This window comes from Triplophysa rosa, linkage group LG4, assembly GCF_024868665.1.
Source record: "Triplophysa rosa linkage group LG4, Trosa_1v2, whole genome shotgun sequence".
In the NCBI taxonomy this organism is placed as follows: Eukaryota; Metazoa; Chordata; class Actinopteri; order Cypriniformes; family Nemacheilidae; genus Triplophysa; species Triplophysa rosa.
This window is the reverse complement of record NC_079893.1, coordinates 30,608,770-30,742,909: the sequence shown is the minus strand read 5'-3', so window position 1 is coordinate 30,742,909 and position 134,140 is coordinate 30,608,770. Positions and strand designations below refer to the sequence as shown.

At 36.8% G+C, this 134,140-nt stretch overlaps 10 protein-coding genes and 2 long non-coding RNA genes across 26 annotated transcripts in view; 4 read left to right on the top strand and 8 right to left on the bottom strand.

Annotated features, from left to right (window-relative positions):
• Positions 1–15,822, bottom strand: part of LOC130553177 (GTPase IMAP family member 8-like) — a 24,978-nt gene extending 9,156 nt beyond the window's left edge. For all 5 annotated transcript variants that reach the window (XR_008962827.1, XR_008962824.1, XR_008962825.1 and 2 more), the window contains exons 1-5: positions 15,702–15,822; positions 15,571–15,606; positions 4,012–4,110; positions 3,131–3,772; positions 2,003–2,620 (exon numbers count right to left, since the gene is read on the bottom strand). Coding sequence is in view for 1 of the 5 variants with exons in the window: in XM_057331972.1 (XP_057187955.1) it covers positions 2,003–2,620; positions 3,131–3,772; positions 4,012–4,110; positions 15,571–15,606; positions 15,702–15,717 (1,411 nt within the window). In the remaining 4 variants the exon portion in view is untranslated. The remainder of the gene's footprint in view (positions 1–2,002; positions 2,621–3,130; positions 3,773–4,011; positions 4,111–15,570; positions 15,607–15,701) is intronic.
• Positions 15,823–30,947: 15,125 nt separating this feature from the next.
• LOC130553223 (GTPase IMAP family member 9-like) lies at positions 30,948–33,251 on the bottom strand. Its single transcript, XM_057332069.1, has 3 exons — positions 33,114–33,251; positions 32,574–32,621; positions 30,948–32,401 (listed from the first exon to the last, which is right to left on the bottom strand). Exons 2-3 carry the CDS (start codon positions 32,590–32,592, stop codon positions 31,542–31,544), a joined length of 879 nt encoding a protein of 292 aa, XP_057188052.1. The 5' UTR covers positions 32,593–32,621; positions 33,114–33,251; the 3' UTR covers positions 30,948–31,541.
• Positions 33,252–44,312: 11,061 nt separating this feature from the next.
• LOC130553178 (GTPase IMAP family member 8-like) lies at positions 44,313–57,285 on the top strand. 5 transcript variants are annotated; one of them, XM_057331978.1, is made up of 7 exons: positions 44,313–44,596; positions 44,693–44,728; positions 49,189–49,308; positions 49,859–50,494; positions 52,905–53,507; positions 54,528–55,115; positions 56,394–57,285. In XM_057331978.1, the coding sequence occupies exons 1-7, from the start codon at positions 44,581–44,583 to the stop codon at positions 56,432–56,434; spliced, it is 2,040 nt and encodes a 679-aa protein (XP_057187961.1). In that variant the 5' UTR covers positions 44,313–44,580; the 3' UTR covers positions 56,435–57,285. The 5 variants fall into 5 exon arrangements, with proteins under 5 accessions (XP_057187961.1, XP_057187960.1, XP_057187959.1 ...); XM_057331977.1 differs by having other exon boundaries at positions 49,189–49,302; positions 49,862–50,494; positions 54,528–57,285; XM_057331976.1 differs by having other exon boundaries at positions 49,189–49,302; positions 54,528–57,285.
• A 1,626-nt stretch (positions 57,286–58,911) lies between these two features.
• Positions 58,912–61,870, top strand: LOC130553197 (GTPase IMAP family member 4-like). The gene is made up of 3 exons (XM_057332016.1): positions 58,912–59,038; positions 59,828–60,562; positions 60,685–61,870. The coding sequence occupies exons 1-3, from the start codon at positions 59,020–59,022 to the stop codon at positions 61,401–61,403; spliced, it is 1,473 nt and encodes a 490-aa protein (XP_057187999.1). The 5' UTR covers positions 58,912–59,019; the 3' UTR covers positions 61,404–61,870.
• Positions 61,871–62,037: 167 nt separating this feature from the next.
• Positions 62,038–64,926, bottom strand: LOC130553238 (GTPase IMAP family member 2-like). The gene is made up of 3 exons (XM_057332098.1): positions 64,016–64,926; positions 63,806–63,903; positions 62,038–63,483 (listed from the first exon to the last, which is right to left on the bottom strand). Exons 2-3 carry the CDS (start codon positions 63,822–63,824, stop codon positions 62,786–62,788), a joined length of 717 nt encoding a protein of 238 aa, XP_057188081.1. The 5' UTR covers positions 63,825–63,903; positions 64,016–64,926; the 3' UTR covers positions 62,038–62,785.
• Positions 64,927–67,514: 2,588 nt separating this feature from the next.
• LOC130553191 (GTPase IMAP family member 7-like) lies at positions 67,515–72,874 on the bottom strand. Its single transcript, XM_057332003.1, has 3 exons — positions 72,597–72,874; positions 70,663–71,679; positions 67,515–69,500 (listed from the first exon to the last, which is right to left on the bottom strand). Exons 1-3 carry the CDS (start codon positions 72,613–72,615, stop codon positions 68,866–68,868), a joined length of 1,671 nt encoding a protein of 556 aa, XP_057187986.1. The 5' UTR covers positions 72,616–72,874; the 3' UTR covers positions 67,515–68,865.
• Positions 72,875–73,531: 657 nt separating this feature from the next.
• On the bottom strand, positions 73,532–76,430 carry LOC130553237 (uncharacterized). Its single transcript, XM_057332097.1, has 4 exons — positions 75,585–76,430; positions 75,357–75,426; positions 74,550–74,724; positions 73,532–74,122 (listed from the first exon to the last, which is right to left on the bottom strand). The coding sequence occupies exons 1-4, from the start codon at positions 75,918–75,920 to the stop codon at positions 73,969–73,971; spliced, it is 735 nt and encodes a 244-aa protein (XP_057188080.1). The 5' UTR covers positions 75,921–76,430; the 3' UTR covers positions 73,532–73,968.
• A 112-nt stretch (positions 76,431–76,542) lies between these two features.
• LOC130553265 (uncharacterized) lies at positions 76,543–80,822 on the bottom strand. 2 transcript variants are annotated; one of them, XR_008962833.1, is made up of 4 exons: positions 80,596–80,822; positions 80,388–80,457; positions 76,943–77,151; positions 76,543–76,585 (listed from the first exon to the last, which is right to left on the bottom strand). It is a non-coding gene; the product is annotated as an uncharacterized LOC130553265 (long non-coding RNA). The 2 variants fall into 2 exon arrangements; XR_008962832.1 differs by having other exon boundaries at positions 80,388–80,822.
• An 87-nt stretch (positions 80,823–80,909) lies between these two features.
• Positions 80,910–87,521, bottom strand: LOC130553187 (GTPase IMAP family member 8-like). Of its 2 annotated transcripts, XM_057331997.1 has the most exons (4): positions 87,305–87,521; positions 86,712–87,119; positions 84,323–85,078; positions 80,910–83,968 (listed from the first exon to the last, which is right to left on the bottom strand). In XM_057331997.1, exons 2-4 carry the CDS (start codon positions 86,746–86,748, stop codon positions 83,016–83,018), a joined length of 1,746 nt encoding a protein of 581 aa, XP_057187980.1. In that variant the 5' UTR covers positions 86,749–87,119; positions 87,305–87,521; the 3' UTR covers positions 80,910–83,015. The 2 variants fall into 2 exon arrangements, with proteins under 2 accessions (XP_057187980.1, XP_057187979.1); XM_057331996.1 differs by having other exon boundaries at positions 86,712–87,521.
• A 6,095-nt stretch (positions 87,522–93,616) lies between these two features.
• Positions 93,617–95,792, bottom strand: LOC130553263 (uncharacterized). Of its 2 annotated transcripts, XR_008962830.1 has the most exons (4): positions 95,285–95,792; positions 94,738–94,798; positions 94,255–94,318; positions 93,617–94,178 (listed from the first exon to the last, which is right to left on the bottom strand). It is a non-coding gene; the product is annotated as an uncharacterized LOC130553263 (long non-coding RNA). The 2 variants fall into 2 exon arrangements; XR_008962829.1 differs by having other exon boundaries at positions 93,617–94,318; positions 95,285–95,790.
• Positions 95,793–97,039: 1,247 nt separating this feature from the next.
• LOC130553247 (uncharacterized) lies at positions 97,040–100,967 on the top strand. 2 transcript variants are annotated; one of them, XM_057332112.1, is made up of 4 exons: positions 97,040–97,111; positions 97,723–98,193; positions 98,348–98,377; positions 100,555–100,967. In XM_057332112.1, the coding sequence occupies exons 1-4, from the start codon at positions 97,099–97,101 to the stop codon at positions 100,632–100,634; spliced, it is 594 nt and encodes a 197-aa protein (XP_057188095.1). In that variant the 5' UTR covers positions 97,040–97,098; the 3' UTR covers positions 100,635–100,967. The 2 variants fall into 2 exon arrangements, with proteins under 2 accessions (XP_057188095.1, XP_057188096.1); XM_057332113.1 differs by having other exon boundaries at positions 98,348–98,381.
• Positions 100,968–111,381: 10,414 nt separating this feature from the next.
• On the top strand, positions 111,382–125,454 carry LOC130553225 (GTPase IMAP family member 7-like). Of its 3 annotated transcripts, XM_057332072.1 has the most exons (4): positions 111,382–111,493; positions 118,862–120,906; positions 122,589–122,621; positions 124,224–125,454. In XM_057332072.1, the coding sequence occupies exons 2-4, from the start codon at positions 120,897–120,899 to the stop codon at positions 125,057–125,059; spliced, it is 879 nt and encodes a 292-aa protein (XP_057188055.1). In that variant the 5' UTR covers positions 111,382–111,493; positions 118,862–120,896; the 3' UTR covers positions 125,060–125,454. The 3 variants fall into 3 exon arrangements, with proteins under 3 accessions (XP_057188055.1, XP_057188058.1, XP_057188057.1); XM_057332074.1 differs by lacking the exon at positions 118,862–120,906 and having other exon boundaries at positions 111,423–111,493; positions 122,521–122,621; positions 124,224–125,449; XM_057332075.1 differs by lacking the exons at positions 122,589–122,621; positions 124,224–125,454 and having other exon boundaries at positions 118,862–120,822.
• The last annotated feature ends 8,686 nt before the right edge of the window (positions 125,455–134,140 follow it).

Genomic DNA, 134,140 nt, shown 5'->3' with positions numbered 1-134,140 from the left:
AAAGGCACAAATAGCGTGTTTTTTACTAATACTTATTTCGAACAAATACTTAAAAAAATATTTGTATTCGGGAACAAGAAAAACTTTATATCAAAAAGCTGCGTTTTCTCATGAGACCGCAGTGCATGCCCGCAGTGAGTGAGTGAGTGACATTCAGGAGTCGGGGGGGTGGGGGGTAAAAGAGGTGACTGACACAGGCTGCTCCACACAGCAACAGAGAAGGCTCGGCTGAGCGAAAAAAGACTTCACTGCGTGCATCACTATTTTTGTTGAATAGATTTTTGTACCTTAACTGGGTTCCGGAGGCAGTTTATAACTTTCGGGAAGCGGAGTTTGATCGGGAGATTATTCCATTACGCTGCATTATTGACGTCTGCAGTCGGGTGCTCTCATGTTCGCTCTGTTTACGTACACTATAACGTAAATTAGAAGTGTAACGCAAAAAAAATGGATTTTTACGCCTATTTTGAATTTTACTCGAATACAAATACAAATACTTCCCCCCACATACTCAACAAATACAAATACAGATACACAAGTAATCACAAGCGCTGCTTTCGCACTACCCTCATACAATTGTGATACAGAGAGAAATCTAACACAGGGGTCAAGGGTCAAGAGCCCAACTAAAGCAAACACTGATCTCTCTGCTTTACAACAGCACATGCATTGATACAGAGAGAAATCTAACACAGGGGTCAAGGGTCAAGGAGCCCAACTAAAGCAAACACTGATCTCTCTGCTTTACAACAGCACATGCATTGATACAGAGAGAAATCTAACACAGGGGTCAAGGGTCAAGAGCCCAACTAAAGCAAACACTGATCTCTCTGCTTTACAACAGCACATGCATTGTACAGAGAGAAATCTAACACAGGGGTCAAGGGTCAAGAGCCCAACTAAAGCAAACACTGATCTCTCTGCTTTACAACAGCACACGCATTGATACAGAGAGAAATCTAACACAGGGGTCAAGGGTCAAGAGCCCAACTAAAGCAAACACTGATCTCTCTGCTTTACAACAGCACATGCATTGATACAGAAAGAAATCTAACAGTCGGGTCAAGGGTCAAGAGCCCAACTAAAGCAAACACTGATCTCTCTGCTTTACAAACAAGGCACACGCCATTGACAGAAAGAGGAAATCTAACGCAGGGCACTCAAGGACCCAACTAAAGCAAACACTGATCTCTCTGCTTTACAACAGCACATGCATTGATACAGAGAGAAATCTAACATAGGGGTCAAGGGTCAAGAGCCCAACTAAAGCAAACACTGATCTCCATGATGGTGGCATCATTTGAACCAATAAAACATCAACATCTGATCCTCTGTGATTCTCAATAACAGCAGGTGTTCATCACTAATGCTCAATCATCATTTTATTATTCACTTAATTATCTCATTAACTTTAACTCTTTGAGGACTTGGATGTGACTTAAGACTTGCTTGTGACTTGAAAGGAATGACTTGGTTCCTCTGGTGAAATCAGCTCATGGGTTCATGGGTGAAACAAAAATATGGCAGGACTTTTACTCTTTGGCCCCTGGACTTTACACCTCTGCCACTGACTTGAGTTGACTTGTTTGTACTGTGACTTGAGACTTGCCTGGGACTTGATGGTAGGGACTTGAGTCTTATGACTTGACTTGTTCCCACCTCTGGAATTTAGACACACACACCGAGTGTATGAGTCACAATGTCACAATGGTGACAATTAACAAACAAAAGCTTCATGCTGCAATTCTTGCTGGGTAACATTATAGTACAAAACTCATTCATGATTCCCAGCATGCATTGCAGTTTATCTGTTTACGTGAATTAGTTTAATGAGTGTCACCATTATTGAGATTTATACACAGATTCTTTATGTCTGTGTGATTCTTATCTGTGGTGCAGCCTGTTTTCCCAAGTCTTTCTAATTCCCTAAGCGGGAAAGTCCATTGAGGAACATTTTTATAACACACCTTGTCAATGAATATTATAGGACAAACACACTTACAAAACATCTCTATATGTATCTTCCTTTGAGCCTCCAGGAACATGTCACTGGTGTAGTGATCACCTCCATTCTCTTCCACCATATTTTTAATCTTCTCCAGCAGTTGTGTGATCTGAGAGCGGTTCTTCATATTTTTATTATTAAATGAGTGATATCTGCCACCACAGCTTTCAGTCAATTCTTGTAGTTCTGATCTCGTTCTAATATGTTCATTTAAGGCTTTACCTTTCAACTGATCTTCATGAGTGAACAGAATGATGGTGTATTTTACAGCATCTTCTCCAAAGTTCTCCTGAATCCATTTCACCATGTTTACCTTAGTGGATTTGCCACCCAGTTTGATGACCAGCAGGAACACACACGGAGCAGGATCAGATATGCGGAACAATTTCTTTATTTCAGCATTTACCTTCATCTTCAACATATTTTTTGATGTTTCAAACAGTTCTGGAGTGTCGATTATTTTAACGTTTTTTCCATCCACTTTTGTTTCATGTTGTTCACAGGTTTTAGTAGCTGGATGTGGTGAATCACTATCTTTTCCCAGAAAGGTTTTTCTTGAAGCAGTTTTTCCTGACCCGCCCTCACCCAGCAGCACAATCCGAGGTGTCTGTGACCCTGCCAATCAGAATTTAATTAAAAAATATATATATTTAAGTTGAATATTTAGAAAAAAACAAACTGATTCCATGATTGTTTCAGTTCAATAAAAAACAGACAGAGTGAAGAAGAAGGATTCCTAATGCGAAAATGAGCAGAACTTGACAGGCTTGTTAGCTTTACTGTGGTTACATAGACACAGAGGATAACATACATCTATTCGGTTGCTAACACAAATTAAATTCAGGCAGAAACTTTTCAGAAACGTTTCAGCTTGTATTAAAGTGGATGATTTTTTATAACAAAAGACTGGCTGTGAATTATACTGCTTAGCGCTATTAAGACAAGACAGTTTAAAGCATGTAAGGTGGTTTAACAATTTGTTACATAATACCATTTGTTTTTAGTTAGAAATATTTATGCTTGATTTATTTAATATTAAACTTCACTTGTCAAGATGATACAATGAATATATTATCCATAATCCATAATATCCACAAACCATAAAACAAGAAAAAACAAACTTACAAAACATGTTTATATGTATCTTCCTTTGAGCCTCTAGGAACATGTCATTGGTGTAGTGATCACCTCCATTCTCTTCCACCATATTTTTAATCTTCTCCAGCAGTTGTGTGACCTGAGAGCGGTTCGTCTTATCTCTGTTGTTGAATGAGTGACATCTGCCTCCACAGTTATTAACAAGTGCCTGGAGATCATTGCTAACTCTCATATGGTCTGATAGTGATTTTCCATCTAGTTCATCAGCGTGAGTGAACAGAACGATTGTGTAACGTGCAGCATCTTCTCCAAAGTTCTCCTGAATCCATCTCACTGTGTTCTTCTCCTCATCTGTGATTCTCACATCCAGTCTGATGACCACCAGAAACACATGAGGACCAGGAACGGACAAGTTTATACAATTTATGATCTCAGACCTCAACGTCTCTTCAGTAATTGATGGATCAAATTTTCCTGGAGTGTCAATCACTGAAACCTTCTTCTCATCCACCATCACTTCTTCTTTCTGACAGGTTTTAGTCACTCCGTTTGTAGAAAGTTTTAAGACATCAAATTTGCCTTTGTCTTTGCCCAGTATAGTGTTTCCTGTTGAACTCTTGCCTGATCCGGTTTTACCCACCAAAACAATCCTTAATTCAGATGAATTCACTGCACAACAAATATCTTGGATGTATCAGCTTTTTAAAATAATAAAATAATATCGCAAATAGCAGTAAAGTTTTTATTGTTAAAGAGTTTCCTCTTAAAACCCATTCACAAAGCTGCTGAGTGCAACTTTTCTGTTTAGGTTTACTAAGGAATAGAAAGAAAGTCCTTTTGACATCTTAATGTTTTATGTTAAAACTAACTTAAATCTAAATATTAATACACGTTAGTGTGTACAGTACCTGTAGTTGTATGTTCAGTCCTGGCAAGTGTGCTGCTTTGAGCCTCCAAGTCCTGAGGATATTGATTACTTGATCCCCAATGAATGCCCTCTGTCCTTCCTTGAAAAAGCAGATTTTAATTTGATTTCAGTTCACATTTACAACCATTACAAACATTTCCAGATCTATATTTAAAATAATGCATCTCAATGTTAAAAAATGTTGATTTGTCAGTGTTAGTTGCATTGAATCAATATCACTTTTGCACCCGCACTTTATGTTGAAAAAAGGTTGAAATTTCAACCGACCACCATTATTGTGATCAACTAAAGTTTGTGTTAGTTGAGTTCTTAAATCAGGGGTTCCCAGGTTCGGTCCTGGAGGGCCGGTGTCCTCCAGAGATTAGCTCCAACCCTAATCAAACAAATCAAACACACCTGAACAAGCTCATCAATGTCTTCAAGATCAAGAGAAACACTGACAGCAAGCAACCATTGAATCTATGTTCAGATGTGCTGATATGTCAATATTAATGGCATCGAATCAATATCACTTTTGCACCCGCAATTAATGTTGAAAACATGTTGAAATTTCAACAAACCACCATTACTGTGACCAGTGTTTGCTTTTGTTGAGTTCTTGACACTTGTGTTTTCATTAAGGTTCTTCTTACAATGCTCATGATGGTGTTTTATTAAAAAACATTTGGGCATTAATCAATTAAGAAAGAGATTTAAAGTTCAGTTGGTGAAGCTTATTGTTATTGTTATTGTCCAGCTTTAATAAAGATGAGAAATTATTCTAAATAATGTTGAATTTTTCATGATTTAAATTTATTTAATGTTAAAATGATTTAAACGTTTGAATGATCTGATCCACACCCAGAAAGACACTGTGATAAGATAAACAGATTTACTGACACACTTAGACATCAACACTCATCATACAAATCTCAACAATGGTGACAATCATCAAACTAAATCAGATAAACAGATCAACTGCAATGCATGCTGGGAGTCGTGAATGAGTTTTGTACTGTGATGTTACCCAGCATTGCAGCATGAAGTTTCTCGTTCAGTCATCTCGTTCGTAAGTGAATGAAAAGACCCGCTGATTCTCGTTCGTGAACGAGCTGTTACTTCTCACTCGTAAACGAAATGAAAGATGAGGTCTCTTGTTCAACAAGTACAGAAACGGACACAATGTAAAGATCCTTACGAAAATAATAAAAATAATGCAAGCTGATGGTTAAATGTAACAAAGACAAATTAACATTGTCATTTTTATTGCATGGAAAATGTCAAGCCTTGTTTACTCAGTTATTGTACTGCAAGTGTAGTACCTCTGAAAAGGAGGATTTCAATAATGAGTACAGTGCACGATGCTCTTCACTCACATTGTTTACTACGAATGAGTTTTTGATAACAAATCAACAGTTTTACAGTAATAAATGCATCAATTTACATATTTAAATGGTAAAAAATGAATTCAAACAATAAATCAGCACTTTTTAAGCACAACCGTACTGTAAATGCATTAAATGCCAGTGTCAGTTTAGATCACAAATAACATTTCATTCAATTAACATTGACATGTATTTTTCCCAGTACCTGTCCTCTCACATTTCACAAAATGCATATAAAAATGCACCGGAGGTAGCATGTGGACTATACTATGGGGTTCCATATGTGTCAAAAAAGTGTTGATTGCGTTGTACAATACAATTGTCTATGTCTATGTTATTGCCTGTGTTTTATTTGTTTTTGGTATGCATGTACGTATGTCGTCTGTTTATGTCGTCCTCACTGTCGTCTGTTTGTGTCGTCCTCCCTGTCGTCTGTATATGTCGTCCTCACTGTCGTCTGTATATGTCGTCCTCACTGTCGTCTGTATATGTCGTCCTCACTGTCGTCTGTATATGTCGTCTGTATATGTCGTCCTCCCTGTCGTCTGTTTATGTTGTCTAATATGTCGTCCTCCCTATGGAAAGCCAGGAGGGTCAAAAACGCGCAAATTTTAACACGTCAACAATGCGTCGAGAATGCGTTGTTTGCACGTAGAATACGTGTAGTTTACGCGTTAAAAATCGACACGTATTTGACGCGCAAACAACACGTATTCTACGCGCAAATATCGCGTTCTCGACACGTGACGTCAGACGTCAATTTCGCGTGTTTTTGAGCCATCTGGCCACTTGACCAGTTTGAACATGTAAGCGTGATGAGTTCCTATTGGCTGCTGAGTGGTAGGGTTAAACCATTACTGTAGGCCTAGGGGTTTGCCTTCCATTTCTAGACTCTTTGCCATCACAATGCATGTAACATGCGAAAGATCCACTTATTTATTTGTGCTTGATGGCCAGTGAAAGTCCTCAACAAGCTATTAGATATAGATATTTAATAATCTTATTTATTATCTATCACTGAGTCTAAATCATAAATCTAAATCATAGATTTATCATCTATCTACCACTTAAAAGATACTTTCACATAACAGCTTGAGTGGCTTAGGGGTTAATGACGTCACCCCGTCTGCCTCCCTTTTTGGAATCCGGACCAACGCAGGTTCGAAGCTCGCTCGTCGCGTAGCGAAATTAACTAGTAACAAAAGTTGTTTTAGAAAAGCTCTAGCCACAGTATTAAGCCCTGTCCATAGATATATAAGTTTATAATTTGTTAACTTTATTAATCATTATATTTATTCATGTTGAATAATTTATAGCATTTATTGGTAATATTAGGTTTCACACCCCACCCCGGACCTCACTAATTTTCAAACCTTGGCTACGGCCATGAGTCTGTGGTATACTGTATGAATATTTTGTTTTACACGTTCTTGATAAGAAAATCAAGCACATATAGGCTGTTTCGCCGGATAACAATAAGGCCGACAACGGAGAAAATGCGAAACTCTCCGTTGCAACTCCAGGTAAAAACAGTCGGATTGTTCATCTAATATTCATCAGCTCCAGTGGCACAGAGTTAGTGACCCCGTACACAAGTATAGCTTCTGCTCCGATCGAAAGGGGTTCGAATCCACCTATTGCCAAATGTGTTCTTCTCCTTTTCCCATTACTAATCAGAGTGGAAAGGCGTTTGTTTTATGCACAAATAAAGAAAACGTTCCGAAAGTGGAAATAAAACACCTCACGGGTAATAAATAATGAATCGTTTATCTGGTAGGGTAGAGAAGGCTTTAACTATCCCAATAATGTGGCATTCATTTAATAAATATGATAATTTACACTAGGGTTGCACGGTGTACCGGTGCTACGGTAGCATCGCGATGCTAAAGCTTAAAAATACCCGCGATGCCTCTCTATTTTTTGAAACGGTAGTATCGTAGTACCGTAGTTAATTTTGCATATGCGTATTCATATTTATTTGAACACTTACATCTGCCCTTTTGCGGTGTTTATCTCCAAAATGAATGTGTGTTTTGAATGTCTCGGACGAGTTAATGATTCAAATTGGCAATTTGAACGAGTTGGTTAAATGATTCACTAACTCAGTGGAAAATTGACGCCACCTACTGGCCGTTTTAGTTCTGCATTTAAAGTAAGCCTAATATTTCCCTTTATAAAGACTGCTGTATCATTTAAATTTGTCCAACATTTGAATTAGTTCCAACGTGAAAAATGATCTAGTGTACTTTAGTATTTACTACAGTAAACTACTAAAACTCATAGATACTAGTTTTTTTGAGTCGTATCATAGTAAATATTTAAGTATACTACAGTATTTATAGTATTTACAAATGACTAAATGTAAATGTATTTGCTACAATTTATCCAATTACTACAGTTAATACAACAACATATTCTAGTGCAAAGTATAATATGGTTTACTATAGTAAATACAAAGTGTTTAATCTAAATCTGAGTTTTTTGTATAGATTGGAATTATATGGCACAGCATCGGAGAACTCATCTGGTATCGAGATACTTCAGCTGGTATAGTATCGTAAGACATGTTTATCGGTACCAGCCTGACAACCCCTAGTAGCAACCTCAAAAATGTCTATACCAACTTTATGGAGATGCAGATTTCATTTTCCAACAGGACTTGGCACCTGCACACAGTGCCAAAGCTACCAGTACCTGGTTTAAGGACCATGGTATCCCTGTTCTTAATTGGCCAGCAAACTCGCCTGACCTTAACCCCATAGCAAAATCTATGAGGGTATTGTGAAGAGGAAGATGCGTATGTCGTATCAGTCTGTGTGTAATGAATGAATATAATATACAAGTTTCACTTTTTGAATGGAATTAGTGAAATAAATCAACTTTTTGATGATATTCTAATTATATGACCAGCACCTGTATTTCTATTGTTGGGTGGAAACGATCGCATCCATCAGCTGTCAATCACTCTCTCTTGAACTGTGTGAACCTTCTCTTCTCACAGCAACATACACTGAATCTGTCTATGACTCGCGCTACAGAAAGAGAACAGAAAAATGCGGATAAAAGAAATCTAATTAAATAATCCATGCTTTTATACGCTCATAAACGTATTTAAAATAACGTAATACAAACTCGCATTTTGTACTGTATGTAAACAGGCAGCAGTGCTGTGCACGCTGTGTCGCTATGAAAGCACATGTGGGCGCGAGCTGCGCACGGAAACGCCTTACCCCGCTCCAGCTCTCAATCATGATAATTAACAGGCAAGAAATCATACTAAACAATTTGCGCACGCGCGCATAACATCTAACGAATGTTTAAATAAATACTTTTAGCCAAACTAAATGTTGTGGTGTAACACATTATGACTATCAACGACTACTTAACAAACGAATTAAATAAAACGAAAGTGAAACTAAACATTAACTCGGATGCATCTACAGTGCCAACCTAAATGAGATTTAGAGATCGTCTTTTAGTGCAAACTCTTTCTCAGCTTCACGTCCGCCCTCCGCTATACCCGTTTTCGCTTCACATATGAGCTGTGAATGGGTCTCACAAAGAAATACGTCATCAACTAGAATTTATCGTTTATATCGCGGGAAGACTAATTCCTATCGTGTGGGGTATTTCTTCCGGCATATCGCAAACGATATAATATCGCCCATCCCTACCCGCAACATTCAATGAACTTTAAATCGACTGACTCATGTGGTCCTAACATTTAATTATTCACATATACATATGCGTGCTACAATGTGCACACTTTCTATGTGCTAATGCTAGCGGGTAGCTTTACAATATAAAACGGTTAAACCTAACATTTATAAACAGCATTTAGTGGAATGCATTTCGAAGCAGCATTGAACATTTGTGTGCAAAGGTGCGTTTAAAATACCTGAAAAGGAGGATTTCAATAATGAGTACAGTGCACGATGCTCTTCACTCACATTGTCACTACGAATGAAGCGCATCGCGAGAACTCCCTCCTACTAGAAGACGCACGCCTCACGCAACCAATCAGCTGCAACCATCTTACCCATAGTAACGTTTTCATAAACAGAAACATTTCAGTGCTATATATATATATATATATAACATGGGAAAGTACAAAACATTCTAACAACTGATATATATATATATAATACTTTTCACAGTATCATTCCCAGCATATTACACAAGCACGTGTGTTTTGTGTGCATTTTGTATCATTTATTGTTCTTTCAAATAAAAACGACTTCATTACGTTTAATTCATGTCATGCACTTCTCTAAAAACTGTAAAACAAAAAAGTATTGGTTAGCTCTCATTCGCGTCACGTCAGCAAATAGCATTCCAGTTCCGGCTGTGAAGGGACATGTCATTGGTTAGATCTTCCACTGAACGAATACGCCCACACTGACCAGGTCGCCGTTGAGTCTGAACGAGCGAGAGAGATCTCGTTCTTGAACGAATTGAACGAGAGTGTACACTGTAGGTCGGTCAATTAGCATGCGAGTCTCGTTCAGCAATCAGCAGAAAACGGATGCAAAGAGCAGTTACAGATAGGCTACTTTGCACGCTTGTTTATTTAAAATACATAAACTTCACGTTTAACATAATCCCAGATTTATGAATGTGTAAATGACCAAACAATTAACTTTTTAATTATGCAGAAAAACCTTGTGCGTTGGTCATCTGAACCACTTATTTAGACTTATTTCATTTATTTAATGAGTAGATCAGAGACTCACATTTTAATAAAGCCTGTAATCAGTTTATACATCCATTAATACGTTCGTTGACATAAAACAACTCATTTTCGCCACCTGCTGGCGAATTATAGAAATGGTCACTGAACGAATCTGAACGCATCATTTTGGTGAACAAACGGAAGAAGAACGAATCACTCAAATGAATCATAATTCCCATCACTAGTTTGTATTTGCAAGCAAATATTTCTCGACATCAAAATAATACCACTCTATTATATTCTTTCAAGATAAGCACACAGTCCAGATGTTATATGTGAATCAAGCAACGAGATGAAAGCTGCTTCACCAACCAACACCATTTGATTGGATTTTCATTAGCATTGGCAAATAAATACACTTTGAAAACACACAGTTACAGAATGCTTAAAGAATTCCAACATTTAAACATCTAGAGTCGAGAGCCCAACTCAAGGAAACACGTGATCACCATGATGGTGAGTTTTAACTAAATTAAAAAAAATATTAAGCGTTAACCCGCCCATGGGCCCTGTGCATGTTAAGGGTTAAGTATTTTGTATTTGAAATACATGCCCAGCCCTGCTCTCTGAAACGCACTGATTTTTTACAAAGCTCATTACTCTGAAAAGCGAGGTGTGCTATGATTGGCCAGTTCACCAGTGCGTAGTGATTGGTCGAATACTGCAAGCATTTCACGGAAATGTAACGCCCCTTACCATATTCGGAACATCAGGTTCCAAAGCAATTGTACTGACAGGCGATAGGTCACCGGTACTTCCCTATCAATTCAAGCCAGAATCTGATCCAGAAAATGAAGACAATCAAGCCGATACATAAACTGTGCCAGCGCGACTCGAGCAGGATGTCAAAGATTGGTAAGGTTTGTAAAAAATATAGCTAATAGGCAGAGGGGTAAAGACCAGGGGCCAAAGAGTAAAAGTCCTGCCATATTTTTGTTTCACCCATGAACCCCTGAGCCCAGAGGAGGAACCAAGTCATTCCTTTCAAGTCACAAGCAAGTCTCAAGTCACATCCACACCTCATTCACTGCTTCACTCACACACTCACCTCACTCACTGCTTCACTCTCTCACTCACTGCTTCACTCTCACACTCACCTCATTCACTGCTTCACTCTCACACTCACCTCATTCACTGCTTCACTCACACACTCACCTCATTCACTGCTTCACTCACTGCCAGAGGTGTATAGTCCAGGGGCCAAAAAGTAAAAGTCCTGCCATATTTTTGTTTCACCCATGAACCCATGAGCTGATTTCGCCAGAGGAGGAACCAAGTCATTCCTTTCAAGTCACAAGCAAGTCTCAAGTCACATCCAAGTCCTCAAAGAGTTAAAGTTAATGAGATAATTAAGTGAGTAATGAAATGATGATTGAGCATTAGTGATGAACACCTGCTGTTATTGAGAATCACAGAGGATCAGATGTTGATGTTTTATTGGTTCAAATGACGTCACCATCATGGAGATCAGTGTTTGCTTTAGTTGGGCTCTTGACCCTTGACCCCTGTGTTAGATTTCTGACTGTATCAATGCATGTGCTGTTGTAAAGCAGAGAGATCAGTGTTTGCTTTAGTTGGGCTCTTGACCCTTGACCCCTGTGTTAGATTTCTCTCTGTATCAATGCGTGTGCTGTTGTAAAGCAGGGAGATCAGTGTTTGTTTGAAGCGCCAGACTTTCTTTGCGAAGTTTTTATGGTTGGAATGGTCCCACTTTTTAACCAAAGCTTTCATGCATAGCCGGTCTTGATCTCTCCAAGGTTTGTGAAGCATTCGTCGGTGAAATGCGCTGCACAAACTTGAACATTCTGATTGTACTTCTCCGGAACAGTGTTATAAATAGAATGTAACCATTCCGTTTTAGTCGTCTCATCTTTTGGCAAGGCAAACAAAGACTCTTTCATTTCGCAAAGAAACACACATCGTCTCCGCGACATGGCTACGCTTGCGACCAGGGGTGGGCATGTATTTCAAATACAAAATACTTAACCCTTAACCTGCACAGGGCCCAAGGGCAGGTTAACATTTACTATTCGTTTTAATTTAGTTAAAACTCACCATCATGGTGATCAGTGTTTCCTTGAGTTGGGCTCTCGACTCTAGATGTTTAAACATTGAATTACTTTTGGCTTTCTTTAACTGCATGCTTTTGAAGTATGTTAGTTTTGCTAACGCTAATAAGAATTGAATCACATGATGAGGGCTAGCAATATCCAGTTGCTTGAATCACATATCCCATATGGATTGTGTGCTTATCTTGAAAGAACACTATAATGTGGTATAATTTTGAGATTGAGAAATATTTGAATGCAAATACAAACTTATGCTACAGGAGCGTTTAGAATCACACAGACATAAAGAATCAGTGTATGAATCTCAGCAATGGTGACAATCAACAAAAAACAACTTCAATGCTGCAATGCATGCTGGGAGTCATAAATGAGTTTTGAACTAGGATGTTACCCAGCATGCATTGCAGCATGACGTTTTTGTTGTTGATTGTCACCATTGTTGAGATTCATACACTGATTCTTCATGTCTGTGTGAGTCTAAACTCTCCTGTAGTATAAGTTTGTATTTGCATGCAAATATTTCTAGACATCAAAATAATACCACTCTATTATGTTTTTTCAAGATGAGCACACAATCCACATGTTATATGTCAATCAAGCAACAAGATGAGGGCTACTTCACCAACCAACACCATTTGATTAGATTCTTATTTTCATTGGCAAAACAAATGTACTTTAAAGCACACAGTTACAGAAAGCCTAAAGAATTAAAACATCTAGAGTCGAGAGCCCAACTCAAGGAAACACTGATCATCATGATGGTGAGTTTTAACTAAATTAAAACAAAAATGAAGTGGTAACCCGCCCATGGCACTGTGCATTTTAAGGGTTAAGTATTTTGTATTTGAAATACATGCTCACCCCTGCTGGCGACGATACAATGAGATTTACAACTACACCCACCTTAACTACGTATAGATTTGGGCGGTCTTAAGTCAAATCATGTTACGAACTGACGTAGATTTGTGGGGGTGTGGTTACACGAGGCGTTTCAGGCAGGTCTGGGTGAGCATTCGCTTTTAGATAGAATGTATCTTTTGTTCCCACACTTTCATTTGTGCAATTTTACGTGTCTAATTACATGCATGGGCAACTTATAACACACCAAAGACACGTACTTCCGCCATATGCCTCTTTAAAACGCGTTGTTTATCCCATCACTAACTCAATCTCAAAGGATTTTAGCTTTCACCAGAACAAACAAATTTTAACACATTATCGCAACAGCAAAAAAAACACAAACTCAACTAAAGCAAACACTGATCACAGTAATGGTGGTTTGATGGAATTATAGCATTGTTTCAACATTAATTGTGGGTACAAAAGTGATATTGATTCAATGCAAGTAACGTTGACAAATCAACAGTTTAAAATGGATTCAATTGCTATCAGGGTATGATTTTAATGAAAATTAATGGCCAGTGTTGTAGTCTCGAGACTCGGACTCGGTCTTGAACACGGTCTCGAGACCCTATTTTAATGGTCTTGGTCTTGTCATGGACTTGTGTGCATTTTGACTCGGTTTCGACTCATACTCGAACATGTTCGGAATTGGACTTATGCCCGAGTCCACTCGAGTCCCATCATTGAAAAGACGTCCCTTTATGGGCCAAAAGTGAAAGTTGTTTCTATAGCTTTTCATGGCGTCTCCTGATTGTGTAATATTGATGTCCAGTCTGTACAAAGTAAAAACTGGTTGAAATTTTGAGTTTACACATGGAAATAAATTAAGTGAGACTCTTTGAAATAAACTGAGCTGAATCATTGGAGTGCAGTAAGATAGCAAGCAACCATTGAATCAAGGTTAAAAATTGATGATTTGTCAATGTTCATTGCATTGAATCAGTATCACTTTTGTACCTGCAAAAATCACCATTATTGTGATCTTTTTTAGATTTAGTTGAGCTCTTGGCTCTTCTATTTTAATGTTAAATTAGATTTCCTTCAGCCATAACTGTGTGTTAAAATAAATTAGTTGTAGCAAAGAGATGATTACTTCTGAATGGTAATGCATGCATTTTGAAATTGTTTAGATCACTGTTAATAATTGGGTTTGTTTTATTAATGTGTCAGCTCCGTGGATCTGCAGTTTGATATACTGTGATTTTTTAGGAATTAACATATTCACAGTGTTAAACCACTTTAACACACAACGACATCAAGAATCTGCATATGAAACTCAACAATGGTGACAATCAACAAAAGAATGCTTCATGCTGCAATGCATGCTGGGTGATCTGTTTATCTGAATTATTTTGACGATTGTCATCATTGTTGAGGGTTGTGTGATGAGGGTTGATGTCAGTGAAATATGTTTGTTTATTTTCTCTCAATACTTGTGCATTAACTAGCCAGAGCGCTCAGACCAATCATGAATTGATCAATAATGTTTAAAACTAATACATTTTATTACAGCCTGACAGTTTCCATGAGAACAACCCCAACTTTTGTAAATGCATGTCTGTCTTTCACAGTGCACAAGTGTTTTTATAACACTACTACATGACCTAAACAAAATAATTTAAAAAAAGTCAAGGATCAAGAGCCCAACTAAAGCAAACACTGATCACAATAATGGTTATTATTGTGGGTACAAAACTCATTTCACAGAGTCTCATTTCATTTATTTCCATGTGAAAACTGAAAGTAGTCTGATAAACTCCAGATTTGAACCAGTTTTTACATTGTACCAAGGTCCCCTGTACGTCAATATCAGACGTTCAGAAAACGTAATAATGGGCCAATAAAGGGACGTCTTTTTCAACATCGAAAGATGCAGAAAAGAGGTCTTTTGGACATATCTTTGGTCAGGGGGAAGTCATAATTGTAATAAAATTACCTTTACAACACTTACTATGTGGCCTTTTTTACCCTCAACTAATAATATTTTTAAACTAATATCAGTCTAAGTAAATAAAACACAGTGTACATGCCATGGTATATTTAATGCACTGAGCACTCTATGAGCTAGCTGATTGATGTTATGCTAACCTCGTGTAACACAACAGGACACAAACAGTTTTGTTGTTTCCACCAAACATTTAACATATTCTTGAAGATTTCTATAGGTCTCATCTCAGATCTCTTGTCCTAGGACTCGGACTTGACTCGGACTCGACCCTCTCTGGACTCGGTCTTGACTCGAGCATATTTTTAACACATTATTCTAGAAAAGGTATTTCTTGGTAATTCGTTTTGTCATTGTTGATTTATGTGTTCATTTTGTTTTGAGAGAGTGGTCATTTATGTGCATGTGTTTCTCTATTTACTCCTGCATTTCAATCGAATATCAATTTCTCTAATATTATTGCTGTTTTGGTTCAGTGAAGCTATTAGGTAGCTTCCACAGAGGTGAAAAACTGAATAGTTCTTACCTGATGAATAATAATCATCGTCTGAAATCAGAGGAACTGTGAAGAAACAAATATTTAATTAATCATTAAAAGTAAACTTACCAATTATTTCTAGGTTATATGCCATCATGCACACATGTAAATGTACTCACCTGTGTCGTCACTCATTTTTTTTTTGTTACTACTGCGATTTACTGAATTCTTCTCAGAAAGCAAATTATTTAGTCACCCCTTTGTATTATTATGTGTGTCTGCCTAAGACTTCCTCTTTCTATGATCTCTCTTCAAGCTGAGGTGAAACCTTCCTGCCCGGTGCTTAAATGTCTTTCAGAGAAATCATATGATCAGACGTAACACAAGCACCATGGCCAATCAAAACATAACAAACAAAGGTGCGAGCAAGTCAAGACTCAAGTCAAATCAAGTCAGTGGTTTTCATCTGCTCTCTTGCTATCTAAGTGTTAGATTTAATTTCTGCATAAATACAAGCCCACAAAATCAAGGATTGTGAAGTTGTTAAGCTCACTATACATTGCCGGCTATATATATTAGGAGGGTAGGAGGAACGGATGCCTTCTGGCTATTCCTGGGAGGAGGGGATTCCTTGTAAGCTAAACATTCTTTGTCCGAACTGCTATACCTTATTTGGTCATTCTGTGAATCCCTGGACATATGAAACCTGTCAGATGTCTTTTGGCACCGTGTATAAAGACTTGTAGTTTCTAAAATAAATGAGTTCAAAAGCTTGATGCCTCTCTGTGTCTTGTTTTTGTGCTCCCAGATCTGCAGAAGAATTTTCTCACAACATCCAACCTATTTCTGATTTGATTTTACTGGTGATCCAAAACACAGAACGAAATTTAGTGTTCGTAAGGAACCAGAAGTTTAACACTAAGGTAACTAGCAGATGAGTTGAATCAGGTGTTTTATATAGAGACACATCTAAAACATTCTGTCAGGGGGTTCCTGAGGATCAGGATTGAGAACCCCTGAGGTAAACCACTGACTTGATTTGACTTGAGACTTGACTTGCTCCCACCTCTGTCAGTTTCCACCAATGTTTTGAGTTATCTTGACTTATCAGGTTTACAGTGCACCCGATTCAGCTCATCTGCTACACTGTAAAAAAATTAGACGTAAAATAATGGTGAAATGCATGGCTGCACATGGTGCCAAAGGTTTATCATTAACAGAAATAACGCTACACCCTGAACTGAGGTCACGTGTTTAAACTGTGAACATAAGAAAACGTGTGTCTACAATAAAACAGAGGTGTATAGTACTTGAGTATTTTACTCTCATGGATCAAGTATCTTTACTTTTGTTTACTAGTGTTTTTACTTTGGAAATGTTTTACTTCCATACATTATAAAGCATGGCATATATCATACTTTTTACTCAACTGCATTTGAAAACTACATGGCAATTTTTACATTTAAGAAAGTACATTAAAAGTCAAAGTTCTTTCTTACTTTTACTCAAGTAATTTACTCAACAATCATTTTACTTGAGTAAAAGTAAGATAGTAGATTTTTAATGTTCTTAAGTATTTAAGGTAAAAAACATATCAAAAATTGTTTTATGAAATGTGGTGGATTAAACTACATATGTATATGCTTTATAATGTGGTGAAGTAAAATTTCCCAAAAGGAAAAACAGTAAATTATATAAAGATAGTGGATAAATGTACTTGAGTAAAATACTTGAGTACTAAAGGCCTCTGATAAACTCGTGCAGAGTGTGGTCCAGAGTTGAGCTCTTACCCTACTCAAACAAATCAAACACACCTGAACAAACTCATCAACATCCTCAAGATCAAGAGAAACTCTGACAGCAAGCAACCATTGAATCTGTGTTCAGATGTGCTGATATGTCAATATTAATGGCATTTCATCAATATCACTTTTGCACCTGCAATTAATGTTGAAAAAAGTTGACATTTCATCAAACCACCATCACTGTGATCAGTGTTTGCTTTAGTTGAGCTCTTGACTCGTCTTCATTTAGTTCTCGCTCCTCTTTAAGTGCTTACAGTAGTGTTTCTGTGAGAACACGTGTGCATTTATAAAGAAAGAGATGTTTTACACTAGAGATGGTGCAGTATACTTTGATTGTGAATCTAAAGATGAGAATAAGATGAATAAAGATGAGAACTCCTACAATATAATCTTGAATCTGATCTTCATGACTGATTGAAATGTTCTGGTTTACTAGTGAGAAGTTACTGTGACCAAATAAACACGTGACACGCTTAGACATCAACACTCTTCATACACATCTGAACAATGGTGACAATCCCCAATTTATTCAGATAAACAGATCAACTGCAATGCATGCTGGGAGTCATGAATGAGTGTCGTACTAAAATGTTACCCAGCATGCATTGCAGCATGAAGTTTTATTTTGTTGATTGTCACCATTGCTGAGCTTCATACACCGATTCCTCGTGTCTAATTGAGTCAGCAACAAACAAATGTAAGGAATATTTCCTGTAAATGAATAAAAGTCTGACACCTCACCACTGCTTTAATCACACAGAAGTATCACAGAAACTTAAAACACTAATAAAACATCACTCTCATGAGCTACAGTATATATATAACCTCACAACAACATCCACCTTCAGCTGATTCTAATGGATCTTGTTTCTCATTACCTCAACAAACATATTTCAGCTCTGTTACAGCAGACAATGAAAACTTGACATTAAAACACGAGAGTCAAGAACTCAACTAAAGCAAACACTGATCACAATAATGGTGGCTGACAACAACACATTGAGGATTCAACAGTTTTTAACATTGATTCAATAGTTTTCATCGCTCTCTTGCTATCAGGGAAGCTACAGACATGTGTGTTTGATTTGTTTGATTAGGGATGAAGAGAAACTCTGGAGGACACCGGCCTGAGGACTGAGATTGGGCACCCCTGAGTAAAATACTCAAGTACTATACACCTCTGCAATAAAATAACGTTTCACTGCTGTATGAAATTATTCGTCTGTTAAATAAAGCGACAACGAGTAACTTCTGCTCACCGTTGCTCCACGTGGATGATAAACGGAATTGTCTGTTTACAGTGTCGTAAAAACTGTCGCAAAGATTTCCAGCTGGCAGCTCAATACACGCGAGTTTGTTTACAAAGCCGACGGACCCGGCGGACCCAGATACACTATGAAAACAGTGCATAGCATGTATATATATATATAACGACAACACTAGCCTACTTAACAACTGAACTGTTCAACATTTACGCGGTTTACTGGTCTGAACTAAAGAATCTGCTACTTTTACACAACACGTTTTTTAGTCTTCATTTACAAGCACTACACACATTCATGACGAGACACGACAACATGCTAACTATAGACACCGGCAACCATATATTATCTTTCAGCTACCTTACAAAGTGCGAACCGGTGTTGCGCCAATGACATATACAGCAGACTCTGGTCAAACCACTTTTATTATTTTGTGTTGGACATCTGATTGTGTAGCAAGGAAACTCGAGAAGTAGGCCTAGATATTCCATCCTACAGTAAGTGTTTCTGTTTACTTTTAGTTTAAACAAGGTTTTAATTGTTGTTGTTAAACAGTTTGCTTTAGATCCAAACTTTACACGCACAAAGTATACGTTGAATCACTTTTTCTTCATTTTATCCTCACCATTTTCTTATGTTTTGTTTTTGAGTGTCTATTGAATATACTAGGCTATATTTTCTTACACAAAGCAACTGAGCAATAGAGGTCTTCTCTGCAAGGATATGAAGTAGCTTGATTATTTTGTATATGTAAATAGCTTTATATATTTTTTTCATTCACAGATTGGACAAGTTACGTGCTGGATTGTGTACTACAAGTAAGTGGTAAAATGTAGTTAAATTTAGGAAACTTTCAACATGTGTAAATATATTCTTAAAATAAACTTAAAGAGTGGCTAAAGCAGGGTTTGAATTGAGGGGGGGGCTGGGGCGGTCCCGGACCCCTCATAAGCCTTAAGGGACCTCTCATAAGGTCTAAAATAGTGAACTTGGGGGGTCCCCTTGGTTTTTCATTAAAACTAGACAACTTAAAACAAAAAATCATTTTTTGTCGAATTATCATGCTAAAACAAAACATTATTTGTACAAATTTCATAAAACTAAAATTTTTATCTGAAAAATCCATGCATGCTCAAGCGCGCCACACAGTGTTCAATGAAGACATGTACAGAGATGTTGCAGCAAGATGCGTGCGGATCCTCTCATATTGAAAGAGTTTATCTTAAAACTTTACAGTTAGGCTAGTATAATTTTGATGTGCAATTCTTTCTTTATGTATGATGTTATCTCACATCAAAACAGGTGTGACGCGGTACTGAGCCACTAAAGGGACATACAGGTGGTGGAAAAATAGGAAAGGGAGTGAAAATATTTTAAATATTTTGCTCTCCCCATCAGTGCGTTTCTTTGCAAAACTTTTGCGTTTCCCCAAGAATATTTTTCTTTCCCTCAGAAAACTTTCGCATTCCCCAGAAATTATTTTGCGCTCCCTTCTGCAAACATCCCAGATAGCAAATATTTGCGGCCCAAATCCGGCCCACACCTTACTCCCCATACCCCCTCATCTGGCCCACATACCGCATGGAATGATGGCACTTGGGTGGTCCGCTCCTGTTTGCCAGGTTTGGGCCACAAGCAAGCCAAAGCAATGCCGCATGTCAGCCAGAAACAAAACAAATAAAGCAGAACTGACCCAAATATAAACAACAGTTCATTTCAATTCTGGCCCAGATTAATCCTAAAACCAACACCTTTCTGTGCTCCTGTTTGACAGAATTTGTATTGAGTTTCATTATTATTATAGTGATGATTGAGTCATTAGTGATGAACATCTGCTGTTAACAAACACAATCACTGCAGAAAGATCAACAAAAACTGAAAAATTAAATTTACTCAGAGAAACACAACAACTACAACCTGAAACACAACCCAGCTAACAAAAGTTTGTTATAAGAACGCTTCTTAGAAGTTTTTCACGTTTTAACATATTCAAAATGTCAGTTTTTTATGTTTTAAGAATGTTCCCAGCTGACAAAAGTCACCATCATGGTGATCAGTGTTTCCCTGAGTTGAGCTCTTGACCCTTGACATTTACTCTTTAAATTTGTTGTAATTATGTGCTTATATAGTACATTTGTTATGTTAATGCAAATGGTAATCTAATCAAATGTTGTTGATTGGTGGTCATTGAGATTACTATCATGTTTAATTCTGAATAAATTGTTTTGCTGCTGACTCACTCATAATTCCCAGCATGCATTGCAGTTGATCCGTTTATCTGAATTAGTCTGTTGATTCTCACCATTGCTGAGATTCATACACTGATTCTTGATGTCTGTGCGATTCTAAAATGTGTTTTGATAAACATACAACCATTTTTCACAAATCTTTCTAGACATCAAAATACAATTAAACTCCCTGATCTAATGATGTTCTTTCAGGATCAACAGCACAGCACTCAATCCAAACATGAGTACTGAATCAAATTACAACATCACAGTGGTGTCAATGGTTCCATACCAACACCGTTTGGTTAGGTTCTCACTTGCACTGCCATAATAAGTGCACTTTAAAAGCTCACAGTTTCAGCAGGTCAAATAAAGTAATAGTCAAGGGTCAAGATCTCAACTCAAGGAAACACTGATCACCATGATGGTATCATTCTTACAATATTAAAATATATATTTTTAAATGTATTCAAACACATGAAAAACCTCTAAGGAACGTTCTTATAACAAACTTTTGTTAGCTGGGGTGTATTTCATGTTGTAGTTGTTGTGTTTCTCTGAGTTCATCACTAATGACTCAATCATCACTATAATAATAATGAAACTCAATACAAATTCTGTCAAACAGGAGCACAGAAAGGTGTTGGTTTTAGGATAAATCTGGGCCAAAATTGAAATGAACTGTTGATTATATTTGGGTCAGTTCTGCTTTATTTGTTTTGCTTTTGACTGACATGCGGCATTGCTTTGGCTTGCTTGTGGCCCAAACCTGGCAAACAGGAGCGGACCACCCAAGTGCCATCATTCCATGCGGTATGTGGGCCAGATGAGGGGGTATGGGGAGTAAGGTGTGGGCCGGATTTGGGCCGCAAATATTTGCTATCTGGGATGTGACAAAATTCCACTCCGGTCCTAAATTCCTCTCCTGAAATCAAAGTACATCCCTATGAATTAATGCAGCCTCTACACACACAGGATCCTCTATAAAAGCACAAATTACATATTAGTCACTGGTGGCAGCGATTCTTCTGATAGACCAGTACCTGACCCTGCAAGCAGGGGTGGGCATGTATTTCAAATACAAAGTACTTCACCCTTAACATGCACAGGGCCTGTGGGCGGGTTAACACTTAATATTTGTTTTAATTTAGTTGAACCTCACCATCATGGTGATCAGAGTTTCCTTGAGTTGGGCTCTTGACTCTAGACGTTTAAAAGATGGATTTCTTTAGGCTTTCTGTAACTGTGTGCTTTTAAAGTACATTTGTTTTGCCAGTGCTAATGAAAATCCAATCAAATGGTGTTGGTTGGTGAAGCAGCTCTCATCTCGTTGTTTGATTCACATATAACAACTGGATTGTGTCCTTATCTTGAAAAAACATAATAGAGTGGTATTACTTTCAGTTTATAAATCTCAACTATGGTGACAATCAACAATAAAAAACGTCATGCTGCACCCAAAACAATACAAACAGCACACAAGTATTGTTTTGGGTGTGATCAAATAAACAATCTTCTACAAATAAAGTGGAGGTTAAGCTTTTGGCGACTGGTGAAAATTGTGAGGTTTGCAAAAGCACTGCAACAAAGCAAACAGGAAACTACCCTGACAAACTTAGACACCAACACTCATCATACAAACCTCAACAATGGTGACAATCATAAAATTTATTGAGATCAACTGCAATGCATGCTGGGAGTTATATACAATGATGTTACCCAGCCTGCATTGCAGCAGAAAGAAAGAAAAAGAAAAGAAAGAAAGAAAAATTGATGTCTTATGCTGCTATAGCGCACTCCGTGCCACTAGCAAGCGGATGAATGCGAAAGGCAGTCTGAGCGAGGGGTGTTTCTCCTGGAATGTTTAGACATTGGTTTTCCATCCTGTCTAGAAATATGGCAAAAAGTCTTAATGCTAATGCTAAAACTTGACTCGCTGGGGCCCAGGTCAGGGAGCAGACAGTATGGCTTAACCAACTGTCTGCTTGCCGTCTCACGTCGCAGAATACACAAAATGTACAACATGTAGTAATCCGTTCTCCCAAACATCACAAAATAGAGACTGTGTCTGTCCCCCGGATTAGCAAACATAAAATAATGCGTAAACCGCTTGAAAGTAATTTAATAAACGTTAAACAAACTAAACATGAACAAAATACAGATAATCAACTGTTACGACTCGGATTGCTAAATATTAGATCTCTCTCTAATAAAGCACTTTTTGTTAACGATATGATAACAGATCATAAAATAGACATGCTCTGTTTGACAGAAACATGGCTAAAACCAGATGATTATATTGCTTTAAATGAATCTGTCCCCCAAGATTATTATTATAAACACGAGCCTCGTCTAAAAGGCAGAGGGGGAGGTGTCGCAGCACTTTACAATAACTCTCTTAGCATTTCCCAGAAGTCGAACTCTAAATATAATTCTTTTGAAGTCATGGTTCTTCATGTTTCAACACCTAATACTAAAGATAAAACACTTTTTAAATTGATTCTAGCTATTGTATATAGGCCTCCAGGGCACCACACAGATTTTATTAAAGAATTTGGTGGGTTCTTATCAGAACTAGTACTGGCCGCAGATAGACTCCTTGTCGTTGGTGACTTTAACATCCACGTAGATAACGTTACAGATGCCTTAGGAATGGCTTTCAAAGACACTCTTAACTCCATGGGCATTAGTCAACATGTGTCAGGACCCACTCACCTTCGTAATCATACTTTAGATTTAATACTGTCTTACGGTATAAATGTGGACGACGTTAAAATCCTTCAGCAGAGTGAAGACATTTCGGATCATTATCTGGTATTATGTTTGCTTCACTGGCCTACGGCTGCAAATAAAACTCATTGTTACAAATATGGTAGAACAATAACTTCAACTACCAAAGATGCGTTTCTCGATAATCTGCCCGAATTGTCTCAAATCATGAGAAATAACGTTGAAGATCTTGACATTACCACTGAAAATTTTAATTCCACCTTCTCGGTAACGCTAGACAAAGTTGCTCCACTACGTTTAAAGAAGATTAAAAATGGCAGCCCCACACCGTGGTATAATGAACACACTCAGGCTCTAAAGAAAGCGGCCCGAAAAATGGAGCGCAACTTTAAGAAAACTAAATTAGAGGTATTTCGTACAGCATGGAAGGATAGTATTCGAAAATACAGGAAAGCCCTAATAACTTCTAGATCCGCCTACTTTTCATCACTAATAGAAGAAAACCAGCACAACCCTAGGTTTTTATTTAACACGGTGGCTAAATTAACAAAAAATAAATCGTCAGTGACTTCTGATCCTGTATATCAGCATAGCAGTGATGAATTTATGAACTACTTCACATATAAAATCCAAGATATTAGAGAAAAAATTATAACAATGCAATCAGAAGTGAAACCCGCTGAACAAACTAACTACAGCGCCCTTAAGGAGAAAATGCAATTATTTTATACCGTAGATCAAGATGAGCTGTCTAAAATTATTAGATCATCTAAATCAACAACATGCATACTAGACCCTATACCTACAAATCTACTGAAAGAGATGCTCCCAGAAATTATAGATCCTCTTCTTGGTATTATTAACTCATCTCTGACATTAGGACATGTGCCTAAAGCATATAAGGTGGCTGTTATAAGGCCCCTTGTCAAAAAACCCCAACTCGACCCTAGAGAACTAAGGAACTACAGGCCTATATCGAATCTACCTTTCATATCTAAAGTTCTGGAAAAAGTAGTTTCAACTCAATTATGCTCCTTCCTCCAAAGGAATGACATCAATGAAGAATTCCAGTCTGGATTTAGAGCATGTCACAGTACAGAGACTGCTTTGATCAGAGTTACAAATGATCTGCTATTGGCGTCTGACCGAGGTTGTATCTCGTTATTGGTGCTGCTAGACCTTAGTGCTGCATTCGATACCATTGACCACAGCACACTCCTACATAGACTCGAAAATTATGTCGGCATTAAGGGAATAGCTTTGAAATGGTTTAAATCTTATTTATCCGACCGTTTTCAATTTGTAGCAATAAACAATGAGGTGTCACGCAAATCGCAAGTCCAGTACGGTGTACCACAGGGCTCAGTCTTAGGGCCTCTGCTCTTCGCATTATACATGCTACCTCTAGGAGATATAATAAAGCGACACGGAGTTAGCTTTCACTGTTATGCTGATGATACTCAACTTTATATTTCCTCGAAGCCTCATGAAACACAGCAGTTCCATCGAATAATGGAATGCATAGTCGATATAAAAAACTGGATGAGTAACAACTTTTTATTACTGAACTCGGACAAAACGGAAGTGTTACTTATTGGACCGAAAACTGCTATAAGTAACAACCAAGAATACTGTTTAACTATTGACGGATGTTCCATAAAACCCTCGTCGTCAGCAAAGAATCTTGGCGTTCTATTCGATAGTAATCTGTCATTTGAGAGCCACGTCGCCAACACCTGTAAAATTGCGTTTTTCCATCTTAAGAATATATCTAAACTACGTCATATGCTGTCAATCTCAGATGCAGAGAAGTTAATTCATGCATTCATGACATCAAGACTAGATTACTGTAATGCACTGTTAGGTGGTTGCCCTGCAGGCTTATTACAAAAACTCCAATTGGTCCAAAACGCGGCAGCTCGAGTTCTTACACGTACAAAAAAGTATGAACATATTAGCCCGGTTCTGTCAACCTTGCACTGGTTACCTATAAAGCATCGCGTTAACTTTAAAATCTTGCTTATTACCTATAAAGCCTTACATGGTTTAGCTCCTCAGTACTTGAATGAACTCCTTTTGTATTACAGTCCTTCACGTGCATTACGCTCTCAGGCGTCCTGTCAGTTGGTAATACCTAGAATTTCAAAATCAAGTGCAGGTGGTAGATCCTTTTCCTATCTAGCGCCTAAACTTTGGAATAGTCTTCCCTGCACTGTCCGGGAGGCAGACACACTCTGTCAGTTTAAATCTAGACTAAAGACGCATCTTTTTAATCTTGCATACACTACTCTTCCATAATATAAATCTTCAGAGGGTTTAGGCTGCATTAGTTAGATCAACCGGAACCAAAAACACAACTGATGTACTTGTTGCATCAAAGAGTACAGAACAGTACTCTACTCTCAGCCAGTCTTGTCTCATTGTTCCAAGGTTACCACAGCGAGCAGGATGCAGTTCATGGCCTGACCTGATGGTAGAGCGGAGAATGGGAAGTGGGGACCTGACAAGAGCTGAGATGATAGAGCTGGATAAAGAAGGACGCGGTCTCTTGACATGTCTTCACCACAAAATTTCAAATGCTATTAGATTATTAATGATAATCTTAAACTATAATTTATTTTATTATTAAGTTTATTTATTTTATTTAGCCTTGTTGTGCAAGCTCTCTGGAGCTTGTGCAGAGGCAGCAGCTTTTGCCAGAGGGGAACTGGAATCCCCTGGTTGGGCCTGGGTTCTCCTGAGGTTTTTTTTCTCGATTAGAGTTTTGGGTTCCTCGCCACCGTTTGCATACTGTTTTTGCACTATCTGCCTGACCGGGGGGGCTGCTTTAGAATTTTAAAGTTTTACTTAATTAATATTGCATATAGGAATTTATTATCTGTTATATTTGACCTGTGCTTCTCTCTCCTTTATCCTAAATGTGTGCTCTCACTGAGCGTGTGTGTGTGTGCGTACTTGTCTGTGTACGTACGTGTGTGTGTGTGTGTGTGTGTGTGTGTGTGTGTGTGTGTGTGTGTTTGTGTGTGTGTGTGTGTGTGTGTGTGTGTGTGTGTGTGTGTCTGTGTGTTGGTGTGTGTGCGTGTTGTGTGTGTGGAGTGTTTTGTGTGTGGGTGTGTCTGTCTTCTGTGTTTTCAACCTTTTCTTGTTTTTGCAGGTACAACTTTGATTGTTTTGCTTGTAGTCAATGTGTCTCATGTACAGCTGCTTTGTAACAATGAAAATTGTAAAAGCGCTATATAAATAAAGTTGAGTTGAGTTGAGTTGAAGCTTTATTTCTTAATATTCACACTGATTCTTCATGTATAATTTATTAAAAAAATTAAGCATTTTCAAACATATTTCGTTAATTTCTAATAATACAACAGCCATAACACCGCTTTAATCTCATACTGAAGAGCCACACAAATCCCCTCAACACAACCAAAATTATCGACTAGCATCGCATTAAGTCTTAGCTTACTTTGCCAGCATGTATGCATTTTAACACACTATTGACCAAACAATAAACTTAACGTTGAAACTCAAGAGTCAAGAGCTCAACTAAAGCAAACACTGATCACAATAATGGTGAGTTCATCATTTTTTCAACATTAATAGCGAATGCAAAAGTGATCAACATTTCAACAAATCAACAGTGGGGGCTAAGTGAGGGCCGTCTGTGCAGGACCAGCGCTAAGGGGCCAACGTTTGGCCAGTGAGAAAATTCTCAGGGGCCCTGCTGGGGGGCCTTAGGCTAGCCCTAAGTGGACCCGTAAAGTGCCAGTGCAGGCTTGCTTGCAGGGTAACTGTCTTTTAAAAAGATGCAATAAAATTAACTTTAATTTGGTGAATTCACTGTTAAGTTTAACAGTGTTTTTAAACTCATTTACTGTTTTATTTTCACAGTTTTGTGTCACATTTAGTTACTTTCATGTTGTCTCCAACAGGCTCTCCATGGCTAAACTGTTTTGTTCCAACATCATATGGTTGCATGATCTCCATTACAACTCAGGACATCATCCGGCTTGGGATAAAGCAGCATGTCATTGGAGAGGGTCTTCCCCTTCCAGAATCCCCTGATCATCGTGGAGATTTATATACATATGATTTAAATCAGTGCCTGAAACTCTTTTCCCAACATACTCATCCAAAGCTTTCAAAGTGCATCAGCATGAGTGAACAGAATGATGGTGTAGCGTGCAGCAGTTATTCTGGTGTTGTTACCCTCTACTGACTGTTTATTTGAACACATGCATTGCAGCATAAATTGTTTTGTACTTTTACATTTTGTCTTGCCACCCCAGTGTTGTCACAAACATATTTTTGAAGGTTGAAGGAAAGTGTTGTGTCTTAAAAGTGTAATCCAACTACATTATTAGATATGCTAAAACGTCAACAATGAATGTATAGTATCATTTATATATAGTATCAGTGGTCATGCTACACTCTAGATACTTGTCTGTTAGGCTTTAGGAATTTATATTCTTTTTATCAAAGTTAAAGCTTATAAGGAAATTATTTTTGTATTTGGTTCACGTCCAACCTCAGGCAAATGTTGAATGTTTGAATGTTTTAAAGGAACACAGGATGCAAATATTGACCTAGCATTGCATGAGAAGCATTCAATCCACATGCAAATAAGAGAACTCAGACACACCCTTGATGTTTATCTAGTGTTACAGGAATAGCCCTGTATTCCCATAAAACAGACTTGTGTACTTTCTATTTCACTTTCGCAGAGGAACAAATGTGCCTTTTACTTATCACACCCAGGACTAGGTAAACTACAGTGACATTATGTCAAAAAGACCAAATAATAATGTATTTCATGACCCTCTCCCAGATAGCAAGCAACCATTGAATCAATGTTAATAATGGTTGATTTGTCAACACTAATGGAATTGAATCAATATCACTTTTGCACCTGAAATTAATGTTGAAAACATGTTGAAATTTCATCAAGAAACCTTTATTGTGATCAGTGTTTGCTTTAGTTGGGCTCTTGACTCTTGAGTTTTCTTACTGTAAAAAATGATTTGTTGTTTTTTGTTGTTTCAACTTAAAAAAATAAGTTACCTGGTTGCCTTAAAATTTTAAGTTGGTTCAACTTAAAAATATTAGTCAACACAACGAGTTTGCAACAAATTCATTAAGTGAACTAATATTTTTATGTTGAACTAACTTAAAATTTTAAGGCAACCAGGTAACTTATTTTTTTAAGTTGAAACAACAAAAAACAACAAATCATTTTTACAGTGTGTCAGTGTTGTGGCAAAGAGAACTAAGCTCCAGTGTGATCAGATAATGATAATTATTTCAGAATGAACGATTTTCACAAAACTGTTGCATTTTCTGAATCATTTAGACATGAAGAACATGTGTATGAATCTCAACAATCTGTTTATCTAAATAAGTTTGATGATTGTGTGACCCCCTGCTATTTTTGGGTCACAATCAAATGATTTGTATACGTGTATATATTTTCTATTTATGTATATTAACATTCATATGAAATGGTGCTTATAGTAATTAGAGATAGTGTTACTGTAAGAATGTAGAGCTGCATCTTTTAAGTTCTTGGTGGCAGTTGAGAGCTTGAGTTACCGGGACAACTGTGGTGCCTCTTCAGACAACACAGAGGATCGCTTGACTAACAGCAAACTCTTGTCTCTCTTACTTTTTTATTGAAAAAGGTTGGTTAAATTGTCTTAATTTGAGATAAAATCGGTAATTCATATGCTTTAATGTCAAATAAATGTTTATTTATATGGAGTAGTTATTGTATTATTATTTTAAATAGATGTTATGTCAGAAAGAGGTTTTCTAGTCTTACATTTTATAGTAAAAGTGACATTTGAACAAATGAAATCAAATTGACTAAAATGTTTAACTTATTGCTTAAATAATATTGTATTGTGTTACTTGAGTGTCTTTATGCAAGTTAAGTTTATTGTGCAAAAGAGCTGTGTGAGAGTCTGTATGATTTATTATACAGACAAGTTATTGGATGATATTGTCTATTTATTGATCTATTTGTTGTGTAAGAGTTTATTCAGTTTACATATGGCATTTTCTCATGGTTTTAAATACTGTTTATTATTAAAGACAACACAGAGGATCGCTTGACTAACAGCAAACTCTTGTCTCTCTTACTTTTTTATTGAAAAAGTTTACTCTGAATACAGTTCCTCCCTTTGACCGGGACCTGTAACAATTGTCACCATCATTGAGGTTTTTATGATGAGTGTTGATGTCTAAGTGTGTCAGCAACTTTTCCTAACATTTTACCAACTCTGTATTTTTATAAGTGAGATCAAGAATTTGACTTGAATCATGAATGGATCAAACCCCAATAGTATTTAAAAATGCTTATCTTTTCCACAGTTTGACACTCACCATAAAACAAAAACTCTTCCAACTTTCATATCATCTCATTCTCTATTGATGTACAACTGTTCCTATTAAAACACTACTGTAAATATTGAAAGTGGTTAAAGAGTTCCCTTGAAGAGAGTCAAGAGCACAACTAAAGCAAACAAACACTGATCACAATAATGATGATTTGTGAAATTTAAAAAAAAATCTACATTAATAGCAGGTGCAAAAGTGACTCAATGCCATTAACATTGACAAATCAACAGGTTTTTTTTAACATTGATTCAATGGTTTTCACACGCTCTCTTGCTATCTGGGTCTGTTACATCCCAAAGTAAGAGAGAGAGAGAGTTAGTGCTGCTTACTTAGCTTGAATGTGTTATATAGTTAACTCTGATAACAAGAAGTTGAATCAATGTTAAACATGACACATCAATGTTTTCTTGAATTTCATTAATCTCAGTTTTGCTCAAACAAATAATGCTGACAAAATGTTGAAATTTCATAAAATATGGCATTCAATTAATTATAATTTACATTTTATTTTGGGTGAACTTCAATCTGAAAATATCACATTTTTAAATTAAATAATATTTTTTTTTTGTGAGAAGATAAAAACGTTTCTGGGAACAAGGGGAAAATTCAACTAAATGGGGAGAGTCTTTTCAAATGAGAGATGCTCTTTTTTCATTTTATAGTTTTAAACGGAGGTATGGAAATGATAAAGATCAGAATTACTAGAATTTATGTTTAAGAGTGGTTTTTGTTTCTCAGTCGTCCACAAAAAGCAGCATGAATCGGACATCCAGCATCTCAGTGATTGGAGTTCACACTTTCATGACTGGAAAACATGGTGTTCACACATTAACTCATGTTTTACTGCCAGTTTACACCAAAGAATCAAACACGCCCCCTAGTGGCTGATGAGTGGCATAAAGCATTGACACAGCTGATGAATAAAAGGTTCTTTAAGGTCACATGTCAAAACGAGGAATCACTTCTCTACATCACACTATTTAATTTAGGTTTTTTTGCAGTCCAACAACTTCTACGTACTTCTAAGTAAGTTTATTTACAGTATATAGCACTTTTTAACAATGTGCATGGTTTATAAATGAGCTTTACGTGTAAAAATCAAACAATACATACTGTAGATGTATTACAATACATTGTAACATTGCAACAAAAAAAACGTAAACAGGCATGCATTCACGCTTACACGAAAGTTTCAAGGTTTGTTTAATTTATGGTGCATCTTGTATACACAACCATGTAGCATTTTAACATTCTAAAGACATTTTATGACAACTGCTTTACAAAATAATGAGACTCTGAAGAAACATAACAGCAGAGACTTGGTCACCAGCAGTGTAAAATACTGCAGTGTATCTCCTCATCATGGACTACACTAGTTTTCAGTGCTTGCAGTTTACTTTAGCAGGTGCAATTCAGCCTTTTTATGGCTTAGTAAAATAACACAAATCTTTTTCTTGAAGGAAAAATATTTAAGCACTTAAGCTTTCTTTAAGCTACAATAAGGCAAAAATGCTTTTTTTATCAAGGAGTGTGATACAAAAATATAGTAAACACAAACAGTAGCTATATGTGGATAGATAAAGGCTATTAAAAGACATAGAGAGCTACTCAGCATCAGATTCTTTCTTTCTTCTATATTTTGCTGCAATTGCTACTCCTGCTGTTGTCATTGCTGCGACACCACTTATTAATTTAATTACTCCTGTGGCTGCAACTGCTTGTGCTACAACCGCTGCTCCTGCTGTTGCTACGGATGCTCCCACTACTGCTGCTCCTGCTACGGTCATCACGACTCCTCCTCCTATCACTGACAGAGTCTTTTTACCAACATCTAGTGACTTTTGAGAAAGATTTTCCCATTGAATCTTCTTTTGAGCACTTTTAAACAGCTCATTGCTGTAGTGCTTCCCTCCATTCTCCTCCAGCATCTTCTCAATCTTCTCCATCAGTTCTGTGACCTGAGAGCGGTTCTCCACATCCTCGTTGTTGAACAGATGAAATCTTCCACCACAGCTGTCGATCAGTGCCTGAACCTCTTTACTCTTTCCAACATATTCATCCAAAGATTTTCCCTTCAGTGCATCAGCATGAGTGAACAGGATCATGGTGTATTTTACAGCATCTTCTCCGAAGTTCTTCTGAATCCATTTCACTGCGTTCATCTCCTCATCTGTGATTCTCACGTCCAGTCTGATGACCAGCAGAAACACATGAGGACCAGGAGCTGACATCTCCATGCACTTCTTGATCACGTCACAATGGTCTTCTGTTCTTGATGTATCGAACAGTCCTGGAGTGTCGATTATGCTGATGTTGTTATCACCCACAAGAGACTGTTGATTTGAACACGTTGTTGTGACTGACACGAGTGAAACAGACACTGTAAACTCATCTTTGTTCAGTAAAGTGTTTCCTGATGAACTCTTTCCTGATCCAGGTTTACCCAGCAGAACAATCCTCACCTCTGCAAGAGTAAATAAGTAAATAGATGCTGCTGATCTAAATCTCTAAAACTACACAAGATTTTGTACACAAAATGTAGTCAAATGTAAGAATATTGTTAAGAAAATATGTAAGTTTGGTTTTAGTAAGAAAAACCTCAGAATGAATGTCGCAGAAATGATCACATTACAAACCTTTTTCTGTAGATGCCATTTTACTTTTCGTCTACTCTCAGCAAGTTACTGAAAGACAAAACCAACATGACATTGATAAGCATACATGACATTTTCACGTGTATCATCTTACCAGCTGTATGAACTTAATAAAAAAACATATTTACATATACGGTATTACTGTGGTAAAATGTTGCATGGAAACAGTTTGAGAACTGTAAACAAACGTCGGAAATGAAGCCTAAATAAGAGTGATTTTTCAGTTGATGTTCATCTAAGCCGGTGGCTGGATGTATTTCTTCTGGCTATCATCAGGTGTCTTCAATTATCCAACAATCATCACTCAATTCAACACTTAATTGTATCTAATAATTTATATCTAATAAATATCAAAGAATCTACACTGACCGGTGATGATTTAACACCAAGAATTTTGCAGTGTGTTTTTCAATGTGAAAACCCTTTAGATAAAAGTATGTCCTTCACGCATGTAACGCTATTCACCTGTATTAACCTTCTGTCTGTAAAGGGTTTGTATGTTATCATGTAAGATGGTCTTACCTGTACACAGGTAGATGCTCTCAGAGGTGTAGGATATATCTGCACAGGCAGGTTCTCTCTTTCCATTTCAATACTCGGAGAAAGAACCAGATATATATAGGGTACTGTTGTTTGACTATGGAACGCATGATACACTTGTCCAAACTTGTCTGTGTCATGTACAAATGTTTTTCAGAGAGCAAACACAAGACTTGTTGGCCGTGTGTTAAACGTTATCATTGAAAAAAACTGAACGCATTTTTTAAAAAGGAGTGAATCACCTGAATCAAGGTGATTTCCAGCTAGATAAAAGCATGTTCTACCGGATAACTGACAGGCCACAAATATTTTGTTTTTCTATTTCCAATATTTTTTTTTACTTTTGATTTCATCTATTTTGTTACACCAATTTCAACATTTTCAATCACAACACCATATAAACAGCAAATTTCTTAAAAAAAAACTCTAGAAGAATTTAAAAAGAATCTAGGTAGGCCTAACAATTTCATTAAGTAAACAAATGTGTTTTTGCAATTATCCTTAAACCCTTAAACCACTAATTGTGGTTATAGCTGATCTTGTGTAGGGTATGCATTCATTATAAAAGTTATTTCTTTTTTCTGTGTGACTTCTGGTCTGTGTTTGGTTAAAATCAGAGGTGTATAGTCCAGGGGCCAAATAGTAAAAGTCCTGCCATATTTTTGTTTCACCCATGAACCCATGAGCTGATTTCACCAGAGGAACCAAGTCATTCCTTTCAAGTCACAAGCAAGTCTCAAGTCACATCCAAGTCCTCAAAGAGTTAAAGTTCATGAGATAATTAAGTGACTAATTAAATGATGATTGAGCATTAGTGATGAACACCTGCTGTTATTGAGAATCACAGAGGATCAGATGTTGATGTTTTATTGGTTCAAATGATGCCACCATCATAGAGATCAGTGTTTGCTTTAGTTGGGCTCTTGACCCTTGACCCCTGTGTTAGAGTTCTCTCTGTATCAATGCATGTGCTGTTGTAAAGCAGAGAGATCAGTGTTTGCTTTAGTTGAGCTCTTGACCCTTGACCCCTGTGTTAGATTTCTCTCTGTATCAATGCATGTGCTGTTGTAAAGCAGAGAGATCAGTGTTTGCTTTAGTTGGGCTCTTGACCCTTGACCCCTGTGTTAGATTTCTCTCTGTATCAATGCATGTGCTGTTGTAAAGCAGAGAGATCAGTGTTTGCTTTAGTTGGGCTCTTGACCCTTGACCCCTGTGTTAGATTTCTCTCTGTATCAATGCATGTGCTGTTGTAAAGCAGAGAGATCAGTGTTTGCTTTAGTTGGGCTCTTGACCCTTGACCCCTGTGTTAGATTTCTCTCTGTATCAATGCATGTGCTGTTGTAAAGCAGAGAGATCAGTGTTTGCTTTAGTTGGGCTCTTGACCCTTGACCCCTGTGTTAGATTTCTCTCTGTATCAATGCATGTGCTGTTGTAAAGCAGAGAGATCAGTGTTTGCTTTAGTTGGGCTCTTGACCCTTGACCCCTGTGTTAGATTTCTCTCTGTATCAATGCATGTGCTGTTGTAAAGCAGAGAGATCAGAGCTGTGCAGTGAGCAACTCTTCATTGTTTTCATATGATGAGATACTCAACTGTTTATAGCCAAATATCTTTTTTTCTTCACGTCTATGTTTAGGTTTTACATAATAAACCCAGTGACTCCGCAGCGTTCAAGCAAAGTGTTTCTCTAATAGTTAGTGAATTAATTTTAAATCAATGTAATATAAAAATTTGAACTCCGGTACTCTCTAGACACACGCAGACATCAAGAACCAGCATATGAAGCTCAACAATTGTGACAATCAACAAAATGCTTCATGCTGCAATGAATGAAAAACTCCCATAATGCACTGCAGTATGACTAATTATTGTCACCACTGTTGAGCTTCATATGATAAATGTTCATGTGTAAAAGCCTGATCAGAATTTGTTATCTCTATATTGAAGATATTTATTTAGGAGTTTTTTTTACATCCAAACGTAATCAATAAACCCAGAGAGATTAAAACCAGAAACACTCATTCATGGAAATCATAAACTATTCTGCTCCTTTAAGATTAAATTCAGAATTTCACAAACTGTATAACAGTATTGTAATTGCTTAGAGGCAAATCTCTTTGAATGACTGAATGGCTCAAGAGCTCAACTAAAGCAAACACTGAGCACAATTATGTGGCAATGTTGTTGTTGTTGTTTTCTTTCTTCCAGCTGATGTCATCCAAGGCTGTGGCTGAAGTCAGTTGTAGTTCTTGTGTTTCTCTTTTCTTCAGTGATGTTGATGGTTAACAGCAGGTGTTCATCACTAATGCTCAATCATCATTTCATTACTCACTTAATTATCTCATGAACTTTAACTCTTTGAGGACTTGGATGTGACTTGAGACTTGCTTGTGACTCGAAAGGAATGACTTGGTTCCTCTGGTGAAATCAGCTCAGGGTGAAACAAAAATATGGCAGGACTTTTACTCTTTGGCCCCTGGACTATACACCTCTGGTTAAAATATAACACTTTATTTTATATTTAATTTATATTAATATTAATTAATATTAAATTAAATTAAATTAAAACGTCTCAACAGTAATTGATTCTTTGCGGAAGTCTGACCGGAAGTTTGGAACACATAACGTTTGTTTACGTTGTTGCCGCTGAAACCTTCTATATTTAAATATTTGGCATTAAGGTACTTTCACTTGTTTGTCTCAAATCTGATGCTTTCATTTACAACCGTCTGACCAGCAGATGTCGCAAACGAGCAGCGATTCATTCATTCATTCATTCTTTCGCAAGACTGCAAACAGATTCAGTTAAAGACACTTTTCACCGCAGTGCAGTACTAGTGTGCAGAAATAATGATCTAATAACTGATGTATTCACAGCTGTCCTTTTACTACTGTAGCCATAGTTCTTAAAAACAATCTGTGTGTGTTTGTATATTAACTGAGAGCTGATTGAATATTCACATGCCTCTGTTTCCAGTCATCATCATAAACAAATACACAAAACACACCCTGTTGCTTTTCTTGTAAATCAATGATGTTCCTAAAGGAAGTGCCAGTTATTTTCAGTTATTGTGTACTGTTTTTTTATCTGAGGCGCTTATGAATGTGGGTTTGTTTAACATTATGGAAAGTATGAAAGGATCTCATCTTGGTGGAACATTCACATGATGAAAAGTCTCTGTGTTTGATTTTGCTTCGTGGGAGTGATGTGTTGTGTCTACTGTTGAGGGCTTGATGAAATTCTTTTTACCAAAAGTTATTTTATGAAATATATCCACCTATAATCTAAACGGAAAAGAGAGCCCCAATACCTGATCTTTAATGAAAAATACAGAGGGAAGAAAGAAGAGAACATCTTGTGTATTTTTAGCTTCATTTATAACAAGTGAAAGAATTCTCATGTAATTTCTGTACACTATCATTGGTTAATCCCGAACAGCAGGTTTCACTGAAGACGTTAAAAGATTATAAGATTACACTGTATAACCCTGAAACACAAAACTTGCACAAAAAAGCACAAATATTTGGTTTTGCGCCTTAGTGACTTTTAATCCAGAGTTAACTATTGCTGAAATTGAATAACAATTGTTGTGATAAATGTTTTCTATTGTTTGGCACTTGTCGTACAAAGTGGCAACCGTGAGTTTGTTTGTACCTTGTTGTGCGAAACTAAGATATGTATTTTTTGTAATAAGTTATTTTGTAAAACATGTCAATTTGTATATTCAGCTATTCATTTTTTATAGTCAGGAATTTACAATCTAACCAGCTCATAAAGACATAAAACTGCTAACCATCAGTTTTAATGACAGGAGGGCTTTGTTCTTGACTCTAAGAATCAGTTTATGAAACTCAACAATGGTGCAATTATAGAAATCACCTGAACTTCAATATCAGACGTCAGAGGTGTATAGTCCTGGGGCCAAAGAGTAAAAGTCCTGCCATATTTTTGTTTCACCCATGAACCCATGAGCTGATTTCACCAGAGGAACCAAGTCATTCCTTTCAAGTCACAAGCAAGTCTCAAGTCACATCCAAGTCCTCAAAGAGTGAAAGTTAATGAGATAATTAAGTGACTAATGAAATGATGATTGAGCATTAGTGATGAACACCTGCTGTTAACCATCAACATCACTGAAGAAAAGAGAAACACAAGAACTACAACTGACTTCAGCCACAGCCTTGGATGACAGCTGGAAGAAAGAAAACAACAACAACAACATTGCCACATAATTGTGCTCAGTGTTTGCTTTAGTTGAGCTCTTGAGCCATTCAGTCATTCAAAGAGATTTGCCTCTAAGCAATTACAATACTGTTATACAGTTTGTGAAATTCTGAATTTAATCTTAAAGGAGCAGAATAGTTTATGATTTCCATGAATGAGTGTTTCTGGTTTTAATCTCTCTGGGTTTATTGATTACGTTTGGATGTAAAAAAAACTCCTAAATAAATATCTTCAATATAGAGATAACAAATTCTGATCAGGCTTTTACACATGAACATTTATCATGTGAAGCTCAACAGTGGTGACAATAATTAGTCATACTGCAGTGCATTATGGGAGTTTTTCATTCATTGCAGCATGAAGCATTTTGTTGATTGTCACAATTGTTGAGCTTCATATGCTGGTTCTTGATGTCTGCGTGTGTCTAGAGAGTACCGGAGTTCAAATTTTTATATTACATTGATTTAAAATTAATTCACTAACTATTAGAGAAACACTTTGCTTGAACGCTGCGGAGTCACTGGGTTTATTATGTAAAACCTAAATATAGACGTGAAGAAAAAAAGATATTTGGCTATAAACAGTTGAGTAACTCATCATATGAAAACAATGAAGAGTTGCTCACTGCACAGCTCGATCTCTCTGCTTTACAACAGCACATGCATTGATACAGAGAGAAATCTAACACAGGGGTCAAGGGTCAAGAGCTCAACTAAAGCAAACACTGATCTCTCTGCTTTACAACAGCACATGCATTGATACAGAGAGAAATCTAACACAGGGGTCAAGGGTCAAGAGCTCAACTAAAGCAAACACTGATCTCTCTGCTTTACAACAGCACATGCATTGATACAGAGAGAAATCTAACACAGGGGTCAAGGGTCAAGAGCCCAACTAAAGCAAACACTGATCTCTCTGCTTTACAACAGCACATGCATTGATACAGAGAGAAATCTAACACAGGGGTCAAGGGTCAAGAGCCCAACTAAAGCAAACACTGATCTCTCTGCTTTACAACAGCACATGCATTGATACAGAGAGAAATCTAACACAGGGGTCAAGGGTCAAGAGCCCAACTAAAGCAAACACTGATCTCTCTGCTTTACAACAGCACATGCATTGATACAGAGAGAAATCTAACACAGGGGTCAAGGGTCAAGAGCCCAACTAAAGCAAACACTGATCTCTCTGCTTTACAACAGCACATGCATTGATACAGAGAGAAATCTAACACAGGGGTCAAGGGTCAAGAGCCCAACTAAAGCAAACACTGATCTCTCTGCTTTACAACAGCACATGCATTGATACAGAGAGAAATCTAACACAGGGGTCAAGGGTCAAGAGCCCAACTAAAGCAAACACTGATCTCTCTGCTTTACAACAGCACATGCATTGATACAGAGAGAAATCTAACACAGGGGTCAAGGGTCAAGAGCCCAACTAAAGCAAACACTGATCTCTCTGCTTTACAACAGCACATGCATTGATACAGAGAGAAATCTAACACAGGGGTCAAGGGTCAAGAGCCCAACTAAAGCAAACACTGATCTCTCTGCTTTACAACAGCACATGCATTGATACAGAGAGAAATCTAACACAGGGGTCAAGGGTCAAGAGCCCAACTAAAGCAAACACTGATCTCTCTGCTTTACAACAGCACATGCATTGATACAGAGAGAAATCTAACACAGGGGTCAAGGGTCAAGAGCCCAACTAAAGCAAACACTGATCTCTCTGCTTAACAACAGCACATGCATTGATACAGAGAGAAATCTAACACAGGGGTCAAGGGTCAAGAGCCCAACTAAAGCAAACACTGATCTCTCTGCTTTACAACAGCACATGCATTGATACAGAGAGAAATCTAACACAGGGGTCAAGGGTCAAGAGCTCAACTAAAGCAAACACTGATCTCCATGATGGTGGCATCATTTGAACCAATAAAACATCAACATCTGATCCTCTGTGATTCTCAATAACAGCAGGTGTTCATCACTAATGCTCAATCATCATTTCATTAGTCACTTAATTATCTCATGAACTTTAACTCTTTGAGGACTTGGATTTGACTTGAGACTTGCTTGTGACTTGAAAGGAATGACTTGGTTCCTCCTCTGGTGAAATCAGCTCATGGGTTCATGGGTGAAACAAAAATATGGCAGGACTTTTACTCTTTGGCCCCTGGACTATACACCTCTGCACTGTACAGCATCACACTTATGAGATGTGCCAGGAACCTTCCAGAAAATATGTTGAAGAGCAGGAGAAAAAGAGAGAGAGACAAACTGAGAAGGACAGAAGAACAGAGATCAAGTGAGAAAAAACTGAAGAAACGAGAGGAAGAACTATGAACCAGAGAAGAAGAACAGAGAAAGAAAGAGGAGAGAGAGAATCTGAAAAGGATCTGTGCAGAAATGAGAATGACTGAGTCTGTCAGGATGATGTCTGTGAGGAGAACAGCTGATGTTTTAGAAGCGGTCATTGCTGTGAGGGCTGCTGTCAGAGAAACAAACTCAAGATATACCACAGATCATTGGTATAAACACAGAAAACAATTCACATTTAAAAGTGTTAAAAAACAGTAGAATTTGTTAAAACGACTACACTGTACAATCCAACGGGTTTAAAAATGCAAAATGATTGCCTGAAAAATGATATTGTAAATGATAAGAATATTACAGATGCTAATAGTTCTAATATTTTAAAATCTCCAGAAAGTACTTCACAGTTTACTTTAAATGAACTCTTGACCTGGTGTACACTGTTAGGATTTGTTAAATGATCATATGTCAAGCTCTTTCTGTCAGAGCCTGTTCTCTCGTGTCATCTGTTAAGACACAAGTGTTTTTCAGGACACCTTTTTGGGTGTGTCAGACATTGATGTTGTTTTTCTTCTAAGTGAAACAGAAAGTGGATCTCTGTCTTACAGTAACAGTCCTGGTTTACAGGAAAAGTCATTAAACATTAGGGGTGTGTTTTTATCTGTGTGTGCGCACGTTTAATATTACTTCAAATCAGTTCTCTATAAGAGAAAATGCTGAGCACCTCAACATACTTTCAACTATTTTATCTGAAGACACATGATGAATCAAAGTTCATCCCAAATTACTTTACCCACACCTTTTTTCCCAGTGTCAGTTTTACTCTATATACAATGGTATTTCATAGCCCAAACATGTTTTAGTCGATCGAAGAATTTAATTTAACATAGCCTGTAGGCCAATGCAGTTATACCTTTTATAACTAATACTAAATCTGAATATATTTTAAAGAAAAAAAACACTTTAATTACTCACTTGACTTTTCTAGAAACTACACAGGCTACAATAAATATTTTAAAAAGGGTGTTGATGTTGCATATAGTGATGGGCGCGTTTGAAACACTGCTTCATGATGCTTTGAAAGCTTTATGTATATTTTGTTTCAAATCAGTGTAGTGTGTATCAAACCAGCCAAATCATGTGATTTAAGCCAACAAGGCTTCATTAGGTCATAACCTGTTTTGAAACTCCCATGTTTTGCCACTAGAGGGTGTTGATATGGAAGTGAACTTATGAACCAGTGAATACAGTAGTTTTCTAGGTGGTACATTTTACTATGTCGAGTTATAAAACAGACCTCATGATGATTAATTACATGAAATCTAGACAAATTGTACTATAAACACAAACAAGACTCAGTAGGCAGCAATGATCATTTGTATTTTAGTTACATATCTAAGATAAATGAGTTAAATTAATAAATGAAGATAAATTACCTTTTTTTAAAGAGGTTGCTTACAAAAAGGGAATAATTTACTAAGTGCTACAACATTACAACGACTTATTTTCTTAAAGGGATACTTCATCCAAACATCAGAGTGTTTCAAACCTTAATAAATGTATTTGTTCCGATGAAAACATAAGATATTTGAAAGAACGTTAGCAATTTTCAGTTCTGGGGCATCATCCACCATAGAGGGAAAACATTATTGAATTTTCTTTGTTCTGTTGAACACAAAGTGAGATATTGAATTAAAAAAATAGGAAAACAAACAGTTCTGGGGCACATTTAACCACCATCTAATGTTTCCTATGGCAGTCAATAATGTCCAAGAGCTGAAAATGACTAACATTCTTCCAAAAATCTTTCTCTTTGTTCATCAGAAAAAAAGTAATGTATAGAGGTATGAAATTACATGAGGGTGAATAAATGATGACAGAATTTGCATTTTTTGGGTGAACTATATCCCTTTAAATAAAAGTAAAACAAGGCAAAATTGTCCTTGTGATTTTTTTATCGCAGTTAAATTTTTATGAAACATAATTTCCCTTTCACACATAAGTCTGTGTTTTAAAACTAAATGTGAAACATTTTTAAAGAAAACTTTATCAGTTGTTTTGTATAATCTGATTCTGTCATTGAGTTTGGCCTGAGATCGAGATCTGGATCTTTAGCAGTAGGTGGCACCAGCACGCAGTCAAACGTTTCGAAAACGTGAATCCTTTTGTAAAGCAATTGGTTCAAATGATTTAAAGCTTTGAAAAGCTTCATATCTCCCATCATAGCTGTATATGTGATGCATGCATTGCAGAATAAACAATGCAGCTGGTTACTGGTTTCCTTAGAGATAAGTGCATAATACTCACACTTAATGCTTTCAAAACTTAAAGTAAATGGTTTTAGGTCAGTTTACAAAATGGTTTAATTTCTCTTGACTTTATTGTGTTTTAAGTGTTACAATAATGTGCATTAATCTGGTTTTGTTGTAGCAATCCTGTGAATTAGAGAAGTTGCAAAACAATATTTATATATTTATTTAAATATATATATTTCCCAGTACTTTTTAATTTTCCTAAAAAACATTTATACCAATCATTAATGACTCTCAACATCTATCCCAGTCTACACGTGAGGTCATGTGATGATCACAGTGATGTCACACCGTTCTCCTACAGTGACACCAACATGGTGATGAGTGTTTGCTGTAGCTTAACTTGTCTTTGCTAGTTTTTCTTTGCTCATGCTTGCAGACATTGTTGGTTTATGAATCACAATTGTGATGGAAAAGAAAAAACCTCTGAAAAAATCTGATCTGAGGATATAGGCTAACTAGTGATCCACTAATCCAGCTGTTCCCAACTCAGTCCCCTATTGAACACATGAACAAGTTAATGAGATAATGAAGTGATGATTGAGTCATTAATGATGAACACCTGCTGTTAACAAACACAATCACTGAAGAAAACACATCAATATAAGTCACCATAATAGTGTTTAGTGTTTCCTTTAGTTGGACTCTCACCCTTGCTTTATTATGGCAAGTTTTTTGTTAAGTGTAACTGAGTTTCTCTGAAGTTCATTTGTAACAAGCAAGGAAAAAACGAATAAATTTGTCCTGTTGTTGGGAATACAAATTTTGTTTGATTGTTGGGGTGTTATGTCATTTGTTATAATTAAAGTGCACAATTATTATTTCTGTTACAACAGATTTTTATGGAATGTGCAGGAATCTATCAGATTAAATGGTATTGTAGTTGAATCTTCCAGACATCAAGAATCAGCTTATGAATCTCAACAATGGTGACAAGGCAAGGTTTTCTTCAATCATCACTTCATTAACTTGTTCATGTGTTCAATAGGGAGACATCTCAAATATTCGGTTAGGGGGGAACTGGGGACTGGAGTTGGGAACCACTGGTCTAAGGGACACATTTTTGCTTGCTTGGTAAGGTTTCACCAGCATTGACTAGCCCCGGTGTAAGGTGTGGGTTGGATTTGGGCCACAACAAATCTGGTTTGTCTCACGCATCAAATGCTTTTGTTATGCCTTGTGTTATAGAAATAAAGCCAGCAATGAACACCAGTCATTTACTTCCCACTTTAGGGTGGGAATGTAAATGTATGCATTGTGTTCCGAGCCTGTACCAGTTACACATAATTTACTGAATCTAGTTCATTCACTGGATGTCATTATGTAAAACCACAGACACTGTTTTAATGCCTCTTTTTATAAAACACAAAAGATGCTGACTTAAAAAATGAAGGAGGTGACTTTAGCTGTCAGAAGTGTGGACAACCCAGATACAAAGCAAACATTAAATCAGTGTTAAATATGGTTTATTCATTGCGTTGAATCAATGTCAATATATAATAAACCCAGTCTCGCACAAGATCTCCTGTCTCACATGTGATCTCATGTGTTTGGTTATGATGAGTCAACCATGTACAGTATAACATTCATTCAGTTGCACACATAAAGCAAGTAGCAGCACCAACTCTTCCTCTGTTACTTTGGTAAGAAACAGAAAGTCATGACATACATTGTGCATACTGGGAGTCATTGTGTTTGTTAACAGCAGGTGTTCATCAGAAATGATTCAATCATCTCATTCACTTCAATGCTTTATACTGAATACTGACATACTGTTCGTTTGCCTATATAGTTAGAAATATGCCAATTAGGATTCAGCCACTGTTATAACAGACACCGATACATTAACTTTATTTAAGATACATTAAGACCAGAGTCAAGGTCCCAACTAAAGCAAACTCTGAACACAATAATGGTGATTTGTTGAAATCTCAACATCTTTTCAACATTAATTTCAGGTGCAACAGTGATATAGATTTAACTCCATTAATATAACAAATCAACCATTATGAACATTGATTCAGTGGTTTTCATCTGCTCTCTTGCTATCTAAGGTAACTAGCAGATGAGTTGAATCAGGTGTTTTATATAGAGACACATCTAAAACATTCTGTCAGGGGGTTCCTGAGGATCAGGAATGAGAACACCTGAGGTAAACCACTGACTTGACTTGACTTGAAACTTGACTTGCTTCCCACCTCTGTTTGCTATGTTTTGATTGGCTATGGTGTTTGTGTCACGTCTGATCATACGATTTCTCTGAAAGACATTAGGCTTGTTCAACTTGATATGGCGCCACAAGACCCGACAGGCGGATGACATCAAAGTTCCACAAGAGCGATTCAAAAACTATAAAAAGTTTGGTTTCGAATCTCTCTCGCAGTACTTTGATGCCATCCGCCTGTCGGGTCTTGTGGCGCCACATCAAGTCGAACAAGCCTATTTAAGCACCTAGCAGGAAGGTTTCACCTCAGCTTAGAGAGATCATAGAAAGAGGAAGTCTTAGACAGACACACATAATAATACAAAGGGGTGACTAAATAATTTGCTTTCTGAGAAGAATTCAGTAAATTGCAGTAGTAACAAAAAAAAAATGAGTGACGACACAGGTGAGTACATTTACATGTGTGCATGATGGCATATAACCTAGAAATAACTGGTAAGTTTACTTTTAATGATTAATTAAAACATTTGTTTCTTCACAGTTCCTCTGATTTCAGACGATGATTATTATTCATCAGGTAAGAACTATTCAGTTTTTCACCTCTGTGTCATCAATCCTTTTTATTTGTGTGTGAAGATCATTTTTATAGCACAAACATTCAACGAATAAGCTGTTTTACTACAAGCAGCTTTGTAGTCTGACAAATAAGTCTACTGCCGATGTTCTTTTCACATTTACATGAGAGTTGAATAAACTGACAGTAATGAAATGTGTTTTTATAGATGAATTTGATATAAATAATACTAGAATTTTAATTTAATGTAAGACACTAAAATGAAAGAACATGCACACACTGTATAAAACAGGAGGATGAAGTTTACCAGAGGCGGGTAACAAATGGGCAAATAGCTTTACTGAACCAAAAAAGCAATAATATTGGAGAAATTGATATTTGATTGAAATGCAGGAGTTAAATAGAGAAACACATGCATATAAATGACCACTCTCTCAAAACAGGAGCTTCCCTATGGCTCAGTGGTTAGAGCAAGGCCTAGGTCATGGATTGCACATAGTCAGAAACAAATGTATAATACAATGCAATGTAAGTCGCTTTGGATAGAAGCGTCTGCCAAATGCATAAAAAAATCCCACATAAATCAACAATGACAAACGAATTACCAAGAACTACACTGTAAAACATTTCGAGCTGATTAAACTTCAAAACAAAAGTTCAACTGCTGCCTTAAAAAATATGAGTTAACTTGTTTTGTTTAAACTCAAAGAGATTTTAATATCAGTGTCATTTTTTACACTTTGCCCCACAATTGTGAGACAGTCTGTAAAAACCCAGTCATTTTTTGGTGATTTAAGTATAACCTTCATATATGTTGTATTGCTAGAGTAAGGACATTCATTTTTATTAAAATCATACCCTGTTAGTAATTGAATCCATTTTAAACTGTTGATTTGTCAACATTACTTGCATTGAATCAATATCACTTTTGCACCCACAATTAATGATACAATTCCATAAAACCACCATTACTGTGATCAGTGCTTACTTTAGTTAATTTTTTTTTTTTTTTTTTTTTTTTTTTTTTTTTTTTTTTTTTTTGCTATTATGATAATGTTATGAAAATGTTATGATATTAAGGTAATGATGGGATAAACAATGCTTTTAAGGCTTTGAACCATTTTTTTCAAATGTTTCAGGTCTTCAGAGTATTTGTGACACTGTGAGCTGATACCACCTATTGATGAAAATGTTGTTAACACATTGAGATCACAAGCTAAACTCTATGACAGAACTAGCAAACAACAGAACAATTGCTAATGTTTATTTAAATTTGTTTTATATTACACTATTAATCCATACTTTTCCTTAAATATAAGCGCCTGCCTTTTGTGTTTAGTTGTATTTAATTATAATAAGATCATTAACACAATTCAATTGAATTTATTTATATAGCGCTTTTCACAATGTGCATTGTTCCAAAGCAACTTTACAGCAGAAAATAGGTAAAACACAGCACAGTGCATGGTGTTTATAGACCAAGCAAAATAATTCTAATAAATAATATCTAATAAATAAGTAAATAAATAAATGCAGTCTCCCGGTGAGCAAGCCAACACTGCCCTGCTGTGGTGAGGAACCCAAACTCCAACGATGAATAATGGAGAAAAAAAACCTCAGGAGAAACCAGGCTCAGCCGGGAGGGTCAGATCTCCTCTGACGTGTCATAGCTGCACTCAGTGACCGAGCAAATGTCCACGAAGAACAGAGAGAGGCCACAAGCCGCAAAACCATGCAGGTCCAACCCAGTCCCACTCCGCGATTGACACAAGACAACAACCACAGAAAAAAGTAATGGCATATAGATAAGCACACAGTCAAGATGTTATATGTGAATCAAGCAACGAGATGAGAGCTGCTTCACCAACCAACACCATTTGATTGGATTTTCATTAGCATTGGCAAAACAAATATACTTTGAAAGCATACAGTTACAGAATGATAAAATAATTCCAACATTTAAACATTTAGAGTCGAGAGCCTAACTCAAGGAAACACTGATTATCATGATGGTGAATTTTAACTAAATTAAAACAAATAGTAAGTGTTAACCCGCCCATGGGCCCTGTGCATGTTAAGGGTTAAGTATTTTGCCCACCCCTGCCAGGGGCACCAAGACTTTACGGGCACCAAATAATAATAATATTTTTTATAAATGTACATAAGCACTTGTTTTTTAAGACTTAAGTCACGCATCTGCGCTAAATAGGTGCGGCACCATGTGCGGGAATACCCAACTTTCAGATAAAAATGGTTCTGTCCTCCGCACTTTTTCGACACACCTCCGCCAACATTCTGGCCCGTGTTATCTGGTTTGTTACATAGATTTGAGTGAACTAACATTCAGTCAATCACAAGTGAGTGTTATGAGGCGAGTCGTTTTAAGATTCAAACAGACGGAAGGGGGAACGGTTCAGAGCGCATTGTTGTAGCGGCGACTAAAATTGCAGCGATTAAAACTGATTAATAAAGGTAGGCTATATATACATGGCATGCGTCAGAAATAAGATGGTATAGTGCCGATAATGTATGCTAATAGTATGTGGAGGTAAGGGCACTATTTAAGGTCCAAACCTGGGTTTTAAAGTGAAAGTGAAGAACGGTGTCATCACTATAGCAATCAATTCATATATGCACTTTTAAGTGGAGTACACTTTTATCTTAGTACTTATGTGATCATTTAGGAGTCTGTAAGAAGAATATACACATGAGTCATTCTACAATTAGGGGTACATGTCATGTCCATGGACTCTATTATCCATTTTACTTTAATCTGCTGTTTTTGTGCTGTCCGATTTGGTCAATGTGAGGTTTTGCTCTTCAGATCAGCTCTAGAATACATGTTTCTGTATATATTTCTTACAAGGTGTTTTAAAAAGTATTTTGCTCATGCATCTACATTAAATCATCCATTTACTTACTGTATGTCCGAGAAATTAGTGTCAACCCTGTTACTCCCCATATAACCCCCTATAAATCACCAATGGTTTGTTACAAAGTCACATGTCAAACATCACATGATGTCATTTCCTTTTTTGGAGGAAAATTTGAAGTCCGTGTGGTAAGTCATAACTTCTCCTCTTCAATATGTTATCCATATTATTGTCTGCACATAGAGTAGATTAATTGACCGTCAACTGTGTTATCAACATGTTCTGTTGAACTTGCGTCACATGTTATATTTATAAATATGTAGAGAAAGAATATAAAAACACAAGTTAATCAAGGTCATGTACTAACTAGTCCAAGGTCAGCAGTTTGCACAAGGCCCGAAAGTGGCTGAAATGTCAACTGTGTTACCTGCACTGTAAAAAAATTCCCTGTTAAATTACAGTAAACAACTGGCAGCTATATTTGCCAGCACATAGCTGTAATTTTACAGCATACCTACTGTAATCTGCAACAACAGTTTATTACTGTAAAAGACATTATAATTTGCACAATATAATACTGTTATTTTAGTGTTCCTGCTGTGATTTCCATTAATTGTTTATTACCAGAGGTGGGACCAAGTCATTGTTTTCAATCCCAATCAAGTCCCAAGTCAAGAGAGGCGAGTCCAAGTCAGGTTGCAAGTCCTGAATGTTAATGGAACTGAATCAATATCACTTTTGAGCCCACAAAAATCACCATTATTGTGATCAGTCTGTTTAGTGCGTCTCTAGCAGTTAAAATAGTAATAATAACGCTTCATGTTATGTTTATAAATAACCTTACATTGTAATCTGGTGAATGCCACTTTGGTGAATTAAAGTCCCAATGTACTGAAATTTTGTACATTGTTCCATTGTCCCCCTAATGTGAATACATACATGCAAACTATAAATAGGTTATATATATATATGTCCCTGTACCCCCACTTTGTGGCATGCACAACATTTACACCTGTTCAAAAATGTGTTAGTGATTTTTTTTCACTACATCAAAACAAGAACTGTAACATTACAACAGAAAGCAGGTGCCCCTTAACTACAGTAGGCCTAATTGTTAAAAATGCTTGATGAAAAGAGTTGTTTTTTGTGTTCTTTTCTACAAAAGTGTCATGTTAATGTGTAATTCTTGTAAAATAGTATATTGTAAATTGCTGAGTTTCATTCTTATAAAATCTTTTAATATATAAATCTTTTAATGAGTGGATTCTTGCGTGTGGGTGGGTGGGTGAGTGGGTGGGGGGCACCTCTGGGGCTGTTGCCCAGGGGCACCATGAGGTCTTAATACGCCTCTGGCGTGATCTCACATGTTGACTGGGTAGTTTACTTTGTCTGAACAGCTGTGTTCTAACACAGTCATGCTGACCAAAGCAAACCGAATATCATCAAATCGTTGACATTGATTGTGACATTCATTCAGTGATTGCTTGCTATCAGGGCTCTGCCAGATTCATTATTTTAAATGTAGATCTGAAAATGTAATGTTTGTAAAATATTGTTTGTAATGTGAACTGCGATTAAATTCTGTTATAGAAGGAAGTACAGAAGCTGAGGGCATTCACTGGGCATCCTTTAATCAATATCACCCACATCAGGCTTTGGAGGCTCAAAGCAGGATACACGCCCGGACTAAACACCCAACTATGAGTACTTGTACATACTAACATTGTATTCAGAATTAATTTCATTTGAACATAAAACATCAAGGCCTGTAATCACAAAACATCTTAAGGCTCAATGTGGCTCCTAAGAAGAATCTCTTGTATTGGCCTGTCAGTTTTAAGACTCCTACATTTTGAAAGGCTATTTCATTAAGCGTTTTAGCACTAAAATCAGCTCCTAAATCTGTGAAAAGTTAGGGTAGTCAAGAGGACTCAGTCTCAAAGACGATACTATATCTTATTCTACAATATTTCTATTATAAAATCATTGACAGTAAACAATCTCCTATCAGTCAGTTACTGTGAACAGTTAGTAAGCTTGCTGACATCAAGCATTGAGATCAACCCCACTTTTTTTAGCTTAAAGGACTCTGCCAAAAAAGGAAAATGTAATATTTCTTAGTAAACCCATTTATTTTACTGTTGTTTAGAACTTAGTACTAAGAAAAAAATGTTTTGTAAATATAGGCCCTGATAAATCTTAATTAGTATAGTTCATTTTTAAAGATGACACATCCAAGATATTGTTTTTTGTTCCCCAGTAGATTCATCGCAATTCAGGATTGTTTTGGTGGGTAAAACTGGATCAGGAAAGAGTTCAACAGGAAACACAATACTGAACAGAAATGCATTTGGAGTTGTAAAAATTTCTGCATATGGAGTGACTACAACCTCTCAGAAAGAAGAAGGAATGGTGGATGAGAAGAAAGTTTCAGTAATTGACACACCAGGAATATTTGATCCATCAATTACTGAAGAGACGTTGAGGTCTGAGATCATAAATTGTATATACTTGTCAGCGCCTGGTCCTCATGTGTTTCTGGTGGTCATCAGACTGGACGTGAGAATCACAGAGGAGGAGAAGAACACAGTGAGATGGATTCAGATGAACTTTGGAGAAGATGCTGCACGTTACACAATCGTTCTGTTCACTCACGCTGATGAACTAGATGGAAAATCATTATCAGACCATATGAGAGATAGTAATGCTCTCCAGGCACTTGTTGATAACTGTGGAGGTAGATGTCACTCATTCAACAGTAGAGATAAAACGAACCGCTCTCAGGTCACACAACTGCTGTGGAGGATTGAGAAGATGGTGAAGGAGAATGGAGGCGATCACTACACCAATAAGATGTTCCAGAAGGCTCAAAGGAAGATACAAATACGGATGTTTTGTAAGTGTGTTTTTGTACATGTTTTATGTTATGAGTTCTGACAAGGTGAAATCAGTCACAACATTCCAAAGTCTGTTATTCTAAGAAAACAACCAACTAAACTAATAACACTGGCTCGTCCATGCACTTTGAGTCATCCTGACAAGTTCAGTTTAATATTAAGTCAATTAAACATAATTAAGCATTTTGAGGAAGCAACGTAACCCATTGATTTATTTTACAAAATAAAAACAGCATATAAAACAGTCACAATTATATTTTAAAACATGCAAGTCCACTGAAGTCAAACGATTGCATAATGAGGCAAAGATGCGTAAGTGAGCACCATTCACTGAAAACATTCGGGGAAATTAGTATGTCCTAAATCGTAGTACGTTGAAAAGAGTATTCCACAGATTCCCAGATGGTCTACTACTTCCGGTATAAATTCGAAGTGCGGAATGATGCACCCCCCTGATATTACCCCCCACTCACCGTGAGTAGGTGGAGTTTAGTTACGCTCCGCTGCATTATTAAATTCTATAACTTATGCGTCACTAAATTAACAAATGTAAGTATACAGAATATCTAAATAAATATATCTAAATGTCTTATGCACACCAGTGACAAATGACAATGACAAACCATTGGCATGTAAACCTCTAAGCTCACAGTACAAGAGTAACATCACAGTTTGAGCACACAGTGAGTTTGCTGTGCGGTTACATTTTATCCTCATCATGAGTTTTCAGAAAACTGATGGTGACATTACTGTGACATCAAATTGTTTACTGGGAATGAACATTAAAGTCGGCATGAAATAAAAAATGTAGATTTATTTTACAATTTAGTTTCAAGCATAAACTTACCTAGTTTATGTATTTTTCTTTCATTAAACAAGACTAAATATCTTAGGCCACTTTTCTTTTTGTGTAAATGTATCGTACTGTAAGAAGTTTTAAATATTTTTACTAGAAAACAAGACCAAATACTTGGGGAGAATATAAAATGTTTGCAGTGCTGCTGTGCTAATGCCAGTCTCTTCTTGCTCATTTTGAATCTCAAAGGTTTTTTAATGTTGGTTAAAAACAGTACTAATAGGAAAGTAGTATTAAGTAGTAATTAAATCTACAGTAAGTGGCAAACCTGCTGCAAAACTACAGCAAAGTTTAACAGTGCAGTACAGTGAATACGGTGTATTCAATTAGGACTGAAGCTAAACTGTGCTAGAACTGTCTTTGACGTCACTGCACTGTAAACCCGGACAAGTTGAGTGTACTTAAACATTTTGAGGTAACCGATTACATCAATATTTTTAAGTAAAGAAGTGTTTTAATTTTAAGTTAGTTGAACTCAATAATATTAGCAAGTGATTAAACTACCATTATGGTGATCAGTGTTTGCTTTAGTTGGGCTCTTGACTCTTGGCTTCTGTTAATTTAACTTCTCTGTGAGTGCTTGTATGTGTTTCACTTGCGTATTGACTAAAAGAGATCTTTAAAAGATCAGTTTGGAGTAGATTTCACAATAGGTGTCAATTACTAATAAAATACAAAAGCTGACATTCATACACTGATTATTCATGCCTAATGTATTTATTAGTTAAAAGGTTTGTTCGCATATTTAATTTGTCTCTGAGGATATGACATTCATAAAACTAATCTGTACTATCAAAGCACTTCACAAAGTGATAACAAACACCGCTCTTAATCGGTGATTCATAATGATTAAATTAACAATTGAAAACATCTACCAGATTTCTTTTCTTTTTATCCTAAGAAACAGGTTTGGACACACTGTTTCAGTGGTTAAAGAGAACCAAAGCAAATGTTCTAGAAGTTAAACTAGAAGTTAAAGCAAACACTGATCACAATAATGGTAGTCTGGGAAAATTTTAACCTGTTTTTAAAATTAATTCAATGGTTGCTTGCTATCTGGGACACTTTAAAGTTTTAAGTTAACGCAACTATTTCAGTTCATTTTTAATGAGTAGATTGTACTTTTATTTGGCTTGCTTGTGGCCCAAACCTGGCAAACAGGAGCGAACTGCCCAAGTTCCATCATTCCATGCCGTATGTGGGCCAGATAAGGGGTTATGGAGTGTAAGGTGTGGGCCAGATTTGGGCCGCGGCAAATTGCTAGTTTGGTTGCTATCTGGGTAGGGTCATTTTTTTGAAGTTGGAAAGTTTCAGAAAATGTTCTATGCCCATTTAATTTGTCATAGCAACCAACTGGATGTGTTTCCCTTACGTAAACAGCAGTAAGACTAACAAGCCTGACAGGTTCTGCTCATTTTCTTTGGAGCAATCCTTCTTTACTCTGATTTTTCGTATTGTACTGAAACACAATTATGAAATCCATTTGGTATTCCTGATTATTTCATTTAACAATTTTATTGTTGTCTTGATTTTTAAAATGTGTTTACTGACAGGGTCAGGGAAACCCAGGATTGTGCTGTTGGGTAAAACTGGCTCAGGAAAAACTGCTACACTAAAAAACATTCTAAAGTGTCATTCACCAAATTCAGCTACTACAACCTGTGAAGAACGCAGATTAAATGTGAATGGAAAAAACGTTAAAATAATAGACACTCCTGGACTGTTTGAGACATCAAAAAAGATGAAGGTAAATGCTGAAATAAAGAAACTGTTCTGCATGTCTGATCCTGCTCCGTGTGTGTTCCTGCTGGTCATCAAACTGGATGGCAAATCTACTAAGGTAAACATGGTGAAATGGATTCAGGAGAACTTTGGAGAAGATGCTGTAAAATACACCATCATTCTGTTCACTCATGAAGATCAGTTGAAAGGTAAAGCCTTAAATGAACATTTCAGAATGAGATCAAATCTACAAACACTGGTTCACTGCTGTGGTGGAAGATGTCACTCATTTAATAATAAAGATACAGAGAACTGCTCTCAGGTCACACAACTGCTGAAGAAAATTAAAACTATGGTTGAGGAGAATGGAGGCGATCACTACACCAATGACATGTTCCAGCAGGCTCAAAGAAAGATAAAAATACGGAGGTTTTGTAAGTGTGTTATTATATTTTTGACAAGGTTAACCATGCAAATCGTTTTACTGCAATCAACATTTTTACAGGACTTAATTGGCAACTTTTTACCAGCTACTTCCTCTAAATTCAATAGAGGGTATGCATTGACGTCACTTTCCCACGTAAAAACGCCCCCTTGAGTGGTAAAACTGACTTCAATAGGAGAAAGAACGAAACCGGGACTAAATTACACACATTTATTTGCTGAAATTAAGTGCAGTTGGACTCGACGGTGATCCATACGACTTATAAATATGAACCGGTGTCCTTGTACACTGAAATATCGCATAGAATTGCGTTTCCTGGTTTATTTTGGACCGGATTTTAACATTGGGGGAAATACACAAAGCAAAGCCTTAAGTAAACATTTTCTATTCGAGCAAAACCAGTTTTGCGGTTTAAACTGAATCTTAGATTTACATTGCTCTTCTTAATGTTTACGTTGTTGACAAAATATTAATCTTTAAGTTTGTATGAAATACATCTGCCTAGAATGCTTAAAGAAACATATTTACAATTACATAACACATAAAGGTGTAGGAAGTACTATTATGGTATGGTTCAACCAAAACAACTTAACTGAGCTGAGTCTGATATGAAATGGCTAGCAAACATCCACGTTTCAGTATTTCATTTGTTTCAGCAAACTGCAGCGATTTTTATATCCTTCGGCAGTCTTTATAAAGAAATCTCCAATTTTGTGCTCAAAAATCAATCACACAACAGCTTTATTCCGTTTCAAATAGAGTACAGATAGCGGTAAATACTGCTGCATTCAGTCTTTCTGCCACTCAGTGGGCGTGACGTTACGTGTGCAGTGACATCACGTGCATACTCTCCATAAGCAATTTTTTTTATGACACCAGTATAACAAACAAATATTCTATGTTTTCTCTGTAGATTAAACTAAAATACAATTATGCCATCCACTTGATTATTTAACTTAATAGTTATTGTTAATTTTGGGTTTTTGTTTGTTTAAATTGTGATTAACAGGGTCACTGAAACCCAGTATTGTGCTGCTGGGTAAGAGTGGAGCAGGAAAAACTGCTTTAAGAAAAAACATTCAGAGAAAAGACGGGAAATCACCAAATTCACCAACTGAAACCTGTAAGAAACACAAAGCAAATGTGTATGGAAAAGACATAAGAATAATTGACACCCCAGGGCGTTTTGAAGAAACAGATAAGCTGAGGTCTGAGATTAAGAAGTGTGTAAAGCTGTCTTTTCCTGGTCCTCATGTGTTTCTCTTGGTCATAAGAGTGGATGTGAGAATCACAGATGAGGAGAAGATCCTGGAGCAATGGATTCTGGAGAACATTGGTAAAGATGCTGCACCCTACACCATCATTCTGTTCACGCATGTTGACCAGCTGAGGGATAAAACATTAGATGAGTGTATCACAGAGAGGTCAGATCTACAGGCACTGGTGAGCAGCTGTGGTGGCAGATATCACACATTCAACAGTACAGACAGAGAAAACCAACATCAGGTCGCAGAGCTGCTGGAGAAGATTGAGACATTGGCAGAGGGAAACAAATGGAAGTACTTCACAAATGATAAGCTTAAAGAATTTGTGAAAAGTAAGATAAACTTTGAAAGGTTAAAAGCTACATTGGGAGGTGTAGGAGGTGTAGCAGGTATGATAGCTGGAGGTGTGGTTCTGGGAGTAACAGAGTTTATTGCAGCACCAGCAGTCGCGGTTGCAGTTGGTGTAGTTGTAATTGGAGCAGCTGGAGTGTACACTTACAGAAAGATTACACAGTGGCGTAAAAAAACGTCTTGGGATTATTTTGCTAATAGTTAAACAGGGCCTGTGCAAGACAGCAAGCTAAAAGGTACCTGTTATAACTTGTTAAAATAACTTGTTTATTTGTTAATGGCATTGAATCAGTATCACTTTTACACCCACAAGATTGCAAAAGCACTGCAACAAAGTAAAAGAAAAACCTCTCTGACACACTTAGACATCAACACTCATCATAATAACCTCATCAATGGTGATAATCATCAAACTAATTCTGATATCCACATCAACTGCAATGCATGCTGGGAGTCAATAAAAACTCTTTTTGTTGATTGTCACTTAGGGATAGGCATCTTTTATATTCAATTTCTGTACTGGACATGTTTGATAATCGAGTATTTGATTAATTGGCGGCAGGGTGTCCTTGATTACGAGTAATTTAAATCTACACTGTTACTAATAATTAACCTTCAATGCTTTTGAAAGTAAAATAACCATTTAAAAGTAAAATCAACATGAGGTTATACGCAATCGTCCCTGCTCTTCGCATTTCAACTAAATCAAACACTGATCACAACAATGGTGGATTTTGATGGTGGTTGCTTACTATCAGGGTAACAAATGAAGAGTGAGAGTAAATGTAAATGTACTGTAAATAAGTAAAAGTTACCTGAAATATCAAAGTTACCTAATACCTGATTCAGCTTATCAGCCTTCCTCAGAATGTCTCTAATGCACACACTAACAAGCTGATGAGTTGAATCAGGTGTTTCATATACACTCATAACAATGTGGAGTAGGCTTTACTTCAAAAAAGCTAGAAACAGTTTTCACTCATAATTTTGAAGGAGCTGTCATGTAAAAGCTAAACACAATCTGCTGCTTTAATTACTTTGATATTTCAAGTAACTTTTAGTTGCTCTTCATTCCAAAGCAAAACAGTTATTTAAGTTATTGTAATTTGATGTAGTTGGGCTCTTGATACCAGACTTTCTTTAAGTTTCTTCTCTTTCCGCACTTAAAGTAACATTTTACTCAATTATTAGAAAGTGTAGAAACTGATGTTTTTAATAAAAGTTAATATGAAGTTGACTCATGTCTTTGTATTTGGCAGGACCTAATAAACAGAAGTTACAGAAAGCAGCTGTGAGGTGATTGTAAATGTTAATGAGTTTAAGCCATGAATGAAGTGAACATGTTAAATACCAATTTAAAATCAATTCAATTGTTTGCAAATGGGTGTCATATTTAAGTTAATCCAACATCCAACAGAAAAATCAAATAGGCATTTGTTTGAACGATTCTTGAATGTCATACAAACTCTGACCAATTTGTTCGTAATTTGCTTTCTTAAACGATAAATGAATACGAATATGATCAATTCTGTTCCATCATAAACAAAATTAGATCCATTCCTTCCATCCACAATGACTATCCCAGTCAACAATTTGATGTCACAAGTGATGTTATGGAGGAATTCATGATATGTCTTTGTTTTTATCATTATTCACTATGTATTGCTCTTCGTTTTAAACACATTTGTATGAGATTCAGAAAAGCACCCTGCACAGCTGTGTTTTTGATGTCTGGCAGTGTTTATGAAATCTGGGGACTTTTTCCGGCCCCAACCCTACAATATGACCAAATCTGGGCATGTTCCGCCTCGTTACTATGACTATAATCTACATTGAGCAAGGCCACAATTTTGCCACAGATAAAGACAAGAGAAGGAGGTGAAGAAGGGGAAACAGGTCATGATGACCATGACATAATTTTGGTGGATGAGGATTTATATAAAAAATACACAAAGATTTGTTGACCACCAATAGAAATGGATAAAAGGGGACGGGCCAAAAGAGAAAGAGATTACCTGATTGGTACAAAGTTAGGAACACCTCTTGATGTTTGGATATAACTGTTGATGCAAAGCACTGTATTTTCAGATGACTTGGAACGTCTCACTTTGTTTGACTTGGACAAATAAAGTTAACTCTTTGACACCTGGACCTTCTTTGTCTGAGAGATTTTTTGAACTGCAATATCAACTCATTTCCCCATCAATGTCACCATCAGTTTTCAGAATACTCATGATGAGGTCAAAATGTAACCGCACAGCAAACTCACTGTGTGCTCAAACTGTAATCTTACTATTGTATATGGTGGTTTTTCTATGAAATAGTGAAGGAGAAGCTGTGCCTTTCTGTGCAGGTACCACCAGGTGGTGTTCATTCACTGATCGTATAGGGTTCTGGATATATTTATATTGTTTTTGATATTTGTATTTTTATAATGTGCGATTGAATGTTCTATTGGGTACATATTTGCATGAAATAAAAACCACTTCCCTTTGATTCATAGTCTTGTTAAGTCGGCTGTTCTGGTCTTATCCAGAGCCTCTTTGTAAATTTAGCCAATACTTTAACTGTTACTTGACATGAGTTACTTTATATTGATATTGTAATGTATTTGTCTTTTACTTTGCATCTTGTATAATGTTAATATCTCTTTCTGTTTTAGTCCAAATCCACTTTATTTTGTAGCAGTTATCACTATTCTAATTATGTCAAGGTGTGTCTCATTACCCTGATTATGGTGAATAAATACAACCAGAATTACGGAAATGTTGGGACTCTTTAAATTTCAAATCACACGAGATATACATTTTATTCACAATAGAACATGGAGAACATAACAAATGTTTAAACTGAAAAATATAATAGTTTTATGCACAAAATGAGCTCATTTCAATTTGATGCCTGCTACAGGTCTTAAATAGATGGGACGGGGGGAAGGTTTATCATGTTGTAGCACAGGGTGTCCAAAAGTCGGTCCTGGAGGGTCGGTGATCAAACACACTTGAAACAGCTAATCGAGGTAGAGTAGAAACTTTCAGACAGGTGTGTTGAGGCAGGTTGGAGCTAAACTCTGCAGGACACCGGCCCCCCAGGACCGACTTTAGAGATCCCTGGTGTAGCATCTCCTCTACTCTTCAAAACAGTCTGAAGACATCTGGGCATCGGGGTTATGAGTTTCTGGCGTGTTGGCAAAGGTGGGAGCAAGTCAAGTCTTAAGACCCCACCATCAGCAAGTCTCAAGTCACAGTGCAAACAAGTCAAGTCAACAAGTGGTTTACCTCGTGAGGTATCACAATCTAGTCTTTTGAAAGTTATATAAATAATTTTAGAGTGTGTTCTGTTATTTAAACATTTATCTGCTCTCTTGCTGTAAGTGTGTTGTTCAAACAGGTTTGGGCATGTGGTGGAATTAATGCTCACGCTCACACACACGCACACACACATAAATACTGTATTCAATGACATGTGATGTTCAACAGCTTTGTGTTTTTTTAACTCCACTTTTGCTCCTATTTGCCATGAGAGATGGATATGAGCAGAACTTTAACACAATTTAAATAAACTGTTCGTGATTTCTGAACAACACAGCACACAACATCAGATTATACTACAAGAGTAAAGCTCTTTATTTATTTATATAAATAAAAAATGAATGTAAGAAAATAGTATAAAACATAAAGAAACTATATAATACACTCACATCTAATATTAGAATGCATTCCAAACACACAACGCAGCTTTATGAAAGTATTTACTCATCACAATAGAGGGAGTTTCACTGTCACAAACAGGTCGAGCAGAAATAACTTCATTCTCTCTCACCACCACTGAGTCTGTACGGCAGAAAACTACAGATCTTATAAACCAACACACATTCATGAAGACATGAACTCTTTATATAAAGGTAAGTCTGAATCTGCTTGAAACAAACTGAAGCTTATTCTTTTACAATTTGATATGTTTTCACCCTATAACATCTGTGTAACTAGTGTGTAGTTAAACTGAATGAGGCTTGTTTGTGTCGTACACATTGTTGAGGAGGGTGTAGCTGCTGTAGCTATTTTTAGAAATGCGCTCTGTAAGTGTAGTTCTTTACAAAAAGCTAACGTGATTTAGAATGAATATGCAGACATCTATTTACGTAAAATATAAACACTGAGACTGATGTAGGTTATGGTTAAGTTGTTTTAAATAGAACAAATACTGTGAATGTGTTTTATTTAGAAGACTCATTGTAGACGAAAATGTTAGTTGTGAGCATTTAAAGATTGATATGTTGAGCAGTCAGCAAGTAAAACCAAAATCTATCTTAAGAAATACAAAATAAAAATGAAACAAAACCTTATTTCAATTATATAAACCATTTTTGACGTATAAACAGTTTCTGACTTGAGTGTGAACATCATTCTAATGTCAATATGTAATCAGAATTGAATCCCTTGTGTTGATTTTCATTCGACATCTTTAAGAGCTTTGAAATATCCATGTGTTTATTAATTTTGTAGTGTTTGTCTGTCAGTTTTCAACACTGAATCTGAATCTGTGATATGTCTATTGGATACTGTGCTGAATTGGCAATATCACACATGAGTAATGAGCATTGGGGTAATACCATGGTATGTGCATGGGCTGTATAATTATTCCAAAATTATGAAAATTATATATTATTTGTATTTGTCTTTTTATTTCACAGATCCTGTTGAATCGCCTGGTTCACACGAGCTCAGGATTGTGTTGCTCGGAAAAAATGGAGTAGGCAAAAGTTCAATAGGAAACATGATTCTGGGCAGAAAGGCATTTAAAGAGACACAAACCAGAGTGAGTGAAGAACAGAGAGGAAGAGTGGACAATAGAAACATCTCAGTTATTGACACTCCAGGATTCTTTAACCCTCAACTGACTGATGAAGATCTACAGAATGAAATGATGAAGAGTCTTTCTCTCTCTCATCCTGGTCCTCATGTCTTCCTGCTCATAGTCAGACCGGACACGTTCACAGAACGCGACGTTGTAAAGATCTTAAAACAGATTCACGTGAACTTTGGAAAAGAAGCTTTTAAGTTCACCATGGTGCTGTTTACTGAGAAGCAGACGATGTCTAAAAGAGAATGGATCGAGTTTAGACTAGAGAGGAAAACTAGAGAACTTCTAAGCTACTGTGAGGAAAAATGTTACGTGATCAACTATAAAAACAAGAGCGATAAAAAGCAGATGTGGAATCTTTTGGAGAATATTGATGAGATGGTGAAGAGGAACGACAGAGAACCTGCCGCTCAGATCTATCTGAAGGCGATGAGGAGGAAATCACAAGAAGCCAAAGACAGAATGGAGAAGAAAACTGGAATCAGTCTAGAGGAAGAAAACAACACTGAAGTCAAACGTCTGTCTGCTGAGGAGAATATAAAACCAGAAAATTATTCAATAACAGGTCAATGAGTTACGTTTGGTCAATACGATCCTAACAGATGGTGATCATTGCATATATGAATAATAGATAATGAATGCATGCATCATAAATAATATGTATGAATATTATTTTGACATTTTCAGACGTGAGGATTGTTCTTCTGGGTAAAAGTGGACCAGCTAAGAGTTCAACAGGAAACACAATTCTGGGCAGAGAAGCGTTCAGAGTGAATAAGAGATTTCTGTCCGCATCTGAGACCTGTGAGAAACAACAAGCACAAGTGTGTGGAAGAAACATCACAGTGGTCAAAACTCCAGGACTGTTTGATGCACCTGAAGAGAAGCTGAAGTCTGAGATGGAGAAGTGTGTGGAGATGTCTGCTCCTGGTCCTCATGTGTTTCTGCCGGTCATCAGGCTGGACGTGAGAATCACTGAAGATGAGATGCATTTAGTGAGATGGATTCGGGGGAAGTTTGGAGAAGATGCCGCACATCACACCATCATTCTGTTCACTCACGCTGATCAGACAAAGAATAAATCATTAGACGAATATATCAGAGAGAGTTCAGATCTACAGACATTAATAAAGGACTGTGAGGACAGATATCATTTCTTCAGCAACGAGGATGCGGAGAACCGTCCTCTGGTCACAGAACTGATGGAGAAGATTGAGAAGATGGTGATGAGAAATGGAGGGAAACATTGCACTAGTGAGATGTATAGAACATTTCAACAGAAGATGGACGGTGAGAGAGAACAGAAAGCAAAAGAAAACAGATTCAACTGGTTCAAGGGGGTGATGGTTTTATTAATAGGGGTTTTAGCAGCTGCAGCTATAGCCACAAATGGACTCGATGGATGAATTGCTAAACATTCTATTAACAGAAATTACCATGATAAGAAAAGGTACTTAAATTTGTTAGAGATTATACTTAAAATGTGTAAATTTGTTGTTTAAGGAAATCAAGATTATCCCCCCAAAATGTGCCACATTTTGCAAAAAAATTATTCTGCACTACTTACTGCATTGTTGCAAAACAAAAATTCTAATTTATTGATTTAATTAAAGCTTTATAGTGTCTAACTGTACTTTTATGAGTTGTGCTTACCTAAGTTGTAGTAACTCCATGTAATTGGCTAGATATCTTTTTTCCACAAATATTGAGTGGTTCAGGATCTCCAGGTTCCTCCCATAACCATTTACTGCATAGACATTTACATTTAGTCATTTAGCAGACGCTTTTATCCAAAGCGACTTACAAATGAGGTAAACAATGGAAGCAATTGGAACAACATAAGGACAACAAAAAGCATAAGTGCAATAAAACTGGTCTCACAGCCTACAAAACAAAGTTTTATTTATTTTATTTTTTTATAGAAAGAGTAGAAAAGAGATGGAAGTCCGAACTGATCGGTCACGTGCAATTTCACATTCTGTGTTTCGAATTAATTTGATTTAATAATTGAATTAGAAAAGAACACAGTTCTTATAGTTCTATAGTGGATTTAAATTCATGAGTCATGAGACCAAAGTAACATTAACCAGAACGCTGAATCCTTGTTTGAACGTTCATGATCCTCATCTGAAAATAAATGAGTTCATCATGTTCAATTATCAAACTCAATCTAGACATGGGTTACATGAATGAAGCATGTTGTAATAAAGTTTGTTGGGAACTTCTTAGAAAATTCCAGCTTATGGGACTGGTTAATAAGAGTAAATGTGGAAAATATATAATTATTTATTTTAGATAAAACAGGACGACACTTGTCCCAGATAGCTATCAAGATAGCAAATTGTTGCTGCACTTTATTAAAAACAGTAATCTCAAACATAAAACAATTTGCTATGTGGGATTAATGTTTAGTATTTTGTTCTCTTAGTATTTAAAAGAGTTTTGGTTGTGTTGTCAGTTTTAAGAGGTTACCATTGCACTGAAGGGTACAGCGTTGAGAACAGGCTCATTGAAAAGAGTTGCAAGTGCACTTTTAGAAAATAGTTGTAAAGCTGCTTTAGTTTTTATTCTGTTTTATCAGAACTGTGAATTGTTAAATAGAAGGAAGAAGGGCAATGTCCAGCAACTGATGTCAAGATGAACTAATTTGATACATATTTTTCCTGACTGATTATATTGCATTTCGGACAAAATAACATTTTATCCCATTCAAAAGTTTACAATCTCTTATTGCTATGTTGAACTGCAAGAAACTTTTGTATCATACGAATCATTCTTTAGTCATACCTTACTGTGCTTTACCCCTGAATAAAAAGGAAGCAACTAGGACTATTAGTACGGCACATGCCAATGCACATTTTATTACAAAAGAGAACTCTTCCTCTTGTCCAGATGCCTGTGCCGTTCTAAATCTCTGAACGGTAAAGTGACATCCCCCATTGCTCTCTACCATTTTATCTATGTGCAGCAGCAGCTTGTTGACCTGATCGCTGTTGTTTCGGTCCATATTATTGAACGAACAATATCTGCCCCCACATCTGTAAATAAGTGTCTGAAGATCAGCACTAGCCCTGATATATTCTTCTAAAAGTTCACCATTGAGTTGGTCAGTATGAGTGAACACAATGATGGTGTAGCATGCAGCATCTTCCCCAAAATAATGCTGAATCCGTTCCATAATATTCTTCTCCTCCGCTGTGAATCTAACACCCAGTTTGATGACCAGCAGAAAGGCATTAACACCAGGAGAAGACATGTTAGCACAGTTCATCATTTCATTTATCTCAGCTCCTCTTGATGGGCCGAACAGTCCTGGAGTGTCAATGACTGAGATGGTCGTGTCATTCACTGCGCCTTTTTTGGTTTCACAGGTTTGAGTGACAGCACGTGGAGAGAAATTCACTCTAAACCAGTTTCTGCCCAGGATGGTGTTTCCAACCGAACTCTTTCCTGAGCCAACTGGGCCGAGTAATGCGATCCTCAAGTCTGTGTAACAGAGTAAGAAAGATGGAATTAATGTGCGTCAATGAAATAAATAAATAAAAACAAACACAACACATGTTAAGCAACTGAATAATGCTTTAAACCAGTGTTTCTCAATTCCTCTTGTTATATGCGCTTTTGTTGAAGCTATAACCTCAAACTCCATTTACACTCCATTTTATACTAAATATTAATACAACACATTTTAGCTGTTTAAAATTTAACTTCATCTTATGGGTTTTCAAAACCCATACTACTATAAATAAAGTTGTGAATGTCAACTGTATCAAGCAAAGATGAGAATGATTCATTGATTTCAACAGACCTTTATAGGCTTCCGCCATTTCTCTGTGATTTCCTTCCCTTCAGAGTTTCTTCCTGATTCAGTTTGATCCCGTAGTCAAAGAAACTCTGTGATTGACTCTATTAAACAAACCACATTATTAATAACATTTTTGGATGTTGTCTTTATAACAAACATAACCTTAACAAAATTAAACAGAGATATACATAAAATATTATTAAATTAAATTACCTTGTCACCACACTGTTTGCAATCGCAATCAATCCGACCAGCAAACTAGACCGAACAGACAACACAGCATCCCCACGATCAACCCTTTTAAAATTCATACTTAAATGTAGTCAAACCGGTTGTGGCATTTCAACTGAGTCTGTTTCTGACTCACACATTATAACTTACCTTATCAGACCAGTTTTACTCCTACAGAACCCCTGAACTGCATGGTGACAAAAGTATGTTTAAGTTCCTTTCTGAGTCATTAGTTTTTCCTCTGTATGTTTTCTTTCCTTGAGAAGTCACATAAGAGATGTTGTGCTTGTGTAGTAATAATTAGTCTGGCCTGGAAATCAGTTTGGGGCAAGTTAGAATTGTGTGCGTATATGTGGCTTGCTTTGGGTATTCCTTTGCGTGTCATTTGAATGTTTGGCGTGTGATGCTGGTGGGTCTGCCTGGGGCTGAGGTGAACCTGTAGGTTTGCTTTAAGCACGTGTTGCTTTATTGCTGCATGTAGTTAACGCTCTACATTGGGCTCTTTTATGTTGTATGTACAGGTTTGCTGTTGCATACAGTCAATGTTTGTATCGGACTCGTCTGTTATCTCCATTGCGGGAAGTGAATGCTGAATGCTTAGCAGTGTGAGCGGCATGATACGAAGGATGCAGTGCATCCCTGTCAATAGGCGATCGGATATTTTGTTTTGGATTTCTCTTTCCACCTTTTTATCGTTACTGCAGCGATTGCCCCACGTACCCAGCCAACAAAGACACATGGGTCCAGATGGGTTTGTTGTGGGCTCTTCTGGGTCTCAGCTGGTTTTGTCCGCGGGTTCCATGTAGGCCCCACATGGGTTAGCCCAGATGAAATCAACACTGCTTAGTGTGCATACTACAGGCTGCTAAATGTGACACTGAATGTTGGAGTTAATGAGATAATGAAGTGATGTTTTAATGTTACTTTTTTTCTGACTGCTGTAGCTGTGTTTGTTATGGTATGAAATTCAGGAGAATATTATATTTTATGCTGTTCATTGCTTAATAAGTACACAATCATCATTTAGTTGGTTGTTTATTGATCTTTTGCATGATTTATATATCGGGAATGCAAATAATTTAGAAAAAACAGCACAGCTTCATTAGACCCTCTGTCCAAGAAGAAGGCGAAGAAGTGATGTCGTGAATGCGCGGATGGACCAATTTAACGACGTCTTTAGAACTTTTCTGGACCTTGACAAAAACTGACCATGATGTTTATGAGGAGGCCTGAGAGAGGTACAGGAACAGCGTCACCTGGTAGTGGAAGTGCAAGTAGATGCGCCAGAGTGGTCACTCAAGCCCAGCAAGGCGGTTGGATAAGGTGGGAAGGCATTGAATGGCGCAAAATCGCTTGGAGTGAGCTGTGGAGTAAAAAACAGGCTAAGTTTTATCATAAGAGCTACATATGATGTGCTGCCCTCACCAACAAATCAGCATGTTTGGTATGGACAGGATCCAGCCTGCCACCTATGTGCAGCTCCAGCAAACCTTAAACAAGTTCTTGTGGGTTATAAGAAGAGCTTGACACAGGGGAAATACACATGGCGCCACAATCAAGTACTAAAGTGCTTGGCTGCAGCAGTAGAGACCAAGAGAGTGGCAACAAATGCCATCCCCCAAAACGCCCAGGCTAACTCGCTAAAAAGGCAAACCTTTATTCGGGAAGGGCAGAAAACGTCGTCAAAATAACTTGCCACTGTTGCTGAGAGAAGCAGCCACTGGCTGTGGTTGAAACGGAAGGACACAATATGGGCTGCCAATGACCACATAATAAAATGGTGTTGTGTGTTGTAATGTTACACCATAACGGAACCTGGAGCACTGAGCATGAATTAACAGTGCCAGTCATGGGCGTATATCCTGTGGGGGACACGTCCCCCCCATCCGAGGGTTGTCCCCCCTAAATCTATAAAAATCACACTGTCTATTGTGAAAATATGTTTATGTATACCTAAAATAATTGTGTAAGTAGAAAACAAATACAAACGCAAAAAAAGGGGTTTTAAGCTTAGAAACAGTTGAGTTCCCCCCCAATCTGCTATGTTAGCAATTAAAACGTTACTTAGCTAGTTAACGTTAGCTTGTTTACAATAGCTTGTTGCATAGTGCGTCACACACTGCAACTAACACGCCGAAGCCATTTCCCATGCATTGTTTTATTTGTGGCGACCTGGCATTATGTTAATATTAGCGGCCACAATTAGCCACCGATCCTTGCCATTCAGATCCCGTTTCACACACAGTCGCGCACATACCAGTGACAATTTAGTGACTTTGGCACTATATTTAGCGAATTTCAGACCCCTTTTGTCCACAAAAGGTGCACAGCTTTCATTCAGTTGGAAAAGGTCGTTTTCTCAGCATCTATTTTGTGCAGTGTGTGCGCGGCGGATAAACTAAACATTCAGTTGACTGAAACTCAGGCTACTCGTCAACGAGTACCACACAGGATTTAAACATCTGGGTACATGAACATTAACATTGATGGCTTGATTGTAAACAACTTAAAAAACATTGCAATGAATAGTTTTGAAGAAAAATCATCTTTTTTATTGAACTAGAGAGAAACTTTGAAAATAACCAAAATGACGCAGATTCCATGTTACAATAATAATAGTAGCAAGGTGTGTTCACATATCTTTATAAGTACAAATGTGACTGTATTATTTGTGTCCCCTTCAAAAATTGCTCTTGAGAAATTTTATGTTTGTTGTCCCCCCTACTGTTAAATGAAATTTACACCCATGGTGCCAGTGGGGCTACAACATCCTTAGCCAACGGGTTGGCGCGTATGGTTGCGTTGAGGTATGATGCCACCGATCTACCATCAAAGCAAGTGTTGTTGAGGCTGCAGCCACTAATCTGGATGAGCTAATAGACACAGGAAGTCAGACATCAGGCAAAAAATGTGTTCCTTAGACCACTCCAAACCACGTGCCTTCCCACCCTGAATGTTTTAGATGTCTCCTGAAATTACACATAAACAAGTTATTGAGTTAATGGTAAGTTTTTCTTAGCTGTAAATGCGTTTATCTGAAGCACATTTATAACAACCAAGAAAAAAATCTAATAATTTTGTCCTGTTGTTGGGAATACTAGTGCAAATTTTGTTTGAGTGTTGGTGTATCATGTCATTTGTTAATTGATGAACACCATTCTTGAGATTCATACTCTGACTCTTGATGTCTGCATTTGTCTAATTAAACTAGCGGTTCAGTTTAAATAAAAATAAACTTTTGTAGTAAAAATTAAGAAGATTAAGCACCAAAAAAACCCTTTGATTGCAATGTAAAAAAAGCCACTTAATGAATAATGATATTTTATTAAACACTATCAGGGTGACTTCTCATTGTTCAGGGTTTATTTCAGTGATTGTGTTTGTTAACAGCAGGTGTTCATCATTCATGAGATAATGAAGTGATGATTGATTCCTCAACTCAACCTGATTGAACTCATTAACTTGTTCGTGTCTTATTTAGGGAGACATCCAAAACATTTCTTGTGGGAAGGTCTAAGAACACATTTTTGCCTGCTGGGAAATGTCTAATGAATGTCTAAAGAACACTTTTTTGCTTGTTGGGACAGGTCCAGTGGAGGATAATCAAGAACTGGCCAGTGGTGCAGAAAGAAGAAGCCAATGGCTGCCCAGCTAGCAAAAAATGTGTTCCTTAGACCACTCCAGTCCATGTGCCTTCCCACCCTGAACGTTTTGGATGTCTCCTTAAATAACGCATTTACTGTATAAGATTTATACCGAAAATAACATTGCATGTAAAGCAAAACTAGTCGACTAAATGTTTGTGAGTAATTCGCAGAAGCTTGATAAATACGGGCCCTGGTTCTCATTGTTATTGAGGTTGACTCACCTCACCTCACTCACTTTCCACAACCCCAAACACAAAGATGTAAGCTGAAATCTCAAGATTGAAAGTACTTGTGTATTACAGTTTATTAGCAGCAGGCGTCATTACAAATGCTTAATCATCATTTGTAAAGTGAACTTCACTAATTAATTCACTACATTAATATTTGAACATAACACTACATGTATGTGCCGTTTGCACACAAGAGGTGTTCATTTAACATTGCCCATTTTCTGGTTTGGTGCATACCAATGACATCAAGGTACAACATTAAAACGAAGTGAAATATATTCTTAATAACACTAAAAATACAGCAACGAGAACGAGAATATAAAAATGGAACAGTTGTGAAATGAAATGAGCATTATAGCAGTCGGAGTTGTATATAAACCCCACAACAACGTGCTATAAGAGACTATAGTGTTTATTTGTCAATGCATTGTGATTGGAAAGACGCTGTTTTTGTGGTATGAGGTTCTGGTCCTGATGGACTGCCGCCTCCTGCCAGATCCTCTTGTGAGCCACAAACTTCACTGCCCTCTTCAGAAGCCCCACCCCTAACTATCATTGTGATTGGTGCAAAGGCAAATACACACAAAAACACAGAAATGAGATTCATACAAATTAGCCACCTTGAAAAAAATCAATTATGAATTGTCATGAGACTATGTTTGCAGCAGATATGGTGACAGAAAGTAGATGGTGACAGGTGAGGTGAGTATGGAGGTGTGGTAGTTTCTAAAACCACTAGATAAGATGAGGTCAGACTGAGCATTGAAATGCAACTAATAAACTAATAAATTACTTCATACAAACATCACCTTGTCTTCCGCCTGCTGTTGTTTCCAAGTCTTTATCAGTGAAAAAATACTACTTTTAATGAAAGGTTTTAAATAAAAAAAATGTTTAGAAAGTGTGTTTTGCCAGAGAAATGTTTCTTGAGATTATAATGATGCATTCTTAAACATTATTGTAATTCACACATGTATGTGAATGCTTGTCGCCTTCTGGCTTTTAGAAACATGTCATTAGTGTAATGCTCTCCTCTGTTACTCTCCACCATCTCATCAATCTTCTCCAGCAGTTCTGTCACCTGAGAGCGGTTGGTCCTGTCATTTTTATTGTTATCGAATGTGTGATATCTGCCACTACAGCTATTAATTAATCTCTGTAGTACTGAACACTTTGTGATATATTCATCTAATGATTTACACCTCAGTGCATCAGTGTGAGTGAACAGAATGATGGTGTAATGTGCAATGTCTTCTCCAAAGTTCTCTTGAATCCATTTCACTGTGTTCATGCCCTGTGTGAATCTCTCATCCAGTCCGATGACCAGCAGAAACACATGAGGACCAGGAGCAGACATCTCTACACACTTACTTATTTCAGACTGTAATTCTCGGTCAAACCCTGTGTCACATATTCCTGGAGTGTCAATGACCGAGATGACCCGTCCACCCACCACTGCTTCTTGTTTTTCACATGCTGTTGTGACACTCTCTACACAAAGGTCTGCTTCAAACACATATCTGCCCAGTATAGTGTTTCCTGTTGAACTCTTTCCTGATCCAGTTTTACCCAGAAGCACAATCCTCACATCTGATGAAATGACAAAGATTCATGTCCTTATCAGCACAGTCATTTTATCTGTCAATATATCACCATTACCATCATTATTACCAGTTAGACTTTATTTCTGCCAAACATCTACAGAGGTTGTCATTGAGAATGAACAGCTTTTTTTCTGTTTATGTAGTCACCATTATTGTGTTTGGTTTAAGCAATTTAACTCTTGCTTCCTTCTGCTGGCTGGCACATTATATCTTAAGTGAAACTGAAATGAATTATAAAGTGATGATGCAGTGGTTTCCAAACTGGATCCTCTGGTATAATTTATTTCTAGAAACTGTAAGACAGTTTAAATGGAAATGTAGACCGCTTCACATGTTATCCAGAAACATATATTTCCTGCTTCATTTTTTTTTAAATCTCACAAATGTTATTAAATTGGGGGCAGTCGTGGCCTAATGGTTAGAGAGTGGGACTCGTGACCAGCAGGTTGTCGGTTTGATTCCCAGGGCCGGCGGGTAACGACTGAGGTGCCCTTGAGCAAGGCGCCTTACCCCTACTTGCTCCCCGGGCGCTGCAGTGATAGCTGCCCACTGCTCCGGGTGCACGTGTGTTCACCACTTGCTGTGCGTGTGTTCACTACTCTCTGGATGGGTTAAATGCAGAGGTCACATTTCGGGTATGGGTCACCATATCTGACAAATAGGTCACTTTTACTTTCACTTTCCACTTTCACTTTCACTTTCACTTCACTTAAATCTTAAAGATATTCGATGAACGTTTTGATTCAGTTATAAATGTGTTGTTGATTGTATTTTGTTCAAACTAAAACATGAAGTTCTTCTGGACCAGCGCTGTTTATGTCTTCCAAAGTTGTCTATATGGGGAAAAGTGCACTTTATTTTGTTTTTTCTTGTCATTGTGTAAATAAAGTATTATTTAATTTCAATAACAACATATCTTATGTTAATTATGGTAAGAAATCAAAACAACTGTTGGAAACTCCTGCTCTAGAGAACATGTTTTACACCATGTTGATATCATATGACCAGCTGAATACTAATCAATAATCTCCTTATGATCAGAAACTGCATCAGACACTGTCAGGTGCAAAACAGTTGATGGTGACAGAAATGTGTTTAAATAGAATAAAATGTTTTTTTAACTAGCATAAAAATATTTTAAAACTTACTTGGTCTCAACATGTGTCTTTGTTCCCGTGTCACGCTTTTTTGCAGCAGTCTCTTTCTCTCTTCATATGTTTGGCTCAGCTCCTCCTGTCGTTTCTTCAGCTCCTCGTGTCTTTTGCTCACCTCATCTTGTCTTCTGGTCAGCTCTTCTTGTTTTTTCTTCATATTGTTGTCTATTTCCTTCATCATTTCTTTTCTTTTTGTCAACTCATGACGTCTTTCCCGCACCTCCTCCAGCCTCCTTAGCTCCTCGTGTGTTTTCTTGAACTCATTCTTCTGTTCTTGCAGCTCCTCTTGTCTTTTTGTCAGCACCTCTTTCTTTTTCTCCACCATTGCATGTTTTTCCTTCACTTCCTCTCGTATCTTCTTCAGCTCTGCTTCTAAATGTTCTTGTTTTTTTCTCTCCCTCTCTTCTCTAAGTCTATTTAGGTAGATCTCAGTGATGAAGTGCTCTCCTCCATTGCTCTTCACCATTACATCAATATTCTTCAAGAGCTTTTTAATCTGAGTGGTATCACATTCGTTTTTACTGTTCATCACGTGATAGCATCTTTTAAAACAAGTTAGCATTTCTTCAGTTTTTTCATTTTCAATAAATTGAGTGAATTCTCTTCTGGACATGTTTTCCCGCCCGATGAACAGAATCATGGTAAACAACAAAGATTCTTCTCCAAATGTCTCTTGAATTTGTTTCACAAGGTTTCTGTCAACCTCTGTGATCTTCTGCAGGTGTATGATCACCAGGAAGACATGAGGACCAGGATGAGAGAGAGAAAGACTCTTCATCATTTCATTCTGTAGATCTTCATCAGTCAGTTCAGTGCTGAAGAATCCTGGCGTGTCAATAACTGAGATGTTTCTATCTTCTGCTCTTCCTCTCTGTACTTCACTCACTCTGGTTCTTGTCTCTTTAAATGCTTCTCTGCCCAGAATTGCATTAGCGGTTGTACTCTTTCCAACACCAGACGCTCCCAGTAACACAATCCTCAAGTTCTGGAAAGCAGGTGATTCTTCAGCATCTATAATAAAGCAGATTAAATGAAAAATAAATCTGTTGCCTCTGCCTATGATTTCCTAAACAAGCTTTTAGTATCACAGCATCCATTGTTTTTGTTGCATATTGCAATGATTTCTTTACATGAAGGACCATATCTTCAAAAAACAAAGGTAACATTCAATTAAATGTTTGTATGTCTTATGTAAAAGCTAAAGACGTTGACTTCATATTTGAGATTGCCAAGGAAATAAATAATGTACACAGCTTGAAACAACTTGAAAACAGGATTGTCATATTTTGCTATACTTGTTAAACTGGTGTAAGACAGTAAAGTACTCTAATGCTAATCCTTATAGAAACTGGAGAACTGGTTTAAGTAATAAGACAGCCACAGAACAGGTGGAGTTATGTGCAGTGATATTGTTTTTAAGCATTTGTTTTGTGAACAACAGATATTTGACCAGCATGATGTACTGTACATCTCCTTTGATCTACTTCCCTATGTACGTGAACATGCTCATTTGCATACAAGGCTAAAAAAAGTAGGATTTACATTTTTAAATTTTAAAGATTTTTAACAGAATATTTTACATTACAAAATGTTTTGAATAAAATGATTGTTTTATAAACATGTTCTATGCATTAATACAGGTGACATGGAGAAGTTTAACTTAACTTGCTTCAACAGGTTGTAACATGAGCATTGTGTGGTAACGAAAGCTTCGCTTTTCCCTGTAGTCTGTTTAATATTTAAAATATTTTCATTTACCAAACAAAGATTACTCATAATGTTCTAAAGCACAACTCTAATGACAATATGATAATGTTACTAACACTGTCTTAAAGAACAGATAGACTCATGACGGCACATTTCCTCACTTGGTCAGACTAAACCATAGTCTGTATTCATATCTTGTTAGTTAAGAAAGTTCGACTGACCTTTATATATTGATGCCATAGCTGCAGTAAAATCTCCTGCTGTTGCTATGGGCGTCTGCCTGCAGTGTTTACTGAACACACAAAAGTGAAAGTCACTTCTGTCACTTAAAGGAACAGTTCAACAACAAAAAATTCTGTCATCATTTATTCACCCTCATGTTGCTCAAAACCTGTATATGACTCTTTTTTCTGGAACACAAAAGAAGATATTTTGAGAAATTGTGTTCACAATGGAAGTCAATGGGGTCAGTGTTGTTTGGTCACTAACTTTCTTGAAATATCTTCCATCGTGTTCTGCAGAAGAAAGAAAGTCATACAGATTTGAAAGGACATGGCAGTGAAAAATGATAAAAGAATTTTAATTTGGGTAAACTATCCCTAATGAAGAACAACAATGCCGCAGACACATGTGACATGTAACACAGTTTTACTTTCAGACGCTGTCACATTTTGTGGATCATCAACCATATATTCTCTGTATGATTCAAGTTCTTCTCCCCTAAAGGTGTAAAATGTTCAACATTAAACCAGAATGTATACAGTACATTATTTACACATTTAGTATAGCCTACACTGTTAAAAATTTCACCGTAAAAAAACAGTAAGTAACTGGCAGCACAGTTGCCAGCAAGGTACTGTTAATTAACGGTCTCTTGCTGTTGCTGAAATTAACAGATGTTTACCGTTTTTTTAAAAACGGCATAAAGCTGTTATTTTCTACATTAACAGTAAAATACTGTCAAAAGCATTAACAGTTGCTTAATGTTTATTCTCAAGTGGTTCTTAAAAGGCTAGAAATTATTTATTTTTACTTTTGATATTATCTATAATCCCTTTAGCAGTCTTGCTGTTTTGTACAGTGTATAAATGTGTCCATTAAAACATTAAAGGTTTAACACAAATAATGCATCGTCATTTCAAAACATGCATCTTCTTTATTATTTAATAACTTCTTAAAAGCTTGAAACACATTTAAAGCAAAAGTAACAAAAAAATGCAGCCATTTAAATTAAATTAAATATTTAAAGTGCAGTTATTGTAACCAGCAAATACAAATAACAAAATATTCTCAAAATTAGGGGCTGTGGAAAATTAAGTGAATGGTCAAATAAATGTATCTTTATAAAATACTGAATTTGTGGCACCTTTCATCAACACCTGAACATAAGTGAACACAAAGAACCACAAAATATTCTCCAAATTAGTAGAACATGTAAAAAAAACTAAACAACTGACTTAAAGTGACTAAGAATTAAAGGTTTACAATTTATGGTATTCAAAACTGAACACCTGAAAAAATTGTGCAACTAATGCACATCATGTTTGTGTTTGTTGTGTATGGAATGTGTGTTGTGTAAAGGATAGGGTTCACTTATATAAAGTCCCACTCAAAGTCCATCAGTTTCTTCAGTAAACTGGCAACACGGGTGTTGACTGTTTTCTTTTTCTGGGGGACCTTTCCTGTCCGCTTCGAGACGTCTCGTCCACCCTTGGTGCCTTTTTCGGGATTAATCCCAATGAACCGCCTATAAAAAATGTGAACATTCATCTTTAGTATGGGTAAATAAGGATACTCACTCAGATTATGTAAATAAAGAAGTCAATTCTTAAAATAGCAACACTGCCCTTTTATTTTAGGTGTAGATAATGTTGCATTTTAACATCTTTTTAGGAGTTTGTCACATGTAAATCCCAAAACAGATAACTCTGATTGATCAAAATCATGTTTTTATTGTGCATTCCAAGTAATATCAACTGCAGTTGGGTTGTTTTGATTGATAATAACAAAAAATACAGCAAACTAACACAATAAAACATGACACAATAAAAAACATTCTTTTTTTACATAAAAAACAGAGTTAACTGTTTTTGCAAATAGACTCTGTTTTATAAACATGGTTTAGAGAAAGTGGTATGTTAAAATGTTTCATTGAACTGAATTAAGCATCTAACCTCTGGATGAATTCCAGCGTGCATGCCGCTTCAGCTTGGTACTCCACATTGAAAGTGTAGAAAATAGCAAAAACAGCAGCAAGCCCGGAAAGAAAACTTGGCTGGATGCCCGCACAAATTATTTGCCCCTCAAAACTGATCATCCATTGTTGAATGCAGATTCCTGGTTTTTCACCTAACACATAAAAACAATTCAGCATTTACATAATTTTATTTTCTATTCCCAGACTCTGAAGTCCATATACAGTATGTAGCTATATACTGTGTATTGTGAAATTGTTGCTGTAATCTGTATAATTTATTTAACTCAATGTCATTTTTTTCCAAATGAAAATGTACTCATCAATTAGTCACCTTCAAAGCCATAAAACTATTAATTTTCAAGTCAATGGTAAATGGACCTTCAAACATGCTAGCCGGACAGACAGTTATATATCTCATTGGTTTTCACATGTTAAGCATGTTTAAGCGTATTTGCTCTATGTATGTGCCTTGGTGATTCTTTGTATGTGAATAAATGGCAACATTAAACTCAAATGGATTACATTTGCAATGATTTAATGTTCTTTTTTAAAGCATCAAAGTTTTTTGATCAAATGAATTTCAAATTTCAATAGATGGATAAGAATGAGAAAATATTTTAAATATATTCATTTGAGTTCCAAAGATATAAAGTTATACAGGCTTGCAACAATATCAGTGTAGGTAAATTATAACAAGATAACTATTTTATTTTGAGCTGGCTCTTAGTGTTGAAAAGAAGTACACATATTATGTAATCATAAAAAGAAAACAGACAATACATACCAAGGAGTATTAGTCGGGGAGTTGCAGGTAGTGCAAGTGTCCTTTCGACATCAGCTGCAGTGGAAGATGCCTATGACACGGTCACAATAATGAAAAGATAAGAAAGATGAAATACAGTAACAATAATAATTTTCTATTTTACACTGCAATAATAATTTTCTATTTTGATTTATTTTGGTTGTCAGAACAATCACAACATGATAGAAAATAAACAAAGAAGTAACTTACATTGGCAAAAAGGATCAGCCCTTCCTGGGTCTCTGAAAAATGAGCCATCAGAAGTTGAATGACGAAGAAGAACAGCTCGAGGTCTGAGCGCAGTGAAAGGACTGCCCTGACGTCAGCGTTGCTGGGTTTGTTGCTGAAGAACTCTGCAATGATTCTTCCACACTCCTCCATGGACAGCTCAAGCGCACGTAAAATGTTGATATCTGTAAGAAGCTCAAAATGAGCATAAAGCCCTTTCTGAGTGAAAAGGTATGGCCACTGCCCTCTTAAATCTGTGATGGCTGGTGCTGGTAATGCATTTATTTGCCGACGCTGTATGCAAAAGGTTGTTTCCATGAGTTGCTTAACCTCGACTCTTTCAACCCCATTAACTCCTTCTCGATGTTATATCTCATCCAGCCGCTGACGTTTCTGCTCCACGGTTTCATCTGTCTCCTCTGGTGGGAGGTCAGGCTGGAATCTGGTGCAGCCATAGGTATCAGTAGGCCCTCTCTTTAGTCCATCACCAGAGGAACGGTGCTGGCGAAAGCTTGTGGTGCGGTTCAGATTTTCAATTCTGTTTTTAAGTTGAATTAACAGTGAGGTATAACCATTTCCTAGTACCTGACCATTGTCACGGAGATCAGCAAAACTCTGAGGATACTGGCGGATGATGTTTTGGCAGACAGTGACACACTGTGAGCGCTTGGGATTTAGTTCATATTTCCTCATCTCGTCTGCCAAAACTCTGACCATCTGTCTCCGTGCTGCCGGTGAAGGTCTCTTGCCATCAGCCATCGCTGAACGAACATCCACAGGCATGGTTGTCCATGGAATTTGGAAAGTCTCTGGCCATGTTTTTTTTATTTGTAAGGATGGACCACAATCTTCAGAGCTGCTAGATCCTTGATTTGAGACTGAGGGTACACTTGATGGACTGGAACAAGGAAGAACTAAAGGTGTGCTGACTGCTGGTTTAGGGGAAGGAAGTATTTCTAGGTCCAAAGTGACCACCTCTGTCTCTGAAATAGGAAAAGTAGATGTTGAACAGCATGTGTGATTGAACAATATGTGATTTACACTATAACGATAAAAAATATTCACTTGAAAGGCCTGTAAATAAAACTTCAAGTGCTTAGAATTTTCTTTTAATTGCAGCTCACAGCATAAATCAAATATAAAGTACATTTACAACTATTTACAACCATCAGTATCCAGCAGTACAAAGACTAACAGGTAAATATGCAGGAAGTACAGGAAAACCAAATCCCATATGACAGCATAAATTAGCATAAGATACAGTATCCTGTAAAACAGGCCAGTCAGAACTACTGTTTAAGGATTAACTCTATATTTCAAAACAGTAAGCTTCACCTTACCTTTTTTAAATGCTTCCAGAAGCTTCCGTAGTTGAATGGCTGGCAGTAGGTCAGTAATATCTTCTTGAGTCACATATTTAAGGTCTTGTGTAGATTCCAGTCCAGAGTTTAGCAGTTTATCCATCAATGCCTGTTGAGTGTCTTTGGATATTGTTGGCAAAGTTCTGAGGATGATGCCCCTCAGGTCTTCAAGCACAGTGTTCATTGCTCTACAAAGAGGGAAAAGAGTGGTGAAGAACAATTAGTGCCATCTCACAAATTGAATACTGAGGTAGAGGGTAATAATCCAGTAGGTCCTCCTGGTTAATGCAGTAGTAACAGTTCCTGATTGGCGTGATGCAGTGAACACCTATATCATGCAGACATAAAGCCTTGTACTTTTCAGTGATAAAGTAGACTGCAGAGTTTTTATAATTCAGTATCATCACAATTTTGCCAACATCAAGCCCATCTTCATCCTTACTAATAACAACAAACATGTTTTTTTTTGTATATGGTTCCTTTCACGGTTGCTTCATGAGCAATCAAAGTATTTTCAGGTCCAAAGCCATAATTTTCAACTGATTCTCTAATGCCATCATTGTAGTCATGTGGAAAAAACTCAGATGCTTTTTCTACTACAATTGTTGGTGGGAAGATATTGCCAGCACTAAGGTATGCTTGAAGAAGCTGATGTCTCTCTGCAAGGCTTAAACACACATTTTTAAAGTTATGCATTTTTCTTGAGCATTGTTTAAAGTATGTGTGTTTGCTTTCGAATCTCAAGGTCCACAGACGGATAAGCGGCCCAAACTGAATCACGAGCTCCGGATAATGGCTCATGTAATGATGCTTAGGTTTAAGAAGATGATGGGGAAAGGCTTGTTTTCTGAAATGCAAATATTCATAAATAAGGACTCTCAAGTACCCTATCTGGTCAGTCGAAATGGCTGGTGCACAAACCAATGTCACAATTTCTCTTAACTGTAACACCAGTTGCCATATTTCATTGTCAGCAGGACATGTAATCTTCTCTCCAATCAACACAGGTAACAGTCTCAGCAGGCACCAGTTTTGTACAGCATGGCCACTCAGTCTGTCACTTCCTGGCTTCACCTCACACGGTTTGTCATTTGCATCATTGCCTAAATATCTGAACTGATCGATCCTTCTATTCAATTCAGTGTATGTAAACTGTTTGTCAACAGTGACAAGATGGTTAATGCACAATGCAAGATCTAAGGCAACAACTCCTTCGAACAAATCATGCCCAAGACAAGGGGGCAACCCAGGCTGACATACATGAAACAAAGACATGCTGTTGAAAAAGGAGTCATATTTGATACCTCCACTATGAACCGAATGTTCCTTGATGTTCTGAATATGCTTGTTGTATGACTCTGGGGTCCGAGTGTTGGCTGTGGTCAGAGGATCTGCATGAAACGCATCTTTGTCAATTTCACAGTATCGACAAAAGTACTTATTGCAACTGAAATTTTCAAGAAAACCTCCGATGTTGTGTGAGCCCAGGTTGTCTCCTGCAATGGCTCGCAAAATTCCTTTACATACCTGTCCATCAGGTAGAACTATGCCATTGGTCTCAAGGTCTTGAAGGTCTTTTATTAAGCATCCTAGGACCAATTCCTGACCAAAATACTTGAAATCTTGTTCTCTACACAACAACACAAGTTGCATTTGGTCAATACTTGAACGGTTATGTGGCAACAGGTCTGCAAGTGTGAGATACATTGCTAGTATTTTGTGTTTTTTCTTTCCTGACCCCAGAGGATTAACAACTTCAAATGAGTCTTGATAAAGTATCAAGCCTAAAGAGGACCTCTCTGTCTGGGCCAAGTTTTTTGTGATGTTTTCACCATCCCAGACATCTTCAAGAATATTATTCAACTGGTTACGGCTGTGTATTTCCTTGTACTGTTTCCACACAGACTCGGAATGAAAAAGTGCCTCAATTGTCTGTTTCACAGGCACATACTGTAGAAAACACTCCTTGCCAGCTTCATTATGTCCAAGACAAATCGGCACAGGTTCAACATAATTAAAACTGTTCTTGAACACTGTTTTCCTGCGCTGGTCTGTTTTTAGTGTGTGGCTTTTACATGCTTGTAAGAGATCATCTGCTCTTAGACTGTCAATGACATCATTAATGGAAGCCTCTGAAACACCAAGTTTAACCAATTTCTCATTTAATTTGAAAAGTAGATGTGACTGGTTGACATCATAAACTGACTGCATATCCTCAATGATAGTTTGAATTACTGAAGCTGGAAGCAGTAACTTTGACTGTAGTTTCAGATATAACAGAGCAAGATTCTTTAAAAATAATGCCTCAGGAATATCTTCTGGAGTATCCTCCAAATGCTCGCTATTTCGAATTACATCAGTATACGCTTCTGTTACCATATCAGGAGCAATATTTTGAAAGGTTTCAGCTTCAGTCACAAGTGCTCTGGCATAGATAGATTCAGCTAGGTTTACCTCTGCTGAGTGTTTATGTTTTCTGGATAGGTGACAGGTAAATGAAGATAATACAGTAAATGACTTATTACACTGCCTAAAGGGGCATGTCACTGTTCGTCCCTCTTTAATGTGCACTTTAAGATGGGAATAAAACTGAGTCAGTGTATCACATTTAGCACTGCACAAGTCAACATGGCATGCAAGTTCTGAGGGGCACACATGTGATCTAGGCACCAGCACACACGCTTTGTGATGTCGATAAAGTTGTGATTTCAAAGCTGCTATTTTTTTTAATGTCCTGTTGCAGTCCTGGATACAGCAATGTAGAAGTAAGTTTGGGCTATTGCTGTGAATCCTCTTGTGATTCACATAGGCTACTGGATTACTACACAGATGTCTACATAACTGACATGGAAACATGCTGACAAGTCAAACTGTACAGTCCTAAAAGGCATAAAAACAACTCGACTTAACAAGAAAATCTGCATGAAAATGAAATGTCCCTTAACCTTATGGATTGGTCAAAATAACAATACAACGCAAACCAACAACACTAAAAGTTCAAAGACAAATTATTCATAAGGATAGCAAGTTATACTTATGAACATGAATATTCTTTAGCATATTCTATCACCAAACGTATCAACAACTTAGATCAATGCAATCCAAAACACAGCCAACTTAAAACATCCACAACACTAGTAAAAAAAAAAAAAAAAACGTTTGGAATAGAGTTATGTACTAATTAGAAAGACGTAGACACATTTGCAAGCAAAACGACACCAAAATGAATGCTTTGACATGTGTTGCACGTTGCGGAATTAATTAAAAGATAGCAAGATAATATTAGCAAACAAGCTGTCTATAATTAGCGTGATACAAATACATCGAGGTGTTTTTGTTGCAGCAGTTCTCGAAGGCTTATCCTTGCAAAAGAGCATATAGTATATCATGACACTTGTTTGATAAAAAGTTTGACAAAACTCACCCTGTAATCGGAAAATATCTTAATCAGAAATTCAACTCCGCTTCACAATGACGTCGGCGCACGTTAATCCCTGAAACAAGCGTATAAAAGAGTTACAATTCACAGCATCCACAATTAGTATGTTTTTACAAATTATTTAGTTTTACAAACTATTTGCAATTGCAAACTTATATTTAGTCTATAATGAGCAAAGCAAACTGGCACTCACCTATTAACTCGGAGAATGAAGACGATAACCATCCACATGTGCTCGCTGCAGTTCTCGATTTCTAAAAATACTGTACATACCTGTTTTTTATCCTTTGTGAAATAAATACGGCGAAATAATGTTAAAGTTTGTTTACGTCATTCTAACCTCCATGAAAAAACATTAATGCCCTGTTTTTAGACATAACAGGATTATACTGTTGAAATTTTGACGTAAAATAACAGCAATTTTTAAGAGTGTATATTTAGACCTTAAATATTGAATTGTGTTTTTTTGTCAAGATTTCAGTTGACAATTTATAAGATTGCTATAAGATTGTAATTTTGGTTTTGATTAGAACTTTAAGCTGATGTAATTATCTGGTGATTCCTCATTATGCTAACAAACAAGTTAGGCTATAATCTTTAATGTAAATGTAATGTAAATTGTTGCTCATCTTGGACAGGACACTCCTGAAAAAAATATTTATATAAAATAAAGGACCAATAAAATGTTATAGCAATCATAATGTATTAGACAAAATGCACCCCCAACTGTACTATGAGAGCACTGCATGTAATCGGTCAGAAAAAAAAACAATTAAATTACAAAACAAAGATAATTTAACAAAGATAAAACGTTCCTCACAAAGTAACAACTGCAATTTAAAATGTTTTTGTTATCTTAATTGATCTCTTCATTTACTTTTTCCTCTTTATTTATTTATTTTGTGATTTAGTCATTCTGCTTCAGTAAACATTTTTGTCCATTGCTTTGTTCATTTTAAATGAAAAAATATTATGGTTAAATTATACAATTCTTCAGAGTTTTGGAAATGGCTCAAAGTCACAAACTTATTTGTAAATGTTGTGTTTAATAAGGTAAATAATGATTAGTTGGTGCAGTGCAGACTTTGTGAAACTGACAGAAATAAGTTTTATTTGATCTCTATTAGACTAAAACAAAGTCCATAAAAAAACACTAAACAATATGCCTACTATGATGCAGATATTAAAATCACTTGGTTATTGATTTTGTTCATATTCTCTTTAGCAATTTCAGAACTTTTGCAAATATCCACAATTTAGCCTTTAATCATTAAGAGGTTTAACATCAAGAGTGTGATTTGTGAATTTTATAACAACAACCCTGTTGTGATTAGTGCATATCATTATACTCTTTTATTACCAACATGAGACATCTCAAATACATACCTGCCTGTTTTTACATTATTCAATGTTAAGCCTTTTGTCATTGTAAAGAATCATTAGCAGGTTAGTCAATAACGGCACCTCACATCTCACACCTCACCACATCCTCAATGTGATTATATGATTATATTGATTTTTATGATTATGAGGCACTGGACCGTCACCAGAAAAAAGGTTTTGAGAAATATATTTTGATGTGTGTTTAAGTGTGATAACAGTGATGTAGGGCTGTAGGGTCAGTGATGTGACGCCAATGGTTTTTGTGTCCAATTACACCATTTCAATTGAAATTAAAATTTGACAGGCATGAATGGACACTATAAACACATATGACTTTGATGGGATTATTTCAAATAACACTTTTAAAGTACACATTTTTCTTATAATTATGAATTATCATTGGAAATTATAATAATTATTATTGCTGGGGCCATACCATTTAACATAGAATACCTGAGCACACCCAAGTCCAAGTTCAAAATGAAACTATGAACCACTCCATTGTTAATGTACGGAGTTGTCTGTGACACTGCCAGCGAGACATTAAACAGAAAGTGTCATGCAAAAGTTTTGCAAGGGAACTCAATGTTTCTCAGGGGAAAGCAAAAGTTTTGTGAGAGAATGCAAAAGCTTTGAAAAATAGTTTTCTCTTTCCTCCCACCATTTCACTTCGGGGGCTCCGTAATGTATGCAAGTAATTTTAAAACTTATTCAGAAATTTTAACCCTTTGGAATTAAAAATGGTAAATGGTAAACTGGATTATAGTTAGATGCTATTGGTACTTATAAATAATGGTAGATAACGTTACTATTTGCACCTCAGTATTGTTGTGCATTAAACATTATGCAATAGTAACAAGAGTGTAAATCATTATATTTATAAAAATGCAACGTATTGAGATATTAAAGCCCTACACCTACCCCTAACCTAAACCTAAACATAAACTTTATGAATAAAAATTAAGTTTAAGTCTTAAATCAATTTGATTGAAAACAAATGCCGATATGATCTGTAATGTGATAGAAAAAGGTAAATAACAGTGTCAGCGAGAGGTGGATTAGACCTCTGGTCTCCAGTGCCAAAGCTATACAGACTTTACACCTTACACCACTGGAGTCGCTGTTTACATATGGTCGTTCTTACACTTTCTCTTTTCCAATCACATATTGGTGGGCGGAAAAATTATGCGTCACGTCATTGACCGTGTAAGCATTTCTCCTACAGCAATTCTAACTATCAGTTGTTGTTGTTTCTGTTGTTGCTGCTGTTGATTTTGTTGCGTTTTCTGTTTTCTTCTTTTGCATGAAGGTGTTTTTGACTTTATCGATCACAAGTGTTCCACCCGCTCCTCCTGAAACAGCAACACCTCCAGCGATTAAAAGCGCAGGTATGATCACCGCAGGTGTAGCGGCCAGAGCTATAGTTCCTACAACTGCTCCTGCTGCCCCCATTCCCATTCCCACACCTAAAGCAACCTTCTTAACTTTATCTTTGATCTGATCTCTTTCTTCTTTTCTTATCATTTTCTCCCCTTCCTTTGTTTTCTTCTCTTCTTCTTCTCTCTTTCTCTCCCGTTTTTCAATGAATTTTCTCTGAGCTTCCTGGTACATGTCATTGGTGTAATGCTGTCCTACGTTCTTCTGCACCAGAGTGTGGATCTTCTTCAACAGTTCAGTAACCTGTCTTTGGTCTTTAACTTTGTTGTTCAGAACATGATATCCTCCTTTACACTTATCAACTAGATCTTTCAGGTGTTTGTCATCCTCCAGAAACTCTTCTATTGGTTTGTTTAACTGATCACCTCGAGTGAACAGCACCATGGCATAGTTCATAGCATCATCTGAGAAGTTCTCCTGAATCCATTTGACTGTGTTTCTCTCCTCCTCAGTGAATCTCACATCCACTCTCAGCACCAGCAGAAACACGTGAGGACCAGGAGCTGACATGTAGACACACTTCTCTATTTCTTTCTTCAGTTCTTCTTTAGTGAATGATGTGTCAAACAGTCCTGGAGTATCTGTGACGGAGATGTTTTTACCTTCTACCTTCTCCTGATGTGTTTGACACTCCTTGGTTACAGATTTAGATGACATTTCTTCTTTAAACTTACTGCTTCCCTGTATAGTGTTTCCTGTTGCGCTCTTCCCAGCTCCAGATTTACCCACAATCACAATCCTGAGATCTAACATGATTGGGTGAAAATAAGAAAGAAAGATAATGTATTATTGTATGGCATGTGAACTAATTATTTATAAAACCAAAAAAACACAATGATCCCCGCTGCTCTTCAATAATGTTTATTCTGAGCATATATTTTCATAAATGCTTTCACAATATAATGGTATTGACAACATCCATAGTATTAAAAAACAACAATTATCAATATCATGTTTCCGAGGGGACAAAAACTGCACTAATGTACATTTAATTTACGGACACTTGTACTTTTAATGGAGAGGTAGAAGCATGAATTGAGATTGGCTAAATAACCTGAAAGCACCTCCAGAGATTTGATATTAAACAATTTTGCTCTCACCATCTTTTGTTTCACTGGATTGCCAGCTTTCCCTCCGTTTCTGGATATCTTCTGTGTTGACCGTCTCTTTTTTTTCTCCCATTTTCTTAAATGTGTATCTCAGAGATTCTACTTCAGACTCCATTTCTTTCCATTTTATTGTTTTTAACTCGTCGTTTTTGAGTGTTGGAGACTTTGGGTTAATATTGTTGTTGAAATGTTGGTTATTATTTTGTTTGACAACTTGATCAATTTTTTCCAGAAGTGCTGTAATCTGGCCTGTTGTCTCACTCGCCGTGTTTATCACATGATGTCTTCCTCTAAAATGACTGATGAGATCCTGACATTTTTTACTGAGCGTTAAGATCATCCATTCTTTATTTGACATTTGATCTCTAATAAACAGCACTAGGGTGAACTTCAGCACTTGCGCTCCAAAATTCTCCCGTATCTTTTGTACAATCATTTCCACATAACGTTCTCTGAATGCGTCCGGTCTGACTATGAGCAGGAAGACATGAGGACCAGGATGAGAGAGAGAAAGACTCTTCATCATTTCATTCTGTAGATCTTCATCAGTCAGTTCAGTGCTGAAGAATCCTGGAGTGTCAATAACTGAGATGTTTCTGTCGTCTGCTCGTCCTCTCTGTACTTCACTCACTCTGCTCTTCTCTTTAAACGCTTCTCTGCTCAGAATCATGTTTCCTACAGAACTTTTTTCAACTCCAGTCTTCCCCAACAACACAATCCTGAGATCAGATGAATTGGTCTCACATTCTGCAGGAAGATGTAAACAGCATTAAAATCTCTCCTCTATTGGACAATGTGTCAGTTGCTGTCCAAATAGCCACGTGCTATTTTACCAGTTGTGATCATTAGATTTTTTTGGTGACAATTTTTTTTTAATTGGAGTCATTGCTTCCTGAAACCTCAAATTTGGAATTTGAAATGTTTTCCTTTTTTACATATTTTCGTTTTTTGTTTCTTTTTACCAAGCATCACACAAAGTGACAGATGTTAAATAGATTTTAATCAACAATGAACATCGGACATATTTGACAACTTTTAATTTGTTTTAATACTGGCCCATACACAGTGCAAACTATCGGGAGTGACAACTGCATTTAAATGTGAAAGTTATTCCCCTACTTGATTGTTCCATGTGTGTACGGAACAAGTAGTCACTACCGCAAATGTGATGAATAAGAATATAACCTGGGGCTGGTTGCATAAACTGCTTAGACTAGTCTTACACGTTAGTTATCGATTTTTTTCTTCAAGTCGTCATAACCAATAAGCGCTTTTGTGCTTGTTTAGACTTTGATTATAAAGCTCTGCACTGTAGGTATTAAAAATGGTCAGGTGAGGATGGTTTGGCCTTATAAAATATACATTTTTAAGGTTTACTTTCAGCTTGTCTTGTTTGCTGTTTTTCTGTAAGGATCTGGGAACACTGTTGTGAGAGCGGCTAGCCCCGTGTCACAAAATGTGAAAGTAAAGGCTTCTTACACTGTTATTTTCTTGCACCTCACATACAGATGAAGACACATCTCTGATATGTGTTTAAACGCGTTATTAACAACTATAGTTGTTGAGTCTGGTTCCATACACACATTGTAGTGTTTTTGTATCTCTCTCTCTCTCTCTCTCTCTCTCTCTCTCTCAGTGTTTGTTTGCGTTCGTATGTTTGTGTCATTGTCACATAATTTATTTCCCTCTTTCTTGTTGTGTGTTTGTGCGTGTGTTGCACTGGTTGTTTTGCAGTGTCACCCCTTCATTGTTTTTATTGAGTATTGGCTGCTGAATTGTGTCCAAAACATTGTTCTATGTTTAAGTTTTTCCCATTTATTTTTGTATAGTCAATTTTGACTAGAAGCAGCGCATGTGACCATTTGGAATCCCAGAATTTGTTCTGATTATATTCAAAGTAACCAAATCTTGTATTCTAAGAAAAAAAATGACTTTGAATGCCCCTAACAGCCTGGCAATGATGAAGGCATCTTCACATTGCATGGCCATGACATTTTATGGTGTTCCCACAAGTTGATATGTTGTGGTCATGACTAAACAAAGTAAATCGACCATGCCCATTCCCAGTCACTTTAGAAAACAGATATTAAAAAAGATTTAACACAATTTTATAAATTGTATTGCAATGCAAATTATTATTATTTTTTATTATTTTTCTGAAATATTTGGCAAATTTTATCATATTCATTTAATATATAAATGTTGGGTCCAGCTTAATGACCAAAAACGAAAGTACAGTTTAACAAGTGGAATTAGTCATATCGACTGAGCTGTAAAACACTGTTAGCTAAATTGTACTCCTAAAATTTTAAACTATGACATGAATAATTACTGCAGACATTTTAAGTACAACAAACATTGTGTTATATGAAAGCCATACCTGGATGTTGTGGATTTATTTTTCTGCCCATCTCCATCTTCACCTGCTCACTGACTGAAAACTGAAACTACAATCTACTCATATCACACAGCTGTAAACTGTTTTTCACAATATTTGTTGTCTGACTTGTTATTCTAGATTTATTCAAGTTACTTTACTACAGTAAACAACTGGCAGCTATATTTGCCAGCACATAGCTGTAATTTTACAGCATACCTACTGTAATCTGCAACAACAGTTTATTACTGTAAAAGACATTATAATTTGCACAATATAATACTGTTATTTTAGTGTTCCTGCTGTGATTTCCATTAATTGTTTATTACCAGAGGTGGGACCAAGTCATTGTTTTCAAGTCCCAATCAAGTCCCAAGTCAAGAGAGGCGAGTCCAAGTCAGGTTATAAGTCCTGAATGTTAATGAACTGAATCAATATCACTTTTGTGCCCACAAACATCACCATTATTGTGATCAGTGTTTGCTTTAGTTGAGCTTTTGACTCTTTTATTTTAATGTTAAATTAGTTTTCTTCGGCTGCTGTAGATGTATTAAAATACAATCATTGAGTCAAAGCAAGCTTAGACAGAGACTCACTTCTGTTTAATGATGTTTTGAAAATCGTGCTCTTGGAGATGTGTTCTGTAGGAAACTATAGTTTTTTCTCAGTGTAGTGTTGGGTGTAACTGATACTGTCCCAACTGGCGTACGACCGACCTTCAACGTTGATATTTGGTTGAAATCATGTACCAAATGGCATTTCAACGTTGAGTCACTGTTGAATCAACGTCATGGTCAACGTTGAATGACCGTTGGATTTTGAAAATTGAAACAACGTTGAAACCCTGACGTTGTTTTAACGTCTCAGGTTTCAACCCAGCTAACAGAAGTTTGTTATAAGAACGTTCCTTAGAGGTTTTTCATGTTTCTGAAAATGTTGTAAAAACATACAAAATGTCCAGTTTTTTTATGTTTTAAGAACGTTCCCAGCTAACAAAAGTCACCATCATGGTGATCAGTGTTTCCTTGAGTTGGTCTCTTGTCCCTTGACTATAAGTGTCAGATTATTTTGCATGTTGTAACTGTGTGCATGTGATGTACTGTTGTTATGGCGATGCAATGAGAATCTAATCCAAAAATGAAAACATCAAACAATGATGTTGTTCAATTCATTGAATGCACATTATATGAGAATCGTGTTCTTGATCCTGAAAGAACAATGATATAATATAATGGAGTATTTCAAGGGCTAGAAGATGTAAAAACTACAACAGAATTTAGACAAATGTAGACATCAAGAATCAGTGTATGAATCTCAACAATGGTGACAATCAACAAACTAATTCTGATATACAGATCAACTGCAATGCATGCTGGGAATCATGAATGAGTTTTGTACTGAGATGTTACCCAGCATGCATTGCAGCATGAAGTTTTCTTTTGTTGATTGTCACCATTGTTGAGATTCATACCCTGATACTTGATGTCTGTGTTTGTCTAAACTCGGCTGGAGTTTTTTATATGTCCAGATTTAACATTTTTACGAAATCAAAATGCGAATGAAACTCCAGGATTCAACAACTTTTACTTTTAGGATCAACAGCAGAGCACTCACACCAAATGAGATCAATGATTCTAACCACAAGATGATGAACGCCATTGGATTAGAATCTCATTGATTTGCCATAACAACAGCACATCACATGCACACAGTTACAACACGCAAAATAATCTAACATTTATAATCAAGGTAGAAGAGACCAACTCAAGGAAACTCTGATCACCATGATGGTGACGTTTGTTAGCTGGGAACATTCTTAAAACAAACTTCTGTTAGCTGGGTTGAAACCTGAGACGTTAAAACAACGTCAGGATTTCAACGTTGTTTCAATTTTCAAAATCAAAACAAAATCCAACGGTCATTCAACGTTGACCATGACGTTGATTCAACAGTGACTCAACGTTGAAATGCCCGCTGGGGTGGCTTGGATGTGCAGCCGGGGTGGGGATGGGTGTCAAACCTGCTGTCAACAAGATTAAGAACAAAGAGAAAAAATATGTTAATTTTATAGAAAGCTTCTTTTGTTCCATTGATAAACACGCAGCTTGTTTACGACTGAATTAGCAGCACTGAGGCTGTATAGTTCCATTTCCAGAGCACACATGCATGAATAAAATGTATATACAGTCTAATAAATGAATGTAGAAAAAGATTGATTAAATATAACTAAATAGCAACTCACTGTACAGCTAACATCTGCAGTTTTCTTCAATATCAATACAAATTTATGACATTTTATGTTTTCACATACATGTAAGAGATATGTTTTTACATTATTCTAATAAACTGTTGTCCGTACGTCATATTACGGTTAATTCATTGTTAGTGTGACTTTATTACGGTTGCTTTTCATTCGGAATGTAATGGTATCTTGCCTGACTGGATGAACCAAAAGTGAAAGTGTTTTCACGCACACATTAATCAGCGCCACCCAGTGGATGTGTGAGTCATCTACAGGCACATCACATGCACAGTTATACCTGTATTTGATCTGTATTGCAATGGAGAAACTGTTATGAGTTTTATAAAGCAACGGTTCCCACAGGGTTTTATCTAGCTTAAATGGACAACGAGGATGTCATTTAAAGGCGCAAAACATATAAATAACAAATAACACATGATATTTGTATATAAAATCATTTTATTCAAAGGATGAGAATCACTTGAGTGGCTACTGTGATTAAATATAATACATTATTCATATATTAAATTATCATGGGACTGTCTTTTAAAAGAATCACAGGATGGGCAGTGGATTTTAACAAAGTACATTTTGAAACACATAAAAGGGTTAATTCGTCAACAATGAAAATGTTGTCATCATTTGCTCACCCTCCAGTTGTTGCAGGCCTGTATACATTTCTGTGTTGTGCTGAACACAAATGAAGATATTTTAATGAAAGTTTGTCTCCAAGTCTTTTTAAGTCATAGGACAAAAGACTACTATGGAAGTCAATGGTGACCCAAAATGCCAGAATACAGTACATGACAACTTGACCAATAGCGCCCTCTGTGGGACTCTAATAGACATACAGTTATATTCAGTCACCTAAAGTGATAATGTGCAGAAATTTGAGTGACTCATTTATTGATTTCATTGATATTCTGTTTATTAAAATAAGCAATTATTAGACGTTTAACGTCAACCCTGTTGCTTAATATATCAACAAATGTTACTAAATAATAGATAAGTGTTGATTAAACTCAATGCATAATTGTGAAAGACATCCATTCATTCTGCAATACACTGCAAGAACCATTCATTTAACCTTACCCTCATTTATATGAATCCTACGTATGTGGAATGCAAATTAATATATTTAAAGAATGTTGGTAAACAAACAACAGTGGCACCTACACTGTAAAAAAACAACTAGTCTATGCACAACTGCTGAAGAGTGGAGTCTGTGTTTCAGTCAAGGTCAAGCAGTGAGTGATTGATGTTATGCTGCATTTTTCTTTGTTTAAAAGCACTAAACTGGGTCATGCACCTGATGCGCAGCAATGCTTTACTGTGTATCTTGTTAATGAATTGCAAACTTTAATTAATTGTCGATTTTTTACTCATGTAAGTGCATATTTGAAATTTATATTCAGAAATATTTGTATTAGTGGAATGAAATGGTTTCACACACAGCTAAGAATTTTGGAAAACACTTCGCTATGAAGTTTTAATCTACACAGTTGTTTTCCGTATTTTTACGGAAATTTTCTGGCACCCCTGCTGCCAGAAAATTACCCTTTTTTATGCGATTTTTTTGAACAGTGTACAAGTATTGTAAATCAAAATGTTCATCAAATGTTTATAAATGTTAAGTGGAACTGAAGAAACATGCACAGCAAAGTCCCTGGTGTGAAATGTACACCCCCTGGTGTATATATGAGTCCGTAGCTACGGGTGTAGAAATGTACACTGAAACAGAGTCTTTCTGGTGTGAAATGTTAATTTATTCATGCAGTTAATGAATCAATTGAGTTGACTTTACAAGTGATGATTGATCTTTAGTGATGACACCTGGTGGCGGGGATTTTACCTTACCAGTTTGAGCCCGAGTCTGACAAAGAAGCATCCGAAGACGCTAATCCACAAGAAACTCCACCACGACTGGAGCAGGATGTTTCTCAGTGGCACGTGACAACACTTTGTCATCAAAACTTCCAGTGTGACAACATGCATGTTGTGCTTTTGCTCATCAATGAAATAAAATATTATTTTTACTTAAAATACTGTTAATATGTTAGTAATAATATTATTTCGTCTTAACTGTGCGTTGTCATGGTACATAGAGCATTTCAGAAAGTTTCACATATCCTGCAGTGAACGCGGCAAGATTATTGAAGCAATCTTCGGTGAAATGACGCGCGCACAGTAAAACCCTGGGGTTATACTCCTTTGGTATCATTTTAAAAATGAATTGTAACCGTTGTTCCCTCAGAAGTTCTTCCTTAGTAGTTGGTAGTTGAAATAAGACGGACTTAGTTTCACAACGTAGAACACAGGTTCTTACGGAGCCCGTCTGTCGCCCCTCGGAGAAAAAAAACAAGACCCGCAAATCCGTGGCCACAGTTTTGTAATTCGTTTCTTTTGTAAATCTAAAAGTTGTGCATAATAGCTGACACACACATGAACACTGTACAGTTAGTTTTGTGGCTATAAATCATTCCCTTTAAATGCTTTTGAAGTTGGAAAAGGGTATTTTAATGTGTACTTTAGAGATGGTCCCTAAATTCACGAAAGTTTAATGTCAAACCAACTTTATGCCAGTGAAACGCGGCAATGAACCAGAGGTGTATAGTACTTGAGTATTTCACTCAGGGGTGCCCAAACTCAGTCCTCGAGGCCGGTGTCCTCCAGAGTTTCTCTTCATCCCTAATCAAACAAATCAAACACACATGTCTGTAGCTTCCCTGATAGCAAGAGAGCGATGAAAACTATTGAATCAATGTTAAAAACTGTTGAATCCTCAATGTGTTGTTGTCAGCCACCATTATTGTGATCAGTGTTTGCTTTAGTTGAGTTCTTGACTCTCGTGTTTTAATGTCAAGTTTTCATTGTCCGCTGTAACAGAGCTGAAATATGTTTGTTGAGGTAATGAGAAACAAGATCCATTAGAATCAGCTGAAGGTGGGTGTTGTTGTGAGGTTATATATATATATATATATATATATATATATATATAGCTCAGGAGAGTGATGTTTTATTAGCGTTTTAAGTTTCTGTGATACTTCTATTAAAGCAGTGGTGAGGCGTTATTAATTTACAGGAAATATTCCTTACAATTTTTTTGTTGCTGACTCAATTAGACATGAGGAATCGGTGTATGAAGCTCAGCAATGGTGACAATCAACAAAATAAAACTTCATGCTGCAATGCATGCTGGGTAACATCGTAGTACAAAACTCATTCATGATTCCCAGCATGTACTGCATTTGATCTGTTTATCTGAATATGTTTGATGATTGTCACCATTGTTCAGATTTGTATGAAAAGTGTTGATGTCTAAGTGTGTCACAGTAACTTCTCACTAGTAAACCAAGAACATTAAAATCAGTCATGAAAGATCAGATTCAAGATTATGTTGTACGAGTTCTCATCTTTATAAATTTTACTCACATCCTTTGATTCACAATAAAAGTGTACTGCACCATCTCTAGTGTAAAACATCTCTTTCTTTATAAATGCACACGTGTTCTCACAGAAACACTACTGTAAGCACTTCAAGAGAAGAGAACTAAATGAAGATGAGTCAAGAGCTCAACTAAAGCAAACACTGATCACAGTGATGGTGATGTGATGAAATGTCAACTTTTTTTCAACATTAATTGCAGGTGCAAAAGTGATATTGATGAAATGCCATTAATATTGACATATCAACACATCTGAACATAGATTCAATGGTTGCTTGCTGTCAGAGTTTCTCTTGATCTTGAGGATGTTGATGAGTTTGTTCAGGTGTGTTTGATTTGTTTGAGTAGGGTAAGAGCTAAACTCTGGACCACACTCTGCACGAGTTTATCAGAGGCGTTTAGTACTCAAGTATTTTACTCAAGTACATTTATCCACTATCTTTATATACTTTAGTGTTTTTCCTTTTGGGAAATTTTCCTTCACCACATTATAAAGCATATACATATTTAGTTTAATCCACCACATTTCATAAAACAATGTTTGATATGTTTTTTACCTTAAATACTTAAGAACATTAAAAATCTCCTATCTTACTTTTACTCAAGTAAAATGATTGTTGAGTAAATTACTTGAGTAAAAGTAAGAAAGAACTTTGACTTTTAATGTACTTTCTTAAATGTAAAAATTGCCATGTAGTTTTCAAATGCAGTTGAGTAAAAAGTATGATATATGCCATGCTTTATAATGTATGGAAGTAAAACATTTCCAAAGTAAAAACACTAGTAAACAAAAGTAAAGATACTTGATCCCTGAGAGTAAAATACTCAAGTACTATACACCTCTGCAATGAACACATGCTTTATATGCGCCACGCGCTCGTGTGTAAACACATTAGGACAATTTATATATAAAACAGTATACAATATTGGTTAATGTTCCTGTAGGAAGCTTGTTCTGTTGACAGACAGAGGCTTCAATTCCACGAGTAGGCTACAGTTTGCAAAACCGTGCGCACGGATTGCGAAAGCGTGGGCACAGATTATGAATTCGTGGGTACAGATTTCAGAAACTGAGGGGACAGTTTACAAAACCGAGAGCACGGATTGTAAACTCGTGGGTACAGTTTATTAATCCGAGAGCACGGTTTTGTAAACTGAGGGAACGAATTACGAAACTGTGGCCACGGATTTGCGGGTCTTGTTTTTTTTTCTCCGACGGGTGACCAGACGGGCTCCGTAGGTTCTAGACATGATACACACGCATCAGGAACTAGCGACAGTGTTTTGGGGGAGGAGACTAGTGAAGTTTTCGCGGCAGTCCCAGCAAAACGTAGGCGGGGACTATGTGTAGTGACGTAGATACGCGGCGGTTAGAGACTCGGACTAGCTCATGTCTTGTTTGCATGATTCAGAGTCGACTCCCATTTTTACAAGCCAATAACTTAGTTATTTATTCACCTTCGGACTTACAACTTGGCAGACAGCTTACTTTCAAACACGGCAACATAACACACTGCATGAAATGTAATTTTCATGAACTCATGCTACTTACTCTTTAAATACTGTATGGCACAGACGTTAAAAAACACTTTACAATTGGTTTTATTGTTTAGACCATGTACATTACATGTACTATATAACTGAATATTATATTAATTATATTATATTAATATATTATTAACTAATTTTTAATAAAAATTAATAGTTTTCCTGTAGCTCAGTGGTAAGAGCATTGCGTTAACAACGCAATGTTGTGGGTTCGATCCCAGGGATTGCACATGCCTATGTATAGGGTAAAAGCAATGTAAGTCGCTTAAAAGCGTCTGCCAAATGCATAAATGTAAATGTAAATCCATACCTGAGTGTCAGCTCCTTCAGGCCTGGCAGTATCCTCTTGTCCTATCTCTCTTGCTGTCTTTATCCTGAAACAACAAGCAAAAACAAGATTGTTATATCCCATGGTCTTGAGCAGTATTTGTTTTTACGCATGAATTAAGCAATGTAAACCAAGTAACTAATGTAATGTTAGAGCAAGGTACAAATAAACCAATCCAGTGTTTTCGGTTTTCCAGACATTGGCTCTCTGTTTAAGATACATTCTCAAACACAAAAGTAAAAAAAGGCGTGCACATCCACACACCACAAGGGCTCAGGTGCAGGACAAAAACCATTAAATGAGTGATCACCTGATGTCTATAAAGACTTCACTCTATTCTTTTGTTGATTTGTGCCTGACGAAGACCTGATGGTCGAAACGTTGCTGGTTATTTATTAAACCTGTGGAGCAGTTTCAGTGTGCGGACATTTTGTTTATTCCGCTTTAAGATAAATGCTCACTCACCTTTTGTTGTCACCCCTGTCATGGTCTCTGTCCTTCTCCTTATTTACTCCTTAAGTTTTCTCTGAAATCACAACATATCACTATTCAGTCATCTAGAGTTATGCTTTTGATATATAAATACAAAGAGGAACACAACCCCCAACATTCATTTTACATTGATATTTTTAATTGAGTGTCTATCCATTTATTACACTTTGCACATCAGTAGAGCAAAAGTAAATTACACATTTTCCATTGTATATACACTGCACTTCTACTTCTGTCATCTTACATTTGTTCAAGGCAAATGTTTATAGTCGGTCTTCATTATTACATCTTCATTGTTGTTTTTACAAGTCACTGACTCTAAAACAACATAATAGTGTTAACAGAATATGAGAACGTAAATTTTTAGGTGAAATACAAAAAAGAGCACAGACATGACAAGCAAATACAATGTCAGATTAACATTACATTATTTCTTAATCTTGTGTCTAATATGATGAAAACTTATCCGTTTATATTCATTGTCTCGTCTTACAAAAACACATTACATCACATGACTCACATAAATGTTTGCATCCCGGTATTTTACTGTCGCATGTTTAATGTTCCTAACTGTTGTCAACAATTAAAGTTTAGATACTTAGCTTACACCTTTTCTCGCACAGTTAAACCTGAATGCATTGCCCTTGATCGTAAGGAAAGCCCGCCTTCTTTCCTTTGATTAGCTACTGCTCGACTTCCGTTAACAGTAAAGCCCAGCTTCTCTTACATGATTGGCCAGTGTCTTCCGCATTATTTGATTTGATTGGATATTACATTGACGAGCGCTTAGACTGCTATGACAGATAACTTCATGTAACGTTTTTACTTTTTGTCATCATAACCACATTCAGTACATAACGGTGTGTTAAGAAATGCAGCACAATAACTGTCATGTAATTTTGAGCTGAATAGGAAACCAAATGCTGACGAAACTGTGTTTCGCAACAACCAAACGTTATCTTGCGCAACGCGAAACATATGATATGAACTGTTTGGACAGCAAAGCTCAAGTATACATATAAAACATCTCGTTAGCTATTTACTGTACCAACCGATAGAGCATATACACTATAATAGATTTGATTACCTGGGTCAGAAAGAATTCTTCTTTTGGTTTTGTGGCGGGTTGAGAACCAACGTATAGGTGCATACCGCCACCTACTGTGATGGAGTGTGAAGAAAATTTACCATTTTCCCTGTATTCTATGTTAATCTACTTTTCCTGATAAATTTCAATTCTGCACTCATTCGTCTACCTGCATTCGATCCATCATACAAAATATGATTTAAGGAAAATTCCATAGATTCTATTTTATCAAGTTCTTCTTTCAGACACCTCCTTTCTGTATTATATGCAGCCAGGACTTAACAACAAAACTTGTCCTACCATGGAAATCGCGCAATTTCAAATGACAAAATGGATTTAAATTTAAATTCAAAGAGCAGAATAATGTTGTGCTTCTAACAGGGCAGCTAAATTACAGTTTATTACACATATCGATAATATATTATAATATAAAAATGTGTGTGTGTGTGTGTGTGCGTGCGTGCGTGCGTGCGTGCGTGCGTGCGTGCGTGTGGTACCTAAATGTTGTAGACAAAATATACTTGTGCATTTTTTTAACTGTGCAAAAATATTTTCTACCATTACAAAACTACCATTTTCTTTAAAAAATATTGTTTATAAAATGGCAAGAAAACATTTATGCTAATTCTAGACAAAGGGAAGATGATCAGATGATCATATAACTCTCTCTCTCTCAAAAGGTTTAGCAAGCTTAAATCCTTAAATTTCTATAATTATTCATAGTAAATCAACTTATTTAAAATGTGGCCCACAATCACCATGATCTTGGGCCACATACCTCCCATCCACAATCGGCCCAACTGTTGTCTGCCGTCATGCATCCAGTACCATCACTGCCACACATGGCCCACACTTGGCTGACATGTTGCATGCCAGTGCCAGCAGTGCGCCAGCAGTGCCATTTTGAGGCCACATTTGGGCCGAGTCCTTCTGCTATGTGGGATGAGTACGAGTACGGGTACATGAGCTTGGTATCCCCCAATACAATACCCCCAATACCCAATACTGGTATCGGTGCATCCCTATCTAGAATTGGAGGACAATGCATCAAATCGTGACACTCTGAATTGTTATTGAATCGATTTGCAAGGCAAATGAATATCCACAGCTCTAATGTGCATATATTTGGCTAAAACCATAGGAACCTACCTGCAGAGTGCTTGAGCATGTTTACATTTTCTGTTCAGGCAGAGACTGAGAACGGAGCTTGAGACATTCTTGATCAAAGACACCAAACAGCAACAGAAATGGCATTTGGAGGTAAGTTAATCTAAAGGGTACTATTAAAAATGTTGCTTGTTTTACAAATTTGCCATTTGTTTTACACAACATTTATTTTGCATAATTTGAACCTAATTTTATTCATATAAATTTACAGTACTGAAAACAATCATGTTCATCAAGATAAATATTATGACCCGGTTTCACAGACACAGTTTAGCTTAAGCCAGGACTATGCCTTAATTGAATTAAGATATTTATATCGCTTTTATAAAAATGCCTTAGAATATTACATTACTGATCTGCATCTTGAGACAAAACAATGGCACTAATATATTTTAAGATATTTCAGGGCAAGTTATATTCAGTTAAGACAGGTCACACATTCATTTTAGTCTGAGACTAGCAAACCGGGCCATGTCTGTGAAACCGGGCCATGTTTATCTTATGTATTATGTAAATATTTTTTGTTTATGTCATGTTATGTTCATATATTTTTTTTACATTTTAACCTATAAAATAAGAAATAAGAAAGTGAAATTATTTTTTGAAGATTAAATGCTCTTATGTTGTCCTGTTATATTTATACATTTTTTTCCTATTAACCTATAACAGAAAATAATTTTGTGAAATTCTTCCTTTTTCTTCAGATGTGAGGATTGTGTTACTAGGTAAAACTGGATCAGGAAAGAGTGCAACAGGAAACACTATGGGCAGAGATGTGTTTAAAGAGTCTAGTAGCTCTATGTCTAGTGCTAAAAAGAATGACATAAATGAAGCAAAAGTTGAGGACAAATTCATCACAGTGATCAACACTCCAGGACTGTTTGATACAATAAGAAAAGAGCAGTCAATGTCTTACTTTGACATGTACCAGAAAGCTCTGGGAAAACATCTTCTAGAGACAGTGAAAAAAATACGGGAGAAACTTTCACAATCACTGGATTCATGTTTTGAGGCATTTCCCCAAATCACAAATACTGAACTGATGGAGAATGGAGCAGAGCATCACACCATTGAGGCTACGATAAAACAGGATGTTGAAATGTTGAAAATTCAGAAAGAAATAGACATGAGAGAGATTTTTAAACAACAGGATATTGGAAAGCCTTCACAACCAGGTTTGTTTAATGAAGTAAAATCACTGGACTCAAATTTTAAAGCATTTTTAAAGCTTGTGTGTACTGTATTATTTTTTAGAATTGTACATCAGATATTTTATTAACTCATATCTCTTTCTTTCTTTCTCTCTCTCTTGAAATTGATTGCTCTCAGAACGCAGAGGAAGCATGAATACCCCTCCTAGTACGTGAGTCTGACATTTGTTTGCAAAAGCTATTTATCAAAATAAATTTTTCTTTTTGAGGCTGTAGTGCAGAGAGAGTTATTGTCTTCTGCTTTCACAAACCAAAACAGGCTAAAACATTTAAACCCTGTATAAGATTTAAACTCTAGCCAGGGATTTTTCATAAGGGTGATTGCTCTGCAGTGGCACAGAAAATATAATTGTTCAAACCCTTATGAATTTCCTCATGAAAAAGTTATGTTGTTCACCTAGTTCTATCTTGTGCACCTATTAAAAATGAATGGGTGGAGCAGCAGGTGCAGCAGGTACACAGCAAAACCTCCAGTGTTAAATTACCACTTTTTGGCTCGGTTTCACAGACAAGGTTTAAGGCTAGTCCCAGACTAAAACGAATGTGTGACTTGTCTTAACTGAACATAACTTGCCCAGAAATATCTTAAAATATATTAGTGCCATTGTTTTGTCTCAAGATGCAGATCAGTAATGTAATATTCTTAGGCATTTTTATAAAAGCGATATAAATATCTTAATTCAATTAAGGCAAAGTCATGGCTTAAGCTAAACTGTGTCTGTGAAACCGGCCCTTAGTGTTTATATAGTTCTCACTCAGAGTGTTAAAAAGTAACACTGAAGCAGAGTTAAAGTTAATGAGATAATTAATGTGATTAATGAAGTGATGATTGAGTCATTAATGATGAACACCTGTTGTTAACAAACACAATCACTGAAGAAAACATGATCAATAAGAAGTCACCCTAAGAGTGTTTAGTGTTTCCTTTAGTTAGGCTCTTAACATTGATTTCTACCTTTAATAATATTAGTTAGCTGTAAACGTGTATTTTAGAGGCACATTTCTAACAGCCGAACAAAAGCAAGTTATCTTGTTTCATAGCCAATGCATCATCAAATCTGTGATGATTATAGGAGACTTGTCAATGTTTTGTTATTTATCTTATTTTAATTATGTGTCACAGCTGTCTAGTAAAAGCTTTTAAGAAAGCTTCACATTTTCACAGATTGAAAAAGGCTTATGTTTTAAATCTTTCAGACATCAAGAATTAGCTTATGAATCTCAACAATGGCGAAAAAATCATAGCTTTTATTTAAGCTGCAATGCATGCTGGGAGTCATGAATGAGTCTTTTACTATGATGTTACCCAGCATGCATTGCAGCATGAAGCTTTCTTTTGTTGGCTGTCACCATTTTTGAGATTCATACACTGATTCTTCATGTCTAATTGATTCAAGCAGTAGATTTTTTTAACTATTGAGAGTGAACTTTCATTATCAAATATATCACTGTAGAGTGCCATCTCAGAGTCAGGAATGCTAAATTAAGTCTGATGAGGATAAAACTCACCTACACTGAGCTTAATAAAGTCAAAACTGTACCAAATGCGGTAAGTATTTAATATCAGTAAGATAACATTTAGCTTTGTTTTACTGTTGTAAATGTGCATTATTAACACACTATTACAGCTAACCAAAAATAAATAAAAATCTAAATCTAGGATAAGAGCCCAACTAATGGAAACACTAAACACTTTCAGGGTGACTTCTTATTGTTGATGTTTTCTTCAGTGATTGTGTTTGTTAACAGCAGGTGTTCATCATTAATGACCAATCATCACTTCATTAATCACATTCATTATCTCATTAACTTTAACTCTGCTTCAGTGTTACTTTTTAACACTCTGAGTGATAATTATATAAACACTAAAAGTGTTCATTTAACACCGGAGGTTTTGCTGTGTATTCAAAGAGATTTAGGAGGAAAGTACAAAATAATTCAGGGTTGCTAATTGCAGGCAAATGTTCAAAAGAAAATCAAATTGTAACATTGATTTTCATTATTTAAATGACTAATAAACAACACATAGCTGCATGTGATCATTTGTTAATAAACAATTGATTTGGTTTTATTGTATTTTGTTCATTTTATGGGGAAATCCTAAGATCCTCAGTTGATTCTTTGCTAATAATAAAATTCCCAAAACATAAAAAGACTTGACATTTACTTTGCATAATTTAAACTTTTTTTATGTACTGTGAATTTAAATTAATAAAAGATTAGGTAACACACGCAGTTTCTGTGTTGTCCTGTTATATTTATACATTTTTTTCCTATTAACCTATAACAGAAAATAATTTTGTGAAATTCTTCCTTTTTCTTCAGATGTGAGGATTGTGTTACTAGGTAAAACTGGATCAGGAAAGAGTGCAATTGGAAACACTACTGGGGAGAGAGGAGTTTAAAGCGTCACGAAACCCCCCTGCTTTTGATAATGTTTTTTTTTATAATGATTCCATGATATCAGTAGATCATGTCAAGGAAAAAAGCAGATGTGGGTGGAAGGAGAATCTCAGTCATTGATACTCCTGGAATTTTTTAGACATCTGAAGAGAAGCTGAAATTTGAATTAATGCACACTGTAAAAAATAAATGTATTTTTACAGAGAAAAAACAGTATAATTTAACAGTAACATCTAATTTTAATCAGAACTGTGAAATTCTATAAAAAAGCATACATTGATACCTAATGTACATTTCTCCTGTTCTTTAACTGATTAAATGTGTTACTGGAGAAAACGCTCTATTTCCTTTAAATTAAAGTCATTGTTGTGTATTGTTAACCTGACATGTCCTTTAAAAAATGTTCATGTTTATTTTTTGTCAGAGTTGGATAAAGTGTATTTTTACTGAAAAATCCATTAGAATTTCACAGCCATATCACATTTTTATCATAACTGTAAAAAATATTTAAAAAACACACATTGACACCAAATATAGTCTATAATTTCCCAGTTGAATTTAGCAGCGGCTGCATGTACTAGTTGTATTATATATTCAATTTACACCATGTAGACTTCACAGTTCTTTGTGATAAATGTAAATATTAATTAGATGCTATCTATACACTGTAAAAAATAAATGTATTTTTACAGGTAAAATGCAGTGTAACGTAACAGTATTTTCACATTTTTTTATTAAAATAGTAAAATTCCATAAAACGCCAGAAACATTTACACCAAATTGACATTTTCCATGTTACTGAAAAAAACTGATGTTTTCTTTTAAACAAAAGTAATGATCATGAAATCTGAAAATGCACTTCTGTCCTCTAGTGATGATCTTTCTCTGATGAAGTGAGTTTGACGGCTTGAGCAGAACATGTTGTTTTTATTCATCAATCAATCACAGTAGAAAACATGAGCCACACCCACTATTCTTCCTCATTCAATATGAAGTTTCATTGTGAAATATGTCAGAAAACTGAAGACAATCACCACTTCTGCCTCACAGGGACTTTCACAAATCAACATGCTGCAGAACATGAATGACTTGATGTTTCATTGTTCTTAAAGTCTCCATTAATGTGATCAGTGTTTACTTTAGTTGAGCTCTTCACCCTTCATCTGATATACTGTGATCTCTCTTTGAGCTGGAAAATGAAGGACACTCAAAAGAAAAAGTGATCAGATTTATTTGTCTGGATGATGATGATGATGATGATGATGATGATGTGAATCGTCATCTAGTTGAGTGTTGGTATTACGTTATTCATATTTTTGTTGGGTTTTTGTTATATCTGTGTGAATGAGATTCAGCTGAAAGCACAGATTTCTTGCGATAACATTCATATGAACAGATTTATAAAACATAATGCACATTAAATTACGGGAGCTGGTTTTTCACACTTAGACATGAATAATCAATGTATGAATCTCAACAGTGACATTAAATGAAAAGCTTTATGTTGCAATGCATGCTGGGAATCATGGATGAGTTTTGAACTATGATGGTACCCAGAATGCATTGCGTTTATCTGAATAGTTTGTTAGTTATCACCATTGTTGAGATGAACATAGAATGACGACTCTCACCATCAGAAAGAACATGAAAACACTTTCTCTCAGCTTTTATCAGACATAAAAGCTAAAGAAAACCTGAAGGTTAAAGCGAAGAGTCAAGAGCCCAAGTAAAGCAAACACTGATCATCATAATGGTGACTAAACAACAACCGTCAACATCTGAACTTGTGTTCATTGTCAAGTAAACGCACAAGAGAAATAAAGTGAAGGTGGTGTTGTAATAAGTGAAGGTGGTGATGGTGTTTGTAGAGTTTCATGAGGATTTCTCACAGAAAACACTGGTTGTCAGAACACTTGTGTCAGAACTACAGAATTTCTCTGTTCATTTCACAGTCAGTTTGTTCAGATCACGTCACTTCAGTTCACAGTGTACAGACCTTATTTCTGTTGATGCTCAATGTTTGGCACCCTGTGCTGCCGTGCACTTCACTATTTCTTTCCACTGACATCTCTGTAGAATTAAACTGTTAATAACCTTCACATATACTGTGAAAAACTGTGAAGGACTTTCCCACAATTCCCTGTTTAACTCTGCACAACATGTCATATTTCATTCATCACTTAGTTTCTTTATATATTTGTTTTAGCAGCTGTGTACATGTGAGTGTTTTTAACATTATAAGTTGTTTAGTTAATGTTTATACCATCATTTTCACCTAACGTGTGTTACCCTGATGGTGTTTTGTGTTTGTGTATAAGACACAGAGCACATCTCTATATAAGAGAGCTAAAGCTCTATGGTCTGTCCACTTTTGAGTCTTCATGTGGTTGTGCAGTCTATCATCTCATAGTCTTCGCTTGCTTTGTACACAATTAAACAAAATAGAATAATATTAGCAGTTGTGTAAATAACACAATTAACAAAGTACTTGTTTAAAGGTAATAAAACACACAAAGTTTTTTCAGTGTACTTTTAAAGTTTGAATACTGTTGCTTTTTCATTTTACCAATTTATAAATTCAACCATTTTAACAGACAAATCATTTGGTACTACAGTGAAAACATGTTATTTTATTGTATGGTAGACACATGTTTTCTTCTGTTCACAGTTTAAACCCGTGACCTCAGTTCAGGGTGTAGCGTTATTTCTGCTAATGGTAAACCTTTGGCACCCTGTGCTGCCATGCATTTCACCATTATTTTACGTCTAAATTTTTTACAGTGTATCTTACTAAATTATTGATTAGTGTTAAAATAAATGCACAATTGAGATGAGAGCCTTTTCATGGAACATCCCACCATGCCTGTTTTCATATTATTCAATGTACACAATAAGCCCTGTATCATTGTACAGAATAAGACTATATCAAATTAGTCAATAACTGCTCTTCAGTACTGTGTTACCAGGAGTTGCATAATGGGCATAATGAGTCCCAAATAAGAATAGAAACATATTAAATACTTTGAAACATACAGAACATGCTTTTTAGAATGGTTAATTAAGGTGATTATATGATTATTTATCTTATGATTTATATATTGCCTTCAAACTTTCTTAAAAAAATATTAAATGTAATATACACTGTAAAAAGTTTAATTGTAAATTTGCAGTAATTTACAGGCAGCAGCTTCACCCAAGTACATCTCGCTGCGACCTGCGGTGGACGTCCAACCCGTCCCACATCCAAGTGTGATGTCATAAGCCACGCCCATGTACAATACGTCACAACAAGTGTTCCATCCCAGAAACCCGGTTAAACGTACACATGTGCAAAAAATGGCTCTCACTAAATCCTTTGTGTTTCGAGTCTGACATCATCACCCAAATGTGTTTTTTCATCAATTTTAACAATCATAGGTAGTTTCGATGGTTAGAGTAAGGTTAGGGTTAGGGTAAAGGTTTCGTGTTTCAGGTAACACAAACAATAATGTCTATTATCACCACTACTGTGTTGGAGTTTTATTGCTTCAATGTTAATGAAAATATGACATATTTTGACATGGGCGTGGCTTATGACATCACACTTTGATGTGGGACGGGTTGGACATCCACCACAGCCTGCAGCGAGATGCTACTCGCTTCACCTGCAAGGAACTTGTTTTCCACAGTTCTTTACTTTATTTAGAATTACAGTGTGATACTGTATTAAAAATGTACCTGTTAAATTACAGTATATTACTGGCAGTTGTGATTTCAAGATCATTTCGTTTCTATTCAAATTTAAAATGTTAATGTTTATTAACATTTACAAGCGTCTGCCAAATTAATTAATGTAAATTTGGTGTTAGTATAGTGAGTGTATTTAATTTGATCCCACTAAAAGAGATTCCCTCACACGAAATAGCCTGCAAAAACATATTAAACAACAAACTAAACATTTAAAACAACACTTACCCAGCTGGCACCGGACGTCAATATAACGTCAGATTGATGTTGGACACGTACGTGATATGACGCTGGATAGACGTAACATTTTGGTTGGAAATGAAAATCTGGTAGACGTCAACACCCAACGTCAGGCTGACGTCAATCTCCATGTTGGTCTAACGTTGCACACTGGTAACACTTGGTCCAACTTAAATTTCCTTGTTAAGAAAAGTCACCATCATGGTGATCAATGTTTCCTGGAGTTGAGCTCTTGACCAGAGGTGTATAGTCCAGGGGCCAAAGGGTAAAAGTTCTGCCATATTTTTGTTCCACCCATGAACTCAGCAGCTGATTTCGCCAGAGGAACCAAGTCATTCCTTTCAAATCACAAGAAAGTCTCAAGTCACATCCAATTCCTCAAAGCGTTAAAGTTCATGAGATAATTAAGTGACTGATTAAATGATAACTGTGCGTTAGTGATGAACACCTGCTGTTATTGAGAATCACAGAGGATCAGATGTTGATGTTTTATTGGTTCAAATGATGCCACCATCATGGAGATCAGTGTTTGCTTTAGTTGGGCTCTTGACCCTTGACCCCTGTGTTAGATTTCTCTCTGTATCAATGCATGTGCTGTTGTAAAGCAGAGAGATCAGAGCTGTGCAGTGAGCAACTCTTCACTGTTTTCATATGATGAGATAATCATCAGCCGCTGACCTGCTTACAGCCAATTTATCTTTTTTTTCTATGTTTAAGTTTTACATAATCAACCCTATGACACTACAGCGTTCAAACAAAGTGTTTCTCTAATAGTTACAATAAATGAATTTTAAATCAATGTAACACATATAAAAATTTGAACTCCAGCACTTTCTAGACACACACAGACATCAAGAACCAGCATATGAAGCTCAACAATGGTGACAATCAACAAAACGCTTCATGCTGCAATGCATGAAAAACTCCCATCATGCACTGCAGTATGACTAATTATTGTCACCACTGTTGAGCTTCATATGATACGTGTTCATGTATAAAAGCCTGAACAGGATTTTTTATCTCAATATCGAAGCATTAATGTGGCATTGTTTTTTTGTAATCTCCAAATGTATTCAATAAACCCAGAGAGATTTAAACCAGAAACACTCAATTATTGAACGCATAAACTGTTCTGCTCCTTTAGGATTTGATTCAGTATTGCACAAATGTTTGACGTAATACAATATTGTAATTGCCTAGAGGCAAATCTCTTTGATTTACTGAACGGCTCAAGAGCTCAACTAAAGCAAACACTGAGCACAATTATGTGGCAATGTTGTTGTTGTTGTTGTTTTTTCTTTCTTCCAGCTGATGTCATCCAAGGCTGTGGCTGAAGTCAGTTGAAGTTCTTGTGTTTCTCTTTTCTTCAGTGATGTTGATTGTTAACAGCAGGTGTTCATCACTAATGCTCAATCATCATTTCATTACTCACTTAATTATCTCATTAACTTTAACTCTTTGAGGACTTGGGTTTGACTTGAGACTTGCTTGTGACTTGAAAGGAATGACTTGGTTCCTCCTCTGGTGAAATCAGCTCATGGGTTCATGGGTGAAACAAAAATATGGCAGGACTTTTACTGTTTGGCCCCTGGACTATACACCTCTGCTTTTGATCGACGTGGTTTCAGCCCGTCGCTGTCCATTAGCAGCGTGTGAGATGCGACCGTGACTCAAATCAGGTATGTGTTAGTATGCCTGAGTCACACTTTCTGTATTGTATGCATTGCAGCATAAAGCTTTCCTTTGTTGAGATTCATACACTGATTCTTGTGGTCTCTGTAGTCAGCAACTCTTATTTGAATGTTTTTTGCTATTTTTCATAACTTTGATTCTGTAATCAAGCTTTTCACAGCTTCTATCTCACTATTGCTTCAAACATAAAGAGTAAAAATCAATCATGCGCAATTACATTGCTGACTGTTGATTCCTAAAGGACCTAACTAACAAAAACATTGATCACTATAATGGTAATGTACTTTTTAACCATCAGTATTGAATGTTAACTGTCAGATATATTTGTTGTGCTTCTGCTGCACGTTTTTTTCTGTTCATACTTATCTTCAGTGATTCTGTTTGTTAACAGCAGGTAATTCTCATGAATAAATCTGAATTCACATGAAATAATTTTATTTTATTTGATGTGTTCCACTAAATACAGGATTACAACCACCAATCAGCATATGCCATCACATTATCTCAAGAGTGATTGAAAATCTGCAAATAACAGCATTCCTCAAAGTGCTGTGTTAAAAGTTTCCTCCCATATTGCATTGTAGTTTACAGTATGACCCTGTATGACGTCAATACAGCATAATACTGAAGATTTTTAACTGTAAAGTTTTACAGTGTACTTTCACAACCGAGTAAACATCATTTTAAATTGTGTTAATTGGAGCTATACTTAAAAATAAAAACATTTTATGCGTTAAGTTTAATAAAGTTGAGCAGTTGGTTTTACACATTATTTCAAGTTAGATTTACTTGTAATTTATTTTTGTAAATGTAATACTCTACTGTGTGTTGTGGTGAAATCACAGTATGGTGAACTTTTCATTATGTTAAAGTAATGCAATTACTGTTGTTATGACCCGGAGAAAGTTTATGTATTATTGTATATTGTGTTTCCTGTGTTTTGCTTTCTCCCTTGTTCATGTGTGCAGACACGTCACTACTCCAGATCCCATCATCCCATGTCTTGGGTTCCTTGTGTACCTAGTGTGCCATTGTATCTTGTAGTTTTTGTTGATAGTAGCATTTGGTTTACTTGATGTGATTGTAGGGGTTCAGATGCCGTTTCGATTTACGTTTCAGTTTTCTCTTTGTTTGTCCTTAGGGAGACAGATATAATAATCTGTATTTTGTTTTCTTTCATTTATCCTATAGGTTATTAAATATTTTAACAGAAGACTGTTTTGTTTATTATCTTGGCCTTGTCTTCCTCTGAAGAGAATCCCATATTGTACAGATAAACTTGGTTTACTTAAACTCTCTGTGTGGCAATGGCAGTCTCCTTTTTCTGTTACGGCTTACCCCTAGAGGTCGAAACACTGTGCAACCGTTTCATCGTACTGTGAGAGTAATAATATATTAACCTGGAATATACTGTAATTTCACACTACAATTTTTAACAGTGTATCATTTTACATGAAGTAAAACTGACGTTGGAAAAAAAGTGTGGGTTAAGTAATTTGAGATGAACTTTTATTCATCCTGTGTCTTCAGATAAAATAGATGATGCATGAAAGGATGTTAACCCAGCTAACAAAAGTTTGTTATAAGAACTTTCTTTAGAGGTTTTTCATATTTTGTAAATGTTTTAAAAACATTTTTATGTTTTAAGAATGTTCCCAGCTAACAAAAGTCAACATCATGGTGTTCAGTGTTTCCTTGAGTTGGACTCTTGACCCTTGACTTTCATGTTTATAGTTTAATCTTATTTGGAATAGACACTCATTGCATTGTCATAACAACAGGTTTGGTATGTTTTTATAACATCTTTAAAAACATGAAAAATCTCCAAGTAGTATTCTAATAACAAACCTTTGTTAGCTGCGAATGTGCTCAAGCCTTAATATTATGTCTTAGATTTGATTTGAAGTAACACACCACTAATGTTACATGACTTTTCCTGTAAACCAGGACTGTTACTGTAAGACAGAGATCTACTTTCTGTTTCACTTAGAAGAAAAACAACATCAATGTCTGACACACCCAAGGAGTTCAAAAGACCAGAAAAAAACATTTCAGGCTTAACAAATGACATGGGAGAACATGCTCTGACAGAAAAAAATACAAAGCTTGAAATAAGATAATTTAACTAATTCTAACCCAGTCAACACGTGAGGTCATGCGATAATGACAGTGATGTCACACCATTCTCATACTGTGACAGTGTGAGTATTATGTGAGCTCAATGTGAATTAATTATGTTGGCATGACAGAGCCAACATACTGATCTTGTATCTAAGCTTATTATTATTATTCTTCTGATCCCCCAAATTTCTGACTGCTACTCCTCCTAGAGCTTTCAAGCTACATCCACCAAACTTTCCACAAACCTCCAGTCTGGTCTGACTTGAGTTGCTATATCTTTTCTAACTGATCCGGGTTCTGGTTTTCGAAAACCGGGCTCTCAAATCCACCTAATTTCCCATTGACTTAACATTGCGACAAACTTTGACGGCTCATAACTCAAAGTGAGGATGTCTAGAAACTTGCGAGTTACCACGTTTGAAGAAGCTGGCAGGCTCTGTAAGAACTTACCTCACAATGGGGTGTAAGTTGTACCCCTGGGGCGTAAGAGCCTCCCCAAAATTCCCCATTGACTTATAATGGGAGAGGAAACATGCCCATATAAGGCGTCATAACTGTCCCAAGTTGAATAACTTCGCAGTACAATCACTTAGAGACAAGGGGGTGGGTTCATTTTACTTAGGCAACCAATCAGTATTCCGGGAACTTCCTTAAGCTATGAAGCCACGCCCATACCAACCATTTACAGCAACCTAGCAACCGCTCCCATAGACTCCCATTATAAAAAGTCCATATGGATATCTTTGCAACACAGTGTCGTAGAGACAAGGGGATGGGCTCATTTGACCCAGGCAACCAATCAGTATCCCTGAAACTTCATTAAGCTACGAAGCCACGCCCATAGCAACAAAACATGTTAACTTAGCAACCATTTAACAAGACCTATAACTCTGCATCAGAACATCTTAGAGAAATGGGGTTTGGTTCGTTTCACTTATGGCTTGGAGTATTATCAATTACCAGCTACCAGGCCACGCCCATAGCAACCAAACACATGACCTTAGCAACCGTTTAGCAGGACCAATATCTCTGCTTTAGAACATTGTAGAGACATGGGGGTTGGCTCGCTTCACTTGTGGCTCAAAGTATTATCAGTTGCCAGCTGCAAAGCCACGCCCATAGCAACCAAACCCACGACCTTAGCAACCGTTTAGCCAGACCTACAGTATATCTCTGCATCAGAACAATGAGAACAAAGTTTTATAAGTTTAATCGATAAAACCTTTCAAACTATTTCAAACTCTTCAGGACAGGCTTTGTACTCACAGGAGTTTGTATGTTGGCAGGACAGCCAACATAAAGTTTGTACTCGAACTTTACTTTCTAGTTTTATTTAATGTGTTAAAGTGTTTGCTTTAGCTGGACTCTTCACCCTTAACCTTTTAATCGATTTTCTTTACCTGTTGTCATTGTTGGTGTATGAGTCACAATTGTTATGGCAAATAATTTAATCTTGGCATGATTTGAGAATGCTGGCTAACTGATGATAGTAATTCAAACATAAAATAAAATAAAAACTGGATTAGCATTTTTTACTTTAATGCATGAATAAGCACGTGTTTGGACTCTAATACAATGTTAAAATGCTTACAAACAACATATGACCAGTACCTGCAACAGAAGTTAAGAGTCAAGGTCCCAACTAAAGCAAACACTGATCAGAATAATGGTGGTTTATTGAAATTTAAACATACCTTTAACATAAATTGTGGGTTCAAAAGTGATATTTATTCAATGCAATATACATTGACAAATCAACAATTTTTAACATTGATTTAATGGTTTTCAGCTGTTCTCATGCATGAATTCATGTTCTCTGGGACAGATGTAATAATCATGTAGTGGTTCTAATTGGACTTGTGGTACTCTCATGACATCCAGCAATATTTTTACATTTTCTACCCCTAAATTTGCAACCCCCAGTTCTTTTGTGAAAGAACAGTCTTCTCCCAGATAGCAACCAAACCAGCAAATCGTTGCGGCCCAAATCTGGCCCACACCTTACTCCCCATAACTCCTCATCCGCGGTCCACCCAAGTGCCATCATTCCACGCGGTATGTGGGCCAGATGAGGGGGTATGGGGAGTAAGGTGTGGGCCGGATTTGGGCTGCAAATATTTGCTATCTGGGCTTGGTGCAGGAAGGAATCTTACAGATAAAGGTTCCAAGTGCCAAAACGTTTATTTGCTTGAGGTATGGTGGTTTTTCTATTACAGTATTAAGATTTCTTGATTTCTTATATAAAATAATAAATTTAAGTTAGTAATAGACTTCATGCATTTCTTGTGATATAACAAAGGCAATGGGCCTAATAGGTTGCTCACCAAGCAGCACCATTGAGCACATGCACAGCATCATGCAAGTAGCACATACAACTGGAGACAATTGTCACAAACACTGGTGTGTTTAGCATCACTTTTTTAAATGCCGTGGCTTCTTGTATCATCTGGTTTGGCCACAGTGTTAGAAGGGAAGGAATTGATTTATTATTATTATTTACGGAGTTATATGTGTGTTTTGCTTCTTTCATTTAATGTGTTTCTGACTTTTTCTTCCAAAAGTTTTGAACAAGATAAATTCACCTCAGAACCTTTTGTGTCTGATCATTTTTAGGAAAATTCTACCTTCTCTGAATGATATTGAAAGTTGAATTATTCTTTTGGAACCTTACGTCAATTTTATTATGTCACAATTTGCATTTACTCCATTTTATTGTGTAACTTTTAAGCATGAAATTGATTCACATTTACTCATTTCTAATAAGAATTAATAATTTCTAATTTAATTAGAAAAATTGCTTGTAATCTGTTGCCATAATCTTATTGAGTAGATCTAAGGTAATACTTTTTACAGTGCATGAAACTGAAAGCAGACTAATAGAGTATGTTACTGGAAGAGCTGTGGTTTACAGGAAAAGACACAATAACCAGAGGCGTATCTGTTTATCTCAGCTTAATTTGTTTTTTTGCCTAGGAATAAGGAGGAGGAGCTCTTCATCTTATTTATACAGATCACATTCAGAGAAATATTACAGTCTCATCTGTGAACGTTAGCTTGTCGTCACACAACTCTGAGATTACAAGTAAGTTTCTTCAAGTCTTTTCTATCTACAATGATCATTATTAATGCTTAATGTATTTTATTATTTATAATGTTGATAATAAATACAGTAAACAGGCTTGATACCACATGCCGACTATTAAGATCCTGAAAAATACCCTGAAACAAAGACGGAGCCATTGTAGTGCTTGTTGTCCTGTTAAATACGTGACTGTCATCTAAGGAACATATTTGCTGATCACCACCACATATCAATGTTGTTAAATGCCATTAACATTGACAAATCAACACATTTTAACATTGATTCAATGATTGCTTGCTGTCAGGGTGTTGATGAACTTGTTCACGTGTGTCACTTTTATAAAAATGCCTTAGAAGAACACATTACTGGTGTGCATCTCGGAACAAAACAATGGCACTGATATATTTTAAGACATTTCTGGGCAAGTTATATTTCGGTAAAACAGGTCACACATTCATTTTAGTCTGGGACTAGTCTTAAGCCTTGTCTGTGAAACTTTAAAGACCTTAAAGTCACCATGCAAAATTCCAAGTGTTTTACACAGTGTTGCAATGATTATTATAAATGATTTATCCGTGCACACCATTATTGTTATCATTTGCACTTGTAATCTAAAAGAAGTCAATCGCAACTTGCGTTTCATGGTGAATTTAAGCCCTGGGAAACCGCCCCAATTGTTTATCGTTCAAAAGCCTTTGAATAAATAAGAGCGTGCACTCAACGCTATGCAATGTTATCAAGATAACAGAATAATCAAATGCTGCAACAATTGCGTTAGACATTTTTAACATGTTAACCTAAAAACAAAGAACTGCATTGTTTTTGAAAGCACAAATTTTAACGACATGTTTTTATATTCTGTAAAAACAGTATACTAAAACACATTTGTTGAAGCAATAAGTGACTCAATAAAACCAAGAGTCAAGAGTCCAACTAAAGCAAACACTGATCACAGTAAAGGCTTGTCCACGCCGGGATGACAATCGTGCGCATTTATCACTGACGTTTAACGCCTCGTGAGTCATGACTTAACAAAGGGCGCCAATGTGAGTGTGCACACCAACGCGCAAAAACGGCAGACGTAAAAGCGTCAGACGTAAAAGGTGACAAACAACAAAAGAAAACCATACCATACTGTATTTGTTTCTTATTGCTGCTATGTGGAAAACGCGGACGGCAGCACGGAATGCAGACATAAAACGGAAAAGTAGATAATTATCTAAAGCTACATCCCCCTAAGAAATGTTTTGTTCTCAGAACGTCCCTGCTGGTGTCGAAAACATTCCCAGAATGGTCCGATATGGTCACGATGTGGAGTTTTTAAAGGGTGTGGGGACGGTATTTGGTGGACTTTCACAGAACATTCATGATGTTCTCTGAACTTATAGGGGACCCCCAGACAGCAAGCTAACAGGTATCAATGTTAAAAATTGTTGATTTGTCAATGATAATGACATTGAATCAATATCACTTTTGCACCTGCAAGTAATGTTGAAAAAAAATGTGACATTTCATGAAACCACCATTATTGTGGACCCGATAAGAATTCTTGGGGCGCATGAATAATATTGGTATAAAAGACGGTAGCAGTTGGTTACTCTGATGTATTTTGGACGGGTGGATCGGAGGGCACTCCCAACATGTACAACAGTGTATACGCGTTTTACTCATTCTAACTAACCACATGTAAAGCCTGATCTGAACACTGTATTATGCATGTGCTGTGCGCATGGACCAGTTCTTTCTGCATAATGGCCCGGTTTCACAGACACGGCTTAGCTTAAGCCAGGACTTTGCCTTAGTTGAATTAAGATATTTATGTCGCTTTTATAAAAATGCCTTAGAAGAATACATTACTGGTGTGCATCTTGAGACAAAACAATGGCAATGATATATTTTAAGATATTTCTGGGCAAGTTATATTCAGTTAAGACGGTCACACGTTCATTTTAGTCTGGGACTAGCCTTAAGCCTTGTCTGTGAAACCGGGCCTATGAGTTTAATTTGCACGCGCCATATGTCTGTCCGGGCAGGTTCGACAAGTGCTCGTTTTCCTGATATCATTGTAATTATAAATTATAGAGTGCTGTCTTGACGGCCTCTAAACCCAGGTAAAGTTGCTTGTGAATATGGCTAGCTATCCTGTATTTGCTCGGCTTGTTGTTACAGTGTGATAGAGCCTGGAAGCGTGTCCTACTTTTAAGTGCGTGAAAGTTGGCAACCCTGCTAATATAGTAACAAAATAAGAAAGTAATTTAAGTACAAACACTAAAACAATACAATACAGAAAACCGCAAGCAGATTGCTCTCTGATCCCCTGCACTGTCTTCAGTATCTACTTCCTGGTCAGGGAGCTGTCAATTCAAATCTCACTAACAATGAGAGTAAAGTGGCCATAAGTCCTGCCCACATGTGAGGTTTGTGCCAGAAAGGCGAACTAAAATTTGTGAAGCGTAAACAAAAACTCGAAAAGCGCAAATGAAAAATCTAGAGGCAAATTCAAAACTATTATTTGCAAAGACGAAACTTAGAAAATTGTTAAGAAAAATATCCGTTTATTTGAAAATCATGTCACATTCTTGCAATTGAGTTTATTGTTTTCATTATCAAAGTGTTTTTTTTTTCTTTCTCATTGTATATATATATATATATATATAATTTTTTTTTTTAAGTTTGCGTTCATTGAGCAGACACCTGATGCTAGGCGCTTTAGTGATGGGGAGGGGCCGCATGCTCGGAAGCTCCGTTTCATCATCGATTCCATGTTTTACACTACCCAAAAAAATCTGAACAGAGAATTGGTGAAAAACTGTTTAACTCCACAATTCAATACTACATACTTCTGAGTCTTTGTAATGTCTTTCAGCAATACATTTCTAACATCTATAATGTGTTTAGCAACAATTTTCAGAATTCACTTTACCCAGTTTACTCAGTTCCGTTTAGTTCATCATACATTAAGTATTTGAGTAGAGATAACATATTTCTGTTGTGTGAAACCACTGTCCATAATTTAATAAGTTAATTTAAAGTATAATTTTGTGTATGTGCTTAGTGTGAGTCTCTGTGAGAGCTCCCTCAGCTGATTTCACCAGAGGAGGAACCAAGTCATTCCTTTCAAGTCACAAGCAATTCTCAAAGAGTTAAAGTTAATGAGATAATAAAGTGAGTAATTAAATGATAACTGTGCATTAGTGATGAACACCTGCTCTTCACAATCAACATTACTGAAGAAAACAGAAACGAATTCCAAAATTTAAACATCTAGAGTTGAGAGCCCAACTCAAGGAAACACTGATCATCATGATGGTGAGTTTTAACTAAATAAAACAAATATTAAGCGTTAACCCGCCCATGGGCCCCCGAGCTAACAGGGGCCTCCAAAAGCAAGGGGTGGACTTAACCAATAAGCCGTGTCAGCAGCCACATAGAGCCCCAAGTAATCATCCAAATAGCCACAATAGAGGCGCTGTTTCGTTACCAGCGCAGTGAGATGCTGAAGAGTTCAGTTAAATAGCTATAGCTATTAGGAGCTGTATTAGCTGTGTTTCACGGCTGTTCAGATGTTTTACATTCAATTTTTTGAAAAGGTGTTCTAAATTAACTTGCTTTACATCTTTGTAATATTTTTAGCTGTGAAGTTGGCTCGTTGAATCAGCGTTATTCTGTACACAGCGAGTTCGCCAGTATGAACGCACATTGCGATCAGAAAGACTGATGACTCCTTTGAACCAATTCATTTACACATAATGTAAGAGATCAGTGAATCGTTCAAAGCTCAGTGAACTACAAGGGAACGTATCGTGTGAATGAGCTTTGCTCCTTTAGTTAAACTGGTTACTTATGGGCTAAAAAGTCTTATAAATAAGGCTCATATTATAATTTTTCAACTTTTCTGTTTGATTGAATAAATTTAATGCTTTATATAAGCGGGTTGCACAACCCCCACCTCATTTTTAGCCAGGAAAAAAAAGTTTTCCTATGTTTTCATTTGGGAATTTATCTGTGTTTATTAAGCTTAGTTTTCCCCTGTCACTTTGACTGGGGGTGAAAAGTTTTGTGCTTTGAGGAGGAAGAAAAATAAGGGTTGCAGTAAAGTAAAATGGCGCATAGTTGGGGCCCCCATACATGGATTTGCCTAGGGCCCCCAAATCACTAAATCCGCCCCTGGATATGCGCTGCATGAGACAAATAAGTATATAGCCAAAATCACATATCCGCTCTTCCACATAAATGTATGGAGAATTTTTCAGACAATGTCGCTTTTATAAATCAGGATTTTAGCAGCAGTTAAAGTAACAGCTGGCTGGATTAAACAGGAGATGTTATTGGGTCGTGTTAAGTTACTATTTTATCCCAGTTTTATGTCTGACAATAGAACAGATAATATTTGAAAATAGCATTCAGTTGTGTTAAAATACAATATAATGTGATAGATCAGACAGTAGAAGCGAAGCAGATTTCAAGTGCCAACACTAGACCAAACACACGTGATGACGTCACAAAAATGCTAATTAGTGCGTGACGTCATCAGCACCACAGTCTCTCAAAATCCTGTGGGAAACACGACATACCAGTAGACGCTGTTGTTTCCATTAAAACAAAAACGATTCCCAAAATAACCACTAATGCCATTAAAAAAAAAAAAATTCTACAGGGGTAGCCTACCATATTGAATTGACCCTTCGTCTCAGCCAAAGCGATCCCACTGCACTAAAGAATATTTATCATGAAATATCATTTCTGGGAAAAAAATGACGTGTACTTTCAGCCAAAAGGAATAAGAAAGTTTGCAATATGCATTCGCTTAATAGGACTAGGAGTTATAATCCCACTATTTCAGCACAATTTAATTGCCCAATAGGACATTTCCCACGCCGTATGCATGACAGGGGGGAAGCAGTCAAGAATAGAGGAGGTCTGTGGTTTCACTGGGTTATAGAATAGAATTAATATAACGCCTGATAATTATCTCATCACATGGAAACAGTGAAGAGTTGCTTACTGCACAGCTCTAACAGAAATCTAACACAGGGGTCAAGGGTCAAGAGCCCAACTAAAGCAAACACTGATCTCTCTGCTTTACAACAGCACATGCATTGATACAGAGAGAAATCTAACACAGGGGTCAAGGGTCAAGAGCCCAACTAAAGCAAACACTGATCTCTCTGCTTTACAACAGCACATGCATTGATACAGAGAGAAATCTAACACAGGGGTCAAGGGTCAAGAGCCCAACTAAAGCAAACACTGATCTCTCTGCTTTACAACAGCACATGCATTGATACAGAGAGAAATCTAACACAGGGGTCAAGGGTCAAGAGCTCAACTAAAGCAAACACTGATCTCTCTGCTTTACAACAGCACATGCATTGATACAGAGAGAAATCTAACACAGAGGTCAAGGGTCAAGAGCCCCACTAAAGCAAACACTGATCTCCATGATGGTGGCATCATTTGAACCAATAAAACATCAACATCTGATCCTCTGTGATTCTCAATAACAGCAGGTGTTCATCACTAATGCTCAATCATCATTTCATTACTCACTTAATTATCTCATTAACTTTAACTCTTTGAGGACTTGGATGTGACTTGAGACTTGCTTGTGACTTGAAAGGAATGACTTGGTTCCTCCTCTGGTGAAATCAGCTCATGGGTTCATGGGTAAAACTAAAATATGGCAGGACTTTTACTCTTTGGCCCCTGGACTATACACCTCTGCCTGAAATACACCCCAGCTAACAAAAGTTTGTTATAAGAATGTTCCTTAGAGGTTTTTCATGTGTTTGAATACGTTTTAAAAACATCTTTTAATGTTTTAAGAATATTACCATCATGGTGATCAGTTTTTCCTTGAGTTGGGATCTTGACTATTACATTATTTGATCTGCTGAAACTGTGTGCTTTTAATGTGCACTTTTTATGGCTGTGCAAATGAGAACCTAACCAAATGGTGTTGCTATGGAACCATTGACACCACTGTGATGTTGTAATTTGATTCAGTACTCATGTTTGGATTGAGTGCTATGCTGTTGATCCTGAAAGAACATTATAAGATCAGGGAGTCTGATTGTATTTTGAGGTCTAAAAAGATTTGTGAAGAAAGGATGCATGTTTATCAAAACAGATTTTAGAATCAAGAATCAGTGTATGAATCTCGGCAATGGAGAGAATCAACCAACTAATTTAGATAAACAGATCAACTGCAATGCATGCTGGGAATTATGAATGAGTTTCGTGCTATGATGCCAGCATGCATTGCAACATGAAGTTTTCGTTTGCTGATTGTCACCATTGTTGAGATCTTGACGCATCTTGATGTCTGTGTGTCTAAATTTGTTTTTTGTTTAAATACTTCAATTGTCACAAATCTTTCTAGACAGCAAAATGCAATCAAACTCCCACAGCTAATTCAGGATCAGCAGCACAGCAGTTTATTCAGATTAATCTCAATGAGCACCAACCAACAACATGTGATTAGATTATCACTTGCATTACAAAAACAAATGTGTTTTAAATGTACATAGTTACAGAGCATCTAAAGAGTAAATGTCAAGGGTCAAGAGCTCAACTCAAGGAAACACTGATCACCATGATGGTGACTTTTGTCAACTGGGAACGTTCTTAAAACATAAAAAACTGACATTTTGAATATTTTTAAATGTGAAAAACCTCTATGGAACGTTCTTATAACAAACTTTTGTTAGCGGGGTTGTGTTTCAGGTTGTAGTTGTTGTGTTGCTCTGTGTAAATTATTTTTTGTAGTTTTTGTTGATCTTTTCTGCAGTGATTGTGTTTGTTAACAGCAGATGTTCATCACTAATGACTCAATCGTAACTATAATAATAATGAAACTCAATACAAATTCTGTCAAACAGGAGCACAGAAAGGTGTTGGTTTTAGGATTAATCTGGGCCAGAATTTAAATGAACTGTTGTTTAAATTTGGGTCAGTTCTGCTTTATTTGTTTTGTTTTTGGCTGACATGCGGCATTGCTTTGGCTTGCTTGTGGCCCAAACCTGGCAAACAGGAGCGGTCCACCCAAGTGCCATCATTCCATGCCATATGTGGGCCAGATGAGGGGGTATGGGGCGTAAGGTGTGGGCCGCAAATATTTGCTATCTGAGAAGCAACTCATGTAAACACCTTAATCGTAATATTAGCTTACTCAGAATAAGGCAAATAATTTGATTACTGAAGTCCATGTAAACTTGGTCAGTGAGTTTGATGTGTGGTTGCGTATTGACCTCATTGTGAGTATTCTGAAAGCTGATGGTGACATCACTGTGACATCAAATTGATGACTGGGAAGAGATTGGCAATTGGCCTATTGTTTTATTTGACATTAACCTGTTGTTTTTACAGTGGAAGATCTGAGGATTGTGCTAGTGGGTAAAACTGGATCAGGAAAGAGTTCAACAGGGAACACTATACTGGGCAGAGATGAGTTTACAGTGGGTTTCTTCTCTGTGTCAAAAACTGACTGGTGTGACAAACACACAATGATGCTGTATGACAGAAACATCTCAATCATTGATACTCCAGGACTGTTTCACACATCCATGACTGATGTATAACTGAAGACTGAAATAGAGAAATGTTTGAAGATGTCTGATCCTGGTCCTCATGTGTTTCTGCTGGTCATCAAACTGGATGTGAGAATCACAGATGTGGAGATGAATGCAGTGAAATGGATTCAAAATAATCTTGGAGAAGAGGTTATGAGATTCACTTTGGTTTTGTTCACTGGTGCTGATAAGTTAGAGAAACCAGTAGAAGAGTTTCTGCAGGAGAACATCAAACTGAAAGAAGTCCTGGATGAATTTGCGGCAGGATATCACACATTTACAAACATGACGAAAAATGATGGGGCTCAGGTCTCTGAACTGGTGAAGAAGATGAAAACACTGGTGACCAAGAACAGAGAAGAGCATTACACTGAAGAGATGTACTTGGTGACTCAAAGGAAGATCAGCGAAGAGATGAAAAAACACGAGGAAGCAGTACAACGAGTGAATGAGGAAGAAAGGAAAAGACAAAGTCCAGAGAGAAACTCAAAAAATGGACTATATAAAATCATCATGATAAGCATAATATTAGCAGGAATTGTGATAGGAGTATGACTGTTGTATAATTTTTTACCTTCATGGAGTAAACAGTATAGGGGATGACTGCATCACTTTTTCTGCAGAACACAAAATACATTTTTTGTTGACAACCAAACAATATTGACCCACTTCTGTTGTATTGACACAAAAATACTGAGACATTCCCCTGACAGCAAGCAACCGAATCAATGTTAAAAAATGTTGATTTGTCAAGCAGAGATGGGCATTTGTGATCCTGCAGAGTGTAGTTCCAACCAGCTCCAGCACACCTGCCTTGAAGTTTTCTAGTTGTCCTGAAATTCTTGCCCAGATAGACAAATAAGTAATTTTTAACATTTATTAAATGGTTTTCATCTGTTCTCTTGCTATGTTATTTGCACTGAATCAATATCACTTCTACCCCCATTATTAATGTTGAATACTTGTTGAAATTTCAACAAACCACCCTTATTGGTGGTTATATTGTGATCAGTGTTTGATTTAGTTGAGCGCTTGACTCTTGTACTTTTTGTATTGATTTATTTAAATAAACGTCAAAGTATTGCTGTGAGAAAACAGTAGTTTGGGCTTGCTGTATTTAGAAGTCATGTGCTGATTGGTCTGTGTGGCATCACTTAAAGTCAAACACACCTACAGCCTCATATCTGATATTACACTGTCAAAACGACCCTGAGAGCACACCTACATCTGGCAGATATATATATTTGATGTTTGCATTTTCAACTGCAAGACATCTGACAGATGCTGTTTGCTCATCTGCCCTTCATCTCTGAGACGTCTGCCTCTAGAAGTGGTTCCCAACTGCAGTCCTCAGGGCCCCTGACAGAATATTTGAGATGTCTCCCTGTTGAACACATGAACAAGTTAATGAGATAATGAAGTGATGATTGAGTCATTAGTGATGAACACCTGCTGGTAACAAACACAATCACTGAAGAAAACACGAACAATAAGATAGTGGGAAATCAATAGTGGGAAAACTTGTTCACATTTTGTTTGTGTTTTGGTGTGTCATGTCATCTGTTGGACGTAAATGCCCCAAAAAACCGTATCATAATTAATTTAGGGTGAGAGCCCAACTAAAGGAAACACTAAACACTATTATGGTGACTTATATTGATGTGTTTTCTTCAGTGATTGTGTTTGTTATCATCAGCAGGTGTTCATCATAATGACTCAATCATCACTTCATTATCTCATTAACTTGTTCATGTGTTCAATATAGGGAGACATCGAAAATATTCTTTCAGGGGCCCTGAGGACTGGAGTTTGGAACCACTGCCTTACAGCACATGCCCAAGTACAACTCAAAACTTGTTTTGTATTGTTCATATTTTGGACATTTGTTTTGCACATTAAAAACAGTCAGGACCGGGAAACTGAAACCGTCGAAATCCGCAAACATACAGTGATACCGATTTTTGACCAAACCGCCCAGCAGTGTTGGCTAATCAGATATTATAAAGCCACTAAAGAAAGAATATTGCACAAATATCAACCACTATACAAGTCGTCCAAACACAAAAATCTGTAAAAACAGTGGAAAAGAAGCACATAGTCATATCAGTCTAATGATAATTTTATTTTTAAAAGGATAAAAACAATAATTAACACTTAACAATTAGGTTGTAACTAAAATTAACAACATATTTTCACAGCATGTATTACTCTCTGTTAAATAAATATATATACTTTTGTATTTAGGATGTATTAGTATGTATTTCATATGTATATATATCAGAGGTGGGTGTAAGTCAAGTCTCAAGTCAAATCAAGTCAGTGGTTTACCTCAGGGGTTCTCAATCCTGATCCTCAGGAACCCCCTGACAGAATGTTTTAGATGTGTCTCTATATAAAACACCTGATTCAACTCATCTGCTAGTTACCTTAGATATCAAGAGAGCAGATGAAAACCACTGAATCAATGTTCATAATGGATGATGTGTCAATGCTAATGGAGTTAAATCAATATCACTGTTGCACCTGAAATGAATGTTGAAAAGATGTTGAGATTTCAACAAACCACCATTATTGTGATCAATGTTTTCTTTAGTTGGGACCTTGACTCTTGAACTTTAAAGTTAAATTTCCGTTGTCTGTTATAACAAATACATCTGTTAAAACAATGAAAAAATAATCAACTGACAGTAGTTGTAGTAATTTCTCAGTATTTGTGTTGTTTTCTTAACTTCATGTGATGATTTCTTTAGTACAGTGTAATAAATAGCATTGCTTGCCTCCAATTATGATTTAAAAGAAATTATTTACCAAAGTCAGGGATCAAGGTCCCAACTAAAGCAAACACTGATCACAATAATGGTGGTTTGTTGAAATCTCAACATCTTTTCAATATTAATTTCAGGTGCAACAGTGATATTGATTAAACACCATTAGCATTGACACATCATCCATTATGAACATTGATTCAGTGGTTTTCATCTGCTCTCTTGCTATCTAAGGTAACTAGCAGATGAGTTGAATCAGGTGTTTTATATAGAGACACATCTAAAACATTCGTCACACGCACGCACACACACACACACACACACACCTACACACACCTACACACGTATACTGAGTTTGATTCCCAAAACTGATTCCCAAACTATTGCATGTTAGTTATGCAATAGACTGTAGACCAGCCCAAAGTTTACGAGTATTGCAGTGCACAATGTAGTTTGAACCACCTGTGAATTATTGCTGTCTTTGGGAGTAGCTAGTTTACTAAAATCAATTTGCCACAAGATTTTGTTCCTTATGGTTTATTTTTGATGCTTATGTGTGGAAAGATTTTAGTGATTTGTGGACTTAAGATAGGGAAGAACTAGGCTATACCATATCAACAAAATGCAGAACTACTGAGAAGTACTTAAATATGCCTTTTTCTAATTTTATGTATGTTTCACCTTTTTCTAGAGCTTGACATAAAGTTTACCATCTGCATCTCGTCCATTCTGTGCATAGATTTGAATTCAATCTTTCATTTGCCTGCATAACTAAAATTGCTAAAGCAATGGGTGAGTGCTGTTAAACATTTGTGTAGCTATAATGATGAATTTAAATGTAAGTTTACACTCTAAAACAGTTGTGTTAAAAACGGTCCGTGTAACGCTTTGCAGTTCTTTTTTCAATTTTCACCATCAAAATTAATCAAATGAAAATTGGTTTCAAACTTTCATTTTCAATGTTCACGAGTACTTCACAAATGTATAATTGTCTCTCAGTTTCATTTGTAATTATACGTGTTTGGGTAATTGCTTCAGAATTTCAGATTTTCGAACAAACACAAAAATGACTTGTTTTTCTAATTTTACATTTATGTGCTTGCGCTTGCAGCTGGATCGTACCATTATCGCCGGTGGTAGGGGTTTACAGTGTGTACTACTGTTTATATCAGATCACCGTTACCTTTGCACGTTAACCACATTGTCTGGACAATGAGAGAGTGGAGAGCGCTTGATTCATATGAAAGTGTGATCCGTCGGTTGGTAGAATGTCCATCTAGAAAACATGTCGCTTTCACGGTTAATGTGTAATTATTATGAGACGTCATATTATCCCTTTATAACAAGAAAATATATAATTTAAAAAAAAAGAACTGCAACGCGTTACACGGACCAAAAACAACACATTGTGTGTACTGTACATTAATGTGTTGTCCTTAACTGAACACATCTCTGTGTTTTTCCTTGGGACAACACGTTTTGTGTTTGCAACACAAGCTTGTGTTAAAAATCATCAACTGTTTAAACAATAACATAATGTGTTAAATAGGATAACACAAACAATGTGTTAAAATCAACACATTTTAAGATTGTAGAAGAAGTATGCTCATCTAATCTAATCATTACCAAGATATAAAAGTAATCTCCCGCAGTCAACAGTTTGATGTCACAGTGATGTCAGCTTTCAGAATACTCATGATGAGGTCAGAATGTAAACTCACTGTGTGCTCAAACTGTGATCTAACTCTTGTACTGTGAGTTTAGAGGTTTAGATGTGATGGTTTGTCATGTGAAGTCATCATTATGTTGATCAGTGTTTGCTTTAGTTGAGCTCTTGACTCTACAGTGTTTGACTTCTATCACCTTTTTGAGTTTAGTATGCAGATTCTTGATGTCTGTATGTTTCCCAACAATCTCTTAAAAACATTATAGCATATAATGGTTTAAGAAATTCTTCCAAAATTCTCACTGCTCGGTCTCAAACAGTAAAGTTTTGAAGAAGTGAAAACCAGACAAACAATTAAACATGAGATCACTAAATCACTTGCTCCAGTTAGCCAGCATTCTCAGATCTCAGATATGTTTTGCTATATCAATTGTGATCATAAAGAAAGTACCATAATGGTGACTAAATCAAATAAATTGAGCTCACATATTACTCACACTGTCACAATATGAGAACGTGACATCACTGTGATCATCACGTGACCTCACGTGTTGACTGGGAGATCCTCTGACAGTCCTCCTGTGTTTTTGCCTTGGGAGAAATCGGACAGCAAGCCAAATCTGCTAATTTACATTACGATTTTATGGGCATGCTAATTTGTGAAGAAATAACAGTAAACTTTTTCTAAATGTAAATGTAGTGTGATGTATTTTATAATCTCTTCACAGGAGATTTACGGATTGTGCTGTTGGGTAAAACTGGATCAGGAAAGAGTGCTGCAGGAAATACTATTCTGGGTAAAGAGGAATTTGTAGCAAAATTTTCTTCAAAATCTGTGACCAGTAACTGCCAAGCATTTGATGGCGAGGTAAATGGCCAAAAAGTCAGAGTGATAGACACACCAGGACTCTGGGATACAGAAACAAATGCAGACCAGAATAAAAGTCTAATAGAGAAGTTATTCTATGATTCTGGTGATGGTCTTGTGATTCTGCTGGTGATCAGATTGGGTGTCAGACTCACACAAGAAGAGCTGAACACTATCAAGTGGATCAAGGAGAACTTTGGAGAGGAAGTCACAAAATATACCATTGTGCTCTTCACGCATGGAGATGAACTACCACAAACTGTGAAAATAGAAGATTATATTAATGAGGACAAAAATTTAAAGGCACTGGTTGAACAGTGTACGAGACGGTATCACGTTTTTCATAACAATATCAGAGATCGAAATCAGGTGACTGAGCTTCTGGGAAAGATAAATGAATTGAAGAAAAAGCAGGATCAAGGTTATAATAAGCAGCACTATGATGATGCTCAGGAAAAACTTGCTCGCGAAAAAGGTTTTCTTGGTGCCTTAAAAGGAGGAGCAGGGGGAGCAGTACTAGGAGGTGGAGTAGTGGGAGGGGTAGCAGCTAAGACGGGTGCTGCTGTTGCTATCGTAGTTAAAGCAGGTGCAATTGGAGCAGCAGGAGGTGCAGCAGCAGGAGCAGTGATTATTGGTGGAGGAGCATATTTACTGGCAAAACATTGCTCTGAAAAGAACAATAAAAAGCAAAACTAAAATGTTAAAAATGTATCAAATGTTTTTGTTCCAGTCCATCATTGACTGTATCAAGGAAAAATAATTGATCTAGCATTTAAAATACAGACCCAGACCGCAAGCTACTGTAACGGGTACAAACCATTGAATCGATGTTAAAAATGTGTTGATTTGTCAATGTTAATTGCATTGAAGTAATATCACTTTTTCACCTGCTAATAATGTTGAACAAATGTTGACGTTTCATCAAACCACCATTACTGTGATCAGAGTTTGATTTAGTTGAGCTCTTGACTCTTGACTTTCGCATAGTTAATTTTCTTTCAGTGCTTACAATGTTGTTTAATAAAAACTCTTATATGTAATGATGAAGCCTAATAAATGAGATTTTTTATTCATATAAATTTGAGGTTGTTTGCTTCGATAATGTTAGCTGTGGTAGATAAAAAAACAATTTGCTTCAAATAAACAAGAGTTTAAGCTTTTTGAGACTGGACTTAAAAATGGCTACTGTTGGTGAACATCTGATGTCTTCTACTCTCTAAGAAAAAATGGTGCTAAATAGCACTAAAAGTGGTTCTTTGGCTCATAATCATAGGGAAACCGTTTTTAGGGATATATAGCACCTATTTTTAAGGTGCTATACAGCACCTTCATCAAATGGTGCTTTGTAGAACCCTAAGAGGTACCATGTAGCACTTTATTGCTTTAGAAAAAATGGTGCTCAATACCCAGCAAGCAAAAATGTGTTCCTTAGACGTTCATTAGACGTTTCTTAGACCACTCCAGTCCACGTGTCTTCCCACCCTGTATGTTTTGGATGTCTCCCTAAATAAGACATGAACAAGTTAATGAGTTAAATCATTGAGTTAAGAAATAAATCATCACTTCATTATCTCATGAATGATGAACACCTGCTGATAACAAACACAATCACTGAAACAAACCATGAACAATAAGAAGTCACCCTAATAGTGTTTAGTGTTTCCTTTAGTTGGGCTCTTATCCTAGATTTTATCTTTTATTTATTGTTGGTTAGCTGTAATAATGAGTTAATAATGCACATTTATAACAGCAAAACAAATCCATGTGTTATTGTTCTCTTACTAATGTGTAGCTTTCTTAAAAGCTATTACTAGACAGCTGTGACAGATAATTAAATTAAGAAAAATAAGAAAACATTGAGAAGTCCCCTATAATCATCACAGATTTGATGATTATAGGAAGTAGGATAGACAGTTTTGTAGCCACTAAGTTTAAAGTTTAAACAAACAGTGCTCAATTAAGTTTTTGTGTGAATGAGTGAGGGGTTTAGCATTTATCACACTGAATAAAAAATGAATAGCTAAGAGATTCTTTAGTGCCTCTGTCACTACCATGTCTTTAGTCACCATTCATATTGACGCCATCCATTCTGATGATGGCTCTTCACAACAGGTGTTTTCTTCACAAAAATTATTCCTGTTGTTAGCTTTGCTGAATCCTGTAATTTGGACAAATATTTAACATCCACTGAGTAATTGAGAATACAATAAAAGCCTCATTGAGATAATTTACCAAGTGAACACTCTGTGATTCAGTCAACCCCATTTTATCCCAAACCTGTATGACACAAGACACCCAAAGATGTCTCAGTCCTTTTTCACTTTCCTTGTATCCTTCTTACCATAAAATTGAAGTTAATGTTGACTGTGGTTATCAATTCCTTAATATTCCCAAACATACTTATCATAGAAGAGTGAGGATCATAGAATGAAGAATGAAGTCATACAGTTTGGAACAACGGGAGGATAAGAGATTTTCTTTGTTTTGTCATAGGGAAAAAACCTTAACTTCCTTCAACAGGTTGTAACATGAGAACTGCATAGTATTCCCAGCCAGCAAAGACACATGGGTCCAGATGGGTTTGATGTGGGCTCTTCTGGGCCTCAGCTGGTTTTGTCCGCGGGTTCCATGTAGGGTTCCTGCTTAGTGTGCATACTACAGACTGATAAATGTGACACTGAATGTTGGAGTTAATGAGATAATGAAGTGATAACAAGCAGAATCACTGATGGACACAGAAACAACAATAACAGAAAGAAATAAAACACAACAACTACAACTGACTTCGGCCACAAACACCATTAACATCTTTATTTATTTATATTATTGAGAATAAACAGAGTTTTTTCTGTTCATGTTCTACTGAAAATAACTGGTTTGATGTTACCATTATGGTGATCAGTGTTTGTTTTACTAAACCAAAAAAAGGCTGAATTGTACATGCAAAAAAGTAAACGGTAAGCACTGAATACTCTAGTGTATTCCATTATGAGGAGAGACACTGCAGTATTTTACACTGGGGTGACCAAATCAGGTGCTGTTACGTTTCTTCAGAGTCTCATTATTTTGTTAGCCAACATAAAATGTCTTTAAAATGCTACAGTGTATACATGATACACCATAAGTTTAACAAACATTGAAACTTTCTTGTAAGCGTGAATGCATGCTTGTTTACAGGTTGTTGTTTTTTTGCAATGTTACAATGTATTGTAATACATAGTATGTATTGGTTTATTTTTTCATGTAAAGCTCCTTTATAAACTCGTGAATTCGTGATTCTTGAATTCTTAAAAAAAAAAACATTAAAAAAAGCATCTCTCATTCAAAAAGACTTTTCCCATTTAGCAAAAATGTTCCCCTTATTCCCAGAAACATGGGTTTTATCTTCTCACAAACACAAGCTGTATTATTTAATTTAAATATGTGATGTTTAAGAATAACAACCTGAATTCTGACTTTTTTAACTTTAATTTGATTGTCCAACCATCGATAACTCATTAGATAATACACTCTAAAAATGCTGGAAGATTTTCAAATGGTTTCATCCCTTTTTGACCCAATGCTGGGTTGAAAATTTCAAGATGGCGCCGCGGATGGCTGCCTCGGTTTGGAGTGCTCTAGTACTTATGTCTTTTTTGTTTGTTTTTCCTGTTTTAAGCTACTCTTCTTTAATCACTTTTACCAGGGACGAATTGCTTAACATTAAGCAATGCCCTTCTATCAATCTTTTCCCTAATTTTGAAAATTCAGACGTCTTACTGGACATTTTACTCGGAGGAGCGGCAGCTCTGTACAAACGCTCTAAAAGACGCAAGCGGGAAAGCGAGCGGGTGCGCTCGTCAGACTCCGACGACGCGGATTTAGGACCCCGCTGCCGAGTATACACCTGGCGAATGTCCGCTCCCTTACAACAAAACGGACGAAATACTCTTACTCACCAGGACAAACAAAGATTTTTCCAACTCCGCTGCGCTGTGTTTCACAGAAACATGGCTCAATGACACCATACCGGACAGCGCGTTACATCTGCCGGGTTTTCAGCTGTTCAGAGCGAGATCGCATTGCCGAGTCAACAGGGAAGACACGTGGTGGTGGATTATGTTTTTATATAAACGAAGGTTGGTGCAGAGATATAACAACACTGAAGAAGATGTGCTTTTCGTACTTAGAAGCGTTCTCTATCAACTGCAAACCTTTTTATTCGCCACGCGAGTTTTCCTCGTTTATTCTCGTGAATGTTTACATCCTCCACATGCTTGTGCGAGCGCGGCGCTGCAACAGCTGGCGGATTACATCACTGACACGGAGCAGCAACACCCGGATTCTCTTATTATTATTATTGGGGACTTTAACAGAGCAAACCTCTCCCGTGAGCTGCCAAAATACAGGCAGCATATCACATGCCCCACCAGAGACAGCAACATTCTGGATCACTGTTACACCACAATACGGGATGCATACCACTCTGTTCCCAGAGCAGCTCTGGGTCTCTCTGATCATTGCCTGGTTCATCTTCTTCCGACCTACAGACAGAAGCTTAAATCTGCCAAGCCTGTAGCAAGAACAGCAAAGAGATGGAGCAGCGAAACAGAGCGGGCCTTACAAGCCTGTTTCGACTGCACGGATTGGAGTGTCTTTGAAGCTGCAGCCACTGATCTGGATGAGTTAACTGACACAGTGACATCCTACATCAGCTTCTGTGAGGACATGTGTATTCCCACCAGGACTCGCTTAAATACAACAATGACAAACCATGGTTTACAATGAAACTGAGACAGCTTCGTCAGGCCAAAGAAGATGCTTACAGAAGTGGGGACAAAGTCTTGTATAATCAGGCCAAAAATAACACACTGACAAAGGAGATAAGAGCAGCTAAGAGAAGCTACTCTGAAAAGCTGAAGAACCAGTTTTCACCAACGACCCTGCATCAGTGTGGAAAGGCCTGAAAGACATTACCAACTACAAGCCATCATCACCTCAGTCTATGGGTAATCAACGACTGGCTGACGACCTGAACGACTTCTATTGTCGTTTTGAAATGCAGAGTCTCACCCTTCACACCCGCCCTGACCCTATCTCTGCTATACCATTAACACCTCCTCTTGACATTCAACCTGCACTTAAGATCTGCGAAGAGGATGTTTGCCAGCTTTTCCGCAAACAAAAGATCAGAAAAGCACCAGGCCCAGACAATGTCTCACCCAGACGGTGGACAGTAACGAAGTAAATTTACCTGAGTACTGTACTTAAGTACACTTTTTGAGTATCTGTACTTTACTTGAGTATTATTTTTTCTGAGTACTTGTACTTTAACTTCACTACATTTGAAAGACAAATATCATACTTTTTACTCCACTACATTTATAAAAAGGTCCAAAAGTAGAAAATGGTTTCTATGCAGCGGGGTTTCCTGTGTGCGCAATTTATCTGGCTTGCGATCTGCCAGGACCTTTTACTGTTGCCAAGTATTTCAGTTTTTCTAAGCTCGCAGGTTTTCCGGCAGGCTTTGAATGGCCATTTGGCAGATTTTTTTAACGCAAATCTGGCAACTCTGGGATCTTCCCCGCTAAACTAATGTTAACGTAGGCGCTGCTACACCGTTGATAGCGCTCTAAAAAGGCAAATAGAACAATAAAAGACGAAAAAGGCACATGTTAAAGTGTGGTGTAATCATCTGTGGGTTACGATCAGTCAAAGATCGTAGAAACATTGTCATGAAAATGATCGGCATAACGGCTAAACGGTAAATAAGCATCACATACACATTGAGCTACGCCTGCGTGTTAACTTCTGATCTGCTGCTATATCATTGCATATATCACTGAAGTAACTATAGATGAAGTATTCCTGTTGAAATAAAAACTGTAGAACCCTGCCCAAAATACAACAGAAAATGTAATGGATTTAATGGTTATAATGGGAATTGTACTATGGATACTTGTTGTCTACTTGTATGTGATGGATTCTATTGGTGGGATGGTAAATCATATTGGAATAAACCCAAAACACACTACAAAGAGGAATTTAATTTAAAAATCTCATTCGAATTAAAAAATTCATTGTTTTTTTCAGCAGTGATGGTATTTGCAGTAAAACTACAGTATCCACAAATTTACCATTTTCTATATATGGGAACCATACTCCAATTAATAATCTTTAGTAAAACCACAGCAACTAAAAATACCATAGTTTCATTATACTAGCTATAGTTTATGTTTGTAGTTAAATTATGGTAATACAAATGGTAATAAATCCAACGAACACATGGATTCTACACTTTACTATTTACAAGAACCTTACTTACTGGTAAATTGCTGCTAAAACTGGTTAAGGGAATATACAAAATAAAAGAACACTGCTCAGAAATACATAGGCCTAGGGGGCTAATGAGGATAATTAGGCTAAATGATCATACAGGATTATATCTAAACTAAACATATATGTGCTAAACATATAAAGCTCTTAAAGGAGTTGCTCACTGCAAAATTTGCCCCCATTGACTTTCCATAGTAGGAATAAAAATTACTATGGAAAGTCAATGGGGGAAAATTTTGAAGTGAACTACTCCTTTAATACCACTGATACTGTGAGCTACTCAGTGTATTCAGTAGGTTGCTTCAGAGGCATAAGGTATACGACAATAAAACAATGCACAACGGGCAGTCGTGGCCTAATGGTTAGAGAGTCGGACTCATGACCAGAAGGTTGCGGGTTCGATGCCCAGAGCCGGAGGGTAGTGACTGAGGTGCCCTTGAGCAAGGCACCTTACACCTACTTGCTCCCCGGGCGCTGCAGTGATAGCTGCCCACTGCTCCGGGTGTACGTGTGTTCACCACTTGCTGTGCGTGTGTTCACTACTCTCTGGATGGGTTAAATGCAGAGGTCACATTTCGGGAATGGGTCACCATATCTGACTAATAGGTCACTTTCACATAAAGGAAATTTACTTGAGTACTTTTAAAAGCACGTACTTCTGTACTTTTACTTAAGTAAGAATCTGTCTTTACAACTTTTACTTGTAGTGGAGTAATATTTGACCAGTAGTATCTGTACTTTCACTCAAGTAAGGAAGTTGTGTACTTCGTCCACCTCTGGTCTCACCCTCCTGCCTGAAAGTCTGTGCGGAGCAGCTGTCGCCCATCTTCACAAATATTTTTAACAGATCTTTGGAGCAGTGTGAAGTCCCTTCATGCTTCAAACGCTCCACCATCATCCCTGTACAGAAGAAACCCAAAATATCTGGACTTAATGACTACAGGCCTGTTGCTTTAACATCTGTGGTCATGAAGTCATTTGAGAGACTTGTACTGGCCCACCTGAAGGACATCACCAGACCACTTCTTGATCCCCTCCAGTTTGCTTACCGAGCAAACAGGTCTGTGGACGATGCAGTAAACATGGGACTGCATTACATCCTACAACACCTAGACAGACCAGGGACTTACGTCAGGATCCTGTTTGTAGACTTCAGCTCAGCCTTCAACACCATGATCCCAGACCTCCTCCTGCCCAAGCTTACCCAGCTCTCTGTGCCAACCTCTACCTGTCAGTGGATTATTAACTTCCTGTCGAACAGGCAGCAGCTAGTGAGGTTGGGAAATTTTAAATCCAGCACATGTACCATCAGCACCGGAGCTCCTCAAGGATGTGTTCTTTCTCCACTGCTATATTCACTCTACACAAACGAATGCACCTCTACAGACCCTTCTGTCAAACTCCTGAAGTTTGCAGATGACACCACAGTCATTGGCCTTATTCAAGACGGTGATGAATCTGCCTACAGAAAGGAGGTTGCTCAGCTGGCTGCCTGGTGTAGTCAAAACAACCTAGAGCTGAATGCATTCAAGACAGTGGAGATGATAGTGGATTTCAGAAGGAACCCTCCATCACTTCCTCCCCTCACCATCCTGGACAGCACTGTGGATACTGTGGAGTCATTCAGGTTCCTGGGCTCCACCATCTCTCAGGACCTGAAGTGGGAGTCCCACATAGACTCCATTGTAAAGAAGGCCCAGCAGAGGTTATACTTCCTCCGTCAATTGAGGAAGTTCAACCTACCACAGGAGCTACTGACCCAGTTCTACTCAGTGGTCATCGAATCTGTTCTGTGCACTTCAATTACTGTTTGGTATGGCTCGGCCACCAAATCAGACCTACGAAGACTACAACGGACAGTTCGTAGTGCTGAGAAAATTATTGGTGCTCCTCTGCCCACACTTCAGGACCTGTACGATTCCAGAGTGAAAAACAGGGCAAGAAAAATCATCATTGACTCCACACACCCAGCACACAAACTCTTTGATCTGCTGCCCTCTGGCCGGCGCTTTAGAGCACTGAACACCAGACTTCCAGACACAGAAGCAGCTCTCCCCCCAGGCAATCTCCCTCCTAAACAGATAACTGCTCCTTAAGAGCAATATTCCACTTCCACTACTCCTATAGTGTGCACTATAGTGCCTTATTATATCTACATTTTATTATACATGTATATAACACTACCTCTACTTACTAATTATCCATTTGCACAAGTGTACATACAATCTGTTAATATGTTTATTCTACTATATACTACCCTGTACAATGTCTCTTATATGTTATTATCCCCATTTTCTGTAAAATAGTCTTTATTTTATATATGCATAATTTAAATCTTTTAGACTGTAAATCGTATTATATTGTATTGTCATTGTGTTGAATGTCTGTACTAGAAGCTTCCAACACCAAAGAAAATTCCTTGTGTGTGCAAGCACACTTGGCAATAAAGCTCTTCTGATTCTGATTCTGAAAATAACCAAGCGTTTTTCAGATTGAAGTTCACCCAAAATAAAATGTAAGTTAATTCAATTAATTGAATGCCATATTTTATGAAATTTCAACATTTTGTTAGCATTATTTGTTTGAGCAAAACAGACAATAAGAAAACATTGATGTGTCATGTTTAACATTGATTCAATTGCTTGCTATCAGAGTTACCTACAGTATATTACACATTCAACTAAGCAGCTCTCTCGCTCTCTCTCTCACTTTTGGAAGTAACAGAGGGTCATGGTATATACATTATTATATGGTCTTTTTTGACATAAGGTCACTGTAGTTTACCTAGTCCGGGGTGTGATATGTAAAAGGCACATTTGTTTCTCTGCTAAAGTGAAATAGAAAGTACACAAGTCTCTGTTTTATGGGAATACAGGGCTATTCCTGTAACACTAGACAAACATCAGGGGTGTGTCTGAGTTCTCTTATTTGCATGTGGAATGAATGCTTCTCAGGTCAACATTTGCCTGAGGATGGACGCAGAGGTGGGACCAAGTCATTGTTTTCAAGTCACAAGTCTCGAGTCTTTGCATTCAAGACTCAAGTCCTCCACGTGCCAACCCAGCATAATTTAAAAACAGATTTGGCAAAGGAAACTGTTTCACTGTGTTTCTTTAAATGTTCGTTTAACAGTCTGATATACAGAATGATGATTTTATTGGAAATTTTTATTTGAACCCTGATAATATTTATTGATAATTGTAAAATGTAAACAAACAAACAGAGACACACAGACACATGATTCAGTGAAAAACTGCATATTTCGTTAAAAGACAACAGACAAATAATTTAGAAAATACAAATAAACTAACAGTCATCCATATAAAATTGGCTTATTCACAACAGAAACATTACAAAACATGAAATGGTGCTTAACTTTGGTGAGTGTGTGAGATGAAAAATTACCCACACTGCCACATGTGATGCTATAGTGCAACAACTACCCCCTAAGACATGTTTTGT

What these genes read in the sequence shown, in the direction of transcription:
- LOC130553247 (XM_057332112.1), top strand. An exon ending in TGGAAAGCCTTCACAACCAG is followed by an intron (nt 98,194 to 98,347) that starts GTTTGTTTAATG and finishes GATTGCTCTCAG; the next exon opens with AACGCAGAGGAAGCATGAAT. An exon ending in AAGCATGAATACCCCTCCTA is followed by an intron (nt 98,378 to 100,554) that starts GTACGTGAGTCT and finishes CTTTTTCTTCAG; the next exon opens with ATGTGAGGATTGTGTTACTA.
- LOC130553197 (XM_057332016.1), top strand. An exon ending in AGAAAATTATTCAATAACAG is followed by an intron (nt 60,563 to 60,684) that starts GTCAATGAGTTA and finishes TGACATTTTCAG; the next exon opens with ACGTGAGGATTGTTCTTCTG.
- LOC130553225 (XM_057332072.1), top strand. An exon ending in TAAAATTGCTAAAGCAATGG is followed by an intron (nt 122,622 to 124,223) that starts GTGAGTGCTGTT and finishes ATCTCTTCACAG; the next exon opens with GAGATTTACGGATTGTGCTG.
- LOC130553187 (XM_057331996.1), bottom strand. Translation starts at nt 86,748, where the DNA reads ATGGAGATGGGCAGAAAAATAAATCCACAACATCCAG. An exon ending in AATAAATCCACAACATCCAG is followed by an intron (nt 85,079 to 86,711) that starts GTATGGCTTTCA and finishes ATCTTCCTGCAG; the next exon opens with AATGTGAGACCAATTCATCT. An exon ending in ATCCAGTGAAACAAAAGATG is followed by an intron (nt 83,969 to 84,322) that starts GTGAGAGCAAAA and finishes CAATCATGTTAG; the next exon opens with ATCTCAGGATTGTGATTGTG.
- LOC130553178 (XM_057331973.1), top strand. An exon ending in ACACCCAACTATGAGTACTT is followed by an intron (nt 49,309 to 49,858) that starts GTACATACTAAC and finishes TTTGTTCCCCAG; the next exon opens with TAGATTCATCGCAATTCAGG. An exon ending in GATACAAATACGGATGTTTT is followed by an intron (nt 50,495 to 52,904) that starts GTAAGTGTGTTT and finishes GTTTACTGACAG; the next exon opens with GGTCAGGGAAACCCAGGATT.
- LOC130553191 (XM_057332003.1), bottom strand. An exon ending in AAGACACATGTTGAGACCAA is followed by an intron (nt 69,501 to 70,662) that starts GTAAGTTTTAAA and finishes TCATTTCATCAG; the next exon opens with ATGTGAGGATTGTGCTTCTG.
- LOC130553237 (XM_057332097.1), bottom strand. Translation starts at nt 75,920, where the DNA reads ATGGAAACAACCTTTTGCATACAGCGTCGGCAAATAAATGCATTACCA. An exon ending in GGCTGATCCTTTTTGCCAAT is followed by an intron (nt 75,427 to 75,584) that starts GTAAGTTACTTC and finishes ACCGTGTCATAG; the next exon opens with GCATCTTCCACTGCAGCTGA. An exon ending in TCCCCGACTAATACTCCTTG is followed by an intron (nt 74,725 to 75,356) that starts GTATGTATTGTC and finishes TTTATGTGTTAG; the next exon opens with GTGAAAAACCAGGAATCTGC.